This window comes from Magnolia sinica, chromosome 6, assembly GCF_029962835.1.
Source record: "Magnolia sinica isolate HGM2019 chromosome 6, MsV1, whole genome shotgun sequence".
In the NCBI taxonomy this organism is placed as follows: Eukaryota; Viridiplantae; Streptophyta; class Magnoliopsida; order Magnoliales; family Magnoliaceae; genus Magnolia; species Magnolia sinica.
In genome coordinates this window covers 82,166,326-82,310,504 of record NC_080578.1, presented here as the reverse complement: position 1 = coordinate 82,310,504, position 144,179 = coordinate 82,166,326, and the positions used below count along the sequence as shown (strand labels likewise).

Genomic DNA, 144,179 nt, shown 5'->3' with positions numbered 1-144,179 from the left:
TTTCATCGATCCTAGTTTTAATTGATTTATGTGATTTCTTAGCATGCGGGCATGTGATTTAGGTTAAATCGGATTTTATTTCCTATTATTTACTCTTAATTACTTGGTGGATTAGCATCTTTTGTTAATTGAATTACTTTATGGACTCTTTCATAATCTCCATGTTGTATGTTAGTATTAAATCATGTGTCCTGCATCAAAAACTATATCCTACCTATTGCTGTTCTTGTTTTTTGTCCCATTCCAAATGCACAGTGGAACAGATAACAATCAGTACCACATATAGTTGGTGTCATTTATCCACCTTAGTCTTACTTTTAACTTGCATTGCCGATTTGTTGCATACATTTGTCTTTCATGCACTATTACAAATCCCCACTGCCGTTGATTGTTGATAATATGTCTAGCTGCACTAGAAGAAATGTAGTGAGAAAACATGCAACGCAGCACTTATTAACTGATTTATTTTGCTCAATGCTTCAGAGATGGTCTGAAATGGTCAACCTTTTCAGCTATGGAAGTTCCTGCATCTGTCTCTCGAAAGCAAATGCCAAAGGGGATTGATGCAACAACTGAGGAAGAATATTCTTCCCAGTCTAAATTACTTCAAGAGTTCACCAACTTTTCTGGCATCGACAAGGCATGGATTTTTAAGTCTGACAACAATATGGCCTTATGGCCTTTTAGACCATGTCAAACTTTAATTTTGTATTGTAGCAATTGATCACTGCCATTTCACTCTATCCCCTTTCTTGTTTCCTATCGTGTTGGAATCAACACTTCTATTGACATCTATTGCTTTGATTTGATTAATCTTTCAGACTAGTTTGGGTCTCATATTCTGTAGAATCTTCTCTTGCAGGAAATAGTTCTCGGGCAATGTTTTCTATTAGCCAGACTAATCTCATAGGAAACAAAAAGAGGAATTACATTCTATCCTCCCATATTTCGAAGGGAAGCAATCATTCTGTGAGCTTTGAGTGGTCTCCATTTCCTGTCGAGATGACAGGTGCATCTGCAATTGTTCCATCACCTTCGGGTTTAAAGCTCTTTGTTGTTAGGAATGGCGAAAATGGATCCCCAACACAGCTTGAAATATGGGGCCCATCTCAGTTGCTAAAGGAGATATATGTGCCACAATCTGTTCATGGCCAAACATTTACAGATGGATGGTAACCTGTTACATGCCTGACTATATTTAATGCTTTCCAAGTGAACTACTACATATACAGCACTGTTTGTGGATTTTGAGATCTCTTATTTGTGTTGTTTAGGCCAGTAGCACTTCTCAGCCGACCCCAATTAATTGGTATAAGCCTTAGATGATGATGATGAGGCTAGTAGCACTTCTTCTGGCAATTATATTAAGCCTGCATGTTGTTCTTAACATGGGCATTTACACATTGCATGTGCGATCAGGGTCACAGATCAGGTGGACCCCACTGTGTGATGAACTACCTGAAAGAATGATGATCAATTCTTCAGGTGGCCCGTATGTGTTTGTTGACTGTGGACCTTTGGCGATTTCTGGTAAACTATCCATTGTCTCTGTATTGTGTGTCCACCTGTTGAGTCGATCAATCTGACTTTTGCGCCAGGTCATTCACATGTCATGCTGCCAGATGCATCCTCAGATGTCCCCATGTAAGGTTGGCATGTGCTGTCGCAATGTCGCATCTAGAAGGGGGTGTGTGTGTAGAGGTGCATGGGGCTTAGGAATAGCTTCTTGAAATTAATAAATTGCACAACTGTTGTTATAGGTTTGAGGGGATCTCTTGGAACTATGATGAAACACTCATTGCTTATGTTGCTGAAGAGCCATCTCCACCTAAGCCTGCATTTGATGGTTTGGGCTACAAGAAAGGGGCTTCTGCTGATAAGGACTGTGGTGTCTGGAAAGATCAAGGTGATTGGGAGGAGAATTGGGGGAGACCTACTCACGGAAAAGGCAGCCTGCTCTATTTGTTGTCAATATTGATAGGTTGGCCTTTTCATATTCTTTTGTATTATATGCATCTATTATGGTGGGAAGTCTTAAGCTGTTAACTGCAAGAAAGTGTCAGCTGTATTTGAAATTGTGTTTGCACAGTGGAGACGTACGAGCTGTAGAAGATAAATCCGTGTGTTGGACAAGTTGTATGGGCACCTACGTCTTCCAAAAGCTCCTATAAGCATTTGGTTTTTGTTGGATGGACATCAGATAATGGCCCCCATCAAGTTTCAAGAAAGCTTGGTATCAAGTACTGCTACAACAGGCCATGTGCCTTGTATGCAATCAGGGCTCCTTTTCATGAATCGTAAGTTGATGAACCTTAACTCATGTAGGTTTTTAACTTATCTTTTTAGGTTGAATGGTGATGTTTTGTTACTTTTTGTTACCCATATATTATTATTAATTTGGGGCCTGTTTGGATGGGAAGAGAATCCCAAATCTTTTAGATTTGTTATATCCGAAAGGATGTGAATTGGGAAGGTGCTAGATGTTTAGTTTATCCAAAGTATCCCATGCAATGGTGGATAAATTGTTAAAAGGGCATCCTCCTTACGGCACTTCGACTCATCTCCTGCTTGAGACAAAATGGAGAGAGCTATCCTATGCAATTCTACTTGAGTTGGCCAGCATCCAAACAGACCCTTCAAGATATGGTTTCCAGCTTTGAACTCTGGATTTTTTATTCTTTTCCAGCAGTAATGTTACTGAAGATTTAGCAACAGCAGTGAATCTCACTCAAGGCATATCTAGCGCCTTCTTTCCACAGTTCAGGTACTTCCATATCGCTGTTCATGCTTGAGTTTCTACTACATTTCTTTGGTTGCATGTATTCAACTTTTATTCATGTTGACAAATAATTTTCTTGGATGATTTTGAATCTTAAGCAAATGCTGTTGTTATCAATTATTTAATGCTTTTTGTGAAATTTCCAAAGGCAGTAAAAAACTTCTCTGCAAGAAGATGCGTAGCGCACATCAGAAATTTAAGAAGTTATGAATTTATCATCAATGCTTCATTATGCCTATGGAAAAGGGTATTTTTGGTATTTTAAGAAATGGGGGCTTTGGACTCTTTCTTAAGTTTCTCTGTGGAAGTTGTTCCATGATGACGTTTCTCCCTTCTATTTTTTGTTTTGATGGTTGAAAGATATGATACATGAACAGCCTACCCAAAAGAACATGTACTTTATGTTCACCGTTTGTATGTTTTAGCTAAATGCTGTTTCAACCCTACAACAATGATGACTTACAGGGTCCTGTACTCATTTCTTTTCTGAAACACCAGGTTCCGATCATGTAGCCCATGGTTTGTTGATCTAAACCATTCATTCGATGGGCCCTAAAGTAGATAGGGAACACTCTATATCTTTCTCAGATTGGTGATTCTTAATGCTACCATTCATGGCCTAAAAATTGATGTTAAAGATACTGGTCGACATCGACAGGAAAATGACCAGGTATTTAGGTGTTAGGATCTTCCAATTTAAAAGATTTCTTCGCCATCCCCAATCCAAATTCCAAGGTTGGACCCATCTTATCAACAGTTTGGATCACCCACCCAACCATGGGCCCAACACAAATTCAATGTGAGCAGAGCACGCATCATTTAACTGGCTTATGGAAGACGAAGGTTCACCAATTGGCAAACACATTAGGAGTCGGCTGTCAGCCACCACTAACAACTAAAGTATGATTTCCAACATTCACTACTAGCAACAAGCACAAAAGATGTAGCAATGAAACATTTACTTATCTTCACCCACAGGAGATTCAGTAGCAAAGATTAGACATACTCCACTCGCTTAGCTCTGGGTGGCTTGGATTCATAAATGAGGATTGGTGCATACAATGAATATACACATTTGAAAGTAGGATCTGCATTCATCATGGACACATTTTGTGAAGATGCAAACCATAAGAAGCTGAATTCTCCTTTTTCTTGTATGCTTAAAATTCTGTCCAAAATTTTTGCTTGTATGTGCAACAAAGGCAAGTTCCTTTTGCAAATCAGGTGGGCAGCCAATCGTCAAAACTTTTGCTAAGCAATCATGAGAATTCCCATTTCGAACGATTGGCAAAACATGATTCATAAAGCTGACCCCTGATGGCTGGGAGTATGTTACCTAAAATGCAACCCCCCTCAACCCCCTTTATGTTCTGGATCGAGCATTCTGGATTATGGGTCATTTGCAATCCAAATCGCTATTTTTAATGACCTGAATTACTGTTCTTTGTTCTTACTATTGATTAAGTTAATGAAAATTTATATTTAAAATTAGAGATTTATACCTTTATTTATTTAGTTAGATATAACACTAACCATATTGGGCCTATAACAATAACATTCATCATTTCATACAAAAATTGCAATATGAGTTCTTACATAAAACTATATTGCATACACAGTATATGTATTCGAGTGATGCACATGATCCTATCCTTAGTATACCGCTTATTGGAGGAAGTGGCATACCATGCAGCCATTCTTGTATCACTTACCAAAGCGACCCATGATTCAAGTAACCTTGGCTGGGACAGGCTGTGGTAATAGTGGTTGGGCAAGTTCTTTTGCAGAAGTATGAAGATATTTTGTTGCAAAAGGCACGACCTTTACTTTGACGAGTATCCCTTAGTTAAGGGTGGCAATGGGCTAGGTAGCCTGCCTGATGCACCTGTCGGCCAGGCTTGGACCTATTAGGTTGGCGCATGGGCTGGGCTTGGGCCTCGCATGAATGGCCTCATCAATTTCGTGGTTGGGCTTGGGCTCAAGTCATGTCAGCTTGACCTAGCCCTGTCCAGCCCATCCAGGCCCCATTTTATATGTACATGTGTTATGTCCTATTAATATGCCATTCCAATCCTCGGTTAGGCAACCATCCACCTCAAATGCAGACTCATTGGTTTCATTCCTCTAAAATGTCTATTTCTTTATGCATGTGTGGCTCACTTGATCAGCAGATAGATTAGGAACATTTTAGTCGGAAGTAGGGATTTTATCAATTTCTTGGCCAGGCCAGGCAGCATTTTAAATAGCGTGTTGTGTTATAGCATAGTGTTTAGCCCTCTATAGCATGTAGTGTAAGTTACACAATACTTATTATTTTTAATTCAAATAATAGAAAAATATGATAACATTTACAAAATGCATAATTTCTACGGGTTCTTGATTATGAATCTGGATCATCAAACACATTTCCATGCAAAATCTCTCTCTCTCTCTCTCTCTCTCTCTCTCTCTCTACCTTTAGATATCTCTAAGTGTGACATCTTTTTTTATTTAGTGAAATATCACAAATTAATGATATGGACCACAATTTGGATGGTTCGGATTGGTCTAAGTGCTCTATCTATGATATGAACCACAATTTGGATGGTTCGAATTAATTTAATGTAGTGTCACGTGTGATAGGGATAAGTCATTACCATTTAAAAATAAGTGTTAAACTAACATAGAAAAAACACTTTAAAAAAAGGAGATTTTGAGTAGCTTACGCTATCTACGCAACATGTAGCGTATGCACATGCACCGTAGCTTACGCTACCAGGGAGTTATGCTACCTGCATATTCTATGTAGCGTGTGCTACATGCTACGCTATGAGCGCTATTGAAAACATTGTTGGCCAGGTTAGGTTAGGTTAGGCCTAGGCTTAGGCCATGTTGGGCTCAGGTCTTGGGTCTTAAGTGTCGGGTCAGGCTGATGTCGGACAGAATGATCTAACCTAATATGATGCCATGAAATTAAAAGATTAACTAGAGCGATGGAATGATAAAATAAAGCTAATTTACCATAAATTCATAAATTTCAGATTCATGACATGTCCAAATCCAAGCCTATGACATTCCCGCAATGTGAATATCATAAATTACTGATTAACCGGGACCTATGGAAGATAAAACCCCCATCCTAGCATAGGGTTAAATTTGAATTTAATAGAAATCATGTGGCTTGTAAGAGGTTTTGATGTGTTAGTGATGCAAGACAATTAACCACTTGCTCTAAAAGCTCAAACTGTTAGAGCATGGCAAATTAATCGCTTTATCTCATAGCCCAGGCCCCACATCTCGTGAGTTAGGACCTCGAATGAACCCCCCTCGTGGGCCCCAAATCATATGGGTACCGCTTCACACGGGCTGCCCACCCCGAGTGTGTCCTTGCATCCCACAAACTACCCCACTCGAGCCCGGTGTGAAATGCGCATTAATTACCCCCGGTAAGGAGTCTCGAACACGAGACCTCCCTTGTGGGCCCTGTCCACCCCAAGTGTGCCCCTGCATCCCACAGGCGACCCCGGTCGAGCCCAGTGTGAAAATGCCCCTGCTTTAGATAGGGTTGTTTAAAGGCTAGGGAATGTGGAAAATGGGTTTGGGAGTATTCAAAGTATCGGTATCGCTACAAGTTTCACTAGACAGGGATACATAAATGATATTAATATTGTCAATAATATCGCCAATAACCGGAAATGCGGGAAAAAAATGGGGAAAATAGTAGAATTTTTAGTGAAACTTCAGGAGATACTAAAATACACATATTTACATATTTAGGAATAAAAAATTTGCAAAAAGAATGTATACGTAATAAGTTTCCATTTAATGGGGCCTTAAAAGCATGTGTCGTCATAAGAAACAATCTAATCATCCCATCCATCCCATCTAACCATCCAATCATCCATCAAACCTTCCATCCAAACATCTATCAATATTGCAAAATATCGACAACTCGCAATATTTTGCCAAGAAATTATCAACAATTGAAAAGGAAACAAAAGATTGTGGTCTTGATATCGCGCATGTTGTGATAACGATAATATTGAGATATTATCAATATTAGCAACAACAAATTAAAAACTGCATAGAACAATGTGTACATAAAATTTTTGATTTTTTTTTTTTTAATAAACAAACTTTCTGTGATATCTCTACGTTGGTGATATTATTGAAATATCGCCGATACACTTGTGATACAAGTGTCACCTAGAATTTACACAGTAAAAAATATTGGTGATACATCGACGATATCGATACATTGGCAATACAAGCGATGCCTGGAATTTACACAATTGAAACAGTTGGCAATATAAATAAGTTAGCGATACTTGGCAATACATTGTTGATGCCTGAAATTTCCAATACCGCCGATGTTGTCGGTATTGCCAAGCTGGAGATAACGATAATATCGGAGATGATTCAAACAATAGGCTTAGAGGAATTAGGGTTTGGAACATTAGGGTTGAGGTTTTGGGTTAGGATTTTAGATTTTGGGTTTAAGGGATTTAGGATTTAGGATTTCTAGAATTGGGAATATGGGTTTCAGGTTATAGAAATTAGGGATTTATGATTTGGTCAAGGGATTTTCAGATTTTAGGGATTTGGGTTTGAAAAAATTGGCGATTTTGGAGTTTGGGTTTGGTGAAATTGGTTTAGGGGTTTTGAAGAGGGAAGTTAAGGGAAGGGAAGAGCATTTGTGATGAAACAAGGGGGCCACATTACAAGGTTGCACTTATGGACCGCCGTACGTACGTGCGTCCATATGTCCGTACAGACATCAAAGATGGCCGGCTGTGGTCGATTTAGGCTTGGAATGGGTCAATTTAGGTTTTGGATAGTATTAAAGAAGAAAGGAAAGGAAGAAAAAGAAAAGATGATATCTTGTTGAGAAGAGAGAAAAGTAGAAAAGATAACTAGTGATTCGCTCTCCGTGGTTTCGCACCACCAATCCAATCACATGATGAAATTTTGCTCAATCACAAAGCAAAAAGAGAGAAATCTTTTTCATTCATAACATGCATATCAGCTAGGGAGAGGATGCCTAACCCTTTATATTCTCAAAAAAGACCTTTTACAAAAATGCGCTCTCAGATAAGATTCTCAACACAAAGACGCTTAATGAATTAAAAGTTGTTCTTAACTCTCTAATCTCAACACAAATATGAGTTATACAAAATATAATGAAACATGTAAACAAACTAAACAACTATTTCATAGCCCATGGTATTCCATGATCAAAACATCCGATGATGATGATCCAACGGTCCGATCATCGTGTCCACTCGATCCAATGGTCCAATGTGTCCATCAAGCTTCTATATGTAGCCCACATGCATCTTCCCAATGTGGGGTCTTCAAAGATGCACAAACATGCACGTGAGGTCTTCAACGTGGCTAGGAATGTGAATTGACCCAAGTGGGCCTCATGTAATGGTCATCTACCCGTAAGGAGACTGGCTCAACCCTCCTTCGATATGTTGCTCGGATGTCCTCATCAATTCCCCTCGGCTGAGGAGATTTCGTCTCTGGTTAAATAAAGTTGCGGTGATGCTTGAGGAGATTCGAGTCTCGTCGCTGAAGCTCGGCTTCCGTGATCCATGTAATGCTTGACTTTGGCCTGTCCTTGCACTTGACGAGGTTCTCCCAATAACCTCCATGTCATGTGGAAACCACTCGCTCATCCCAGATATCCTCTATATTTTCTCTCTTGGTAGGTGTGTATGGCAAAAGAGGTAGATGCTGGGAAGAATAGTTGGGCATAGTTCAAGGGTCATAGGACGGGTCGGGAGGGATATCATCAGGATTAAGGTGATGATCTGAATAAAAGGCTAGTAGGTGTAGATGTTGGACCCTTAAAAGATACAAGATCGTCCATATTGAATATAGATTTAATACCCATGTCAAGTTGAAGATCTACAACATATGCATCGTGTCCCAAATTACTCCTATCTTATAGGGTTCTTCACAACGGGCTTGTAGTTTCTTAATGGTCCCCTGCGGACACCGTTCAAGCCTTATATGAACCATCACATGGTCACTTGAAACTTTTTGAACCTATGATGAGAGTCGTCACATATCTTGTATGTTTCATTGCACATGCTAATCCGTTTTCTAATTTCAACATGCAAATCGTGGATATGACGTGTAAGTGCGCCTATGGATTCTAATGACCTATATGAGACTAATGCGGGGATAAAATCTTTGGGCTTTCTAAGCTCATCTACTTACCTTTCCAAATCCGCTTCCTCCGCGGGACTCATTTGTTTGTAAGGAAGGTTTGGTAAAGTCAACCCGAGGACTATATCTAGGGCATGTTGAATGTCCTGCACAGGTGTTCGCTCATCCGTTACGTCTTATGGGATAACATCACTAGACTCCTCCAATACTGGACTGACCTTAGTTGGTAAGTCTACGCTACCCTCAGGTGTAACCCCAGGTGGCATCTCCATACTAACCTTAAGTGTGATCTCACTTGCTATGTGGGTATACACAATCAAAGCAACTTTAATCTCGATTTCAAACTCTTTGGCATTTTTTATCGGGAGAGACTAAACTTGGAATTTTCTCACATCTTCAGGATCACGTTTCTTGATGTCATCCTTTTTTGGGGTGCTTTTGGATAGGAGAGGATTCAACTTTATCCTCTTTACCCTCATGCATAAACGAACACGTATTCGAGCGACCGAATAGTGTCACATCGTAATTATACAACCAGCGTCTGCCCAAAATGATGTGGCTTACATCCATAGGCAAAACATCATACCATAGTGTGTTTGTATAAGAACGAAATTGGATAGGAATGGGACAATGCTTAGAAACCGGAATCAATGACACATCAACCTATGAGATTCGATAGGGTTGAGGGTGAGGAACGACTATCAAATCTAAGTGATGTACGATGCTAATAGAAACCACATTGGTGCAACTGCCACTAGCAATGATTACCTTGCGGTTTTTGTCACCACACTTGGCATAAGTGTGGAAAATTGCATTCATGCGCCAATCATCACTTTCTATAGTTTGACCTAAGGTGCATCTAATGACTTCAAGTGGCGCAGTCTTAACTCCGTCTTCTTCATCACTAGCACCAATATCGAGTTGATATTCTTCTTCTTCGCAATTGTCTTGATTTACCACATCTTTATCCAAATTGCTAATGACGAGGGCCCTATTTAGCTCTTTTGTAGGACATTGATATGTGAAATGCCCATATCCTCAGCAGTTGTAACATTGCACTTGCTCACCTCCCTTTGAATTGGTACTAGCTAAACCTTGACATTCCTAAGGTTAGATTGAGTACCAGTAAGGGCTTTGGATTGACCCCCAATACTAGGCTTGGCTCCTTGAGGAGTGGTCTTAACATTGGACTCACGAGAGTCGAATCCCCTCACAAACTGCAATTTTAGATACCGCTCAAGGTCTTACACCACTTGATAGGCATGCTCTAGGGTGTTGACATCGTAAGGGATGAGCTCATGCTGAAGCTTGAATCGGAGGCCCATCCTGAAACGGGAAAGTGTCACTAACGGGTCCTCCTTGACGTTACATTGCATCATGTATTCATCGAACTTGGCGATATAATCTGTCATGGGCATTGATCCCCGACAAAGGGATTGCCACTGATCCAAGAGCCTCTAGCGGTACGAGAGGGGAACATACTTTTCTCTCAAAATTTCTTTCATCTTGGGCCATAATGTGACTAGGCCATCTTCAGACCTCTCCATCTTCCGCTTGACATTTGTCCAAAACAAATTGGCTTGTGATGGGGACATCACGCACACACGCCCCCCCCCCGCAAGGAAGAAGACCCCATCGTCGATCTGGATTGATGACGACGTCTAGGGAGGGCCTCCTAGCTACAAGATAGAGTTTTGGTTTATTGGAGTGGGCCCGATAGTTAAGTAAAGCCCATCATGGGATCTCATGATCGTGGCCCACTAGTCTGATTAATCTCATATTTTAGGTCTTGCTTATTAATGTTATGTAGAGTATCATGGACGGTTTAGATTTCTTTGATTGATTTTTATTTTTGTTTACTTCATCGCCAAGTAATAGGTTGCGCACATGGCGCAAGTTTTGGGGTATAGGGTTTTCCTATAAATCGGCACCCGTTGTAGTTTGTTTTCGCAATGAAGATTAATAAAAATTGTTACATTTTCTTGCTCCTTTCCGAGTTATGAAAACCTAATTGGGTGCGAAGCCCTCCCTTTTTTGAAGGGCTAACTACGGTGGTGCGAAGCCACATCTATCCCAATTCGCTCCCATCTTCTACCAACTACCCTTCTCATCTCCCACAATCATCTGTGCTACAAATCTGTCCTTTATTGCATCAATTTTTCTCTCTTCAACAGGATTCCAGAATCTGGCCCTGCAGGAGGGCTGAAACTTCGGCGGAGTACCACACACAGCCCGTAGCTCGGATCGATCCGAAACTTGAGGGTTTTGGAGTCCACCCCTGGCCGACCAGACTCAAGGTTTTCAGGTGTGGGACCCCCTCGCACTTGCGGCCAGGCCCCTGTGCAGGTGTGACAAGCCTGGCCCACTGTTCGCACGCGGGGACTATTTTCAGGTTCAAATTTCCTGCCTATTTTACCCCTCTCATACCTCTTTCCCCTAACCCTAATCCTAGATTGCAATACTCTAGTTTATTTGCCCCTTTTCTAATCCTAGGATTTTTCTGAATTGAAATTGGTGAATCCCTTGGATTAGGGATTGATTGTTGTGTATATGTGGATGATTTTCACTTTCCTTTGAATATCATTTGGTTAATAATTTTTATTGATTCGGCCCTAACATGTGTAGGCCTGGACCCGCACAGATTCCCCTTGTTTGAATGTTTGAACTTTCTTGTAGGATGTGGAAATCTTATGTGCATGTTTCTGAATTAGTTTGATTTAAAGCTTGAGATCTTGAATATTATATTTAATTTTCATGTCCTGCATCAGCTTGGATCACTAATTTCATCCTGGCGAACCTCACTCAACATCTATCGGACATGTCATGCCACTTAAAATAGTGATCCATGTCCGCTAGCCAATTGAGAAAGGTCTTGGGGTCCATATGACCATCATAGTTCGGGGCCTCAACCTTCAAACTTTTCATCACACATTCATTAGGATCATGGTGGTCCTTACACTCTTCACGAGTTGCCAAGTACACACGCCACGACCAATGCTTCGGCCATGATTTCTCTCACATCCTCCAACTTGGCCTCATCCAACTTGACCTTCCACTTGAGATTGGCCATCTTCCCCATTGTCAGGGTTTGCCTAGAGGGAAGTCTCCAACTGGGTTATGCGATTATTGGTCTCATTCCTAAGGGTTACAAGTTGGTTACTAGTGGTCCTACCTTGGGCCTCAATGGCTGCATGACGAGTGTTGATGGCATTGATAACCTCAGCAAGCTGTTCTGAGTTCATTGTGGGGTGTAGACCAAAACCATGCCCTGTAGCCCAGTACGAGTGGGCATAAACTTAAGGACCTAATGGGGAACCAAAAATCTAAAAACTCAAATACAATGTGATGAGAATGGATAGACTCCTAACTCTATACTCTAAATGCAGTATGAAAATCCTATGCTAGACCTAGTCTCTGACACCAAAAATTTGATGCAGGATAGAATGATCTAAACTAATATGATGCCATGAAATTAAAAGATAGATTAACTAGAGCAATGGAATGATAAAATAGAGCTAATTTGCCATAAATTTAGAAATTTCATATTCATAACATGTCCAAATCCAAGCCTACGAAATTCCCACAATGCGAATCTCATAAATTATAGATTAACCGGGACCTATGGGAGATAGAACCCCCGTTCTAGCATAGGGTTCAATATGATTTCAATGGAAATCATGTGTCTTGTAATTGTTTTGATGTGCTGGGCTGTTTAAAGGCTAGGGAATGTGGGAAACGGGTTTGGAGTATTTAGGCTTAAAGGAATTAGGGTTTGGAACATTAGGGGTGAGGTTTTGGAAGGTTTTGGCTGAGGATTTTAAATTTTGGGTTTAAGGGATTCAAGATTTAGGGTTTCTAGAATTGAGAATATGGGTTTCAGGTTATGGGAATTAAGGATTTATGATTTAGTCGAGGGATTTTCAGATTTTAGGGATTTGAGTTTGGAAAATTCTGTATTTTGGAGTTTGGGAATTTTAGGGTTAGGGTTTAGTGAAATTAGTTTAGGAGTTTTGAAGAGGGAAGCAAATCGAAGGGAAGAGCATTTGTGACGAAACAAGGGGGCCACTATACAAGGCTGTCCACACGGATAGTCGTATGTGTGTGTGTCCGTACAGACAACAAAGGATGGTTAGCTGTGGTTGGTTTGCGTTTGGGATAGGTCGATTCAGTTTTTGGATGGTAACAAAGAAAAAAAAAAAAAAAGGAAGAGATGAAGAAGAAAGAAAATGAGAAAATGGGAAAAGATGATATTGATACCTCGTTGAGAAGTGAGAAAAGTATAAAGATAACTAGGGAATCATTCCCTGTTGTTTCTCACCACCAATCCAATTACAGGATGAAATTTTGCTCAATCTCAAAGCAAAAGGAGAGATCTCTTTCCTGCTAGGGTAGGGATGTCCAACCCGTTATAGTCTTAGAAAAGACCTTTTACAAAAAGGCGCTCTCAGAGAAGATTCTCAACATAAAGACGCTTAATAAATTAGAAGTTGTTCCTAACTCCCTAATCTTAACACAAATATGAGCTATACCAAAAATAACGAAAAAATTAAACAAACTAAACAATTAAACTATTTCGTGGCCCGTGGGGTCCATGATCAAGATGTGTGATGATGATGATCCAATGGTCTGATCAGCGTGTCCACTCGATCCAACGGTCCGATTATCGTGTCCACTCAATCTAATGGTCCAATATGTCCATCAAGCTCCTATATGCAACCTATGTGCATCTTCCCAGTGTGGGGTCTTCAAAGATGCACGAACATGCACGTGGGGTCTTCAACGTGGCTAGGAATGTGAATTGGGTCTAGTGGGCCCCATGTAATGGTCGTTTAGTCCTAAAGAGACTGACTCAACCCTCCTCTAGTATGTTGCTCAAATGTCCTCATCACAGGCCGGCCTAGCCTGGCCCAACCCAAACCTGGCCAATGCTGCCCCTACCCTTGTTTCTAGTTAAGAGCTATTAGTCAAGTTGTACTTTCTAAAGATAAAATAGAGTCAAGGGCTTGAATAGTGTTTTTGCTCCTTTGCTATCATGTGTGGAAGAATACATGGTCTGCTTTATGTTATATGTCTTGTTATTTTCAATTTTTGTATTGTATTACAATCGTTTTGCATATATTTTAAAAATGTAATTATGGGTCCTAGAGGAGCTCCATAAACCCGAATTCCACAGTTCCTATAGTAGAGTTGTATTCATTGTAAGCTAAATTATGCATATTTGCCTATCTAATGAAGTAATATAGTGGCATGTAGCATCTAGGCAGTTCACATGTGTATTGTATTCATTTGCTGAGTCTGCACTAATAGAGCCATTGTTTGGAGTATCCCTAATATTGTCGAAATATCCCTGATATTATCTGTATCTCTGACACTAGTAGTGATATCAATAACACGGCAATCATAGAAATTCTAGGTATCAACGATGTATCACTAAGTATCGCCGTTGTATCGCTATCGCCAATATTTTCGGTTGTGTAAATTCCAGGTGTCGCTTGTAGGACCAATGTATTGATATCGCCAATATTTTTGAGTGCATAAATTCTAGGTGTCTTGTATCATCAATGTATCGATATCGCCAATATTTTTTATTATGTAAATTTTAGGTGTCGTTTGTATTGCTAGTGTATTGATGATATTTCGATAATATTGCCAATATATCGATATCGCCAAAATTTTGTTTATTAAAAAATTTTCGTTTCAAACTTTTTTATGGGTGCATGGTTGTACGTAGTATATAAATTGTCAACGATAATATTGATCATATCACACTATTGTTGTTATCGTAACATGGGCGATATCGAGACCATAGTCTTTTGTTTCCTTTCTAGTTATTGACAATTTCTCAGAGAAATATCATGTGTCATCAGTATTCTGAAATATCGATTGATGTTTAGATGGATAGATGGGATGGATGGGATGGTTGGACTGGTTTCTTATGACAACACATGCTTTTATGTCTTCATTAAATGGAAACTTATTATGTATGCATTCTTTTTTGTAATTTTTGATTCCTAAGTATACAAATGTGTATTAATTTCTTATATTAATTTTTTTGTTTCTGAGTGGGCTTCCTCCCTCAGTGTTGAGAAGGACCTTATTTTGTCTCCTCCTTCTTGTTGGGCTTTTTCATTCTTTTCATATTCTGTTTACCAGGCAGGCCTTTAATAAAATCTTCCTAAAAAAAAAAGAAGTGTATTGTAGCATCTCTTGAACTTTCATTGAAAAAATTCCACAATTTTCCCCATTTACCACCAATGTTTCCCCGCATTTTCAGATATTGGCGATATCAATATTGTTTATGCATCCCCAACTAGTGAAACTTGTACCAATTCCGATACTTTGAATAGTGGGTGGAGTTTATGTTTCATTGATCAAAACCATTCATCTAATGGTGCTCACATGGACATGTATACTTTAGAAATCTTCCAGATTGGAAGATCTGAGATATCTGATCTTTGGCCCATTGATGTAGGATGATGCAAACTATCCTAGGATGCAAGATAAGAGATCAATTACACATTAATTTCAACAATCAACATGTAAAACCAAACATATCCACATAATAGATTCGTAAATTTAGATTTATAACACGAAAATCCTAGGTTATCACATATGTGATGCACAAAAATATAAAATAATTCAAGAGTGGCCTACTTGGAAGTAGGGACTTCCAATCTATCATGGGTAGTGCAAAAACCACGTGGATAAATGATGATGCAATCAAAATTCTGATTCGGGGAAAGTTTCACAAAAAAAAAAATTAGATTTTTATTAGGGTTTTGGATTCATGGATGGAGATTTAGAATTGGGGTTTTTTTAGGGATTCAAAGGATCTGAGGATTAGAGAAGTTTTGAAGGAGGGAAAACCCCAAATGGGGGCCCACACGTGGCTGCCCATATGGATGCATGTTCGTGTGTGTGCATGTACGGGTCCACACCTAGCTAGGTAAAGGGCAAGAAAGAGAGGGATGATTGAGTAGGGTTTTGATGGGTTGAGAAGGTTGCAATGGAAGGAGAATGGAGAAGACGAGAAGAAGAATATCTTTTGAAGAAGAGAAAGAGGAAGGATGCACCTTGGGGAATCCACCACCAAACAAGCCTCTACCCTTCCATAATTTAATTGGAAATAAGGGTTTTTCACAAACCCTAAAACACGAGGAAAATTCCTTCACACGAGAACTTCTCTCTCTCTCTCTCTCTCTCTCTCTCTCTCTCTCTCTCTCTCTCAATAACTTCACTAGGGTTGGACATCCACCCTCCTGTGCTTTTATAATAAAAATTCAGAATAATTACAACTATGCCACTCATTTAAGTGAAATGACCCATCATCCAAAATGAGAAAACCAAAACACTTATTATCAATATCAATCATCAAATAAATCCTAAAAATAATAAAAAAAACATAGAGGAATTAAGATCAAAGTCCAAGGGGCCCAGATTTGGAAGATCTGGTGGCCTGATGGCCTGATCGACAAGATCCAACAGTAGGATTGACACGAAATAAAAATCCTATGACTAAAATGGTCTCCTAAGCAGCCCACATGTATCATCCCAAAGTGGAGTCTTCCTGATGCATGTCCAATGCATGCGGGGTCTTTAAAATGGCCTAGCGGGCCCCATCTAGAACTCGTCTGCTATCCACAAAGAAAGCTGCGCTGATGTGGGTGGTCGCCTCCGTCCCTAGTACACCCGAGTAGGTCCTCTGATGTCCCCATCACCCATTTAGTGGATTGTTCTAGTAATTTTTTTTTCTTAGCTCTCTCAATTTTTTTTCTTAGATGTCTCTGTACTTTGTAGTCCATTTGTAATAAGGACTAGGATCTTCCTTATTGGGATATTTTTGGGGCATCCGTCATTCGTGGTGGGGCCTATCGATGCCCATCTTCGATTGTAGTTGCTGAAGGCAATGATGCTTCCTGTAAATTGGACTTCAAAATGAAATTTCCTTTGCGTTTTGTAGTTTTCACTGGAAAATTTTCCTTCTACTTTCAAGGTGCTTTATCTTATTTATAGACCTGAGTGTTTCACATCCTCATCTGCATATGATAACCAGAGGAATATGTTCACTTCAACCCATTGGACAAATTCCCTGTTGTTGAAAGCATTAGCGTAATTCATTCTCAGATTGCTGATTTGGCTATAGAATGATTATGTGTTTGCAGTCCTGATGGAAAGACCCTCCTGTTTTTATCTGCAAAAAGTTCTGTGGATAGTGGAGCACATTGGTCTACAGAATCACTTCATAGAATAGATTGGCCTGCTGATGGAAAACCATGTCCATCTATGAATATTGTTGATGTGGTAAGCTCATCTTTCTGTTAGCTGTAACGTTTAGTATGATAAAATAACCCTCTGATGTGATTATGTGTAATTTGGTAATACATGCATTCATTTGTTTTAATTTATTTAATTGATGCATGCCATTAGTTTTTGCATTTCTTATGGTATTTTCTATTCTTTGCTCATATGCTAAATACATAGGTTTTCTCATGCATGTTCAAATAAGAGCACATATCATGGCTTGGATATACTGTTGTTTGCATGGTGAATTTAAGATAACAATAGGAAAGAAAAAGCTATCTGATTGTAGGCTGTTTCTAGCGATTCCGTTTTCTTTCTTCTTCTTGTTCTTCTTCTTCCTCTTTTTTCTTCTTCTTCTTCTTCCTCTTTTTTCTTCTTCTTCTTCTTCTTCGGTTTCTTGTTCTTTCATGTAAGAATCTGGATTGAGGAAGACTAACATTACATAGACGACTTAATGGGAGTTTTTCCCAACTTTGGTGATTGTTTTCTAGTATTGGGGGATGTTGGTTTGCTAAAAGTTTAATACTTATTAGAAAACAAATTACTTAATCAATCAGCAAGACAATTTGGGATTTAACTTCTTTGATCACTTGTATTATATGCTCAGTGTGTAACTTATGTTAGACTCATGTCCTTTTTGAAAGCTAGACTCATACTCATATGGGCATGACTTTGTAATTTTCTTAATTATTAGCATAATATGATTTTCTCTTCAAAATAAAAGAAGCTCATCATTTATACTCAATAACTACCAAGGATTAGCAATTGTCAACCTTGGATTAGGAACTGCTGCAATAAATACTTGCTATATATTTGTTGCCTTTCTTATTCTACCCCCTGGTGTACGTTAGATGGTTAAACTAGAATTTTGAACCATTTAGTGCAGGAGTTAAGACTTTAGACTCTGCTTATAGTGGTATAGATGGTTTATATTAGTGTTTTAAATAACAAATAATGTATAGTGTAGGATTCACCCCTATGAAGTGTGAGGCATAAGCTACTTTGCATGTAGCGTAAGCCAACCCACTACTCTTGGATTTTAATTAAAATAATAGGAAAAATAGGGCGAGAGTAAATATAAAGATAAAAATAACAACTGAACTAATTTAATATTTTCCTTCTATTACTTCACTAAAATCATTGAAAATAGTTACACCATAAGTGGCTACGTAGTGGAAACTGTAACTTGTTTATTTCACTTATAATAATAGGAACGCTTAGAAGAGAGATTTGTGAAAGATCTATAGAGATCTTAACACCTTTATCTAATCTAACAACTACCCTCAAACCCAAAAGTGCTCTAAAAGGAGTAATGTGAGTTTAAAAGGTAAAGTGAACATTTTTTCAAATGTAAAAGAAAAACTCAATGGTAATGTGGTGACGAAACGATGAATAGCATGAGGCAAGTACACACTTTTGATGACTTTTGAGATGTGAACCATTGACACTTCCAAAGTCTAGTGAATGATCTAGTCAACTATTACTCTTCTGGTGGATGCACACTTTCAGTGGCTAGGAGTTTAACTATTCCCCTTCTAGTGGCTCTAGATGTTTCGATAGCAAAGAAGAAAAAAAATGTTTGGTCCAAACACTCAGCACAATAAGAAAGTCCAGTCCAAAAGCTTGGCACAATACAAGTCTGGTTCAAACGATTGATGCAATTACAAGTCCAATCCAAATGTCCGATAGAAAAATTGTCAAATATGGAGAAGATACATCTTCGAAGGTGTACGAAGAAGGAGACCAACAAATTCCAAGGATTCAAATTCGGTCCATGTGACACACTAGAGATGCAAGCTTGGAAGGTGCAACTAATTTGGTGCACTTGTAGAGCACCAAATACAACCAACACAGAAGGAAAGCAAGATTTGTTGTAAATCCACCACCATCTTTAGATTTGGTCAATCCTAAAAAAAAAAAAAAAAAAAAGACTTCAAATTTGATGGTTTATGATCCTAATTTGATAGCCACCCTCACTGCCAAATGTATTGCTCATCTTGTATGGCTATGATAGGTGTTTTTGGGGCTGATCTTGGTGGTAAGTAATGACAGATGGGCGCGAACATGCCATGATTGATGACAGATCAGTAGGGTGCAGAAGGCTCTGGTGGTGTAGTTGGCACGGGGTGAAGCCCTGTCTTGCAGTTTTCGGTATGCAATTTTGGGAATAGAGAGGGTTTCGATTTGCAAGATTGCCAGAGACAGACGATAATGCATTCATTGACAATGGTAATGTATCAGGTAGTGTTGATGGATGACCATAATCAATGGTGGTGGTGATGAGTTGCAGGCAGTTGATTTGCCGATGCTTGCGGAGATAGGAGATCAGCAACCATTGCCACGATCGAAGAAGAAGCTGCAACCCCACGACAGTGGTAGTTGGGGAATGATGACAACACGAAGATGACACATCGGGATCTCGTGTTGGTTAGATTCTGACGAACATCAAGATTATGGACGATGGAGAAAAGGGGCAACAAGTTGTGCACAGAAGGTGGATGTGGTGCAAGCATTCATTGGATTTGATCACGGTGGGTGGTTGAAACAGAGAAAATCCGACCTTGTGTAGAACATAGACAATGGCGATGAAATCCAACAACAATGGTTGTTGGGCATTGGAATGGTAGTATGGGGATGAGGGCGCATGGGCCTAGTGCATTGGTCGTGTCATCATTCGTCCCTAAGTAGCCTACCTCTCTGTGTGGGGCTCGTAGACGAGGATGTCATGGTGAGCATACACTGGATTTGATCGTGGTGGGTGGTTAAAACAGAGAAAATCCGACCTCGTGCAGAAAAGAGACGATGGTGATGAAATCTAGCAACAATGGTTGCTAGGCATTGGGATGGTGTAGACCTCTCTGTGTGGGGTGCACAGACGAGGATGTCATGGTGAGCAGTGGAGATGAGGGCACACCAATGGTGGGTCGAAAATGATGAAGTAAAACCACCGTGATGCCAAGATGTAGTTGGACACCTTTAAGATGCAATTGGAGGACCGCTAAAATGTGGAGGGGTGATTGTCAGGGAACCACTGGAAAGCACGGATGTGGTCGTGGAAGCAATAGTGTCTAGTGGGTTGCTGCTGTGACTATCGGAATGTGGTGGTTTGCCGCTGAGATCGGGTCTCACATTGTTGCTGCTGGAAGGAAATAAGGTGGAAGAAAGAAGAGAGATAGGCTCTGTTAGGGTTATAACATGAAGGTCTTAGATTATTAGGAAGACTCCACTTTGGTATGATACATGTGGGCTGCTTAGGATATCATTTTAGTTATAAGATCTTTATTTCGTGTCGATTCAACCATTGGATCTTGTCGATAAGGCCATCGGGCCACCAAATCTAGGCCCCTTAGACTCTAATATTGCTTCTTTTATGTTTTTTGTTATTTTTAAGATTTATTTGATGGTTAAGATTGATAATAAGTGTTTTAGTTTTCTTATTTTGGATGATGGGCCTTTTCACTTAAGTGAGTTGCATACTTTAAATAATCCTCATTGTGTTTTAGGGTTTGTGAGAAACCCTCCATTCCAATTGAATTGTGGAAGGGTAGAGGCTTGTTTGGTAGTGAATTTCCCAAGGTGTATTATTCATCTTTCTCTTCTTCACAAGATATTATTCTTCTTCTCTTGTCTTCCTCATTCCCCTTCCATTATAACCTTCTTAATCTAGCAAAACCTTACTCAATCCTCCCTTTCTTTCTTCCCCTTTACCTAGCCACGTGTGGACCCGCATGTGCACACGCACATGCGTCTGTACTATATATGGTAGGGGCTGAAGATCATGGTATCAGAGCTATAGCTCTAAATTTCCATTTGTCTCGTGCTCTCAAGTTTCTTAGTCTCGGTTATTCTTGTTCTAGTTCTGTTGACCTCATGTCTTCCGATAAGTCTGATGTTTCTTTGATTCGTTTCAATGGCAAGAACTACTCTGCTTGGGCGTTTCATTTCAGGATTTTCGTCAAAGGTAAGGAGCTGTGGGGACATGTTGATGGCAGTAACCTAGCTCCTGACAAAGACAAAGACAAAGACCGAAACGCCAAGTGGGAAGTCAAGGACGCACAAGTTATGGCATGGATTTTGGGATCCGTTGAACCCAACATCATCTTGAACCTTCGATCTTCTCAGACTGCAGCTCAGATGTGGACATACCTGAAGAAGGTCTACAGTCAACAAAACACTGCTCGTCGTTTCCAGCTTGAACATGAATTGGCCACTCTCCAACAGGATAGTCTTTCTATCTCTGATTTTTACTCTAGATTCACTAATCTTTGGGCTAAATACACTGATATAGTTTATGTTGACTTACCATCCGAAGGTCTTAGTTCTGTTCAATCTGTCCATGAAACTACTCAGAGGGATCAATTTCTAATGAAACTAAGGTCTGAATTTGAAGGCACCAGATCCAATCTTATGAACCGAGAATCTGTCCCCTCCTTGGATACATGCCTAAATGATCTTCTTCGCGAGGAACAGCGCCTTCTCACTCAAACCACCATGGAACAACGACGATCTACATCTGTTCCTGTAGCCTATGCAGCACAAGGCAGGCCACGAAGCAGGGATATGAGCACTGTTCAGTGCTTCTGTTGCAAGGGATTTGGTCATTATGCTGCAAACTGTCTCCGAAAATTCTGCAACTATTGCAAAAAGGATGGCCATATCATCAAGGAATGCCCAACTCGACCCCCCAAGAAATCGGAGACAGCATATACTGTCTCAGTTGGCTCTTCTAGTGCGGGTAGTTTGGTGAATACAACACAAAGTGCTCCTGCTCCTGCTCCCGTTTCAGTCCAACCCGTGACCCCTGACATGATTCAACAAATGATCATTTCTGCATTTTCAGCTTTAGGACTCTCAGGTAAACCCTTCACTACATCATCTCCTTGGTACTTTGATTCCGGGGCTTCCCATCATATGACAAACAATGTTGCTTCTCTTACCAATGTAAACAAATATTTTGGAAATCTCAAAATTCATACTGCTGATGGCAATCATTTACCTATCACGGCCACTGGTGATGTTTCCTCCTCTCTCACTGATGTCTTCGTATCTCCCGGTCTTACCACCAATCTTGTGTCTGTCGGTCAATTAGTTGATAATGATTGTAAAGTAGAGTTTTCTAAATCTGGTTGTGTTGTGCAGGATCAACAGTCAGGGCGGATGATCGCGAGGGGGCCTAAAGTGGGACGTCTTTTTCCTCTTCAATTTCCTTTGTCTTCTTTTTCTTTGCCTTTTGTCGCTTGTAATTCTGCTCATGTTGATTACCGAGCGTGGCATAAACGTCTCGGACATCCAAACTCTAATGTACTTCATGCTTTATTGAAATCTGGTTTTCTTGGGAATAATGAAACACCATCTCTTAGTGTTGTTCAGTTTGATTGCAATTCTTGCAGACTTGGCAAAAGTAAAACTCTACCCTTTCCTTTTCACACACCGCATGTTGTCAAACCTTTCGATCTGATACATAGTGATGTGTGGGGTATGGCACCAGTCACTTCGCATGCTAATTACAAATACTTTGTCACTTTTATTGACGACTATAGTCGTTTCACATGGATTTATTTCCTTCATTCCAAAGACGAAGTATTTTCTGTTTTTAAGATTTTTCATGCATATATTCAGACACAATTTTCGGCCCATGTCAAAATCCTTCGTTCTGACAATGGGGGTGAGTATATGTCTCATTTGTTTCAGGACTTCCTGCAGAATCATGGCATCATCTCTCAACGGTCTTGCCCTTCGACACCTCAACAAAATGGAGTGGCTGAAAGGAAGAACCGTCACCTTCTTGATGTGGTTCGCACTCTTCTGTTAGAATCTTCCACGCCCTCTCAATTTTGGTGTGAAGCTCTTTCCACTGTTGTCCATCTCATTAACAGATTGCCTTCTCCCACATTGAACCATGACTCACCTTTCACCAGGTTATTTGGTCACCCTCCAACTTATTCTAACCTTCGTACCTTTGGTTGTGTCTGTTATGTTCATCTTCCTGCACATGAACGCACAAAACTTACGGCTCAGTCAATTAAATGTGCTTTTCTAGGATATTCAGTACAGCAGAAAGGTTTTCTTTGCTATTATCCAAATCTGTGTCGCATTCGAGTTTTTAGAAATGTGATTTTTTTCGAAAATCAATATTTCTTTTCTACCCATCAGGATCATGTTTCTCCTTCATTTTCTGTTTTGCCTATGTTTCCTAACTCTCTTGCAGATCCAGTCCCTTCTAAACCTCTCCTAGTGTATCGACGACGCTCCACCGCCACTTCCCACCAACCTTCAGCACCTCCTGAGCCCCCTCAAGCTTCTTCCCCGACTGCTGCTCCTGTTTCAGCACCTGCACCTCCCTCTCTCCGACTCAGTACTCGGGTTCGTAGACCCCCAGATAGGTTTGGTTTCTCTTCTCCTTCATCCTTCACAGCCACTTTGTCGTCTATTTCTCTTCCTTCATCTTATAAACAGGCAATGGAGCATGAGTGTTGGCGAAAAGCAATTGAAACCGAACTTCTCGCACTTGAAGAAAACCAAACATGGGATGTTGTTCCATGTCCCTCCTCCGTGAAACCCCTTGGCAGTAAGTTCGTGTTTTCTATCAAGCTTAATTCTGATGGGTCCATAGATCGTTACAAAGCTCGGTTAGTGGCACTTGGCAACAAACAAGAATATGGTCTCGACTATGATGAGACCTTTGCACCGGTTGCCAAAATGACCACTGTCCGAACTATACTCGCTCTTGCTGCATCCCAATCCTGGCCCTTACATCAAATGGATGTTAAGAACGCATTTCTCCACGGTGATCTCAAGGAAGACGTTTACTTGAAACTTCCCTCTGGTATGCCCACTTCCTCACCTACTGATGTTTGCAAACTGAAACGTTCTTTATATGGTTTGAAGCAGGCACCAAGAGTATGGTTTGAGAAGTTTCGATCCACTTTGCTTAGTTTTTCTTTCACTCAAAGTCAGTATGACTCCTCTCTTTTTCTACAAAGGACATCCACAGGTATCGTCGTCCTCCTTGTTTATGTGGACGATATCGTCATCACTGGCTCTGACTTGGAGGCAATCTCTGCGGTTCAGACTTTGTTGAATTCTACATTTCACATGAAAAATCTTGGCCAGCTCACCTATTTCTTGGGTTTAGAGGTGCATCATCAACCGCACGGTCTCCTCTTGCATCAGCACAAGTATAGTCAAGATCTGGTTCAGCTAGCCGGTCTCACCAACGCTACTTCGGTTGACACCCCCATGGAACTTAATGTGAAATATCGACGTGACGAAGGGGAGCTTCTTGAGGATCCTACTACCTATCGGAAGTTGGTTGGTAGTCTTATCTATCCAACCATTACCCGACCAGACATCTCTTATGTTGTTCATACCGTCAGCAAATTCATGCAAGCACCGAGGCATCTCCATCTATCTGCAGTCCGCCGCATAATTCGCTACATTCTTGGGACACCTACTCGTGGCTTATTCTTCCCTTCCGGTTCTTCACTTCAGCTACAAGCCTATAGTGACGCCGACTGGGCTGGCTGCCCAGACACCAGGAAATCTACTACCGGCTGGTGTATGTTTCTTGGTGATGCCCTTATCTCTTGGAAATGCAAGAAGCAGGACCACGTCTCCAAATCATCTACTGAGGCCGAGTACCGAGCCATGTCTGCAGCATGCTTCGAGATCATTTGGCTGCGTGGTCTCCTCACAGAGCTCAGTTTCATTCCCGTACATCCTACTCCACTCCATGCTGACAACACTAGTGCCATCCAAATTGCCGCAAACCCAGTCTATCACGAACGCACCAAGCACATCGAGGTTGACTGTCACTCAATCAAGGAAGCCTATGATCATCAAGTCATCACTCTTCCACATATCTCCACAACTTTGCAGATCGCCGATATCTTCACAAAATCCATGCCACGTCAGCGCCATCATTTTCTCGTTAGCAAATTGATGCTTGTCGATTTACCAGCATCAATTTGAGGGGGGATGTCAAAGGAAATATCAATCTACACAGCAGATTTACAGCTTTACAGATTTACAGATTTACAGCTTTACAGATTTACAGATTTACAGCAGATTTACAGCTAATATCTACAGCAGATTTACAGCTAATATCTACAGCTTTGACTGATATGACAGTTATACAGATTTATTCCTTCCTTAATTAGGATATATTAGCTGTACAGTATATTTAGATAGATGTATATATGGTAGGGGCTGAAGATCAGCTTGTATTTCTTCCCTAAATAGCTTGTAATCTACCTATATAATGGGCAATTGTCAATGAAGAAAGGCAGACTTTTTCAAAAGGACTCTAAACTGTCATGTACGGGCAGCCACGTGTGGGCCCCCGTTTGGGGTTTTCCTTCTTGGATTTCCCTTCAAACCTCCCTAATCCCTAGATCCTTTGAATCTCATAAAAACCCCAATCCTAAATCTCCATCCATGAATCAAAAACCCTAATGAAAATCTGAATTATTTTTTTGTGAAACTTGTCCTAAATCAGAATTTTGATTGCATCATCGTTTATCCACGTGGTTGTTGCACTACCCACACTAGATTGCATGTCCCTACTTCCAGGTGGGCCATTCTTGAATTATTTTATATTTTTGTGCAACATGTATGTAATAATCTAAGACCTTCATGTTATGAATCTGAATTTTCTAATCTATTATGTGGCTGTTTGATTTTATATGTTGATTGCTGAAATTAATGTGTAAATTGATCTCTCATCTTGCATCCTAGGTTAGTTTCCATCATCCTACATCAGGAGAGATATATCAAAGAACTATAGAGATCTTAACAAACACATCTCAACAAAAAAGGAAATATCCTAATCCAGTTAGATTACCCTAATCTACTCTAACCAAAACATTAACTAATTTCTAGTGAAAATAGCAAAATGTAACAAATCGTTGAAACCATTAATTGAGTTTACTGTTTTAGTGAAAAATAGCATGTAGTAGACACTGTAACTTGTAGTGTGTAGCATAGCTTGTAGCTTGTGCTACGCAGTGTATAGCATACAGTACTCGCTTAAGCTATTTTCATCAGCTATGCAGCCTTAAATTCTAGGCTACACTGTAGCGTAAGCTATATGTTGCGTAGCATAAGCTATTTACAACAGTGGACTTTCTATGAGGGCAGCTTTTGAATGCTATTTTGTAAGTTACAAAAGAAGTCTAAGTCAAATGCTTGTTATGTGCTTCAGTAAGTATCTAAGTTTATATAATCACTGATGTGTTGTAAAGATAAAAGTTTTTCTTGTTTTTAACTCTGACATCTTTTTTTGATAAATTTCGTAACTACGACAATTGGAATTTTTTAATTCTATCCTTTTGGTTGAATCCTATGAAACTCTAGTCTTGAAACACGTATACCAAAACATGCATGGTTTCTCAAAATTTGGACGAGAATAAACCTCAAGGTCAGTGGAAAACATATATTGATTTTTGTTAAGTCTTGCACATTATCAGGTAAAACAATAATCTATTTAATATGGCCTCAAATGTCATCTGGGTATTGTTCAGGGATGAATTTATTGTAACGTTGGGAAGATGACTGTTCTTGAGTTGCCTTATACTGATTGATCTAGTATCTTTTATTATGGTGAATTAATGTCTCACGTTATACATGAGAAAGATGTTTACTTTTTTTATATTATTACTTTAGAAAATGATTAATGGAAGTTAGGAAATTTCACCATACTTCCTTTAATGAGCTTGCATATAAAGGCATATTTATTCTCTGCAACAACTTGTAGGTCCCTGTAGTGATGTGCCCTGAGGACGGTTGCTTCCCTGGGCTTTACTGTTTGAGCTTCCACATTCAACCATGGCTATCTGATGGACATACAGTTATTGTGTCTTCCATCTGGGGCAGCCTTCAAGTAGTACTTGCAATAGATGTGCTGAGGTAACTAGTGCTACCTAATGTCCTGATTAACATAACCTTGTACATCCTGTTTATATAGTTGAAACTGACGGCATATTTCTACACAGTGGAAAGGTATCACGAATCACCCCCATCTCAACTTATTCATGGAACGTTCTGGCAGTAGACAGGGACAACATTCTTGCCGGTAAACTGAATTGTGGATCTTAATAAATCATCACTAATGAAATGTTGAAATATTAAATCTGACTTTTACTTCTGTCTTTCTTCTATTTTAAGTCTCTAGCAGTTCCATAGATCCTCCTCAAATCAAGTACGGATATCCTCTTACTCCGAAGGATCAGATGGTTGCAAGTACTGCAGGGAATTGGATAGATGTCTTAAGCCCTTTATCAAGTTACCCTGAAAAGGTTGATGGTACCAGTTTTTGGATCCTTCGGTTTTTCTGTTTCTATACACGGAAACTGTAAATAGCTTAGGGCCTTGTGGTCTAAGTCTAAAACATATATTTCAAAGTTAGTTATTGAGCATGTACTAGTTTACACGTGGCACATATGTGCAATAACCAAACCGTTCATGTGTCTGAAGACACTGCAGAAATCAGAGTGGCTAGATGATCCTAGCTGCCATTTGGAAGCCTTCTTTCAGTTGAATGTTAAGAGCTGATTGGGCTATTTCTTTTCTGATGGTCCATTTGAAATATTGGAAAGTCTTTCAATTGTCCAGTTGGTGTGATTATTTGAGGAATGCCCAGTCCAAGTTAGGGCCAGCTGATGCATGTTCTGGGTCTCATACATACATGCCACATGCATGGTGATAAGTGTAATTTGTAACTAAATCAGATATAAGTGACAACTCTCTGCTTTTCTTATTTCGTATTGGCACAGTTCGCCAACCCTAACTCTTGCCTGTTGTTATCTGTCACAGGTCATATCTTTGCTGTCATCACTTGAATGTAGCATAATGAAGATTCCAGTCAGAGATGCTTCTCAAAACCTTACAGAAGGTGATATATTGGTGTTGATGTATAGATTTCATGTTAAATTAGATTCTTATGTGGTAGAATCCAAAGTCACCATTATATGGTGTTATTAAATGAATGAACCTTATGTTTTTTTTTTTTTGGTGGTCATGTATGCCTGACAAGGATGGAAGTTAAAGTGTCGCTTCTCCACGAAAAACTGTTTTTAAGAATTTTCACAAGATATGCTTGTTTGGTACAGACAAGGATACTAGATCCTTTAAAATAAAGCTGGCATGATTGTCAATGTGAATTTTGATCGGATTATAGCACAATTTTCAATTTTCTTTTGTGTGGACCTTGATTATAAAGAATGTTAACTAGTCTGATGCTTAAGACAATAGTGGTAACCTTCTAAGGACATTGTGTTGCATTGATATTTCATTGTAGGTGCTAGAAAACCATTCGAAGCTATCTTCGTATCTCATTCTCACTCTCCTACCAAAGAACAGTACGATGGTCCATGTCATCCACTAATTGTAATACCTCATGGCGGACCACATTCAATCTCGTTGTCAAGCTACTCAAAGTCTGTTGCATTTCTCTCATCATTGGGTTACAACTTGCTTATAGTAAATTATAGGTGAGTTACTGGTTTTCTCTTATTCTTTTTCCCCCCTATTATTGGGGATCAATCTGAGCAAATATCAATTATTAATTCTTCAACTCCAAGTGAGATGAATTGCCATTTTCTTATCATGTTTTCAATCTGTAAGTAATTCTTAGACTCCAAGAAATGCCATTTTTTTTTCATGTTAATATATCAGTAATTAACTCTTCCACTCCAAGTGACATGAAATACAATAATGTGCCATATTAATTTCCATGAATTTTGTGTCAATGTTCTCTATGGAATCAAATGGTTGGGATTTAATATGTTGGGTTCTTTTCACTGACACAAATAAGTTTGAAGCAATGAAGTAAACCTCTCACTTTATGGATTAGAAAAGTTAAATAGCCAAGTTCTAAGTTAGAGGATACCTAACAACAGGCAAGCAGGGCTCAAATCTGCTTGACAGGGTTACTATACTGTGGCGGTTCTCTTTTTGCAAAGCACACTGTCCATATTCTGCTCCTTTGAACAAGATATCTAATTTCATAAAACATCCTAGGAAGTGCCGTCTCCATGGAAAAAGTTTGTCTTTCCCATTAAGTACAAAATGTTTCTTTCGTAATGGAAACGTTTTGTTATACCTTACGTCATATGGAAGTGCCTTCAAATAAAGGAAGAGATGAATATATTACTTAGGATGATGTAAGAATGAGAAAGTGCACTTTTGAGGATCCTAGTTTCAATTACTTTTTGTAAATATCAGAATTTGGATCTTCTATGTCACGCCCCAAACTCGGTGAACGAGCTCACATAATTCTCGAGATCTGAATCCGGTGCCGACAACCTTTGTAGTACCATGATTTCGGTACCCAGCCCCACACCAAGTTCCGAAAGCGGTGTCCCACAAGGAGGATTTTAGGATGAACTTTTTTTTTTGGTAACGGAGCATATTAATAAGAATTCCACAAGCAACATAACAGTTTAGTACAATGCTTCCTAAAGGGAAATACATAGGATAACAGAAAAAGTAGAGCATGCTCCAACATCACCTACTGTTGCGCGCTACCATAACCTGAAACATAAACAAGCGCGCATGAGCTTCCTACGAAACCCAATAGAGCGCGTGTGCCTGTGCATGCCAATGCATATGACAAGTATAAAAATATCAGAGTAAGTGGAAAAAGGATGGAAGCCCATGATATCCAAGTCCATGCATGTAATTAGCTATACCAAGGCTATGTACACATGATATGCAATGGCCTACGAAGCCAAATGTCATATGCAACAATGCGATGTAAACATGCCAATCCTCATCTCCAATCCACATCTTAGAACGTTTCTCATCTGGAACATCGTCAAGGTCTAGTACACAAGCAAGGCTCGCAATGTAAGACTATGCAAGGGCAAAAACCTCACTACCTGCCTCGACAGTGGTATGTCAATGGCCACCTAACTCGGTAGTGGGAAAAGAGGTATTTCAGGCTCTTATGATCCGAAAAGGGTTCAAATCTAACCCCATACAAGTAATGCCTCCATACTTTGAGGGCAAAAACTACCGTTGCTAACTCTAGGTCATGTGCGGGATAATTCTGCTCATGAGGCCTAAGTTGACAAGATGCATATGCTACTACCTTGCCCCGTTACATTAGAACACACCCCAAACATATAAGCGAGGCATCTATATAAACAACAAATCCCTCACTCTCAGATGGAAGAGTGAGAATCAGTGCCGTCGTAAGACGAGTTTTTAGTTCTGTGAATGCCCGCTCACAGGCTCCACTCCAAACAAACATTGCATCCTTTCGAGTCAATCGAGTCAGTGGGGTAGCTATACGAGAAAATCCTTTAACAAAACGTATGTAATACCCTACTAGACTTAAGAAACTCCGAATTTCAGTCCATTGCAAAACTGCTTCAACCTTAGCTGGATCAACTGAAACTCTATTCTTTGAAACTGTGTGCCCCAAAAATTTTACTTCTTGCCAAAACTCACATTTTTCCAGTTTAGCATATAGCTGGTGAGCACGAAGGGTTTGCAACGTCATCTCTAAGTGATACTCATGATCTTCCCTTGTCTTGGAATATATTAAAATATCATCAATAAAAACAACAATAAACTGGTCTAAATAAGGACGGAATACCTCATTCATCAACTGCATAAATACTGCAGGTGCATTAGTCAGGCCAAATGACATGACCTGAAATTCAAATTGTCCATAACGAGTCACAAAAGCTGTCTTCGGGATATCTTCCTCCCGAACCCGAATCTGATGATACCCAAACCCTAAATCTATCTTCGAGAAATACTGCGCACCACTCGACTGATCGAATAAATCATCTATTCTTAGGAGCGGATACTCGTTTCTAATCGTAACCTTATTAAGTCCTCTATAATCGACACACAACCGTAAAAAACCATCCTTCTTCTTTACAAAAAGCATAGGCGCTCCCCAAGGTGAATTACTTAGGCGAATAAACTCCAAATGATGTAATTCATCTATCTGTTTTTGCAACTCGTGCAACTCTAACGGTGCCATACGATAAGGGGCACTGGATATAGGGGCAGTGTCAAGGATAAGATCTATTCGAAATTTTGTACGTCTAACGGGTGGCAAACCTGGAATTTCCTGAAAAACATCTAGAAAATCACGTACTACTAGCAACTATTCAATACATAAACCTTTGGACTCGTTACAAATACAGGATATCAAAGTCTCTATAAACTTATCTTTAGAATCAGCTACAAACTAAAATCGACGCTGGTCAGATATAGAAAATGTGATTGTCTTAGCTGTACAGTCCAACACTGCATGGTATTTGGATAACCAGTCCATTCCCAAAATCACATCATACTCTAATAACTCCAAAACATAACAATCGATTGGAAGGGCATACTCTGCTATGTAAACAGGACAGTCCTGACATATAAAACTCAAGACCATTCTTTTCCCTAAAGGAATCAAGAGCTCTAATCCCTTGGTCATCGATGTTCTCGGCAATTCCGACGACTGACAAAAACTATCTGCTATAAATGAATGTAATGCACCAGAATAAAAAAGGACACGTGCAAAAAGGGATGATACTATAAGTATACCTTCTATGACTCCTCCCTTAGTCTGAGAATCTCTCTTCTGGATTGCATAAACACGAGGTTGCATCTGAAGGGGTAAGGGTTGTCTACCTTGCTACCACTGTGACTGTTGTTGAGACTGTTGTTGTTGGGCCTATACAGTGTCCTATATGGTGGCCTTTGCTGCTGGGGCTGCTGATGTCTAGGTGGTTGATATGGCTGATGTTTCTGCAGATTGGGACAATCCTTTTTACGGTGCCCTACACCACCACAAATATAATAGGCTCCGAAAAACTATCGCTGAGGAACAGACGGTGATACTGGGGATCTGACATCAGGTCTGGCTAAAAACCGTCTTTGAGGAACAGATAGTGATACTGGGGGTCTTACATCAGGTCTGGCTACATTATCATATCTAACTGTAGGCCTCTTTAAGGATGAAAAGGGCTAAAAACTACTACCACTCTCTGAAATAAATCTCATCTTCCTTTGCTGATTAGAAGTAGATGGATGCGTACTTTGTTGTTGATTCCAATCAGACTAAAAAATCTGTACCTTCGCTACTACTCCCTCAAGAGTCGACAACTCAAACCCTCTAACTCGAAATCGCAAACTAGGACGCAAACCATCCTCAAATTTCCTTGCCTTCAAATCATCATTGGCTAATAAATGTGGAGCAAAACGAGATAATTCTATAAAGCGAGCGTCATAGTTAGCAACAGACATCTCACCCTGAACCAAAGAATCAAATTCATGTGCTTTCTGACGATGAACAGCTACGGGGAAAAACTTACGATCGAATTGGTCTTTAAATGCTTCCCATGTCCACACAAAGTTTGGATCTATTGAACGAACAACTGACTTCCACCATTGTTCTGCCTCTCCTTGCAATTGATCAGTCGCTAAGGTAACACATTGCTTGGAAGTACAACCCATAACTTAAAAAAGTTTCTCTATTTCTGACTTCCATAACTCAGCTGCCATAGGATCTAGCTTGCCAGAAAAACAAAGTGGATCTAGACATCTAAACTCCATAAAAAGAGCACTAGTCCGCTCCTGCGCTGATGTCTCAGGAGTATAACTAGATCGCTGCTTTTAATTAGCCGTTATAGTTGACATAGTCTGCAACAGTTGTTGAAGTTGTGTTGCAGGAACAGATATAACTGGATCTAGAACAGATTTTGACGTAGATTTTGACTTAGACTTGGGTTGCACTGGAGGAGTCTGAACAAGATTCTTTCTAGGCAGCATCCTATAGATAAAACACCGAATTAGCCTAAAAAGAACAAGTAAACCTATGCAATTTATACAATAGTAAATAACCATACAACTCCTCTACTTCACAAAGCATGAACCTAACAACTCTAACACAACAACATATAGTAAATACATTATATGATTTATGCAGATATTTCCCAGATCATGCTCTGATACCATTTTCTGTCACGACCCTAAATCTAGTGTTGGTAATCCATGATTACTATACACCAAATTTTGGTTGAAAGCCTCCGTAGAACTTCGATTTTGAGACTTCCAACTATCATATACTAAGTCCCATATGCGGGGCTCCACAAGGAGGATTTCTAAAAGTAAAGATGACAAACACGTATCATTTCTCAAATTTTCATCATATTTAACATATATTACTGTGTACAAGTGAGCACATCAAGGCAAAACCAAAACATAAACCATGTCATATTTACTATACCTGATGTACATATTCAGGGTATTACAAAAATATATATATACACTGATACGTACAAAATAAAAATGACAACTGAAGTTTGTAGTATCTACTCCTGCAGCTCCCTACTCTCGCCTGTAAAGAAATAGAAAAGAAAGCGTGAGCTACTAAGCCCAGTGAGTGCGTGTGTGTAGTGAAAATGCATATTTCATGTCATGCTCATATAATGCACAGGAATGCACAGGTTTTCTGAACTGATAACAATAAACTAAAGATACAATGCATTATGCCACTTTTTATGTTTCGAATCATTTTTATATACAGAGGTGGGACTTCTACCCACTTGTAACATACATACTCTTTCTACGTTTCCACAACTTTTCATATTTCACTATTGGATCACCAGTGTCTAAGACAGAGGTGAGACTTGCATATAATTGCTACCCACTTGTATAGACTTTTCCACCGTGGTCAACTACAGAGGTGGGACTACATAGTTCACGGGCTGAACTAGTCTAACCCACTTGTGTTGAACCTCACTATCTGCCTAACAGCGAGAAGTCATAAGTCGTCTGGCAAAACGATAGCGGATAATTTACGAGCTCGTCACACACAACCTATCTCTGCTTGCTCATAAGCAGGTCAAGTCAAACCTCTCAACCAATCGACACGCGTCGGTGGGAGTCGCTGTCTACTTTGGTATTTTGGCATTCTAGCACTCTGTTCTTCCACCCGGTCTAGGCATTGGTTGCTCCCAATGGTACTAATCTGGGTTTAGGGACTTTCACCCACGGACCCTCTAATCATGTTCTGTTGAAATTCACATTTTCGATGTTGTGTCCAACTTAAGTCATAACAAAGTATGTTTCGTCGCATTTAAAATCACCATATGCATGAGTCCATACACAATCACAATATATATATTTCGAGACAAGCAAAGGATGACCTTCCTCATGTGGTCTCCTTATGAAGTTTAAGTGTCTCATCGGGGTCTCATGTAATGCATCATGTATCTAGACAGTTCACATATTAATTATAAACGCATCGTCTGTCGCAACACAACCCACTATGATCATCATACCATGATATGAATCATTCACTCTAAATCATACAATGATACAACACCTACGAACCATGCGTATGATATGCACATGACTTAGCCAATCTAACTCCAATCCGAGATTCATTTCGCTATAAGACTTCATGCCGCAAGCATAGTTTTTCTCAAGAATTAACTACATCAAAAGGAGGAAAGATAATTCTTTTAAACATTTTGTCAAACAGGTAGCGGACGGACTTTGTAAGGGACAGAGAGAAACCGATGGTAATACATATGAATTTAACAAAACTAAATCATCTCTATTATCCAACCTTCCATTAATAATCTCACTAACTAAATCAAAAAATCCAGCAAGAACCTTCAGACAATCCGGCAATAACCTAACCTTAGATTAGTAAATTCATCAATCACTTAACCCTAAATCAGAAAATCCAACAATAACCTAACCTTTAAGCAGAAAATCCAGCAATCACCTAAATTCATCAATCACTTAACCCTAAATCAGAAAATCCAGCAATAACCTAACCTTAGCAGAAAATCCAGCAATTACCTAACCCTAAATGAAAATCCAGCGATAACCTAACCCTAAAACAGAAAATCAAGCAATAACCTAACCCAAAAACATAAAATCCAGCAATCACCTAACCCTAAATAAAAATCCAGCAATAACCTAACCCTAAAACAGAAAATCCAGCAATAATCTAACCCTAAAACAAAAAATCCAGCAATCACTTAACCCTAAATGAAAATCCAGCAATCACCTAACCTTAAAACAGAAAATTCAGCAATAACCTAACCCTAAAATAGAAAATCCAGCAATCACCTAACCTTAAAATAAAAAATTCAGCAATAACCTAACTCTAAAACAGAAAATCCAGTAATAACCTATCCCGAAATTAGAAAATTCAGCAATAGGATTTTCAACGAAACCCTAATGTACACATTCGTGCTCCTAATCTATGCACTCACCTGTAACTATCAGAGGATTAGTTCTCAACCTCAACTTCTATTTCCTTTTCTCCTTTTTCTTCTTCTTAACTAGAGTGTTATAAATGGGATATTAAAGGAGTGTTTTTTAATTTTTATTTATGTTTGGGAGGTGTTTTGTGATGTTTTTGAGAAGTGTAGGCTTATGATAATAATATAACAATGTTATTTAAGTAATTTGAACTAACGTATTCCAAGGAGTTTAAAAACATCGAGGTCATTTGAGTATATTTTCTCAAAATATACATATGCATATCTATGCATAACTTACAATCCGGGTGTCGTATTGACATTAGGGCTGAAAGTTGGGCGGGTTCAACCTGAACGACCCGTGACCAACTCGACCGACCCGTGACCGACCCGACATTGGGTTGGGCTCGGGCAGGATATATCGGGTCCGATCTCAAGCTTGGGCTATACAAACACCAACCCTATAAAACTTGGGTTGGGCTCGGGTTGAGGTCTTGGGTTGCCCGACCCAACCCGAACCCGATCAATATATAAGTTATAAATTATAATTGAGTGTGGATCATTTGTGTCGAAGGCACACTAGTGATGTCAGGTCTCATTTGTCTACGTCATTTCCAAGGACTCAAGCTAACAAGATACGCCAGATTTCTCTCTCCCAAATAGATTGCGTGCTATGCTACATGACTTTTAAATGAGTAGTTGTCCTATATTTTAGCTTGTTTTTTAAAAGAAAAAAAAGTGAAGTTCTTTATGATAAATAATCACATATATAATTAATAAAATTATAGATACAAAAAATAAGTTCTATATTGAAATATAATAAACTAATGTAATAACGAAAATATTAGCACGTATACACCCGACCAACCCGATCAACTCGACTAAGCCCGCTTGGGTTGGGCTTGGGTTGAGAATTCCCAACCCGAGATTGGGTTGGGTTGGGTTAGGGTTGATCACAAACCCGACCCAACCCTCCCGACTTTCAGCCCTAATTGACATGCTGTTTTCGCCAGTAACTTCGTAACTTGACTACGGCCATAAAGGTTAGACTCTCGGACCTAACGGATTTTGAAAACTCGATGGTGGGGCTCCGCCAGATAAAATAAGGACATAATTGTCATTTCTCAGATTGTTTAATTTGAAGTCCGTATATTAAAATTCGAACATCGGGTTGAAATACGGCTTGCAGATCGATAACAGAACAACATTATGATCAAGTCAAAACATTTTCGGGGCCAATGGACTTACAGCCAACGGCTATCCAGTGTACGATCCAGATTTTGGGGTCTTGGGTCTTACAATTTAAGTATGGGATGAGGAGATACAAGGTAATTTAATTTTTGAAAGCCTAAAGTCTAGTTGTTAGTAGATTTTTGAACAAGTTCCTTTAATGAATTGATTGATAGAAAGTTTTAAACATCAATTGAGTCTAACTCACAATTCACATCTGACTCATAGTCCTTAAGGCCAAACTTGAACCCGTGGTATTTAGCTTTATTATTACTCAAAAGTGTTAGGAACCAAGCCTAGAGATCCTTGTCTACCTTGATATAAGAAAAAGAAAATGCCACAAAAAAAATAGTAGAATCGAAAAGGGCTACCTATTGCATGTGCTTAAAAGAAAAGGAGAGAGAGAGAGAGAGAGAGAGAGAGAGAGAGAGAGAGAGAGAGAGAGAGAGAAGAAAAGAAAAGAAAAGAAAAAGAAAAAGGCTATTGTGGGAAAGACGTCGATGAAAAATCAAAAGTTGAAAAAATAAGTGGAAAGGGAGATGAGTTCAGAATCAGTGACTTGTGTTGATCTGACTTCTTCTTGGTAATCATCACAGTTAACCTTTATAGAGGAAAGGCTAACATTTAGTGATGACGAGTTGGAATTCACTAAGCACACTAGGAACTTGATGTTTGAATACATTCTATTAATTGATTGATGAATGAGAACTTGGTTTAATTGTTTATAGTCATATTAAGTTTTCGACTGATAACATCTTATCCTTGTGTCTTTGAATTCTACACACGTCTTGGATTACACAAAACAATGTTCTTTTGAAAGATGTTTCAAGTGTGGGATATAGGATTTAGTTATCGTATGTTTTTCTCAAGACTAGCGAAGTGTTGGTTGGGGGTGTGTTGAGTGTGAAACATTGCATACTTACCCCAATAATGCATTGGTTTTATATGTATAGATGTGTTAAATTGAGCTAATTACGTGCATTTTGCTATGTGAGGTGATCTAGAGAGCTAAGATGAAAATAACATTTAAAGTAATGATTTAAAGCTCAAAGAATGATTAAGTGGAGAATTTGATACTTGTAAGATAATATTGAAGAATTCAAGTGCCAAAGATCCAAGAAAACTAAGTGCTAAAGATGGACAAAAGTCTGAAAAATCATACAGTCTAATAACAGAATTAACAGATTGTTCGGTCCCACCGAAGGTATGTTCAGTCTAACCGAAAGTACCAAAAATAGTCAAGTAAGAAACAATAATTTTTAGAGTAAATTCGGCTCGACTGTTAGGTGTGGCCAAAGTGATGTTCGGTACCAACAAAGTTAAGTTTGGTAGGACCGAAAGGAGATATAGACTTCATAAATGTTTTGAAGAAATTCGACTGCAACCGAAAGTTAATTCGCCTCGACTTCGGTGTGACCGAAGGCCATCATCGGTGTGACTGAACCGTAATAAATGTATGAAAATTTGAAGTCAGTGCAAAGTCGGTGCGGAGTTTTCTTATTTAAAGTGGTGATTTAGGTTGTTCTAAATATGAATTAGGGTTTGTGAGAGAGAAATAGGGGTCACGGATCTTCTATGGAGCCGTTCTTCTTCTTCAATTTTTTAGTTCTAAGTTGTTGTTGTTGTTGTTTTTTTTTAATTATTTTTTTCATGTTTTTATTTGAGTTTAGTTTAACTATGACAATGGTTGGATAAATCTCTTAACTAGGGTTAAGAGGTGAAGCTTGTAGTTATTTTCAATGTTCTAGTTTACTTTGATTCAAGTTTGATGGTTTGAATATTGAACAATTCATTAATTTTAGTTTGTATAAAACTTTAGTTTTAGTTTATTTTCATCCATTATCGACTTGGGGCACTTTGGATGTTTAGGAATGCTAAGATTGTTGGCTTATTTATTTTGCAAAAGATCAATCTGTAACATTCATAGATTTATTATAGACGATGGGCATGATAGATACTTTGAATTCTTTACGTTCAATAACTTGGTGCTTCATCATCTTTCAAAAAAAAAAAAAAACTTAGTGCTTCGTCTAGAAAGTGAATCGATTGAAGTTTAAATCTATATTGGGTTGTAAATTTTGAATTAACCGATCTATTATCCGGCCGAATAGGTAGAATTTCAATTTTGAATTAACCATTCTGAATTAGGCATTGAGAATGACTAGAAGCGGATCCTCAATAATATAGTATTTTATTTTATTGATTTTCTCTCTACATAGATTTTCATCGTCGCTTCTTCTAATTGAAGTTTCATAGTTAATTCTAGTTTTAAGTTATAGTTTTAAAGTGTTTTAAAAATGCATAAATATAAGTTCCTGAGAATTCGATCTCCTTCTCACCGAGTTAAAACTACATCGCAACCCTACACTTGGGATTCTCATTCTTTTGGATCGATCACCTAGATACATGTCCATGGTCCTTTTCCATTAGCACTAGATGAAGTTGGACACGAACCAAGCTAGCTTGACTCGACTCGGATAAGCTTGACTCAACTCGGCTTGAAAGTTGGATTTAGATCAAGCCGACCTGTTTAATTGATTTTGAAAATTTTTTAACTTGAGGTCGAGCTAGGCCGAGCTTGACTGAACTCGGCTTGAAGCTTAACCTCAGCTCGATTTATATTCCTTATATATATGTAGAACTTGCTCGGTCAAGCTGAGCTGGCTAATGCAGCTTGAGGACCAAGTCGAGCCAAATTCGAGCTGAGATAAGTTGCTGGCTAAATCTAGTCGAGCCCGGGCTATATGATCAGGTAGAGTTCAGGTTAGCAACTAATATCAAGCTTTCACCACCGCTACTATCAGGAGCCGTTGCAATTTCGCATTTCAAGCCCTAACTAATGTTAGTTGTGTATAAAATTTTATATAGATCCAACAACTAAGGTGGGCCATACACTCGAGAAAAAATTAAATAATGTCTAAACCCTTTAAATTCATATAGATCCAAAAACTAAGGCAGGCAATACCCTCGGAGAAAAAATTAAATCATGTCTAAAGCCTCTAATTTTAGTTGGTGCAGCCCATACGATCTACGGATGGACTGATTTTCCTCATGGGGCTCATGGCATATAAACAACATGGTCGACCTAGGAAAGTTTCTATGGTGCGGTTTTCCCTCCCTCTATTGGCTATGATATGGCCCACCTAAGTTTGGAAGCAGCCTTATTTTTTGTTGAGGTCTTGAGGTATTGAAACAGATGGAAGGGTTGGAAAACACATATCACGGTGGCCCCACATATCTCGACTATTGCATTTATGCTCTTCCTAAAACAAGGTGTTGTAGATGATTCCGGTCCAACGTACACACACGAACACCAACCACAAACCTGCCACCTACCTACCTTGCAAATTTGTGGACCCTATGTGCCTTACATGTGTGTAAGGTGGGACCCATTTATTATAAATAGGGTTGTAGGTGTAGATTGAGTACAATGTGAAAAACGAAAAAAAAAAATAGAATAATAAAAAAAAAAGCTTCTTGAAGTTTTTGTTAGATAGGTGATCTCAACTTAAAGTTTAAAATTTTCAGCTTATTGTTTATGTCATCTTATTCCAAAATTTAATAATAATATTACTTAAATTAGTTATTGATGTGACTGATATTTTTTTATTTAATTAATTAGCTTAATTGTTCAAATTTTGAAATATACCTTGAAATAATTGTTGAGTTAAATCGATTTAGTTCATAGTAAAATTTTAATTTAATATTCAAATTATATAAAAATTAAATCTTATTTAGCTTAGACTATAGCATAACTCGATTAATAAATTATTGAAAGTATAATTTCATTTTAATTTTAAATTAAAAACATCTAATTTTAATTATAAACTTTTAAAAATTAATAATTTAAATAAATTTTCTTATTAACCAGTCGAATTCATCGGATTTAGAATTTATTTAATAAATTCATTGGATTATAATTTGAATGATTTCAATCAATTTCACCAAAAGTTAAATTATAATCTGAATTAATTCCTTAATTGTAAAAATACTCGGTTCATATGAATTTGTTAAATTTTGATTTAATATTAGAACAACTGAAAATTTTATTTATTAAGTTTAGATTATAATTTAACTAAAATTTAAATTTTAGAATTTAATAATAAAAAAATTATATATTAAAAAAATATATGATTTAAATAAAGTTAGAATTTAAAATAATTTTTTTTATACATTATCAATTTTTAGAAATTTCTAAATTTAATAATAATAAATTAAAAATATTATATTTAAGAAATTTAATTATTAAAGTTTCGACGAAATTATATTTAGAATTATTAATTAGATATAAAAATTTATATTGTTGATATTTCGAGAACTTAATCAAGTGATTATTGATTTTTATTATAAATTATAAATATTATTAGCAAAAGCATAAGAATAAATCCATGATATCTGTATGTTTATATTGATATTTTCGATTGTGAAACAATGATTTATCTTACATGCATGTCTAACATTCATTGAGTATCGAGATTGATATGTTGAATGTAATGTAAACAGGTAGGGTGATTATGTTCCTTAGGTGGAAGACACTAAAAATAGTAAGTAGGGCGATTGTGTCCCTTCAGTGAAAGACCCTAAAACCTACTTGATCCTTTAGAGTCTCCTTTGTGTACGGTGTATGAGTACAATTGTGTGCACGGACATTGTCAGATATACAACTAGTGTAGTAGTCTTACCAACTAATGTATAAATGAGTCCCTCACCATGAGGTACTAGTGCGTAGGTGTTAATACAACATGGCTATCCACTCGGATACAGTGTCGTAAGAGATGACGGATATTGTTTATGAGAATTCATGAAAAGTATCACATGCATATCATATTTATGATTCTAATGCTTAAATTCATGTTCTTTTATTATCCGTATTTTTTTTTTCTTATTTATAAAAATTTCATATAATCTGAACATTTTAAATTTTGGGCAAGAAATGATCCTACTGCGCTGTTATGCTCACCCTATTACAAATAAAAATAAAAATACACATTTGCAGAACTAGAATACTATGTACAAGCGGGCCTGTGCTATTAGTTTTTTTTTTTCCAATCAAATTAGGTTTAGTTTGAAATTAATTTTAAAAAAAAAAACAATCAAGAGAGTTGAATTTAATAAATATTATATTATTTTAATAGTATTTTTCTTTTAAATAATTTTGAAATTTATTAAATTTGATGGAATTATGTGGATTGTAATAAATATCAATATATTAAAACTCACAAACTTGGGATTCGGGTACCGACTGTTAGGGTGTGACATTGGCTGTAGTCGAAAATTAATTCGTCTCAACTTCGGTACAATCGAAGGCCATCATCGGTGCCATCAAAGCGTAATAAAAATACAAAAATTTGAAGTCGGTGTGAAGTCGTTGCCGAATTTTCTTATTTAAAGGGGTGATTTAGGTTGTTCTAAATACGAATTAAGGTTTGTGAGAGAGAGAAACAAGTTGTGGAGCTTTTACGAAGCCATTCTTCTTCTTTAATCTTTTAGTTCTAAGTTTTTTTTTTTTTTTTTTTTTTTTTTTTTTTTTTTTTTTTTTAAATGTTTTTGTTGGAGTTTAGTTTAAATATGACAATGGTTTGCTAAATTTCTTAGATAGGGCTAAGAGGTAAAGCTTGTAATTATTTTTAATGTTCCAGTTTACTTTAATTCAAGTTTCATGGTTTAAATATTGAACAATTCATTGATTTTTAGTTTGAATAAAACATTAGTTTTAGTTTACTTTGATCTATTGTCGACTTAAGGCACTTTGGATGCTTGAGAAGGCTAAGATTGTTGGCTTATCTATTTTACAAAGGATTGATCTGTAAAATTCATGGATTGATTGTAAACTACGAGTACGATAGATACTTTGAATTCCTTACAATCAATAACTTGGTGCTTTATGTGGGAAGTAAATCAATTGAAGTTCAAATCTGCAGTGGGTTGTGAATTTTGAATTAATCGTTCTATTATCCGGCTATCCGTAGGACTTCGATTTTAATTGTGTTATGTAATTGAATCAAATGAATTAGGCATTAAGGATGACTAGAAGTGGATCCTTGGTGATATAATGTTTTATGTTATTGATTTTCTCTCTACTTAGATTTTTATCATTGCTTCCTCTAATTTAAGTTTCATTGTTAATTCTAATTTTAAGTTCTAATTCTAAAGTTTTTTGTGAATGCATGAATATAAGTTCTTGAGTATTCGATCTTGGTCTCACCGAGTTAAAACTATATTGTAGCCCCGCACTTGGAGTTGTTATTCTTTTGAATCGATCACCTGAATACATGTCCATAGTGCTTTTCCATTAGCACTAGATGAAGCTAGACACGAGTGGAGCTATTGTTTGTTTAACTCGCTTGACTCGACTCGGATAAGCTCGACTCAGCTCAGCTTGAAAAGCTAGGTTCAGATCGAGCCGAGCTATTAATTGAGTTTGAAAAAATTTCAAGCCGAGCTCGGCTTGACTAAATTCGGCTCAAAGCTTGAACCCAGCTCAATTTATGTATCTTATATATATATATATATATATATATATATATATATATATATATAGTCATGCTCCCCTGCGCACCTACGCACGTGTGCACCTTTGCACACGTGTCATGGTTCTCTAATCTGAACGGTCCATGTGATGCGGAATCCCATGAAAACCCCTGTGACAAATTTTTACCTTGATCTAAAATTCTAGTGGGCCATAACAAAGAGAAATGCAAATCAAGGGAGGAAACTGTTTTCATTTTTCATGGCCCATCAAAGTTTTAGATCAAATGAAAACTTGGTCCCGGGGGTTTCACGAGGTGCTGCTTCCCATGAACGGTTCAGATTTTGGATCCACATCACGTATGATGGGTTCTCAAAAAAGTTCCTATGTAGTAGGTATTAACTGTTCGCAGGTGAGCGTTTCCGTGTGTCCGATGTGTGTGTATTACTTTCTTTTTCTTTTTAATAGCTTGGCCTGAGTTGTTGACCCAATCTAGTTGAGCTTAGTGTCGGGTTCCAGGATCAGATAGAGTTCATGTCGGCAACTAATATCAAGCTTCCACCACAGCTACTATGAGGAGCCCCTGCAATTTGGCATTTCAAGCCCCACTTGATGTCCGCTGTGCATAACATTTAGTATAGATCCAAAAACTAAGGTGACCCATACCCATGGAAAAAAAAAAAAATCACGTCTAAAGCCTCTAAATTCATATAGATCCAAAAACTAAGGTGGGACATACCCTCAGAGAAAATTTTTAATAATGTCTAAAGCCTCTAATATCAATTAGTGCAGCCCATACGGCCTACGGATGTGCTGATTTTCCGCGTGGCCTCATGGCATATAAACAACATGGTCGACCAGGAAAGTTTCTATGGTGCGGTTTCTCCTACCACTGTTTGCTATGATGTGGCCCACCTAAGTTTGGGAGCGGCCTAATTTTTGGTTCAGGTCCTGAGGTATCGAAACCGATTGAAAGGGTGGAAAACACACATAGCTCGACTGTTGCATGCTCTTCCTAAAACAAGGTGTTGCGGATGATTCCGGTCCAACGTACACAGACGAACACCGTTCGCAAACCTGCCACCTACCTACGTTGCAAACTTGTGGACCCTATGTGCCTTACATCCACGCGGTCCATCCGTTTTGAAAGCCCATTCTAAGGGATATTGCTAAAAATGGAGCAGATCCAAATTTATGTGGACCACAACATAGGAAACAGTGTTGATCGAATAACCACCATTAAAAATTTCTTAGGTGCCACGGGAATGCTTATTTGCCATCCAACCTGTTGATGACATAGATGAAAGGACCACAAACATCAGTTGATCCAAAACTTTTGTGGCTCACACGAAGTTTTTAACGGTCAATTACCACTGTGGGGACTTAAAAAATGGTATGAACAGGAGATCCTAACCACCTGTTCGATGGCCCCCAAACGAACTGTTAAAATGGAAAATAGTCAATCGTTCAAATTCACGAGAAAATATCTATTAAGTGGATGGTTATGATTATTCAATAAATTTTCAATCTGTTATATCTTAATAAAAATTGTATGATGAACGGCTTCGATTGCAATTTGTAACACGCTTGTCACGTGTTGTACGGTACGATGAAGATAGTTATTGAAGAATTTTCATACTCTAGTAGAGTCTGATCCACACATAGCCTGTACCCGCGGAAGATATGTAGCTCAAATCAAACCGTCTGAAAAGTGGTCCCTGGTTTATGTGCGTAATAACCCCAAAATTTCACACAGTGGTTGATCGAGATTCGCTGATTTGTGGACGTCTAACAGACGGTCGCGAATAAAATCAGTCCATGGTCTGCACTCAGCAAACTAATGTTTATTTAATCCTAGGCCAGATCATCTAATCCGTATAATATATTCCATCTATAGAGAATCCCACTGTTTGAACGGTTTAGATCAGGACACGTCTATGTTAGATGTATAATATCTGAGTGCAAGAATATAAGTTTCATTATCTTCTAGGGAATAAATCCTCTATCATTAAACCGGGAGGGGATTCGGTCAGGTCGGGTTAACACCGAATTCGATCAGACCGTGAGCGTGGGGCCCACTCTGATGAATGTTTTGAATATCCACACCGTTAATCCGTTTTTCCAGATTATTTTAGACCTTCATGTCAAAAATGAAATAAATAAAAATCTCAGGTGGATCACACCACAGGAGAAAGTGGTGATTGACCATTAAAAACTCCTTGTGGGCCACAAAAGTTTTATATCAAGTTAGTATTTGTGTTTGATCTTTATCTAGATTTTTGTGACCTTATCAATAGGTTGGATGTCAAATAAACATTACGGTGGACCCTAGGAAGTTTTTAACGGTCAAAATTCAATCGCCACTCTTTCCTGTGTTGTGGTCCACTGGAGACTTGAATATTTTTATTTTTTAGTCTCGTATCCTAAAATGAGCTTTCAGAACGGATAGACGGTGTGGATATAAAACAAATGTATAAATGTGGGCCCTACAGTCACAGCCTGACCGAACTTTGTATTTCCCGACCTGACCGAATCCGCTCCCCATTAAACCTCCCAAAGACTTTGGGCATGTCGACGAGGGTGTGGATTGCTACTTCACACTTGTACGGACGCTGTCCCCACCGTCGATTTCCTCCGTCGAAGCCTTCTCTCCGCTCCCGTCCTGTAAACGCCTGCTCTCCCTCCACGTCAGTAATTCTCTCTCTCTCGCGATCGATTTTATCTTAGGAATGCATATGATTAGATGATTGCTTGTTTCCAGTAAAATATAAAAAGAAAAAAAAAGAGACAAATGAAATGAAAATGCATGATGGGTCTTTCTTGGGTTTTGAATTAAAGGGTGGGTTGTTGAAATTTGTAATGGGTTTTTGGATTAGAAGCTGGAAAGACCTTTTTCGCATTTGAAATGGGGTTCTGGGTAGTTTTTATTTTGGAAAATTGCTTTTGTTTTTTGTTTGGGAAGTGTACGGTTGGGATTGAATTGCAGTGGTGAGTGGTGAGTGTAGATGGTGTGTTCTTGACTGTGAGGGAAATGTTTCTGGGGAAAGGAAATGTATGGATGGACCTTTTTTAATTTTTCTGTTTCTTTTTCTGTTGAAAGATGATCATGTTTGGGGCAATCTAAGGGCCAGGCTGGCCCATTGGGCTTTTGGGTGGGCTTGAGCTGGCATATGAGGGTAGACTGCAGGCCTGGGCCCAAAATTCAGACACATTTATTAATTGGGCCGGGCTCGAACTGTGTTGAAAAGCCCGTTGGCCTGCCTGGCACATTGAATAATTTCCTCCTGTCTAATATCAGAGAAGGTATATCTTTGATGTTCACATAACTCCCTAATCTCCCTGGTCTAGTTGGCTAACCTCCCAGCCTATAGATGCCAGCAGTTCGCCCACTTCGTCACTTTCAACGAATCACTGTTTATCGTAGTGCTTGCTGAACTGCAACTTAGCTCCTTGAGGATGTGGCTTCAGTGGATCCCCGGATTCCTGACTGTGTGGCCCACTGTGATGTATGCGTCTTATATCCCCACTCAGATTCGCTAGTGACCCCTCCAGTACTGAGCTCGGTACTAGAAAAGCTCTGTGGACCCCACCGTGATGTATGTATTTTATCCACGCCATCCATTCATTTTACCATCTCATTTTAGGACATGAGCCAAAAAATGAGGCAGATCCAAAGCTCAGGTGGGCCACACCACAGGAAGCAATGGGGATAATGATGCTCGTCGTTGAAATCTTCTTAGGGCCCACTGTGATGTTTATTTGCCGTCCAACCTATTCGTAAATTCACATAAACCTAGATGTAGGGAAAACACAAAAATCAGCTTGATCCAAAAGTTTTGTGGCTCACTATAAGTTTTCAACAGTGGGCGTTCAATCCCCACTGTTTCTGGTGGTGTGATTCACTTGAGCTTTGGTTGTGCCTCATTTTTTGGGTTCATGCCCTAAAATGATCCTGCAAAATGGATGGACGGAGTGGATAAAACACATACATCATGGTGGGGCCCACAAAACTTTGACTGGTACTAACTAGCATTGGAGGGGTCACTACTGAATCCGAGTCCCTTATATCCACACTGTCCATCCATTTTGCCAGATCAATTTAGGGTATGAGTCCATAAATGCACCAGATCCAAATCTCAAGTGGATCACACCGCAGGAAACAATGGTGATTGGACGCCCAACGTTAAAAACTTCTTGGGGGCCACCAAAATGTTTATTTTCCATACAACCTCTTGATAAGGTCACAAGACTTGGATGGAAGGACCACACAAATATTTGCTTGATCCAAAACTTTCGTGGCCCCCGAGAAGTTTTTAATGGTCAATCACCACTGTTTCCTATAGTGTGGTTCACCCGAAATTTGGATCTACTGCATTTTTGGGCTCATGGGCTAAAATGATCAGGCGAAACAGATGGGCGGTGTGGATATGAAACACATCATGGTGGGCCCCACATCTAGGGATCCACTGAAGCTGTTCCTTGAGACCACACTTTCCAATAGGTCTCAAGAACACCATAAGTTCACTCCCCCATTGACTGGAATGATACCTCCAAGGAGAACTGATGTAGAGCGGGCAACAGATGCATTCTTAGCATTACTGGACTAAAAGAAGCCTGAACAGAAACGGAATAATCCTTCAGAACCGGGCGTAGTCCTACGTAGGGCGTGATGTAACTAGCCCCCAGGCGCATCTAATTCAAAGAGATTCATTTCGGATAGGGACAAATTGCCGTTCGAAGTGTTGACCATAAAACAACCGTAACTTTTTATCCGGGCATCGTCACAAAATGCCATGACCTATCAATTTTTATGTAATGATGCTTCTCGGGTCAATTGGGCTGTTACGCCAGCCGAATTCATCCATTTCGCAAGAAAACACACTCCTCCGGTTCAAAATTGTGATTTTAGAAAAAAAAAATTACTATTTTTATAAATTTCGATTTTCATCTTATTTCCTTATTTGATGGGGACATCGGAGGACCTACTCGGATGTACCAGAGATGGAGATGACCACCCACATTAGCGCAACTTTCTTTGTGGATAGGAGACGAGTTCCAGATGGGGCCCGCCGGGCTATTTTGAAGACCCCACATGCATTGGACATGCATCAGGAAGACCTCACCTTGGGACGATGCATGTGGGTTGCTTAGGAGATCGTTTTAGTCATACGATTGCTATTTCGTGTCGATCTGACCGTTGGATCTTGTTGATCATGCCATCGGGCCACCAGATCTTTTAGATCTGGGCCCCTTGGACTCTCATCTTGCTTTCGTTATGTTTTTTATTTTTATTTTTAGGATTTATTTGATGGTTGAGATTGATAATAAATGTTTTAGTTTTCTAATTTTGGACGATGGGCCACTTCACTTAAGTGAGTGGCAACTGTGACATAATTGTAATTATGCTGAATTTTTAATAATAAAAGCATAAGGGGGTGGAGATCCAACCCTCATTGGATTTTGTGATTAAAAAAAAAAAGAAGAGAAAAGCTCTTGCTTTATTCTCACATCTTCATGCGATTTGAAGATACTTCCATGCGATTTAGAAGGAAGATTGGTGCGAGGCTAATCTTCATCAATGGAGGTGCGATGTCTCCATCTATCCCCACACAATCTTCTCTTTTCTTCCCCATCCAGGTATTTTCTACAGATTCTTAATTCTCTCATCCCAAATCTTCATCTTCTCTCAAACCCAACTTTCCCATACCCATCCACAATCCAAACCCTAACCGACCTAAACCCATCCTCCCACGCTACACATGTGACCGTACGGCCACACGTGTGAATCCCGCCTACTCCTTTTGGTTTCCCACCATCATTATATCAAAACCCTTTTCTTCCATCCCCGAAACCCTAACCCTAAACCTAAAATTCCTAATTTTCCTACTTTCCCAAAATTACGCAAACCCTAATTTTTACCCTAGGTTGTATTAGGTTTCCAATTTTGAAATAGACTATACCTTATGATAATTGGATGTCCCTACATCCATTAGATCCTAGTTTTTATTTTTTTATTTTTTTATTTAATGATCTGGTGTTACGACGTTGGTAGCTTAGGTCAAGATTATGCATGATTTTCTTTTGATTTTCATGATGTTTGTGATGAATATAGCGAAGTTTGTGTTTTTTTTTGTTAAATATCTTAATTCGGTTATTCGATCTCACATGGTACTTAGTTCATGCATCGGTCCTACATCAAATTTGGTATCAGAGACCATAGGTTTAGCATAGGATTTTTGTGTTACATCTAAGTTAGAGTCACATCTAGGGTTAGTAGAGTATGGATTGCATATAGGATCATATTGCTGAATTTTCAGTTCGCGTCCCCACTTATACCATTGCTGAAATTTCAGCATAGTAATTTCAGGTTACATATTGCTGAATTTTCAGCTTGTAATTTTCGAATTACACCCATGCTGAATTTTCAATTTAGCACCCTTGGATTACTATCCTGCTGAATTTTCAACATAAGATTTGATGATAGCGACTTGCTGAATTTATTTGGTTAGTGTGTCTAGCATGATCTCTAGGTTAGTATGATTATTGTCATCACATTGTCCTAAGACCTAGGGTTTCCTTTAGAGTTTCCTTGTGTATGCCCACTCGTTTAGGACGTGGTTTTGGCCTACATTCCGGTATGCTCTCTAGTATAACAACATTGGACTCCTCAAATACCAGGCTCACCTCAGCTACACTACCCTCAGGTGTAACCTCAGGTGGCATCTCCATAATAACCTTAGGAGTGATATCACTTGCCACGTGGGCATACAATGTCAAATCAGTTTTAGTCTCACTTTCAGACTCTTTGGTAACTCTACACGACTCGGTTAGGATTTCCGTATTTTCTAGGAGTTGCTTGCATTAATGCCGGGAGTGCTCTGGTAAGGTTTATTTAGACATTTCTATTTTTGGTAAGTTAGGCTTTGGAGAGGGATTTTTACTATTTTGGGTAATTTCGAATTAGGGCTTGAGTTTTCTTTATTAGTGGTGTAATCGAGAAATCATATATACATTATTCAATAAAATTATCCGAATTTTCTCTCTTATTTCTTGTGAACTCAAGAACTACCCTCGTGGATTCAAGGTTTTGATTAGTTGGGGAAGATGTTGATATTCTTACATGCTCTTCCCTGTGTCAAGAACTGATCACCTACAGGCAAGTTACCACAATTTGTGGCACCAACCATCTTTCCCAGTAACATCCCTCGTGTTGGACATCAGTAACACTAAGCAGTAGGTCCCACCATAAAGATTACTTGGCACAGAAATAAGATACGTTCGCTAATCAGGTGGGCCAACACTATTGGAGTCAACGGACAACCAATGGTTTGACTCAACATACAAGCTTGGCCCACCTAGTGAGAAGATCAGCCTGATTTCTGAGAAAGGTGATAATCATGGTAGAGTATGTCATTCCCATGGTATTGATTTTGCAAACAGGTGGCATGTTGACAGGAAAGATAGTACAATACTTCAAGTTGTGGTATGCCTGTAAGTGATCAGTTCTCTACTGTCAACACCATCCGGGCTTGGATTTATCAATGACCTTCCATCAAAATTCAACATTAGCATTCCATTTGTCGGTGGACACCATTGGACACCTCTTCGGTCTCATGCTTGAGCGATCTTCCATCCAATCCTTCACTAGGTCAACTTTGTTGAGCATTGCAAATTCTTTGCAAACCAGTGGTTGTGAGACAATGTGTCTAATTCTCCCATTAACTTCTTCAAACCTTTCCTCTTCATTATGAGATATCTTGTTATCGTGCTTCTTCGATATGTACAAAACTGCCACAAGACAGATTCCACAACAGGTGATCCTTCTTCATTCTGAAAGCATACCTCTATGCTACCATGCATTCCCCAATTGATTCCATCATTGTCTACGTCACCCTCAACCAACCTTTCATATTGTCAGGGGTATACATTAACATGGTTATAGTTATGTCTTCTAACCAATCCATGTCATACCTGTATATTGAGAATTTGGATTTAGAGGATCTACTTTATCCAATCCTTTCCATAATGCTTGCATCCATAATCGGGTAACATAGATGGGACATGATTCTATGAGTCTTGTGTTGTATATGTAGCATGAACACATCTGGTGTCTCACAGATGCTGGTGGAAGGACAAGGTTATCAGAAATCAAGAAATGGTTACCATAGTGTTGTCATGGTCCCCGTGTGAATTATTTCACTATCACACACAAATGAATTTGGTTCAACTCAGTGTTCGAATTGTTGACGAGAAATCGATAATATCGGCGATATTATCGGTGTCGTTGAACCGGCGATACCGAAACCCCAAGTTTTCGTTTCTCTTCCAAATGTCGACGAAATATGGGCGATTTTTTCGAAAAAATAGCTAGAAGTGGATTTTGGCTAGATTTAGTGGGCCAATCGTTGTTGATAGCTCTGAATTTTCCCAAATACAAAAAACCCTTTTGTTTTCTTCAAAGAAAGAGATTTGAAAGAGAACTTGATTTCACCGAGATTTACGGAGATTTTGGTTCGGATTTGAAAAAGAAAAAGATAAATTTTAGGAAAGATTTTTACGGAAGATGAGATTGATGGCGATTTTCCAGAGAAGATGAGAGAATTTCGTAAAAACGAAATCTCTCTTGTGTTCGGGAGGGGATTAGCTACTGACGGGTTGAGTATATTCACAAGTTGAGTAGCGAGACTAGCTACTGAAGTGACGTCGGCAAGTTCCGTGGGCCCCACCATGATGTATGTTTTGCATCCACACCTAAAGATTATGATGGGCCTTAGGATAGTTTCAACGGTGGGATGATTGATTGATTCATTGGTTCTCTAAAATCTAAAAATGGCTATCATGGAAGCAGCCCCAAACTTGGAAGCTACACAAAAGCATTTTATTATTTGTTTAGTGCAATCACTTGTGTACCTATTGAGGGGTCATGGATCAATATCTCCTTTGAACCGTTCGTACAACTCGGAGCTCGAGCAACATTAGTGCACGTCTTCGCACGATACGTACCTGCAGCAGCTATATAGCTGGTGCGTGGTACACCAGCCAATCTGCTTCCAGTTTTAAGGGAATGGAATCCGCTTCCAATTTAATGGTGGGATTCAATCGTTGTTGTTTCCTTTGATGTGGTCCACTTGAGATTTGGAACTACTTCATTTTTTGGACCATGTACTAAAATGATATGCTGAAACGGATTAATGGAGTTGATTTCTCGCATATATCATGGTGGGCCCATAGAACACTTTCCAATAGCCACCTCGTTATTCACAGCATGATAAAACACATGCCATGCTGTGGGTATCATAAAGTCCTTGCACCACCCGGAGGACTTGATTTGGATAGTGACATTGCCACTATCAAGATGGCTAGTGGTTGGTGCTATGTGGGCCTAATCATGATGTATTTATTTGATCCACGTTGTCCATCTATTTTTTCAGATCATTTTAGATCTTGATTCAAAACATTAGGCATATATAACTCTCAGGTGGACCACACCACAAGAAATAGTAGCAATTGAATGTCCACCATTAAAAACCTCCCAGGGTTCTATGTAATGTTTATTTGACATCCAACCTGTTGATTAGGTTATACAAACTAGTTTGATACAAAATTTGTGGCCCTTGAGAAGTTTTTAATGGTGTGCATTCAATCAACACTATCCTATGATGTGGTTCACTTGAGATATGGATCTATCTATTTTTTGGGCTTATACCATAAAATGATCTGGAAAATTGAATGGATGCGTCAATATGTCAAACAAGTGCCATATCCAAGCTATCAATCACCAAGTATACCAATATATAGATTCCATGTCCCAAGAAAGGTGTACTTTTTTACTTCATTAACTTTTACATGTCCTAATTATTATATTTTAGTTGCATTTGTATTATTTGAACTCATTTTGATTACAATTGGAGTGATTTCTTATGGCAGCGTATGCTTTTTGGGTCCCATTAAATGAAAACTTATTATTTAATGCATTTTTTTTTTTATAATTTTTTCACATTTCCGGTTATCGGCGATAACGATAATATATCTTTATCTCCAGTTAGCAAAACTTGTAACGATACCGACAACTCGAACACTGGTTCAACTACAAAAGACTTTACATTGCAGGTGATTTCAGACAATCTTATTAAAAATTCTACATGTTATGCCATGCCATTATGGAAGAACATTCAAAATTAGAGATTGCTAAATTTTTAGCCAAAATATTTGCTATTCTTTAGCATGGAGATTTATGGAAATCCAGCAAATGATTGCCTCTTCTGGCTATCAAGGAAGCAGCCCCAAAGGAAGCTACCAATAGCATTTTATTCTGTTTAGTGCAATCATTTGTGTACCTTTAGATGTCCCTAGGAAGGCGGGCTAGCTGGATAATTTTTCTGGATAAATTAACAATAGGAGTGGAAACGAGGAATTAGTTAGGATTTTCGACCAAGGAATACCCCAAAAGACAATTTTCGATATCTTGGGTTAGTAATTCATGAGAGCATACTGATAAGAATGCTTCTCATTGAATTAGAGTTGTATGAATGAAGTGAAGATGTGTCTTTGGAGTTTATGTGATAACCACATATTAAATAAACTGAAGGGGAGATTTTATAGAATGGCTTATAAGATCGGACATGCTTTATGGAACAAAATGTTGGGCAGTCAAGGAACATGTTCATTGGATGATTGTAGCTAAAATGACGATGTTGAGATGGATGAGTGGCAAGATGAGAAGGATAGAATTAGAAGTGAATGCATTCGAGGGAACTTACGAATATCATCAATAGGTAATAAGATGAGGCAAGTAGACTTAGATGGTTTGGCAGTGTGTAATGGAGACCAAGAACTGCACCAGATATGGGTGACTTGGTTCAACTTGAAGCTCTAAAAGGGCAAGGGGAAGGCCTAAAAGGATGTGAGTGGAGGTAGTAATAAAAGATCTGGTGATCTATGGGTTAACTGAGGGTACGCCCCTTGATAGAGTGGAATGCGGAGCAGAATTCATGTAGCCAACCCCACTCAGTTGGGAATTGGAATAAGGCTTAGATGACATAAAGTATACTGATTTGGGGCAAAAAATGTGGAAAAATGATGAGGACATCACGTCACGTGCACCCTTACGTATGTATCAGAAGAGGAGGCGGGCCGCGTCGATTTTTCTGTGGCTAGGCGAGTACCCATGATCGTGCTGAAGACCTTGTGTGCATGTGCAGGCATCTAGAAGACCCCACACTAGGAAAATGCACATGGGCTGTTTTATTGAGTGATCTAGACCGTTGGATTGGAGGGACGCGACGATCAGGCCATTGGATCACATGGATCACATGATCAGGCCTTGATCGTTGATCATCCACATCAGTTTTAGACTTTATCATATTTTAGGATTTAGTTTTTGATTATTTTATATTTGGACACATTATGAGTGTTTTAGTTGATTTTATTTAGACTAGGGTTATTTTTGTTAAAGTTCACAAGACGGGGATTTTTGTAATTTTTGAAACTTCTTGGATCTATAAAAAGAGGAGGGCATGTGACCCCTACCTCATTGGATTTTGTGATAAAAAAAAGAAGAGAAAAGCTCTTGCTTTCTTTTCCCATATTCATGCGATTTGAAGATACTTCCATGTGATTTGGAAGGAAGATTGGTGCGAGGCTAATCTTTATCAACGGAGGTGCGAGGTCTCCATCTATCCCCACACTATCTTCTTTTTTCTTTCTTGTCCATGTATTTTTCTTTAGGTTCTTCATTGTCTCCATCCTAGATTTTCGTCTTCTCCCAAACCCTATTTTCCCATACCCATCCACAATCCAAACCCTAACCAACCTAAACCCATCCTCCCGCACCTACCCCTTTTGGTTTCATACCATCGTTATATCAAAACTTCTTTCTTTCATCCTCGAAACCTTAACCCTAAACCTAGAATCCCTACCTTTCCTAGATTTTCCCCAATTTCTAAAAAAAACCCTAATTCCAAAATTCTCAATTCCCATGATTCCTAATTCTTCAAATTTAAGATTTTCCCCTTCCTAATCCTAATCATAAAATCTACAAATCTATCCCTTGAGTGTGTAATGTGCCTCTGCTAAATTGGAAGTTCTATCCTTCCATCGATCATAGTTTTAATTGATTTATGTGGTTTCTTAGCATGCGGGCATGTGATTTAGGTTAAATCAGATTTTATTTCATATTATTTACTCTTAATTACTTGGTGGATTAGCATCTTTTGTTAATTGAATTACTTTATGGACTCTTTAATAATCTCCATGTTGCATGTTAGCATTAAATCATGTGTCTTGCATCAAAAACTATATCCTACCTATTGCTGTTCTTGTTTTCTGTCCCATTCCAAATGCACAGTGGAATAAATAACAATCAGTACTACATACAGTTGGTGTCATTTATCCACCTTAGTCTTACTTTTAACTTGCATTGCCGATTTGTTGCATACATTTTTCTTTCATGTACTATTACAAATCCCAACTGTCGTTGATTGTTGATAATATGTCTAGCTGCACTACAAGAAATGAAGTGAGAAAACATGCAATTCAGCACTTATTAACTGATTTGTTTTGCTCAATGCTTCAGAGATAGTCTGAAATTGTCAACCTTTTCAGCTATGGAAGTTCCTGCATCTGTCTCTCCAAAGCAAATGCCAAAGGGGATTGATGCAACAACTGAGGAAGAATATGCTTCCCAGTCTAAATTACTTCAAGAGTTCACCAACTTTTCTAGCATCGACAAGGCATGGATTTTTAAGTCTGACAACGGTATGGCCTTTTAGACCATGTCAAACTCTAATTTTGTATTGTAGCAATTGATCACTGCCATTACACTCTATCCCCTTTCCTGTTTCCTATCGTGTTGGAATCAACACTTCTATTGACATCTATTGCTTTGATTTGATTAATCTTTCAGACTAGTTTGGGTCTCATATTCTGTAGAATCTTCTCTTGCAGGAAATAGTTCTCGGGCAATGTTTTCTATTAGCCAGACTAATCTCATAGGAAACAAAAAGAGGAAGTACATTCTATCCTCCCATATTTCGAAGGGAAGCAATCATTCTGTGAGCTTTGAGTGGTCTCCATTTCCTGTCGAGATGACAGGTGCATCTGCAATTGTTCCATCACCTTCGGGTTTAAAGCTCTTTGTTGTTAGGAATGGTGAAAATGGATCCCCAACACAGCTTGAAATATGGGGCCCATCTCAGTTGCTAAAGGAGATATATGTGCCGCAATCTGTTCATGGCCAAATATTTACAGATGGATGGTAACCTGTTACATGGCTGACTATATTTAATGCTTTCCAGTGAACTACTACATATGCAGCACTCTTTGTGGATTTCGAGATCTCTTATTTGTGTTGTTTAGGCTAGTAGCACTTCTCAGCCGACCCCAGTTAATTGGTATAAGCCTTAGATGATGATGATGAGGCTAGTAGCACTTCTTCTGACAATTATATTAAGCCCGCATGTTGTTCTTAACATGGGCATTTACACATTGCATGTGCGATCAGGGTCATGAATCAAGTGGACCCCACTGTGTGATGAACTACCTGAAAGAATGACGATCAATTCATCAGATGGCCCGCATGTGTTTGTTGACTGTGGACCTTTGGCGATTTCTGGTAAACTATCCATTGTCTCTGTATTGTGTGTCCACCTGTTGAGTTGATCAGTCTGACTTTTGGGCCAGGTCATTCACGTGTCATGCTGCATCCTCAGATGTCCCCATGTAAGGTTGGCATGTGCTGTCGCAATGTCGCATCTAGAAGGGGGTGTGTGTGTAGAGGTGCATGGGGCTTAGGAATAGCTTCTTGAAATTAATAAATTGCACAACTGTTGTTATAGGTTTGAGGGGATCTCTTGGAACCATGATGAAACACTCATTGCTTATGTTGCTGAAGAGCCATCTCCACTTAAGCCTGCATTTGATGGTTTGGGCTACAAGAAAGGGGCTTCTGCTGATAAGGACTGTGGTGTCTGGAAAGGTCAAGGTGATTGGGAGGAGAATTGGGGGGAGACCTACTCAGGGAAAAGGCAGCCTGCTCTATTTGTTGTCAATATTGATAGGTTGGCCTTTTCATATTCTTTTGTATTATATGCATCTATTATGGTGGGAAGTCTTATGCTGTTAACTGCAAGAAGTGTCAGCTGTATTTGAAATTGTGTTTGCACAGTGGAGATATTCGAGCTGTAGAAGTTGATAAATCCATAAGTGTTGGACAAGTTGTATGGGCACCTACGTCTTCCAAAAGCTCCTATAAGCATTTGGTTTTTGTTGGATGGACATCAGATAATGGCCCCCATCAAGTTTCAAGAAAGCTTGGTATCAAGTACTGCTACAACAGGCCATGTGCCTTGTATGCAATCAGGGCTCCTTTTCATGAATCGTAAGTTGATGAACCTCAACTCATGTGTGTTTTTAACTTATCTTTTTAGGTTGAATGGTGATGTTTTGTTACTTTTTGTTACCCATATATTTTTATTAATTTGGGGCCTGTTTGGATTGGAAGAGAATCCCAAATCTTTTAGATTCGTTATATCTGAAAGGATGTGAATTGGGAAGGTGCTAGATGTTTAGTTTATCCAAAATATCCCATGCAATGGTGGATAAATTGTTAAAAGGGCATCCTCCTTACGGCACTTCGACTCATCTCCTGCTTGAGACAAAATGTTGAGTTGGCCAGCATCCAAACAGACCCTTCAAGATATAGGTTCCAGCTTTGAACTCTGAATTTCTTATTCTTTTCCAGCAGTAATATTACTGAAGATTTAGCAACAGCAGTGAATCTCACTCAAGGCATATCTAGCGCTTTCTTTCCACAGTTCAGGTACTTCCATATCGCTGTTCATGCTTGAGTTTCTACTTCATTTCTTTGGTTGCATGTATTCAACTTTTATTCATGTTGACAAATAATTTTCTTGGATGATTTTGAATCTTAAGCAAATGCTGTTGTTATCAATTATTTAAATCTTTTTGTGAAATTTCCAAAGGCAGAAAAAAACTTCTCTGCAACAAGATGCGTAGTGCACATCAGAAATGTAAGAAGTTATGAATTTATCATCAATGTTTCATTATGCCTATTTAAAAGGGTATTTTTGGTATTTTAAAGAAATGGGGACTTTGGATTCTTTCTTAAGTTTCTCTGTGGAAGTTGTTCCATGACGACGTTTCTCCCTTCTATTTTTCGTTTTGATGGTTGAAAGATACGATACATGAACAGCCTATCCAAAAGAAGCCATGTACTTTATGTTCACCATTTGTATGTTTTATCTAAATGCTGTTTCAACCCTACAACAATGATGACTTACAGGGTCCTGTACTCATTTCTTTTCTGAAACACCAGGTTCCGATCATGTAGCCCAGGGTTTGTTGATCTAAACCATTCATTCGATGGGCCCTAAAGTAGATAAGAACACCCTATATCTTTCTCAGATTGGTGATTCTTAATGCTACCATTTGTGGCCTAAAAATTGATGTTAAAGATACTGGTCGACAGCGACAGGAAAATGACCAGGTATTTAGGTGTTAGGATCTTCCAATTTAAAAGATTTCTTCGCCATCCCCAATCCAAATTCCAAGGTTGGACCCATCTTATCAACAGTTTGGATCACCCACCCAACCATGGGCCTGACACAAATTCAATGTGAGCACGCATCATTTAACTGGCGTATGGAAGACGAAGGTTCACCAATTGGCAAACACATTAGGAGTCAGCTGTCAGCCACCACTAACAACTAAAGTAAGATTTCCAACATTCACTACTAGCAACAAGCACAAAAGATGTAGCAATGAAGCATTTACTTATCTTCGCCCACAGGAGATTCAGTAGCAAAGATTAGACATACTTCACTCGCTTAGCTGATGCAGGACATGAAATTCAAATATGATGTGCAAGATTTTCAGGCTTTAGATCACACTAGTTCAGAAACAATTACACAAAATTCCACATCCCACACAAAAGTTCAAACACTCAATCAAGAGGAATCTTATGTGGATCCAGGCTTACGCATGCTAGGGCCGGATTAATCAAAATTATAGACCAAACAAGAATCAAAGGAGGGTAAATTCATCCACACATGCACAGAAATAATTCTCCCAATCCAAGGGATTCAGAAATTTCAATTCGGGGAACCCTAAGGTTGAAGAAAGGGCATAGAATTGGGGATTTGAATAATTTAGGGTTAGGTTTAGGGATTTTGGGTGAAAGAGAGGAGAGAGATGAACCAGAGAAGTACCGCACGTGTGGATAGCAGCAATGGCCCAGACGCACGTGCATGCGATCCCGGACGCACGTGTGTGGGGCCCACTATTCAGAAAAAGGCCATCTTGGCCCTGTTCGGCCAGGGGTGGACTTCAAAACCCCTAAATTTCAGCTCGATCCAATGCACGGTTTGTGCATGGTGCTTCGCCGAAGTTTCAGCCTTCCTACAAGGCCAGATTCTGGAAATCTGCTGTAGAGAGAAAAACGGCTGATGATTGTAGGAGAAGAGAAATATGGATGGAAGAAGGTGGGCGTGAATCGGGATAGGTGTGGCTTCGCACCATGGTAGTTAGCCCTTCAAGGAAGGGAGGGTTTCACACCCAATTGAATCTCCACAACTCATAAATTTAGAGGAGCAGAAAAACGCAGCATTTTTATTAATCTTCATTGAGAAAAAAAAGAATACAAGGGGTGCCTATTTATAATAAAACCTTATACCCCAAAACTCACGTCATGTGCGCAACCTATTACTTCGAGACGAAGTAATAAAAAATAACAACTAATCAAAACAATCTAAACCGTCCATGATATTCCTAATAACAATAGTAAGCAAAACCCAAAGTACTAGATTAATTAGAATGATAAGCCACGATCATGAGAACCCATGGTGGGATTCACATGATTATCGGGTCCAGTCCAACGAACCAAAACGCAGTCCTCTAACTAGGAGGTGAAAGTGCCTTGGTTTGTCAATTACATGAAGGTTGAGTCGGTGAGTCAAGTGAGCCCCATATGAAGACTGTTTAAGCCATTACCTCAACTGAGCGAAGATTTCACCACTGGCGAAACAAAACTCCTAAACCGCTCCAAGATGTCATGATCAAGTCTCTGAAGCTCCTCCTTAGTGAGCCACGTACTGTTTGAAGTTGGGCATGACTGCCACTTAACCAGGTACTTCTGAAACCCGCCGTCCGACGTGGATATTATTTGATAGTCCAGAATATCCTCCATCTCCTCTCTGGGTGTGGGAAGGTTAGGTATAGGAGGTAGAGGTTAAGAAAATGGGTCGGGAAGGGTAGGTATGAGAGGTAGAGGCTGGGACGATGGGTCGGAAATGGTAGGTAGAGGCTGGGAAGATGGGTCGGGAAAGGGCCATAGATCAAGGGAAAAGTCTGGGGAATCAGGATGGTTAGGCGAAAGGCTGGATAATGCATCAGTGGTCCCCTGAAATGTAACTAGATCCTCTACATTGAATGTGGAACTAATTCCCATTGAGGGTGGAAGATCTACCATCACAGAGTCCCTTACATTGAATTCCTTAAAACGTTTATGTTGGTCTGTAGAAAATGTGTAATGTTCATTACTAGTTATGATCTTTTATTCGATTTCTTGATGCCATGAATGAACGTGATGCGATGTTCATTACTAGTTATGATCTTTTATTCGATTTCTTGATGCCATGAATGAACGTGATGCGCAAAAGACTCTGCAGACTCTAACGGCCTATGGGACAATGACATAGGGACAAGATTAATAGGTTTCCTAGGTTTATAACCAGTAACGACTTCAAAAGGACTTGGACTTGTGGACCTATCAACAAAACTATTAAACATAAACTCGGCTATAGGTAGTACGGTGTCCCACATCCTAGTGTGTTGTATATCCCTCATAGGGGGAAACTCATCCAGTAGATCATCATGAAAGATATCACGAAACTCATCCACTACCGGAATGGCCTCAGTGGGTAACTCTACACTAGCCTCTGGTGCACTCTCTAGCCACTAGGCCGTACATATCGTACCACTCAGGCTTATAACCAGTAACAACTTCAAAAAGATTTAGACCTGTGGACTTATCGATAGAACTATTAAACGCAAACTCGGCTATAGGTAGTACGGTGTCCCACGTCCTGGTGTGCAGTATATCCCTCATAGGGGGAAACTCATCCAGTAGATCATCATGAAAGATATCACGAAACTCATCCACTACCGGAATGGCCTCAGTGGGTAACTCTACACTAGCCTCTGGTGCACTCTCTAGCCACTAGGCCGTACATATCGTACCACTTAAAAAGGTAGTCCATGTCTGCCAACCAATTTTGAAAAGCTTTAGGGTCCAAGTGGCCATCAAACGTGGGGGCATCTACTCTAAATTCTTTGAGAAGTTGCGCATCGAGGTCATAGTGGTCTTAATGTCCCTCACGGGGTGGGTGCACGGGTGCGCGCCTGTAACCGATTCCTTGGCCACCTCCATTCCTTGGTCTATCCTCCTGACCACCTGCCTGAGATTGGGCATTTTTCCCAATGGTGGGGTTTGCCCTGGCGGAGGTCTCTAGTTGGGTAATGCACACATCAAGCTATTCAAAGCATTGGTTCATACGTTATTCCAAGTGCCTACCCAAAGACTCTAACTACTAGGTTAGCCTGTTCATTGACTCTTGTAATTGCTCCATGTTTAGTGTAGGGTGCAAGCCAAAACCACGACCCATACGTGTGGGCATACAACTACTAACTCAACTTAAGGACCTTCTAATACGACTATATGCGCCTAGGTGAGACTAAATGCTCCTGTAGGACTCTATATGAGGGAAATGATACATAACTACTCAATTTCCAGCAACCTATCTGCCCAAAGAATCTGTCAACAAAAAATCCAGCAAAGAGATATGAGGATTTTCTGATAGCAGAAAATTCAGCAGCTTATATAAGGAATTATGGACCTTTAAACAACTCTATATGATGATACTTGATGCATAATGGACACAAATAAACTAACATGCAATGCATTCCCCTACAAGAACCCTAAGCTCTGATAACAAATTTGATGCAGGACATGAAATTCAAGTATGATGTGCAAGATTTTTAAGCTTTAGATCACACTAATTCAGAAACAATTACACAAAATTCCACATTCCACGCAAAAGTTCAAACACTCACTCAAGGGGAATCTTATGCGGATCCAGGCCTATACATGTTAAGGCCGGATCAATCAAAATTATAGACCAAAAAAGAATCAAAGGAGGGTAAATTCATCCACACATGCACAGAAATAATTTCCCCAATCCAAGGGATTTAGAAATTTCAATTCGGGGAACCCTAAGGTTGAAGAAATGGCATAAAATTGGGGATTTGAATAATTTAGGGTTAGGCTTAGGGATTTTGGGTGAAGGAGGAGGGAAAGAGAGGAGAGACGAACCAGAGAAGTACCGCACGTGTGGACAGCAGCAATGGCCCAGACGCACGTGCATGCGATCCCGGTCACACGTGTGTGGGGCCCACTGTTCAGAAAAAGGTCATCTTCACCCTGGTCGGCCAGGGGTGGACTCCAAAACCCCCAAATTTCAGCTCGATCCGATGCACGGTTTGTGCGTGGTGCTTCGCCAAAGTTTCAGCCCTCTTGTAGGGCCAGATTCTGGAAATCTGCTGTAGAGAGAAAAACGGCTGCAATAGAGGATGGATTTGAAGCGTAGATGATTGTAGGAGGAGAAATATGGATGGAAGAAAGTGGGGGCGAATCGGGATAGGTGTGGCTTCGCACCACGGTAGTCAGCCCTTCGAGGAAGGGAGGGTTTCGCACCCAATTGAATCTCCACAACTCAGAAATTTAGAGGAGTAGAAAAACGCAAAAATTTTATTTATCTTTATTGAGAAAAAAAAAAGACTACATGGGGTGCCTATTTATAATAAAACCCTATACCCCAAAACTTGCGCCATGTGCGTAACCTATTACTTAGAGACGAAGTAATAAAAAATAACAACTAATTAAAGCAATTTAAATCGTCCATGATATTCCTAATAACAATAATAAGCAAAACCCAAAGTAGTAGATTAATTAAAATAATGGGCCACGATCATAAGAACCCATGGCGGGATTCACATGACTATCAGGTCCAGTCCAACGAACCAAAACGCAATCCTCTAACTAGGAGGCCCTCCTTGGACGTCGTCATCTATCTAGATCAATGGTGGGGGCCCCCCTCCTTGCGTATGTACGTAGGGGGCGTGCGTGGACATCACACACACGCACACGCACACCCCCTTATGCACGTACGCAAGGAGGAGGGTTACACCATCGATCTAGATCGATGACGACGTCCAGGGAGGGTCTCCTAGTTAGAGGACTGCGTTTTGGTTCGTTGGAGCGGACTCGATAGTCATGTGAATCCCACCATGAGTTCTCATGATCATGGCCCACTATTCTAATTAATCTAGTACTTTGGGTTTTGCTTATTATTGTTATTAGGAATATCATGGATGGTTTAGATTGCTTTGATTAGTTGTTATTTTTTATTACTTTGTCTCCAAGTAATAGGTTGCGTACATGGCGCGAGTTTTAGGGTATAGGGTTTTATTACAAATAGGCATCCTTTGTAGTTTTTTTTTCTCAATGAAGATTAATAAAATTGTTGCGTTTTTCTGCTCTAAATTTTTGAGTTGTGGAGATTCAATTGAGTGCGAAACCCTCCCTTCCTCTAAGGGCTGACTACCGTGGTGCGAAGCCACACCTATCCCGATTCGCCCCTACCTTGTTTCATCCTTATTTCTCTTTTCCTACAATCATCTATGCTTCAAATCCATCCTCTATTGCAGCTGTTTTTCTCTCTACAGCAAATTTCTAGAATCTGGCCCTGCTGGAGGGCTGAAACTTCGGCGGAGCACCACGCACAAACTGTGCAACGTATCGAGTTGAGATTTGGGGGTTTCGGAGTCCATCTTGGCCGACTAGGGCCAAGGTGGCCTTTCTCTGAATAGTAGGCCCCACACGTGCGGTCGGGATCACACGCACGTGCGTCTGGGCCATTGCTGCTATCCACACGTGCAACACTTATCTAGTTCGTCTCTCTCCTCTCTTTCACCCAATATCCCTAATCCTAACCCTAAATTACTCAAATCCCCAATTTTATACCCTTTCTTCAATCTTAGGGTTCCCCGAATTGAAATTTCTAAATCCTTTGGATTGGGGGAATTATTTCTGTGCACGTGTGGATGAATTTACCCTCCTTTGATTTTTGTTTGGTCTATAATTTTGATCGATCCGGCCTTAGCATGTGTAGGCCTGGATCTGCATAAGATTCCCCTTGATTGAGTGTTTGAACTTTTGTGTGTGATGTGGAATTTTGTGTAATTGTTTCTGAACTAGTGTGATCTAAAGCCTGAAAATCTTGCACATCATACTTGAATTTCATGTCCTGCATCATTAGCTCAGGGTGGCGTAGATTCATAAATGAGGATTGGTGCATACAATGAATATACACATTTGAAAGTAGGATCTGCATTAATCATGGACACATTTTGTGAAGATGGAAACCATAAGAAGCTGAATTCTCCTTTTTCTTGTATGCTTAAAAATCTGTCCAAAATTTTTGCTCATTTGTGCAACAAAGGCAAGTTCCTTTTGCAAATCAGGTGGGCAGCCAATCATCAAAACTTTTGCTAAGCAAATCATGAGAATTCCCATTTTAAACGATTGGCAAAACATGATTCATAAAGCTGACCCCTGATGGCTGGGAGTATGTTACCTAAAATGCAACCCCCCTCACCCCCTTTATGTTCCGGATCGAGCATTCTGGATTATGGGTCATTTGCAATCCAAATCGCAATTTTTAATGACCTCAATTACTGCTCTTTGTTCTTACTATTGATTAAGTAAATGAAAATTTATATTTAAATTTAGAGATTTATACCTTTATTTATTTAGTTAGATATAACACTAACCATATTGGGCCATAACAATAACATTCATCATTTCATACATAAATTGCAATATGAGTTCTTACATAAAACTATATTGCATACACAGTATATGTATTCGAGTGATGCACATGATCCTATCCTTAGTATACCACTTATTGGAGGAAGTGGCATACCATGCAGCCATTCTTGTATCACTTACCAAAGCGATCCATGATCCAAGTAACCTTGGCTGGGACAGGCTGTGGTGATAGTGGTTGGGCAAGTTCTTTTGCAGAAGTATGAAGATATTTTGTTGCAAAAGGCACGTCCTTTACTTTGACGAATATCCCTTAGTTAAGGGTGGCAATGGGCTTGGTACCCTGCCTGATGCACCTGTCGGCCAGGCTTCGACCTATTAGCTTGGCGCATGGGCTGGGCTTGGGCCTCGCATGAATGGCCTCATCAATTTCGAGGTTGGGCTTGGGCTCAAGTCACGTCAGCTTGACCTAGCCCCGCCCAGCCCATCCAGGCCCAATTTTATATGTACATGTGTTATGTCCTATGAATATGCCATTCCAATCCTCGGTTAGGCAACCATCCACCTCGAATGCAGATGCATTGGTTTCATTCCTCTAAAATGTCTATTTCTTTATGCATGTGTGGCCCACTTGATCAACAAATAGATTAGGAACATTTTAGACAGAAATAGGGATTTTATCAATTTCTTGGCTAGGCCAGGCAGTGTTTTAAATAGTGTGTAGTGTATAGCATAGTGTTTAGCCCTTTATAGCGTGTAGTGTAAGTTACACAATACTTAATATTTTTAATTAAAATAATAGAAAAATATGATAGCATTTACAAAATGCATAATTTCTACGAGTTCTTGATTACGAATCTCGATCATCAGACACATATTTCCATGCAAAATCTCTCTCTCTCTCTCTCTCTCTCTCTCTCTCTCTCAACCTTTAGACATCTCTAAGTGTGACATCTTTTTTTATTTAGTGAAATATCACAAATTAATGATATGGACCACAATTTGGATGGTCTGGATTAATCTAAGTGCTCTATCCATGATATGAACCACAATTTGGATGGTTCAGATTAATTTAATGTAGTGTCACGTGTGATAGGGATAAATCATCACCATTTAAAATAAGTGTTAAACTAACATAGAAAAAACACTTTAAAAATAGGAGATTTTGAGTAGCTTACGCTATCTATGCAACATGTAGCGTATGCTACATGCGTCGTAGCTTATGCTACCAGGGAGTTATGCTACCTGCATATTCTTTGTAGCGTATGCTACATGCTACGCTATGATCGCTATTGAAAACACTGTTGGCGAGGTTAGGTCAGGTTAGGCCTAGGCTTAGGCCATACTAGGCTCAAGTCTTGGGTCTTAAGTGTCGGGCCAGGCTGATGTAGGACAGAATGATCTAACCTAATATGATGCCATGAAATTAAAAGATAGATTAACTAGAGTGATGGAATGATAAAATAAAGCTAATTTACCATAAATTCATAAATTTCAGATTCATTACTTGTCCAAATCCAAGCCTATGACATTCCCGCAACGTGACTATCATAAATTACTGATTAACCGGGACCTATGGGAGATAAAACCCCCCATCCTAGCATAGGGTTAAATTTGAATTTAATGGAAATCATGTGTCTTGTAAGAGGTTTTGATGTGTTAGGGTTGTTTAAAGGCTAGGGAATGTGGAAAATGGGTTTGGGAGTGTTCGAAGTATCGGTATCGCTACAAGTTTCATAGACGGGGATACATAAATGATATTGATATCGTTAATAATATCGCCAATAACCAGAAATGCGGGAAAAAATGGGGAAAACAGTAGAATTTTTAGTGAAACTTGAGGAGATACTAAAATACACATATTTACATATTTAAGAATAAAAAATTTGCAAAAAGAATGTATACACAATAAGTTTCCATTTAATGGGGGCTTAAAAGCATATGTCGTCATAAGAAACAATCTAACCATCCCATCCATCCCATCTAACCATCCAATCATCCATCAAACCTTCCATCCAAACATCCATCGATATTGTAAAATAACGACAACTCGCGATATTTTGCCAAGAAATCATCAACAACTGAAAAGGAAACAAAAGATTGTGATCTTGATATCGCGCATGTTGCGATAATGATAATAAGAAGATATTATCAATATTAGCAATGACAAATTAAAAACTGTATAGAACAATGTGTTCATAAAATTTATTTATTTATTTTTAATAAACAAACTTTCTGTGATACCTCTACATTGGCGATATTATTGAAATATCGCCTATACACTTGTGATACAAGTGTCACCTAGAATTTACACAGTAAAAAATATTGGCGATACATCGATGATATCGATACATTGGTAATACAAGCGATGCCTGGAATTTACACAATTGAAACAATTGGCAATATAAATAAGTTAGAGATACTTGGCGATACATTGTTGATGCCTAAAATTTCCAATACTACCGGTGTTATCGGTATCGCCGAGCTGGAGATAATGATAATATCGGAGATGATTCAAACAATAGGCTTAGAGGAATTAGGGTTTGGAACATTAGGGTTGAGGTTTTGGGTTAGGATTTTAGATTTTGGGTTTAAGGGATTTAGGATTAGGATTTCTAGAATTGGGAATATGGGTTTCAGGTTATAGAAATTAGGAATTTATGATTTGGTCAAGGGATTTTCAGATTTTGGGGATTTGGGTTTGAAAAAATTGGCGATTTTGGAGTTTGGGTTTGGTGAAATTGGTTTAGGGGTTTTGAAGAGGGAAGCTAAGGGAAGGGAAGAGCATTCGTGACGAAACAAGGGGGCCACTTTACAAGGCTGTACTTATGGACCGCCGTATGTACGTGCGTCCATACATTCGTACAGACATCAAAGGATGGCTGGCTGTGGTCGATTTGGGCTTGGAATGGGTCACTTTAGGTTTCGGATAGTATCAAAGAAGAAAGGAAAGGAAGAGATGAATGAGGAAGAAAAAGAAAAGATGATATCTTGTTAAGAAGAGAAAAAAGTAGAAAAGATAACTAGGGAATCACTCTCCGTGGTTTCGCACCACCAATCCAATCATAGGATGAAATTTTGCTCAATCTCAAAGCAAAAGGAGAAATCTTTTTCATTTAAAACATGCATATCAGCTAGGGAGAGGATGCCTAACCCTTCATATTCTCAGAAAAGACCTTTTACAAAAATGCGCTCTCAGATAAGATTCTCAACACAAGGACGCTTAATGAATTAAAAGTTGTTCTTAACTCCCTAATCTCAACACAAATATGAGTTATACAAAATATAATGAAACATGTAAACAAACTAAACAGCTAAACTATTTCGTAGCCCATGGAGTTCCATGATCAAAACATCCGATGATGATGATCCAACGGTCCGATGTGTCCATCACGTTCCTATATGCAGCCCACGTGCATCTTCCCAATGTGGGGTCTTCAAAGATGCACAAACATATACGTGAGGTCTTCAACGTTGCTAGGAATGTCAATTGAGCCAAGTGGGCCTCATGTAATGGTCATCTAGCCACAAGAAGACTGGCTCAACCCTCCTCTGATATGTTGCTTGGATGTCCTCATCAATTCCCCTGGGCTCAGGAGATTTTGTCTCTGGTTAAATAAAGTTGCGATGATGCTTGAGGAGATTCAAGTCTCGTCACTGAAGCTCGGCTTCCGTGATCCACGTAATGCTTGACTTTGGCTTGCCCTTCCACTTGACGAGGTACTCCTAATAACCTCCATGTCATGTGGAAACCACTTGCTCATCCCAGATATCCTCTATATTTTCTCTCTTGGTAGGTGTGTATGGCAAAAGAGGTAGATGCTGAGAAGAATAGTTGGGCATAGGCCAAGGGTCATAGGACAAGTCAGGAGGGATATCATCAGGATTACGGTGATGATCTGAATAAAAGGCTAGTAGGTGTAGATGCTGGACCCGGTATTTCAAATAGTGCCCATAGCGTGGCCGTAGTGCTACGTAGCGTCCCAAATAGCGCGTAGCGTCCGTAGCGTAAGCTACAATGTATTTTTTTACTATTTTATTTTATTATTATTTTTTTTTCACGTTTTCTTTGTTTCTAATGTTGAGGAATGTGACACTTGTATTATACTTGATGCGTTTAACCTATGGGATTTTTATTTCTTTTCATAGTTGTGACTTGTGGTTTCAATTAGACATTATTAATTAAAGTGGTTTGCTTAGAAAGTTGTTGATGTGATAATTATTTGATTTGGCTTATATATGTGGATTGGCTTTTGATAAATGATAACTAATAATTTTTTGGAACATGCTTATAATTGATAAAATGAATCATCTTTTAGGCTTTTTTATATTTTTTTCCTTTTTTTTCACTATCTATTATATTTGTCCTATTTTTAAATTAAAAAATAGAAGTATCGTGTAGCTTATGCTACATGCTACGTATTTACGCTACACGCTATAGAGGACTGAGCGCTACGCATCACGCTACCGCTATTTAAAACATTGGTATGCATGTTTTCTAGTCCTTAGGTGGCAGCTGGTCGTCAAACCTTTGCCAAGTTGAAGATCTACAACATATACATCGTGTCCCAAATTACTCAGTATCTTATAGGGTTCTTCACTACGGGCTTGTAGTTTCTTAATGGTCCCTTGCGGACACCATTCAAGCCTTATATGAACCATCACATGGTCACTTGAAACTTTTTGAACCTATGATGAGAGTCATCACATATCTTGTATGTTTCATTGCTCATACTAATCCGTTTTCTAATTTCAACATGCGAATCATGGATATGACGTGTAAATGCACCTATGGACTCTAACAACCTATATGAGACTAACACGGGAATAAAATCTATGGGCTTTCTAGGCTCATCTACTTACCTTTCCAAATCCACTTCCTCCGCGGGACTCATTTATTTGGAAGGAAGGTTTGGTAAAGTCAACTCGAGGACAATATCTAGGGCATGTTGAATGTCTTGCGCGGGTGTTCGCTCATCCATTATGTCTTATGGGATAACATAACTAGACTCCTCCAATACTGGACTCACCTCAGTTGGTAAGTCTACGCTACCCTCAGGTGTAACCCCAAGTGGCATCTCCATACTAACCTTAAGTGTGATCTCACTTGCCACGTGGATATACACAATCGAAGCAACTTTAGTCTCCCTTTCAAACTCTTTGGCATTTATTATTAGGAGAGACTAAAGTTGGAATTTTCTCACATCTTTAGGGTCACGTTTCTTGATGTCATCCTTTTCTGGGGTGCTTTTGGGCAGGAGAGGATTCAACTTTATCCTCTTACCCTCATGCATAAATGAACATGTATTCGAGTGATCGAATAGTGTCACATCGTAATTATACAACCAGGGTCTGCCCAAAATGATGTGGCTTACATCCATAGGCAAAACATCGTACCTAGTGTGTTCGTATAAGAACGAAATTGGATAGGAATGGGACAATGCTTATAAACTAGAATCGACGACGCATCAACCTATGAGACTCGATAGGGCTAAGGGTGAGGAACGACTATCAAACCTAAGCGATGTACCATGCTAGTAGAAATCACGTTGGTGCAACTGCCACTATCAATGATTACCTTGCAGTTTTTGTCACCACACTTAGCATAAGTGTGGAAAATTGAATTCATTCGCCAATTATCACTTTCTATAGTTTGACCTAAGGTGCGTCTAATGACAGCAAGTGGTGCAGACTTAACTCCTTCTTCATCACTAGTACCAATATCGAGTTGATATTCTACTTCTTCGCAATTGCCTTGATTTGCCACATCTTTATCCAAATGGCTAATGACGAGGGCCCTATTTAGCTCTTTTGTAGGACATTGATGTGCGAAATGCCCGTATCCTCAGCAGTTGTAACATTGCGCTTGCTCACCTCCCTATGGATTGGTACTAGTTAAACCTTTATCCTTGACATCCTTAAGGTTGGATTGAGTACTAGTAAGGGCTTTGGATTGACCCCCAATACTAGGCTTGGCTCCTTGGGGAGTGGTCTTAACATTGGACTCACAAGAGTCGAATCCCCTCACAAACTGTAATTTCAGATACTGCTCAAGGTCTTACACCATTTGATAGGCATGCTCTAGGGTGTTGACATCGTAAGGGATGAACTCATGCTGAAGCTCGAATCGGAGGCCCATCCTGAGACGGTAAAGTGTCACTAACGGGTCGTCCTTGACGTTACATCGCATCATGTATTCATTGAACTTGACGATATAATCTGTCATGGGCATTGATCCTTGACAAAGGGATTTCCACTGATCCAGGAGCCTCTAGCGGTACGACAGGGGAACATACTTTTATCTCAAAATTTCTTTCATCTTGGGCCATAATGTGACCAGGCCATCTCCGGACCTCTCCATCTTCCGCTCGACATTTGTCCAAAACAAATTGGCTTGGACCACTAATTTCATCTTGGCGAACCTCACTCAACATCTATCGGACATGTCATGCCACTCAAATTAGTAATCCATGTCCGCTAGCCAATTGAGAAAGGTCTTGGTGTCCAAATGACCATCATAGTTCGGGGCCTCAACCTTCACACTTTTCATCACACATTCATCAGGATCATGGTGGTCCTGACACTCTTCACGAGGTGCCAAGTATGCACTCCACGACCAATGCTTCGGCCATGATTTCTCTCACATCCTCCAACCTGGCTTCATCCAACTTGACCTCTCGCTTGAGATTGGCCATCTTCCCCATTGTCAGGGTTTGGCTAGAGGGAAGTCTCCAACTGGGTTATGCGATTATTGGTCTCATTCCTAAGGGTTACCAGTTGGTTACTAGTGGTCCTACCTTGGGTCTCAATAGCCGCATGATGAGCGTTGATGGCATTGATAACCTCAGCAAGCTGTTCCGAGTTCATTTTGGGGTGTAGACTAAAACCATGCCCAGTACGAGTGGGCATAAACTTATGGACCTAATGGGGAGCCTAAAATCTAAAAACTCAAATACAATGTGATGAGAATCGACAGACTCCTAACTCTATACTCTAAATGCAGTATGAAAATCCTATGCTAGACCTAGTCTCTGATACCAAAAACAGGACAGAATGATCTAACCTAATATTATGCCATGAAATTAAAAGATAGATTAACTAGAGCAATGGAACGATTAAATAGAGCTATTTACCATAAATTTAGAATTTTCATATTCATGACGTGTCCAAATCCAAGCCTACGAAATTCCCACAATGCAAATTTATAAATTATTGATTAACCGGGACCTATGAGAGATAGAACCCCCATCCTAGCATAGGTTTAAATATGAATTCAATGGAAATCATGTGTCTTGTAATTGTTTTGACGTGCTAGCGCTGTTTAAAGGCTAGGGAATGTGGGAAATGGGTTTGGGGTATTTAGGCTTAGAGGAATTAGGGTAGGGGTGAGGTTTTGGAAGGTTTTGGTTGAGGATTTTAAATTTTGGGTTTAAGGGATTCAAGATTTAGGGTTTCTAGAATTGGGAATATGGGTTTCTGGTTATGGGAATTAGGGATTTATGGTTTGGTCGAGGGATTTTCAGATTTTAGGGATTTGGGTTTGGAAAATTCTGTATTTTGGAGTTTGGGAATTTTAGGGTTAGGGTTTAGTGAAATTCGTTTAGGGGTTTTGAAGAGGGAAGCAAATGGAAGGGAAGAACATTTGTGACGAAACAAGGGGGCCATTGTACAAGGCTGTCCTTACGGATAGTCGTACGTGCGTGCGTCCATACAGACAACAAAGGATGGTCGGCTGTGGTTGGTTTGGGCTTGGGATGGGTCGATTCAGTTTTTGGATGGTAACAAAGAAAAAAAGAAAGGAAGAGATGAAGAAGAAAGAAAATGAGAAGATGGGAAAAGATGATATTGATACCCTGTTGAGAAGTGAGAAAAATATAAAGATAACTAGGGAATCGCTCCCCGTTATTTCGCACCACCAATCCAACTACAGGATGAAATTTTGCTCAATCTCAAAGCAAAAGGAGAGAAATCTCTTTCTTGCTAGGGTAGGGTTGTCCAATCCTTTATAGACTTAGAAAAGACCTTTTACAAAAAGGCGCTCTCAAATAAGATTCTCAACATAAAGACGCTTAATGAATTAGAAGTTGTTCCTAACTCCCTAATCTTAACACAACTATAAGCTATACCAAAAATAACGAAAAAATTAAACAAACTAAACAATTAAACTATTTCGTGGCCCATGGGGTCCATGATCAAGATGTTTGATGATGATGATCCAACGGTCTGATCAGCGTGTCCACTCGATCCAATGGTCCGATTATCATGTGCACTCAATCCAATGGTCCGATATGTCCTTCAAGCTCCTATATGCAACCTATGTGCATCTTCCTAGTGTGAGGTCTTCAAAGATGCACGAACATGCACATGAGGTCTTCAACGTGGCTAGGAATGTGAATTGGGCCAAGCGGGCCCCATGTAATGGTCGTCTAGTCATAAAGAGACTAACTCAACCCTCCTCTAGTATGTTGCTCGAATGTCCTCATCATAGGCCGGCCTAGCCTGGCCCAGCCCAAACCTGGCCAATGCTGCCCCTACCCTTGTTTCTAGTTAATAACTATTAGTCAAGTTGTTCTTTCTAAAGATAAAATAGAGTCAAGGGCTTGAATAGTGTTTTTGCTCCTTCGCCATCATGTGTGGAAGAATACATGGTCTGCTTTATGTTATATGTCTTGTTATTTTCAATTTTGGTATTGTATTGCAACCGTTCTGCGTATATTTAAAAAATGTAATTATGGGTCCTAGAGGAGCTCCATAAACCCGATTCCTCATTTCCTATAGTAGAGTTGTATTCATTGTAAGCTAAATTATGCATATGTGCCTATCTAATGAAGTAATATAGTGGCATACAACATCTAGGCAGTTCACATGTGTATTGTGTACATATGCTGAGTCGGCACTGATAGAGCCATTGTTTGGAGTATCCCCACTATTGTCGAAATATCCCTGATATTATCTGTATCTCTAACACTGGTAGTCATATTGATAACACTACAATCATAGAAATTCTAGGTATCAACGATGTATCACTAAGTATTGCCATTGTATCGCTATCGCCAATATTTTCGCTGTGTAAATTCCAGGTGTCACTTGTATGATCAATGTACTAATATTGCCAATATTTTTGAGTGTATAAATTCTAGTTGTCTTGTATCACCAATGTATCGATATCGCCAATATTTTCGACTATGTAAATTTTAGGTGTCGTTTTTATTGCCAGTGTATTGACGATATTTCGATAATATTGCCAATATATCGATATCGCTAAAATTTTGTTTATTAAAAAAATTTCATTTCAAACTTTTTTTTATGGGTGCATGGTTGTACGTAGTATATAAATTGTCAACGATAATATTGATCATATTGCACTATTGTCATTATCGCAACATGGGCAATATCGAGACCATAGTCTTTTGTTTCCTTTCTAGTTATTGACAATTTCTCAGAGAAATATCATGTGTCATCAATATTCTGAAATATCGATTGATGTTTAGATGGATAGATGCGATGGATGGGATGGTTAGATTGGTTTCTTATGACAACACATGCTTTTAGGCCTTCATTAAATGGAAACTTATTATGTATGCATTCTTTTTGTAATTTTTTTATTCCTAAGTATACAAATGTGTATTAATTTCTTGTATTATTATTATTATTATTATTTTTTCTGAGTGGGCTTCCTCCCTCAGTGTTGAGAAGGACCTTATTTTGTCTCCTGGGATGGTAATCTTGTTGGGCTCTTTCATTCTTTTCATATTCTGTTTTGTAGGCAGGCCTTTAATAAACTCATCCTCGAAAAAAAGAAGTGTATTGTAGCATCTCTTGAACTTTCATTGAAAAAATTCCTTAGTTTCCCCCATTTCCCACCAATGTTTCCTTGCGTTTTCAGTTATCAGCTATATCAATATTGTTTGTGCATCCCCAGCTAGTGAAACTTGTAGCGATTCCGATACTTTTAACACTAGGTGGAGTTTATGTTTCATTGATCAAAACCATTCATCTAATGGTTCTCACATGGACAGGTATACCTTAGAAATCTTCCAGATTGGAAGATCTGAGATATCTGATCTTTGGCCCATTGATGTAGGATGATGGAAACTATCTTAGGATGCAAGATGAGAGATCAATTACACATTAATTTCAACAATCAACATGTAAAACCAAACATATCCACATAATAGATTCAGAAATTCAGATTTATAACACGAAAATCCTAGGTTATCACATACGCGATGCACAAAAATATAAAATAATTCAAGAGTGGCCTACTAGGAAGTAGGGGCTTCCAATCTAGTGTGGGTAGTGCAACAACCACGTGGATAAACGATGATGCAATCAAAATTCTGATTTGGGGAAAGTTTCACAAAAAAAAATAACCAGATTTTCATTAGTGTTTTGGATTCATGGATGGAGATTTAGAATTGGGGTTTTTTTAGGGATTCAAAGGATCTGGGGATTAGAGAAGTTTTGAAGGAGGGAAAACCCCAAATGGGGGCCCACACGTGGCTGCCCGTATGGATACATGTTCGTGCGTGTGCATGTGCGGGTCCACACCTGGCTAGGTAAAGGGGAAGAAAGAGAGGGATGATTGAGTAGGGTTTTGATGGGTTGATAAGGTTGCAATGGAAGGAGAATGAGGAAGACGAGAAGAAAAATATCTTTTGAAGAAGAGAAAGATGAAGGATGCACCTTGGGGAATCCACCACCAAACAAGCCTCTACTGTTCCATAATTTAATTGGAAATACGAGTTTTTCACAAACCCTAAAACACGAGGAAAATTCCTTCACATGAGAACTCTCTCTCTCTCTCTCTCTCTCTCTCTCTCTCTCTCTCTCTCTCTCTTTCTCTTCTCAATAACTCCACTAGGGTTGGACATCCACCCCCCTATGCTTTTATAATAAAAATTCAGAATAATTACAACTATGCCACTCATTTAAGTGAAATGACCCATCATCCAAAATAAGAAAACTAAAACACTTATTATCAATATTAACCATCAAATAAATCTTAAAAATAATAAAAAACATAAAGGAATTAAGATCAAAGTCCAAGGGGCCCAAATTTGGAAGATCTGGTGGCCCGATGGCTTGATCGACAAGATCCAATAGTAGGATCGACATGAAATAAAAATCCTATGACTAAAATGGTCTCCCAAGCAGCCCACATGCATCATCCCAAAGTGGAGTCTTCCTGATGCATGTCCAATGCATGTGGGGTCTTCAAAATGGCCTAGTGGGCCCCATCTGGAACTCGTCTCCCATCCACAAAGAAAGTTGCGCTAATGTGGGTGGTCGTCTCCGTCTCTGGTATTCCCGAGTAGGTCCTCTGATTTCCCCATCACCCATTTAGTGGATTGTTCCAGTAATTTTGTTTTCTTAGCTATCTCTCAATTTTTTTTCTTAGATGTCTTTGTACTTTGTAGTCCATTTGTAAAAAGGACTAGGATCTTCCTTATTGGGATATTTTTGGGTCATCCCTCATTTGTGGTGGGGCCTATCGATGCCCATCTTTGATTGTAGTTGCGAAAGGCAATTGATGCTTCCTGTAAATTGGACTTCAAAATGAAATTTCCATTGCGTTTTGTAGTTTTCACTGGAAAAATTTCCTTCTGCCTTCAAGGTTGATGGGGACATCACGCGTACACGCGCACGCACGCTACCCCCTACGCACGTAAGTATGAAGGAGGGCCCCATTGTCGATCTGGCTCGATGACGACGTCCAGTGAAGGCCTCCTAGTTAGAAGACGGAGTTTTGATTCAAATAGTGGGCCCGATAGTTAAGAAAAGCTCATCATGGGATCATGGCCCACTAGTCGGGTTGATTTCATATTTTAGGTTTTGCTTATTGTTATTATTTAGAACATCATGAATGCTTTAGATTTCTTTGTTTGGTTTTTATTTTAGTTTACTTCATTGCCAAGTAATAAGTTGCGCACATGGCGTGAGTTTAGGGGTATAGGGTTTTCCCTATAAATAGGCACTCATTGTAGTTCTTTTGATTGATTGAAGTTGAATAAAAATTCCTGCGTGGTTTTTCTGCTCTTTGAGTTTCTGAGTTGTGGAAAAATTAAAGTGGGTGCAAAGCCCTCCCTTTCGAAGGGTTGAGATTAAAGTGGGTGCGAAGCCCTCCCTTTTCGAAGGGTTACTACCGTAGTGCGAAGCCATGTTTATCCCCATCCGCCCCTCCATCTTATTTGATCCTTACCACAACCATCTTCGTGCCCAATCCGTTTGTTTTGCAGCTGTTCATCCATCCACAGCCAATTTTCAGAATATGGCCCTGCAAGAGGGCTGAAACTTCGACGGAGCACCACGCCTAGACCACAGCTCGGATCAACGTGAGATTTTGAGGTTTTGCAGCCCCAGCCTGGCCGACCAGGGCCAAGAAGCCGATTTGGGAAGGTGGGCCTTCATCGCACGTGCGGCCAGCCCATCTGCACATGTGCGTCAGCCCCAAGGCACCGTCTACACGCGGGAGCTATTTCTGGGGTCAGGTTTTTCTCTTGTTTTCCTCTTTTCATCCTTAATTTTATAAACCCTAATCCTAGATTGCCCTAAATCCCCTATTTCTATCTCTTTTCTCACCCTAGGGTTCCTTGATTTGAAATTGGTGAATTCCTTGGATTAGGGATTGATTGTCATGCATGTATGGATGATTTCTATTTCTCTTTGAGTATCGTTTGGTTCATAATTTTTATTGATCTAGCCTTAACGTGTGTAGGCCTAGACCCACATAGATTCCCGTTAATTGAATATTTGGACTTTTGTGTGGGATGTGGAATTTGTGTAATTGTTTATGAACTAACGTGATCTTAAGCCTGAAATCTTGTACATCATATCTGAATTTCATGTTTATAGGGTTCTGATAGGGGAATACATTACATGTTTAGGGTTAGTTTGTTTGAGTCCATTATGCATTCAGTTCATCACATGTAGCTTTTAAGAGTCTATAGTCCCTGATATTTGTTGTTGAAATTTCTGTTAGCAGGAAGTTAGCAATTTACATTGCTGTAACTTTCTGTTATTCCTTTAATTTGACAACTATATTGCTGGATTTTAGTAGCACTGCATAGTTTCCTCATATAGAGTCTCATAGGATCATTTAGTCCCATATAGTCGTCGTAGAAAGTCCTTAGGTGGAGTTAGCAAGTTGTACGCCCACACATACGGGTCATGGTTTTGGTTAGCACCCTACATTAAACATGGAACAACTGCTAGAGTCACTAAACAAGTTGTCCCAGCAGATCGAGTCTTGGGGTAAGCGCTTGGAACAAAGCGTAGATCAACGCCTTGACCAAATAGAGGCCTCCCTCAGGACAAACCGCACCATTAGGGAAGATGGCCAATCTCAAGCAGGTGGCTAGGAGGATAGACCAATGAGTGGAGGTGGCCAAGGAATCAGTCATGGGCGTGCACCCGTGCCCCTACCCCGTTAGGGACATCAAGACCATTATTTTGAGGGGTACAACATTTGCGGCCTCGTGGCTAGAGAGAGTGCACCAGAGGCTAGTGTAGAGTTACCCACTGAGGCCATTCCGGTAGTGGATGAGTTTCGTGATGTCTGTTCTGATGATCTACCGGATGAGTCTCCCCCTAGGAGGGATATAGAGCACACCAGAACATGGGACACCATAATACCTACAGCCGAGTTTGCGTTTAATAGTTATGTCGATAGGTCCACAGGTCTCAGTCCTTATAAAGTCGTTACTAGTTATAAACCTGAGAAACCTATTGATCTTGTCCCTATGTCACTGTCCCATAGGCTGTTAGAGCCTGCAGAGTCTTTTATACATCACATTCATTCATGGCATCAAGATATCAGGCAGAAGATCATCATTAGTAATGAACATTACAAATTTTCTGCAGACCAACATAAATATTTCAAGGAATTCAATGTAAGGGACTCTGTGATGGTTCGCATCAGGCCCGAGCGGTATCCTCCGGGGGCTATTCGTAAGTTACATGCGCGTAGCACTTGACCCTTCAAAATTATAAAACGAAACGGTCTCAATGCGTATGTGGCAAATCTTCCACCCTTCATGGGAATTAGTTCCACATTCAATGTGGAAGATCTGGTTGCATTTCAAGGGGTCATTGATGCATTGTCCAGCCTTTCGCCTAACCATCCTGATTCCCCAGACCTTTCCCTTGATCCATGGCCCCCTCCCGACCCATCTTCCTAGCTCTACCATCCATACCTACCCTTCTCGACCCATTTTCCTAGCCTTTACGTCCCATACCTACCCGTCGCGGCCCATTTTCTTAGCCTCTACCTCTCATACCTACCTTTCCCACACCTAGAGAGGAAATAGAGGATATCCTGGACCATCAGATAGTTTCAACGTCGGACGGCGGGTTTCAGAAGTACCTGGTTAAATGGAAGTCACGCCCAGCTTCAGACACCACGTGACTCACTGAGGAGGAGCTTCAGAGATTTGATTCTAACATCCTAGAGCGGTTTAGGAGTTTTATTTCGCCAGTGGCGAAATCTTCGCAGCATGGGAGAATTGATGGGGACATCATCCGCACACGTGCACGCACGCCGCCCCCTACGCACGTACGTACGAAGAAGGAGGGCCCCACTATCGATCTGGCTTGATGATGACGTCCAGGGAGGGCCTCCTAGTTAGAAGACGGAGTTTTGATTCAAAGAGTGGACTTGATAGTCAAGAAAAGCCTATCATGGGATCTCTTGATTTTAGGTTTTGCTTATTGTTATTATTTAGAACATCATGAATGCTTTAGATTTCTTTGTTTGATTTTTATTTTAGTTTACTTCATCGCCAAGTAATAGGTTGCGCACATAGCGCGAGTTTAGGGGTATAGGGTTTTCCCTATAAATAGGCACCCCTTGTAGTTCTTTTGATTGATTGAAGTTGAATAAAAATTCCTGCGTGGTTTTTCTGCTCTCTGAGTTTCTGAGTTGTGGAAAATTTAAAGTGGGTGCGAAGCCCTCCATTTTCGAAGGGCTGAGATTAAAGTGAGTGCGAAGCTCTCCCTTTTCGAAGGGTTAACTACCATGGTGCGAAGCCACGTTTATCCCCATCCGCCCCTCCATCTTATTTCATCCTTCCCAAAACCATCTTCACGCTCAATCCGTTTGTTTTGCAGCTGTTCATCCCTCCACAGCCAGTTTTCAGAATCTGGCCCTGCAAGAGGGCTGAAACTTCGACGGAGCACCACGCTTAGACCATAGCCCGGGTCGACGTGAGATTTGGAGGTTTTGCAGCCCCAGCATGTCTGACCAGGGCCAAGAAGCCGATTTGGGAAGGCGGGCCTTCATCGCACGTGTGGCCAACCCATTTGCGCACGTGCGTTAGCCCCAAGGCACCGTCTACACGCGGGAGCTATTTCTGGGTCAAGTTTTTCTCTTATTTTCCTCTTTTCATCCCTAATTTTATAAACTCTAAACCTAGATTGCCCTAAATCCCCTATTTCTATCTCTTTTCTCACCCTAGGGTTCCTTGTTTGAAATTGGTGAATTCCTTGGATTAGGGATTGATTGTCATGCATGTATGGATGATTTCTATTTCTCTTTGAGTATTGTTTGGTTCATAATTTTTATTGATCCAGCTCTAGCGTGTGTAGGCCTGGACCCACATAGATTCCCGTTAATTGAATATTTGGACTTTTGTATGGGATGTGGAATTTGTGTAATTGTTTATGAACTAATGTGATCTTAAGCCTGAAATCTTGCACATCATATCTGAATTTCATGTCCTGCATCAAAGGTGCTTTATCTTATTTATAGACCTGAGTGTTTCACATCCTCATCTGCATATGATAACCAGAGGAATATGTTCACTTCAACCCATTGGACAAATTCCCTGTTGTTGAAAGCATTAGCATAATTCATTCTCAGATTGCTGATTTGGCTAGAATGATTATGTGTTTGCAGTCCTGATGGAAAGACCCTCCTGTTTTTATCTGCAAAAAGTTCTGTGGATAGTGGAGCACATTGGTCTACAGAATCACTTCATAGAATAGATTGGCCTGCTGATGGAAAACCATGTCCATCTATGAATATTGTTGATGTGGTAAGCTCATATTTCTGTTAGCTGTAACGTTTAGTATGATAAAATAACCCTCTGATGTGATTATGTGTAATTTGGTAATACATGCATTCATTTGTCATAATTTATTTAATTGATGCATGCCATTAGTTTTTGCATTTCTTATGGTATTTTCTATTCTTTGCTCATATGCTAAATACATAGGTTTTCTCATGCATGTTCAAATAAGAGCACATATCATGGCTTGGATATACTGTTGTTTGCATGGTGAATTTAAGATAACAATTGGAAAGAAAAAGCTATCTGATTGTAGGCTGTTTCTAGTGATTCCGTTTTCTTTCTTCTTCTTCTTCCTCTCTTTTTTTTTCTTCGGTTTCTTGTTCTTTCATATAAGAATTTGGATTGAGGAAGACTAACATTACATAGACGACTTAATGGGAGTTTTTCCCAACTTTGGTGATTGTTTTCTAGTATTGGGGGATGTTGGTTTGCTAAAAGTTTCATTCTTATTAGAAAACAAATTACTTAATCAATCAGCAAGATAATTTGGGATTTAATTAACTTCTTTGATCACTTGTATTATATGCTCAGTGTGTAACTTATGTTAGACTCATGTCATTTTTGAAAGGTAGACTCAATACTCATATGGGCATGACTCTGTAATTTTCTTACTTGTTAGCATAATGTGATTTTCTCTTCAAAATAAAAGAAGCTCATCATTTATACTCAATACCTACCAAGGATTAGCAATTGTCAACCTTGGATTAGGAACTGCTGCAATAAATACTTGCTATATATTTGTTGCCTTTCTTATTCTACCCCCTGGTGTACCTCAGATGGTTAAACTAGAATTTTGAACCATTTAGTGCAGGAGTTAAGACTTTAGACTCTACATAATGGTGGTATAGATGGTTTATATTAGTGTTTTAAATAACGAATAATGTATAGCGTAGGATTCACCCCTATGAAGTGTGAGGCATAAGCTACTTTGCATGTAGCGTAAGCCAACCCACTACTCTTGGATTTTAATTAAAATAATAGGAAAAATAGGGTGAAGAGTAAATATAAAGATAAAAATAGCAACTGAACTAATTTAATATTTTGCTTATATTATTTCACTAAAATCATTGAAAATAGTTACACCACAAGAGACTACATGGTGGAAACTGTAACTTGTTTGTTTCGCTTATAATAATAGGAATGCTTAGAAGAGAGATTTGTGAAAGATCTATAGAGATCTTAACACCTTTATCTAATCTAACAACTACCCTCAAACTCAAAAGTGCTCTAAAAGGAGTAACATGAGTTTAAAAGGTAAAGTGAACATTTATTCAAAAGTAAAAGAAAAACTCAATGGTAATGTGGTGACGAAACGATGAATAGCATGAGGCGAGTAGACACTTTTGATGACTTTTGAGATGTGAACCATTGACACTTCCAAAGTCTAGTGAATGATCTAGTCGCATGTCCAGTGGTTAGGATTTCAACTATTACTCTTCTAGTGGATGCACACTTCCGGTGGCTAGGAGTTTAACTATTCCCCTTCTAGTGGCTCTAGATGTTTCGATAGCAAAGAAGGAAAAAAAAAAGGTCCAAACACTCTGCACAATAAGAAAGTCCAGTCCAAAAGCTTGGCACAATACAAGTCTGGTTCAAACGATTGACGCAATTAAAAGTCCGATCCAAATGTTCGATAGAAAAAGAAAAAATACATCTTGTCAAATATGGAGAAGATACATCTTCGAAGGTGTACGAAGAAGGAGACCAAAGAATTCCAAGGATTCAAATTCGGTCCATGTGAAACACTAGAGATGCAAACTCGGAATGTGCAACTAATTTGGTGCACTTGTAGAGCACCAAATACAACCAACACAGAAGGAAAGCAATATTTGCTGTAAATCCACCACCATCTTTAGATTTGGTCAATCCTATAAAAAAAATAATAATAAAATAAAAAATAAAAAATCAAATTTGATGGTTTATGATCCTAATTCGATAGCCACCGTCACCGCCAAATGTATTGCTCATTTTGTACGGCTATGATAGGTGTTTTTGGGGCTGATCTTGGTGGTAAGTAATGACAGATGGGCGGGGTTGGCAAACATGGCATGATTGATGACAGATCAGTAGGGTGCAGAGGGCTCTGGTGGTGTAGTTGGCATGGGGTGAAGCCCTATCTCGCAGATTTCAGGATAGATTTTTGGGAATAGAGAGGGTTTCGATTTGCAAGATTGCCAGAGACAAACGATAATGCATTCGTTGACAATGGTAATGTATCAGGCGGTGTTGATGGATGACCATAATCCATGGTGGTGGTGGTGAGTTGCAGGCAGTTGATTTGTCGATGCTTACAGACATAGGAGATCAGCAACCATTGCCACGATCAAAGAAGTTGCAACCCCATGACAGTGGTAGCTGGGGAACGACGACAACACGAAGATGACACATCGGGATCTCGTGATGGTTAGATTCTAACGAACATCAAGATTAGGGATGATGAAGAAAAGGGGCGACAGGTTGTGCACAGACGATGGTTGTGGTGGAAGCATTCACTGGATTTGATCATGGTGGGTGGTTGAAACAGAGAAAATCCGACCTTGTGCAGAACATAGACAATGGCGATGAAATCCAACAACAATGATTGTTGGGCATAGGGATGGTGGTATAGAGATGAGGGCGCATGGGCCTAGTGCATTGGTCGTGTCATCATTCGTCCCTAAGTAGCCTACCTCTCTGTGTGGGGCGCGCTGACGAGGATGTCATGGTGAGCATACACTGGATTTGATTGTGGTGGGTGGTTAAAACAAAGAAAATCCGACCTCGTGCAGAAAAGAGACGATGGTGATGAAATCTAGCAACAATGGTTGTTGGGCATTGGGATGGTGGTGTAGACCTCTCTGTGTGGGGCGCACAGACGAGGATGTCATGGTGAGCAGTGGAGATGAGGGCACACCAATGGGGGGTCGAAAATGATGAAGTAGAACCATTGTGACGCCAGAATGTAGTTGGACACCTTTAAGATGCAATTGGAGGACCGCTAAAATGCAGAGGGGTGACTGTCAGGGAACCACTGGAATGCACTAGGATGTGGCTGTGGAAGCAATAATGTCCAGTGGGTTGCTGCTGTGACTGTCGGAATGTGGCGGGTTGCCGCTGAGATCGGCCGCTGGAAGGAAATAAGGCGGAAGAAAGAAGAGAGATAGGCTCTATTAGGGTTTTGAAAACCCTAGCTCTAATATCAAGGAAAGAGATTAAGGTTTTAAAAACCGTAACTCTGATACCAAGTTTGTCCATGAGAGACTACATTCTGGAAACTGCTACTTGTTTATTTCACTTAGAATAATAGGAATGTATAGAAGAAGAGATGATGGGGACATCGGAGGACCTACTCGGGTGTACTAGAGACGGAGATGACCACTCGCACCAGCGCAACTTTCTTTGTGGATGGGAGACGAGTTCCAGATGGGGCTCACTGGACCATTTTGAAGACCCTACATGCATTGGATGTGCATTAGGAAGACCCCACGTTGGGATGATACATGTGGGCTGCTTAGGATATCATTTTAGTTATAAGATCTTTATTTCGTGTCGATCCAACCATTGGATCTTGTCGATAAGGCCATCGTGCCACCAAATCTAGGCCCCCTAGACTCTAATATTGCTTCCTCTATGTTTTTTGTTATTTTTAAGATTTATTTGAAGGTTAAGATTGATAATAAGTGTTTTAGTTTTCTTATTTTGGATGATAGGGCTTTTCACTTAAGTGAGTTGCATAATTTAAATAATCCTCATTGTGTTTTAGGGTTTGTGAGAAACCCTCCATTCCACTTGAATTGTGGAAGGGTAGAGGCTTGTTTGGTAGTGAATACCCCAAGGTGCATCATTCATCTTTCTCTTCTTCAAAATATATTATTCTTCTTCTCTTGTCTTCTTCATTCCCCTTTCATTATAACCTTCTCAACCCATCAAAACCTTACTCAATCCTCCCTCTCTTTCTTCCCCTTTACCTAGCCACATGTGGACCCACACGTGTGTCCATACGGGCAGCCACGTGTGGGCCCCCGTTTGGGGTTTTCCTTCTTTGATTTCCCTTCATACCTCCCTAATCCCTAGATCCTTAGAATCTCATAAAAACCCCAATCCTAAATCTCCATCCATGAATCGAAAACCCTAATGAAAATCTGAATTATTTTTTTGTGAAACTTGCCCTAAATCAAAATTTTGATTGCGTCTTCGCTTATCCACGTGGTTGTTGCACTACCCACGCTAGATTGCAAGTCCCTACTTCCAGGTGGGCCATCCTTGAATTATTTTATATTTTTGTGTACCGCGTATGTAATAATCTAAGACCTTCGTATTATAAATCTGAATTTTCGAATCTATTATGTGGCTATGTTTGATTTTACATATTGATTGCTGAAATTAATGTGTAAATTGATCTCTCATCTTACATCCTAGGGTAGTTTCCATCATCCTACATCAGGAGAGAGATATATCAAAGATCTATAGAGATCTTAACAAACACATCTCAACAAAAAAGGAACTATCCTAATCTAGTTAGATTACCCTAATCTACTCTAACCAAAACATTAACTAATTTCTACTGAAAATAGCAAAATGTAACAAATCGTTGAAACCATTAATTGACTTTACTGTTTTAGTGAAAAATAGCATGTAGTAGACACTGTAACTTGTAGCGTGTAGCATAGCTTGTAGCTTGTGCTACGCACTGTGTAGCATGCAGTACTCGCTTAAGCTATTTTCATGAGCTATGCAGCCTTAAATTCTAGGCTACACTGTAGCGTAAGCTATATGTTGCGTAGCATAAGCTATTTACAACAGTGGACTTTCTATGAGGGCAGCTTTTGAATGCTATTTGTAAGTTACAAAAGAATTCTAAGTCAAATGCTTGTTATGTGCTTCAAAGGTATCTAAGTTTATATAATCACTGATGTGTTGTAAAGATAAAAGTTTTTCTTGTTTTTAACTTTGACATCTTTTTTTGATAAATTTCGTAACTACAACAATTGGAATTTTTTAATTCTATCCTTTTGGTTGAATCCTATGAAACTCTAGTCTTGAAACACGTAAACCAAAACATGCATGGTTTCTCAAAAATAGGACAAGAATAAACCTCATGGTCAGTGGAAAACATATATTAATTTTTGTTAAGTCTTGCACATTATCAGGTAAAACAATAATCTATTTAATATGGCCTCAATGAAAGCAAATAGAAAGCGATGAAGGCTAAGAGAAAATGATTCTCCATTGGTTTTCTGTGTATTTGAGACAACCCTAAAGGGTTGAATATATAAAGCTTTACAACGTCTATACAAGGTAAAATGATAAATACAAAATCCTCTATCTATGGAAATTAGCTATACATCTTCTATCTATAGAAATTAGCTATACAAGGCATGTGGCCTGTCAAAGGTGAGGAAAGACCTTTAGCAGAAACAATAGGTGCAGTATCACTAACAGAAGGCTTGAAAGAACTAGTCGCAGAAGTAGCAGAAAGAGCACGACCACGGCCACGACCTCGACCACCACGTCCACGGCCGTATAAGGATGCATAGGCACATGAACGACGGTCCTAAATACCATGACCAGTCCATCGACAACAAGCGCACCAATCTTTACACTAAGCGACGACATGTCCCACTTTGTTACAACCGCGAAAAGTTAAAGGAGTGGAACCACGGTTTGGTGTAGAGGTGGATACAGCTAGGGCCAAGTCAAATGGTCCCTGAGAGAGGACTTGCAGTCGTTGTTCCTCGGCTAATAAATCATTAATAACCGAATTCATTGAAGGAGTTGGGCTATGGTTCAGGAGAGCAGCTCTGCAATGCTCAAATTCCGGATGCAGCTTCATAAGAAACTGTCTAACTCGCGCACTGTCGTGCATTGTTTGGAATATCTTAAAGTCATTAGGGAATTCCGGATCCATCATAGCCATCTCTGTCTAAATTGTTACCATTGTAGAGTAGAATGTTTGAATACTTTTATCACCTTGAGTAAGGTGAACCAGATCTTGTTCTAGGCGGTATAACCTAGCCGCATTACTCTGTTGATAAATAGTCTGGAGATGCTCCCACATTGCCTTAGCAGTGCGATGTGGTGTGAGGCCAACAACAATTGACCGATCGACCGAATCGATAATCTAGGTAATAATCCGTCCATTTTTTATTTCCCATTCAGCCAATTTGTCGGCATCTGTGGAAGTGGAGATAGTAACAAATCCATCAATTAGTCCCCACAAACCACGACCCTTGAGAAAACTTTGAAAGTGGATGGCCCATAAATTGTAGTTGGTACCATCGAAACTACATCGTGGGGTCTCTGTACGGGAGTCTTTGTCCATAGTTAGGGAGTGATATAAATCATGCCAAAGAAGAAGGTACCTTGCAGCAGGAGGTAGCAGGGGCATGCGCAGCAGACAGTAGGGTCGAATAGACAGCAGGGGCGTGCACGTGCGGAGCATACAGCGGGGTCGGACTCAGCAGACAGTAGGGCTGGACGCAGGGCCAGATGCAGGGCTGGACGCAGCAGGGCGTGCGCAGCAGGGACGTGCGCAGCCTAGGGATGATCGGACGGGCCTTGGGTGAGATCAGACAGGCCTGGGGATGGTCGGACAGGGCTGTTGACGCAGCAGGAGCATAGAAGGGACGCAGGGGTGGTCCAGAACAAGGTTTTCTGACGCAGGAGGGGCCGGATCTGACAGGAGGTGGTGCCGGTGATGAAGGAGGTGTCGGATTAGGATCGGTATGGCTCTGATACCATGAAAGCAAAGAGAAAGCGATGAAGGCTAAGAGAAAATGATTCTCCTTTGGTTTTCTGTGTATTTGAGACAACCCTAAAGGGTTGAATATATAGAGCTTTACAATGTCTATACAAGGTAAAATGATAAATACAGAATCCTCTATCTATGGAAATTAGCTATACATCTTCTATCTATAGAAATTAGCTATACAAGGCATGTGGCCTGTCTAACACTCAAATGTCATCTGGGTATTGTTCGGGGATGAATTTATTGTAACGTTGGGATGATGACTGTTCTTGAGTTGCCTTATACTGATTGATCTAGTATCTTTTATTATGGTGAATCAATGTCTCACCTTATACATGAGAAAGATGTTTACTTTTTTTATATTATTGCTTTAGAAAATGATTAATGGAAGTTAGGAAACTTCACCATACTTCCTTTAATGAGCTTGCATATAAAGGCATATTTATTATCTGCGACATCTTGTAGGTCCCTGTAGTGATGTGCCCTGAGGACGGTTGCTTCCCTGGGCTTTACTGTTCAAGCTTCCACAATCAACCATGGCTATCTGATGGACATACAGTTATTGTGTCTTCCATCTGGGGCAGCCTTCAAGTAGTACTTGCAATCGATGTGCTGAGGTAACTAGTGCTGCCTAATGTCCTGATGAACATAACCTTGGACATCATCTTTATATAATTGAAACTGACGGCATATTTCTACACAGTGGAAAGGTATCACGAATCACCCCCATCTCAACTTATTCATGGAACGTTCTTGCAGTAGACAGGGACAACATTCTTGCCGGTAACTGAATTGTGGATCTTAATAAATTATCACTAATGAAATGTTGAAATATTAAATCTGACTTTTACTTCTGTCTTTCTTCTATTTTAAGTCTCTAGCAGTCCCATAGATCCTCCTCAAATCAAATACGGATATCCTCTTACTCCGAAGGATCAGATGGTTGCAAGTACTGCATGGAATTGGATAGATGTCTCAAGCCCTTTATCAAGGTACCCTGAAAAGGTTGATGGTACCAGTTTTTGGATCCTTTGGTTTTTCTGTTTCTATACACGGAAACTGTAAATAGCTTAGGGCCTTGCAGTCTAAGTCTAAAACATATATTTCAAAGTTAGTTATTGAGCATGGTACTAGTTTACACGTGGCACATATGTACAATAACCAAACCGTTCATGTTTCTGAAGACACTGCAGAAATCAGCGTGGCTAGATGATCCTAGCTGCCATTTGGAAGCCTTCTTTCAGTTGAATGTTAAGAGCTGATTGGGCTATTTCTTTTCTGATGGTCCATTCGAAATATTGAAAAATCTTTCAATCGGTGACTAGGGTCATCCAGTTGGTGTGATTATTTGAGGAATGCCCAGTCCAAGTTAGGGCCAGCTGATGCATGTTCTGGGTCTCATACATACATGCCCCATGCATGGTGATAAGTGTAATTTGTAACTAAATCAGATATAAGTGACAACTCTCTGCTTTTCTTATTTTGTATTGGCACAGTTCGCCAACCCTAACTCTTGCCGGTTGTTATCTGTCACAGGTCATATCTTTGCTCTCATCACTTGAATGTATCATAATGAAGATTCCAGTCAGAGATGCTTCTCAAAACCTTACAGAAGGTGATATATTGGTGTTGATGGATGGATTTAATGTTAAATTAGACTGTTATGTGGTAGAATCCAAAATCACCGTTATATGGTGTTAGTAAATGAATGAACATATGTTATTAAATGAATGAACCTTATGTTTTTTTTTTTCGGTGGTCATGTATGCCTGACAAGGATGGAAGTTAAAGTGTCGCTTCTCCGCCAAAAACTGTTTTTAAGAATTTTCACAAGATATGCTTGTTTGGTACGGATAAGGATACTAGATCCTTTAAAATAAAGCTGGCATGATTGTCAATGTGAATTTTGATCAGATTATAGCACAATTTTCAATTTTCTTTTGTATGGACCTTGATTATAAACAATGTTAACTAGTCTGATGCTTGAGACAATAGTGGTAACCTTCTAAGGACATTTTGTTGCATTGATATTTCATTGTAGGTGCTAGAAAACCATTTGAAGCTATCTTCGTATCTCATTCTTACTCTCCTACCAAAGAACAGTACGATGGTCCATGTCATCCACTAATTGTAATACTTCATGGCGGACCACATTCAGTCTCATTGTCAAGCTACTCAAAGTCTGTTGCTTTTCTCTCATCATTGGGTTACAACTTGCTTATAGTAAATTATAGGTGAGTTACTGGTTCTCTTACTCTTCCCCCCCTTTCATGTTTTCAATCTGTAATTAATTCTTAGACTCCAAGAAATGCCCTTTTTTTTCATGTTAATATATCAGTAATTAACTCTTCCACTCCAAGTGACATGAAATCAAGGTATCCCGTATCGGTATCGGTTGGCGTAACAGTGCCCAGCGATACCGATACGGATATGGGGGTGTATTGGCGATACGGGGGCATAACGGCCCATAACGGTGCAAATTTTTTATTTTTTATTTTGCCAAAAAAATATAAAAAAATATGGATTAAATCCGGAATATTCTAAGCATTCCAAATATGCATTCATTTATAAATTAGAACATGTTTATGGTGTAACGGTCCACTCTTTGGTGAGAAGCTGTATCGGACTGTCTGATGAATTTATGAACCAGACAACCTAGTATTGGCTATAGATATTTTATATTTAACTATCTAACTATATAATATCAATGTGAATTAATTAGAATGAATCTAACACTAAAATATCTCATATTTGTAGGTATTGGTGTATTACATACCTTGTGACTTGTGTACATTTTATTTCAACATACAATCTAGGGACTTTTGTGTCCAATTATATAATTCATATATCTAACAAATTAATATAATTTTTCCCAATAAATCTTAAGAAAAATTTGAAATTATATTCAAGTAAATAGTGTTGTCGATTTAGAGCTAATTTGGTGGACCATTTGATACCCCAAATCAACGTTAAATTCATGCAATCTATTGACACTTATCTCACTAATGGATTGGTGGATATTTATTGAACAGTGATGAATGGAAAATATCAAATGATCCTATTTTAGAAAAACAAATGTTTGCAAATTAATGATGAAAATCATTTAAATAATAGTGCCATAATTTAATTTATTAATTTTGACTTAATGTATGCCTCATGGACAATTTTTACGGCCATGTACATAGGGCCCACCACGATGTATGTATTGTATATCAATGACATCCATCCGTTTTATCAAATCATTTTAAGGCATGGTCAAAAAATGAGGTAGATCCATATCTAAGGTGGACCGCTAGTGGCGAGGCCTTGAAATTGGGGTCCACCTTAATGTATTTGTATATCTGTGTCGTCAATCTATTTTGCTAGCTCACTTTAAAGCATGATCCAAAAAAAATAGGTAGATTTAAACCTCAGGTGGACCGTTAGTGAATGATGCCTTGAACATAGGACCCACCTTGAATTCTTGATGCATTTGTTGTATATCCATGTTGTCCATCCTTTTTGCCAACTCATTTTAGGGCACGGTCTAAAAAATGAAGCAAATCCAAATCTTTGGTGGACCACACAGTAGGGATTGAATTCCCACAATTAAAACTTTTATTATTATTATTGTTATTATTATTATTAAGCTGCGACTTTTGTTTTCCTTGATCCAAGTCTATGCAACCTTATCAGTAGTTTCGATGGTAAATAAACATTACAGTGAGCCATAATTAGTTTTTAACAGTGGGCATTCAATGCTACTTCGCGGTCCACTTGAGATCTGAATCTGCATCATTTTAGGGACCATGCCTTGAAATGATTAGGAAAAAGTGATGGGTAGCATGGATACATAATACAACACATAAATCAAGGTGGGCCGCATGCACTAAAACAATGCAAGTGCATGGTGGGCATTCAATCCTATTGTGCAGTCCACTTGAGATTTGGATCTGCTTCATTTTAGGGACCATGCCTTGCAATGATCAGGAAAAACTAATGGGTGGCATGGATATATAATACAACACATAAATCAAGGTGGGCCACACGCACTAAAACAATGCAAGTGCACAGTGGGCATTCAATCCTACTATGCAGTCCACTTGAGATCTGGATCTACTTCATTTTAGGGACCATACCTTGAAATGATCAGGAAAAACTGATGAGTGGCATGGATATATAATACAATACATAAATCAAGGTGGGCCGCATGCACTAAAACAGTGCAAGTGCACTAAGCGGCGTGCGCCGCAGACCACTTAAAATAATAAGGTCCCATTCATTTTTTTCCAAACCGAGAGAGAGGGAGAGAGAAATGAGAGGGAAAAAGAAAACAAAAATGAGAGGGAAAGAAAGGGAAAATGAGAGAGAAGAATACGAGAGGGAAAGAAAGGGAAAACGAGAAAGAATGAGAAAACGAGAGGAGCCCGAGGAGGAGGAGAAGAAGGAAAGAAAAGAAAAAAAGTCGGCCGATACGGCCGTATCGTAATGAATACGGAACACCCTGCATGAAATACAATAATGTGCCACATTAATTTCCATGAATTTTGTGTCAACGTTCTCTATGGAATCAAATGGTTGGGATTTAATATGTTGGGTTCTTTTCACTGACACAAATAAGTTTGAAGCAATGAAGTAAACCTCTCACTTTATGGATTAGAAAAGTTAAATAGCCAAGGAAGTTCGAAGTTAGAGGGTACCTCACAACAAGCAAGCAGGGCTCAAATCTGCTTGACAGGATTACTATACTATGGCAGTTCTCTTTTTGCAAAGCACACTGTCTATATTCTACTCCTTTGAACAAGATATCTAATTTCATAAAACATTATAGGAAGTGCCGTCTCCATGGCAAAAGTTTGTCTTTCCCATTAAGTATAAAATGTTTCTTTCGTAATGGAAAAGTATTGTTATACCTTATGTCATATGGAAGTGCCTTCAAATTAAGGAAGAGAGCCTTAGGATGATGTAAGAATGAGAAAGTGCACTTTTGAGGATCCTAGTTTCAATTACTTTTTTTAAAATATCAGAATTTGGATCTTTTATGTCACGCCTCAAACTCGGTGAACGAGCTCACATAATTCTCGAGATCCGAATCCGGTGCCGACAGCCTCTGTAGTACCATGATTTCGGTACCCTGCCCCATACGCCAAGTTCTGAAAGCAGTGTCCCACGAGGAGGATTTTAGGATGAACTGTTTTTTTTTTTTTAGTTTTTAGTTTTTTGTAACGGAGCATATTAATAAGAATTCCACAAGCAACATAACATCTATACATAACGGTTTAGTACAATGCTTCCTAAAGGGAAATACATAGGATAACAGAAAAAGTAGAGCATGCTCCAACATCACCTATTGCTGCGCTTTACCATATCCTGAAACATAAACAAGTGCGCATGAGCTTCCTACGAAACCCAATAGAGTGCGTGTGTGCCTGTGCATGCTAATGCATATGACAGGTATAAAAATATCAGAGTAAGTGGAAAAAGGATGGGAGCCCATGATGCCAAGTCCATGCATGTAATTAGCTATACCAAGGCTATGTACACATGATATGCAAAGGCCTACAAAGCCAAATGTCATATGCAACAATGTGATGTAAACATGCCAATCCTCATCTCTAATCCACATCTTAGAATGGTTCTCATCTGGAACATCGCCGAGGTCTAGTACACAGGCAGGGCTCGCAGTGTAAGACCACGCAAGGGCAAAAACCTCACTACCCACCTCGACAGTGGTATGTCAATGCCCACCTAACTCGGTAGTAGCGGACCAATTTCCAAGCTAGTCAGACTTGACCTAATTTGCCTACATCACTCTATGCAGGTGAGGCCGAACCTCCTTCCAACTGACCACGACAGTGGAAGATGCAGCCTACTGGTATTCGGCACTTAGGCGCTCATGTATCCACTCAGTCCAGACATTGGGGCATCCAATGATACCATTGGGTATAGGGACTTTCACCCACGAACATCCTATACACCCTATAATCACAACCAATTTCCGGTGTCCATATCTACCAACCACGATGAATCTGTGGTGGCTATAATCCCGATGTCACTATGGTGTACATGCAAGCGTGCCATACAAAATGTGAGAGTGCATGAATCACATCATCCAAGTCATTTGATCCGTGCATACATGCGGGGTGGCCTTATCTCATACGAGTCCCCTAAATAGCCTAAAACCATAGGGTTATCAATGCAAGCTTTCCATGCATTGGGCAGGCTATAACAATATCATGTGTATTAACTGTGGCCTCATGACCGGGTGTACACTATCATGATCAAGACACCATCTGCTAGTCAACCATACACATGATGCGGATGAGATACGACTTGTGTATAATATCTAACCAGCTAAGCATGTATTATACGTGTATAATCACCTAAGCATATATTATACGTGTAGCACCATACCCTAGCCAAATTAATCGGCCTAGCAAGTTATCATAGGCAACTAGCAAACTACATCATACACAGGTTATATCATAAGGAAGCACAAGCAAGAGGTGAGGCCCTTTTGGAATCCACTCTAATGGGCCTCCACAAGCTTCTACGTGGGTGGGCTTCCAAGTCAATGGGCCCACACCATATCAAGCCATATGGACACATTGAGTGGTCTAATAGGACCTTATCTAGGTGCATAGATAAGCGGGCCGATCCATACAAATAATGGTGGCCAACAAGGGCAACTAGAGGGGCCCACAAACGATCAGAATAGGCCCAAGTAGGGCATCAAGGTGGGCCCTACAAATGCCCCGAACAATGGCCTAAATGGGGCGGCCCAAAATCATTCAAGGATGGCCTAATGAAGGGAAAATATGCATTATGTGGGAACCAAAAGGTGGGCCCCACTTATGGACAGGTTTGGGTGGCAACTAAACATCATGGTGGGCCTACATAGGTGAATAGCATGGATAAAATACAAACATCACAGTGGGCTAGCACCACTAGTAGTGGGCCCATAGTCAAGCTTAATGGCCAATAAGCATTACTGTTGGGCCTAGGAACTTCCCAACAATGGGTGTTAACCACCAATGTTTTCTGTTATCCGGTCCAGCTGAGATTGGATCTATCTCATTATTGGGCTCATGCCCTGGAATGATTTGGGAAAACGGATGGACAACATGGGTGTAGAATGCATCCATCAAGGTGGGGCCCATAGTGGGCCACACGCTATTAGGACAACAAACCTGGTTCGATTTGCATAATTTAGATACAAGGGTTAGACGGATCAGATTGACCCCAAATTTGGTAAGAACATGCTATATCAAGTCTACTACCATTACACAAAATTTGGGACCAAGTACACGTGGACCTCACAAATTTAGGCCGTTCAAAAAGGTGACAACAAAATTGGTCCGAATTGCATAATTGGGGGGGGGTTGACCCCGCCACTATGGGGCCCATGATACACAATACACACAATACATGCATCGCGGTGGTCTGACTCACTTACCCCGTTGGACAGCGTGGTCCAAGTGGGCTCAACTTGTAAAATAGATGGATGGCATGATATATAATATATAACATGCACATCACGGGTGGTTCCCATATCAGCGGGACAACACCATTCGGCCAACATCTAACCGGGGAGGGGGGTCGTCTTGGGGCTATCCACACGGTCCAGTTTGCTGGACCATGGGACCGACTTGGACAGCCAAGGGATTCAGATGGTGGCCTCCTCCTCTCTTAACTCTCCTCGCTTCCTTTACTTTCTCTTTTTTTTTCTTTTTTTTTCTCTCTCTTTTCTCTTCTTTGCAACAATGGAGGATTTTTGGAATGGAGAGAATGAGAGAGAGTGGTTGTGAAGATTTGGAGGGTAGAAGGATCTTTGCACATGTGGTGTTGGGGTTTGTGTTGCATGGGAGAATGCAAAAGGAGCGGTAGTTTAGGAAGGGTTTTAGCATGGGGGCATGGGAAAGGTGGGTGGCTTGACTTTGGGGTTGGCCTTGCATGGGGGAATGTGAAAGAATATGGGTACTTTGGTCATTGTAGGGGCATTTTGGTAAAAAGGTGGGGGCATTATGGTCTTTTGGGGGAGCTTTGTAATGATGGTGCATGGAAAGTAGGAAAAGGCTATGGGGCATGTGATGTCTTTTGGCATGTAGTAGGGGTAAGGGGGGTAATTGCACATGAGGGTAGGGTCTACAACAAAGGTAAATTTCTCGGTTTTTGTGCCCCTTGGGAATCATGCTCGCACATTGTGATGCGCACCATGTCTCAGATTGTGCGCAGGTTCGCATCTTCCTAACTGTGCGTCATCTAAGGGCATGCCGCGCGGCATTGCGATTGCAACGCTAGCACGATCACCATGACGGGAGTCTCGGGTTGATCAGACTCAAATTCTTGAGGTGTGATCGGCACTCGACAATCCAGCCAACCCCGGGTATGTTGACACCAGAAACATGTGTACAGAAGGTCCTAGGGGAACAAAGGCTTAACATTCTAACACCTAAGTTATATTTCTAGAGGGATTCATAGTTGTGATTATTTTCATTTTGTAATTGATGCGCGAGTTCGATGAGGTAGAAATATCCACTACACAAAGTCTTCGGTTCCTTTCTTCACAAAGGATCCATATAATTTGTAGGGAGAATAACCAACAGTTCTAAGAAATTCTTGAGATCAAAGTTAGGAGAGAGGTGCCTAATACTTTGACTATTGCCTTGAGAAAAGTGAGTGAAGAAATGGATATTTACTTGCGGTTCACACTCCTTTCTCAAGGTTGCAAAGGCCTGTGATTTGTATTGGGAATTCTTTCCAACTTTTGTAGTTTTCCCTCTTTTTCTTATTAATATTTTTAAGCAGTAAAAAGAAGGCCATATATTTCTGTATATAGGTAAAACCATCAGAAAGTGAAGAGAAGGGAGGAGGAGGAGCAAGGTATTCAATAACGGAAACAATGGTTCTAATGCTAGATGTATGGCTTTCATGGTATAGGTTGTTACAACCATTACAACCCTATAACAATTAAAATTTGTTAAAAGAAAGAAAATGTTTCGACCTTGTATCGCATTGTAATGGGCCTTTTTTTTTTCCCCCCAAAATGGGAGTTGCCGCCCCATATCTTGTAACAACTCCCATAGTTTTATAGCCGTTACGTAACCATTTTTTAATATCATGAAGTGGAGGAAGAAAGGAGAGGGGGGTAGTTTAGGGCAACAAGTGTTGTGTTGTTAGCCCAAAAGACCAACACACATTAATATGAGCTCCACAGGAGTATATGGATAACACTCACATACACAATTACATATATTTTCTTGCACTCCCCCTTAAGTTGGAGCATGGATATTGATCATGCCCAATGTGGAACATATACAAAGAAGATGATAACGATTAACATGGGTAGCACCCCCTCTTAAACACAACATGGTGGGATACAAGATCTTCAGTTGATGCTTGTTTGTAGAATATAGATTGAGTGGTCCATTGAAGCTTCTCTTCAAATAGAGTCCATAACCAAACTCAACAACAGTCGAGCCACCAAACCACCGTTCATATGCAAAATCCTCTCAAAGAGATGCACAATATTGCACAGCATGTGATTAAACTACACTCACAACAATTGAGAGAGGACTACACCCACATTGGCATGTGAAGACATGTGCAACATTGCACAACATGTGAGTGAACTATAGCCGCAACTGATAATAAAGGCATAATGAAGGTAGGGATGATGAATGGAAAAGGAAAGCTTGATTGCTTATAGAAATCCTTTGTCTAGTTGGGTCGAGCATTACATCAAACATTTTTTGTGCATTGTAACCAAGGTGTTTTTTTTTTTTTTTTTTGTTAGCTTGTTAGTACACCCACTGTCAGTTCACACTTCACTGTTAGCCACCCCCACTAGGGATCGATACCAAGACCTCAGTGTTGAAACGAGGTATCTTTCACTCAGTCAACCACTTTAGCTATGGATCAGGGTGTTATTTAATAATGGTAACGAACAACTTTACGGCTGGCCGTTAAACCAATACATTAGGGGATGTAATGGTCCAATTTTTTAAAGAAAAAAATTGAAAAAATATTGCAAAAAAGGCAAAAAAAAATGAGAGGATTCCAAATATGTGTTCTTTTTCTAGTTTTAAACATGTTTATGATGGCATAATGGGTCGTTCTTTGACAAGAATGTTATCTTGGGTTGCGTGATGATTTTATTAACCTGAGAGGCTTAGATTAACTTCAAAATTCGTATATTTAATTTTCAAAATATCTAATGTCAATGATTAAATATAAATAAGATTATATGAGTATGAATCTAATGATGAGACAATTATATATTTATATTTATATAACCATTTTACTACATATAAACATAGTTTAGCTATATAGGTCCATAAGATGTTATTGCATGAAGAATAAAGTAAACTCATGAGTCATAAGTGATCAAAATCATGTCAAAGGTCAAACATTAATCCCCAATCATGTCACCACCTAAAAGTAAACCGTTGCCTGTGGTTGCTCAACCTCAATGTTATCGTCATCCAGCTGTGGGGCAGGTGTCCCATATCCATAATAACTGGAGGAAAAAACCATGTTAATGAAAGCCAATGCAACCGGGCATCTGCTGCTAGTGCATTTATTCCCGCTTGCCAATAGAGAGAGCTTGCAACATTTAGAGCTATGTTGTTGTCTTTGAATAGCTTGGCTACTACCCTTCCATGCTTCTCAACCTAGTTTGTTTCCAGATTTGTTTCAACCTTTTCTGCATTTTTTCTTCTCTTTTCTAAATAAAAGGGATCACATGAAGATCTCCTAGCTCCACATTCGCATCATCTAAGTTCCTGGCGCAAGATGTACCTCTTTCAACAGCTAAAGGAGCATATGAAGGCTACCGTCAGCTGAAGGTACATTGTAAATCACTGAACATATCACGACTCCCACTCTCACCCTTCCCCCCACTAACACTCCTGGTCCCACACAGTCCAACTCCCACTATTCCCCATGTCACGAATTGACCCCATTACTCCAAACATCTATCAGTGTTCTTCATCTTCATGAGCAGTACACAGGATCTCTCTCCTTGCCATTGTCACCTCCCTATGAGAATCTTCACTTGAATCAACATTATTATCATCATCCACACTCATTATTATCAACATTATTTTTAATACCATAATAGTAACACACCCAGATGACTTCACCATCCGCAACATGAATTCCCAACTAATTTTACAGCTTGACGACCTCAAAACATGAAGACCGAAAAAAATTCTTGTGAAACAACCCAAGACAAGGATTGTACTGACCATAGATCTAAATACCAGTATTGTATTGGCAAATATAGTCATATCATATCTATATCGGTACAATACGATATGCAATAGGGGGCTGTATCAGTCCAATACGAAAAAAACTGACTCGTATCGGCCGATACAGGCCAATACATGCATAAAAGCCCATTTTTGAACCTTTTTTTTTTTTTTTTTTTCAAATTTTAACTAACGTTTCCTCTTCTTTTTTCCATTTAAACCATGGAGGAAGCTTAAAAACTCATTTTAAGTGAGATCTAGACCTATTTTGGGATCAAAACAAATGATTTGAATAGGATTCAACAAATCAAAGTGAAGTGGACCATTATGGGAAAAATCAGAAAGAATGGTAGACCTTCACTTTGTTTTTTATATTTTATCTTCTTTTTGTTGTATTTCAATGTAATGGGCCCTAATTCACTAAATCATGCTTGATTTGTGTTCAATTAGGGCCCCTTTAGTTGACCTGCAACAAGTCAAACTGACAAGCAACATTCTTATCAAGGAATGGTTTGATACACCATCATTGCATGTCTAAAATACAAATAAAGAGAGGATAAATTCTTGAATATCTTATCATTCTCTCTTCTTTTTTAATCCTAATACTTTCCTTAATTCTTTGGCTTAAATTATTTTTTTACCGATACGGACCGATATTGATACGCAACACCCATATCATATCATTTTTTGGTCGGACCGATAGTCTCCCGATACCGATGTTCAAAACCATGGTAATGACACTTTTTCCTCACAAAAATCATCACCACACCCTCAAATCTCAATGGAATTTCATGATCATTGTTTCTGGTGAATGTAATGACTAACTGCATCTAATCCATGTGACCACAAAAATCACCAAGAAAAACAACGCAAGAAACAAAAAGGTACTTTTCCTGAACTTTTTGTTTTTTCAGTGCAACACTCCTAAAACCCAATAAAACATTCCAGAAAAATCATCATAAATCCTCTAAAATAATCCTCCTCCAAATCACATGCTTTTAGGCTTTAGATGTCCACCTGATTGTACCCTGCTAACATCATTTGTACAGCTAGAGTTGAGAGCTATGAAACAAGTCCACAGTAGTTCAAAACTAAGGGATTTCATAATTGGGGTTTTGAATAAGACGACCTTTTCATTTTTGTCTTTATTTAACGTTGTACAAATGACATTAGTAGTAGGCCCTACTATTGTAGACTACAATTAAATCAGAAAACCTACTCTGGTACCAAGTAGGAGGTGGAGAAACTAAAGGGGAAGAGACGGAAGGAGGAGAAAGAACAAAGGAGAGAGAAGCTTAGGACAATAAGTGTTGTGATGTTAGTCCAAAATACTGACACACATATGTACATTAACACGAGAAAACATATAGAGCTCCACAGGAGTACATGGATATCACTCACATACACACACAATTAAATATATTTTCCTTCAAAACCAACCAGTCATTTCTTGGACATTAATGGGTTATGCGCTGAAGGGGAAAACGAGTCAATGTATTGTTTAATATCATTTAGTCACATTTTTCACTTCACTCTTGTTTCATTTGGTGCAAGAAATTATCATTCAATAATGGGTGGTATAACTTTCAACAATGAGTTATTTTCCCTTCCAACACCTTTTCTTTCTTTCTTTCATTTATTTATTTTTTAAAGAAGCAACTAAAATGCATTAAAGTTATTGTAGGCACGTAGGCTCAGAGCCAGGCCAACTACTCCAATAGCACTCATCCATAAACTGGTTAATGGTAACCAACATTTATTGGAAAAAGCAACCCCAAAGATTTGGGACCAAAAGCAGTTAGTAGTGACCATCGAATAAGTCTCTTCAGCTTGAGTTAGGTTACAATTGATTTGTGCTCTACAGCAGCAACATTTGACTCTCACCCAGTGTGAATGACCAACATGTTTAATCTAGTGGTGAAACCCCTGATGAGATTGAAGATGACTCTAAGATATCATTGCTCATTGCCACAACTGGCCCAATGGATAATCTTTACCACTTGCCCCTCACTGATGAGCGGGATAAATTTAACATCTGCTAGGAGAGCAGAGCTACTCTCCATCCAAGGGTTGTAGCTTGGACTGGGGGACAAGGCTGTATCAGGCCGGAAAAGTTGAGCAAAATCGGCCTGTTCATGCCCTTCAATATTCCCACAACCCCTGCTGCTACCTGAGACCTGTTGGATACCACAATGAAATTAATCTTCCATGATCCTTTCGGTGGAGCGGTCCAGACGATTTGAGACTGAGGTAGGGTGTGGCCCTCCAATGCTCACTGGAGCCACTCTTCATGAATTTACACTGGCGGCTGACCTCTGAATTCCTTGGATGCTGCTGCCCATTTGATCACTGAGGTTTTTCTTTTTCTTTTTTATTTTTTATTTTTTATTTTTATTTTTATTTTTATAATAATAATCTCGTTGCTGATCACCGCTGTCAAATTTTGATAGTCCTTGAAAATATGGTTATTATGTTCTTCCTGCAACTTCCAACATATAGCGAACGGAAGCAGGCTCCATAGAACTCTCCCTTGTTTCTGGAACGTCCCTCTGCCCTGAATGGATAATTCCTCCAGATTGATTGGCCAAGGACCCAATCTCATGAAAAATTGTCAGAAAACGGTTCCAGAGTGAATACACTACTGAACAATGGAGGAAGAAGGGGGAAAGCATGGGGCTAAAAATTTGTATGCTTTCTGTCCTTCCAACACTTTCTATGCTTCATAATCTGCCCGTCACCAAATGGGGCTTAAAAAATTGGAGTGCTTGATGCATAGAAAGTGATGAGGCATTGCACAACCATTGAGGCAATGGCAAAGAGGCATATTGGATTTTTTATGGTATGTAAACTTTCCAAAGCACTATCTGATTATTTTGTAATGCAGATGGCTTCTTTATTTATTTTTTGATGTTTTTTTGTTTATGCATTCATTAATACATTGATTATTTCAGAGGTTCATTGGGATTTGGGGAGGAGGCATTGCAATCTCTTCCAGGCAAAGTTGGGAGCCAGGTGATTGGTTTTTAACCTTCAATATTGGTTTTTTTTTTCCAATATATTTTTTCACTATACGGAGATCATTAAATCCATTATGAATTTAAAATGATTTCTTGTTGCGCTAGTTGTGCATAGACCTTATTGTTTGATGCGTAACATGTGCAGGATGTCAATGATGTACTCACAGCTTTGGACCATGTTATTGAAAAGGGACTTGCAGACCCATCTAAAGTAGCTGTTCTTGGAGGTTCACATGGTGGTTTTCTGACGACTCACTTGATTGGCCAGGTGTAGTGTTGCCGGAGTTCCTACATTTCGTCTCTATCCATACGTGCATCTAGATGCTAGCGCACTCACCATTGTAGCCTTCCATTTCATCATATAAAACTATGGCACACTTGTGGTGCACCCTGGTGATGTTTATTTAACATGTTCATGCCTGATCTGTTTGAGGAATAGGATACATGGACACTCCATCTTTTATATGTGAATCTGTATGTTATCTGAGCAATTTCACACACTGAAGGGATTATGGGGATCCTGAGCCTCGGTTAATGATCAGTTTCCTGAGACAGCATTCTGTACATGTGGACCCATAGTTCAATAATGTAGACCATTGATCTGGTGGACCCACCATGTGTTGAATGCCCTTACATCTCCCTGAGGTTTAGGATCCTGTAATTCCTTTTCTCAATCATCTATTCCTCTATAGTTGTTTCTTAATCATGGATTTTACTACATTACCTGAACTGATATTTGGTGCAAAGCATATCCATTTACAAATCAAGAGTCCAAGCAGTCACATGATTCATTAACATTTCCATCTTGGTTTTCTGTTCACTGCAGGCACCAGATAGATTTGCTGTTGCTGCTGTCAGAAATCCTGTTTGTAACCTCGCATTGATGGTTGGGACATCAGACATTCCTGATTGGTGTTATGTGGAGTCCTACGGTAGTGAAGGAAAAGCTATATTTACGGAGGCACCTTCAGCGGAACATCTACACCTCCTCCACAGCAAGTCACCCATTTCACACCTTTCAAAGGTATGCTAAATAACTAAAATAGCATAATAATTCTCCTTATGTTTAAATATGTTTCATGTTTGAAAGCTGCCAAAGTTTTTCCATAGTTGATTTTTCTTACACCTAAATCTTGCTATGCATAGACATCTAAATGTGAGAAACCAACAATTTGAAAAAAAAAAAAAAAAAAACACATACTGTGGAGTTAAAAGTTTCATATACCCTATGGACACTATTTCTTGGAGAGCTTTGCTAAGAGCACACACATGTAATAAAGCTCATGTACACACCACAAATCTCCCAGCATAGCATAAAGGTGCGAGATCCCATCCATCCATCATGTTGTTCTGACATTCTACATTTTCCCAAAAATAAATTTGGTCCAGTCAGCATGTGGGCCCCAATATCGGAAACAGGTGGATGGGCTAAAAAACTTCAGCCAAGTTTTTGCAAACTGTGGCCCACTTGACCAGTGGATCAATGGGATTCTTGGGCTAGGGCATCAATATAGTAGTGCCATTCTAATGGATGGATTGGATCTTGGACATATCATCCCATGCTGGCCCATGCGTGGTGTGTACGTGAGATTTATTGCACATGCGTGTGGGCTTAGCTGAGCTCTTTGTTGGATATACTTAATACATAAAAGAAAAAAAAATAAATCTGAACCAATTAGTTTGATAACTATTTTGAAACCATGGTTAGCAGTTACCCTGGTGAACCCTATATGTGGTATGGGTACATGGTAGGCTACCTGTATGAACATACATGTTAAATGCTAGTTTTGGCAACACGGCACCCATGCTTGAAACCTTCGAGGCTTAGAGGAATTTTAACTGAATGGCAACTCGGCTCCAGTTTGTTTGGCATTGTGTGGACATGAAAATTGATTAATTATGCTCTGATTCTCTAGAAAGTCTAGAGAAGCGGTTGAAGAATATTCTCCATCCCAACATATTCCAAGGTATAAAATTATTTCCATATTATGAAAAATATTTCAGTATGTAGTTCAATTCCATCTAGTAGAAATATACCGGCCAATCCCAAGTCCCAGTAGCAAACTTTTGCCAATCAATGATGATAGTTCCAGGCTTCAAATTTGATGAGGGACTATGCAAGCCGAACCAAATAGCCGGGAGAAGGTTATGATGATGGTGGCTACCATTTCTAGTCGCAATAAATCACGCTATTTACAAAGTGTTGAGAGGTTTGCTAGTCTCTCATGCACCAGATATGAATGAACCTTCACATGTGGCAACCTGGCAAGTGTGGAACATCTGACTCATGCTTATGGTGGTCCCACAATCCAAATGACCCAGTGAAAAATCAGGATGGTCCACTATCTGTACGGGCTGCCCCCAGTAAGGAAAAAATGGATGATTTGAAATACATGCTGGTGTTCCATCTTCAAAGCCTGCATGGGACCTGACTGATATGGCTGGCATTTCTTTTACACCATGTCATCTGCATGGTGGGCCCCCCCTTACACATGCCTTAGATGTCTCATACTATTGGCACATGCGCCATGCGTAAAAGTGTGCAGGGCTGGAAAACTTCATATTGTTTGATTCTATGGATGCTTATGGAAATGTAAGTTGCACATGGTAGGTTTTAGACAGGAGATGGTTGACTAGAACGAATGAGGGAGACCACTATTTCTAGTTCTGGACTGGTGAAACTAGGGACGTGAAGATAAGAGTGCCATGTTTCAACCTTGAGGTTGTGAGTTCGATCCAGTGTAACTACTGATAAACAAAAGAGATAAGGATACATTACATGAGCGGATAGCTTATTCTTTGGGTGATTCTTCTGTTCTTCAACCTTAAAGTGCAACGCCCTTCTGTTTTTCCAAATTATCATGATTTTTCTATTAAAAAAAGAAAGAGAAAAAAGAAAAACTATCATGATTTTTATTATGTCACACATTATCATTTTCTTGTCTTAAAGTCACAATAATTGGTAATTATCATCGAAAGCTACAGATTATCTGTCAAACACAAACATTAGGAAGTTTAGATAAACCAAGATGGAGATTTAGCACCTACTTAAGTAAAAGGAGAGTAATATTGTTATTGACTGCCACCTGCTAGACACACCCATCTACAACCTTAGTTTTACCATAAGAAGTGTGAAATCGAATGATTAGCGACATCTAAATTGATCTTTTAGGAGGAAGCATCCAGATGATGTTGTCCTCCACTTCCACTCCTCTTACACACTAGATTCTACAATTTTGTAGAGGTAGTAATGAGTTAAGGGATCTTGACCACTATTTATCCCATAGAAGTGGCTATACCTGCCACAGATCAATGACTAACTCTAAAGGTATTACCCATCTCTAAACAAATTTGAAGCTAGTCCTATGGAAGAAAAGAGCAAGCCATTAGCATGTGGAATGGTATCTCCTACTAACTATGAAGGGCAACACTCATATGAAAAAGGAAATGCTTCTGGAACTTTTCAACATGCTTAGTTAATTATATTGTTAGATATATGTCCCTTAAAGCCAATCAAATGTTTGTTGTTTGCAGTTGGGTCATTGGTGACTCATATTCATGAATGGAGCTTGGCTATTAGTGGCTTGCTTGTATCTTCGCTTGTTATTAATTATGTAAAAATGTGTGTTGAATGTAAAGAAGGTTGTAGGGATTTCTTAAAGATTCTCTTATAGGCCTAGGGGGAAAGTAGGAACAATAGCCTTGATGGTCATGGGAGAGTTATGGTATCATGGTTCTTGAGTACCCTAAATTCCATAAATGCTCTGGTGGGTATGGGCAACCCGGGATTTGTTAATGTGGCTATCGTGTGTGATGTGGAACCAATGACGAGTTAGGATGCATTATTCTCCAACATCAAGCACATTATAGCCTATGCCCTTCACCACATAGGAGTGAGAATACCATTAGATTACGACTATTGTGATATTCGCGTTGGAGGATTGCGTCATCTCTTGATCGAGAGGCCCATCATGCTCGCTATGGATTGACTTGATCATACACCAACTTTGACTATTCCTTTGACCTGAGATTAGGTAAAGACTTCATGGCCATAGTGTGGTGGGCCTTGACATACCTTTTGAGGTTACATTGGTGGTTGACATACAGGTGTGATTGCGCACACAGATTAGGATGCAGTTGAAATCTTGTGTGAACCAACATTGGATCCATTAGTCTCCCAAGACTTAAGTTGTGGTTAGATCTTGTTGATCAGACTATCCTTGAAGTGTTTTATGATTGGCCAGCTGACTTAACTATTTTCAAAAGGTTTCTCGAATGTTTTCAACCATTAGATCTAAAAGGCTTCTACTGAAATAAAAAGTTTTAATGGTCGAAAACATTTGAGAAGACTTGTGAAATCATTTGAGTGGGCTTGCCATCCATAAAATACTCGACGGGCGGTCCGATTGACTAGATCTAACCACAAAGTCCAGGGAGACTAGTGGGTCCCATGTTTACACACTCAAGGCTTCAATTACATCTTAATATGTATGCCAATTACACATGTATGTTGGCCACCAAGGTAACTTCAAAAGGCGTGTCAAGGTCCGGCCCACTAGGACATTTAAGTGTTTGCTCGTCAAAGTTGGTGGATAATCAATCCAATCTATAGCAAGCATGATGGGCCTCCCGGTTAGGAGACTTGTACATTATAGTACTCATAATCTAATAGTATTCACACTCCTGCGGTGAAGGGAATAAGCTACAAAGTGCCAATGGTGGAGACTAATCCATCCCAACCAGGGTGTCCCAGTTCCACATCACACATGAAAACCACATTAATAAATATTGGGTTACTCATATGCACTTGAGTAGTTATGGAATTCTAGTTACTCAAGAACTATAATACCACAGCTATTCAATGATCATCGAGGTTGTTTTGTCCATTTCTTGGTTTACACATGGGCTACAAGAGAGAATCCTTAATATGTCTCTTAACATATAACACACATTAACATACAATTAATAACAAAATATGATATAAGCCATGTCGTCCATCCATTTTGCCACGTCATTTTAGGTCAGGATCTAAAAAATTAATAATATCCAAATCTCAGGTGGACCACACCATAGGAAACAATGGTTATAGAATGCTCACCATTAAAATTTTCTTAAGGTCCACTGTAATGTTTATTTTCAATCTAACCTATTAATTGGGTCACACTGACGTGGATGAAGATAAAACACATACGTCAGCTTGATCTAAAACTTTTGTAGCCCCCAATAAATTTTTAATGGTGAATGTTTAATTATTGTTGTTTCTTATGGTGTAGTCCACCTGAGCTTTCGATGTGCCTCATTTTTGGGCTCATGCCCTAAAATTATTTGGCAAAATGGGTAGGGCCCAAAAAACTTTGACACGTGTGCTACACTTCACAGTCCAAGTCCCGCCTAATTCGAGCCTTAAAAAATTGTACACGAGACATATATTAACTTAAAATTTAGCAATTAAATTATGGACTGCAATTGCTAACTCACAATGCCAAAATCAAATTGTTTGAATAGTTTTAATTGTTAATTTGTGGACTTTTATTTTTAAAAATAGGGCCTTTTGATTTTTTTCATGATTCACTATCCAATAAATGTCCACCAATTCATAAGTGGGATAATGACAATAAATTGCATGAATTTGAGGCTAATTTGGTGTATAGATTGGTCCTCCAAGTCAGCCCCAAATTTGCAACGCCATCTACTTGAATTTAATTTCATTTTTTTAAAGAACTATTGGGAGAAATGATATCAAGTTGTTAAGTATATAAATTAGATATTTAGAAAATTAAATATATGAATTTTGTAGTCAAATTCAGGTTATCTGGTTCATAAATTCATCAGACAATCCGATACAACTTCTCACCAAAGAGTAGACCGTTACACCACCATAAACATGTTCCAATTTATAAATGAATGCATATTTGGAATGCTTAGAATATTTCGGATTTAATCCATATTTTTTCATATTTTTTTGGCGAAAAAAAAATTTGCGCCGTTACGCCAACCGATACCGATACGGGACACCTTGATCCCAACTTGTTAGTTCCACATCACACATGAAAACCACATTAATAAATATTGGGTTACTCATATGCACTTGAGTAGTTATGGAATTCTAGTTACTCAAGAACTATAATACCACAGCTATTCAATGATCATCGAGGTTGTCTTGTCCATTTCTTGGTTTACACATGGGCTACAAGAGAGAATCCTTAATATGTCTCTTAACATATAACACACATTAACATACAATTAATAACAAAATATGATATAAGCAGGCTGCTAATGGCCAAGTTCCATTCATCAATAGTGTTCACTAATAGCCCAGTTCTACTCAACAAATATTTGATTAGCTTTAGAGGGAAAAAAGAACTAATGCATGGGATTGCTCAAATGATCCTCGAAATTCAAAGGATTTATTTATTGTATTTAGTTGCTAGGGATAGAGTGAGTGCTTGTTCAGTAAGTTTCCCTTTTTTGTATTTTTGCCAATTTTTGATGGGCCAATTTCAGAATGAAATTGAAACACATGCTTATCAAGCCACTTATTTAGCCTTTTAAGTGATTGATATGCCACTTTCTGACATTGCCCAATGATCGATCAATTACTTGTTCTGGCTAGTGGTATGTTAGGAACCAATCCCAGGCTTGGTTTCATCTTTGATGATTATTCTACAACATCTGTAGCGCCAGATCTAGAAAGAGTCTTGACCTAGATGGGTCCGTTGATGACCCCTTTGTGCCACACTGACTCTGCTTCGCTTCTGCACTATACAACCTATCAATTTTCATCAACAAGGTTGCACTAGTTGGTTACAGAGCTAAATTCCTGTGTCAAGTTGGTATAGCGATAAAATTCCAGTGTGTTTGTAACCGTCTATTGTGACGTTTAGTGCGAAGCATACATCGTTGTGCTTCTGATGCAGGACAATTAACCACTTACTCTAAAAGCTGGAACTGATAAAGCATGACAAATTAATCCCTTTATCTCATAGCCCAAGCCCCAAATCCATGGGTTAGGTCTTCAACCGAACCGTCCTCGTGGGCCTCAAATCCATGGGTTCCGCCCCCTCGTGGACCCCAAATCCATGGGTTACGCTTCACACAGGCCCCAAATCCATGGGTTCCGTGAGCCGCCCATCCCAAGTGTGCCCCTGCATCCCACACGCCACCCACTTGAGCCCGGTGTGAAAATGCCCCCGCATTAATCACCCCCAGTGAGGAGTCTCGAACACGAGACCTCCCACTCTGATACCAATTTGATGCAGGACAATTAACTACTTGCTCTAAAAGCTTGAACTAATAGAGCATGGGTTAGGTCCTCCCTCCGCGTGGGCCCCAAATCTATGGGTTTCACTTCACACGAGCCACCCGCCTCACATGGGCCCCAAATCCATGGGTTCCGCGGGCCGCCCACCCCAAGTGTGCCCCTACATCCCACAGGCCACCCCACTCGAGCCCGGTGTGAAAATGCCCCCGCATTAGCTTCTCTTGGATAGACTCCAGGATAAGATTTTCCCGAGTCTAATGTAGTTCATGTCCAAGCTAAGATCTTGAGCACCATTAACTGCCAGCGGCTCCCAATCAAGGTGCTCATGGACCAAGATTATCAAATGCATTTTGTGGATTGTCGTCTTTGACACTAGAGGACCATGATCATAACCACAACTAGATCAGCCCCACCTGAAGATCGGTCCTGCCAATGGGCTCTACGTGGCATGGATTTATTTATTTATTATTTTGTAAAAACTGGATTAATTGCTATTTTGGTTGAAGATTAATTAGGTGGTTAGCCTGAAGTCCAAGCAAGCCTCCTGTATATATAAGTTGTAACATGGGTTTTCTGCAGGGTCTTTTGATATAGTCATTTGGTATAGTTTCTTTTCGCTTGGGTTTATCTTACTATGTTTTCTAGTACATAACTGAAGGAATATGAGTTGATCCTTTCCTGTAAGCCTTGCTCTTGAGGTTGCCATGTAGATTATTCTGACACTATTGCATGGGTTTTATGTTCATGCTATTTTCACTTGGCACTGATGTAATTGCCACATTGTCAAACATGATTATGCAGCACTGATTTTGGTGGTCATCAACTTTTACATTACAGCCCAAGCGCATTGTCATTTCTACATGAACAACGGTTTGCATCACTGGATCCTTTAAAAAATAAATAAATTAGAGTACTTGGCTAGAACTCACAACAATAAGGGATCCCCTTCCCTGAGACTTGAACTCCATAACTTGGACTACAAGCCCAACTTGTGAATATTGTCAGCAAAAGGGTTGTTTCGATCCACAAAAGTGGGTTTGCAATGGAATTCCATATCCATGGATCTTTAGATCCTGGATAAAGGGTTCAATGGATATTTTGTATTGGATACCCACATGTAGAGTTTCCTAGATGTTGAGATGTTCTGTTTGGATGACAACTTGTGGAAGTCATGTTCATGTTTGACAATTCCAAAGTGCACCCATAGGAGCATTTATTGAATAGGTGAATTGTGGCACATAGGCCAAAGTGGCACATGTATGCGAGATTCGGGCCATGTACCGAGTGGACTAAAATGTGAACTTGCTCTCTTTTAAAATCTGGGCCATGTAATATTGGGTTGCATCTGGTGGGGATGCAGGCAAAGTAGCAATTTTTGTGGATGCTTTCTTTCATGGATATCAATGTTTCGGCTTTTAGGATGGAAGCCTAAATATTCAGTTTATGTAGAAACCCACATCTGATGCAAGCCCTTTTCCACCATACTTAAGGCATCCAAGCCATGGATGCCTCCATTATCAAGGACAGTTTTATCTGAAATGAAGATTTTTGCAGATCCAAACAACCCCTTGGTGGTATTATACATTGCTCTCTCAGAGAGTTTGTATGGTGAGAAAACTTTGATGATCTAGCAAAGTGCGATGGATGATACACATGCAATTAGAAAGTACTCAGAAAGTGCATATATGGCATGTAGTTTAGTTATATGAAACTTCATATATGGCATGCAACTAAATCAAATTAAACTGTCCAAATTATGGTTCCCAGTTTAGATGTATCATGAACCAAAAATTACAATTAATTGTTTATATAACTCTCAGATTGGTGGACATCTACTGGATAGTTTCTTCATCATCATCATCCAAGCCTTATCCTAATCAATTGGGATCGTCTACATAAATTCTATTCTACCATTCCTCTCCAAGGGCCAAACCTTCAGTTAAACCATAGGTCATCAAGTCTTTTCTTACTACATCCATCCACGTCTTTGTGTGCCTTCCCCTTGCCCTTTTAGAGCTTTCAACTTGTACCAACTTGCTCCTAACCGGTGTGGTTCGTCTCTCCATTGCACCTGACGAAACCATCTAAGATTCCAAGTACACTTTCCCTCATCTTATTACCGATTGTTGCTACTCAAGTTCCCTCTAATGCATTCATTTATAATTCTATCCATCCTCATCTTGTAGTCGTCTATCCCAATATCGTCATTTCAGCTACACTCATCCTATGAACATGTTGTTCTGTAAGTACCCAATATTTTGTCCCCCAAAGCATGGCTGGCCTTATAGCTATCCTATAAAAAAATCCCTTTTAGTTTGAGTGGTACAAGCCTATCACATAAAACTCCAAAGGCACATCTCCGTTCTTCCACCTAGCTTGAATAATGTGGGCAACATCCTTCTCAGTTCTATGGGCAAGTACGATCACCTGTTGATTGTAACAACCCATGTAATAGGCTATTAGATAGAACTTGATTGTAATTAACCTATGCAATATTCTATTACGTTGTGCCTATGGGAGTTTTGTCCTCTCATTGCCGTCCCCACACCGGATAGAGGGTTGCGTCATGTCGGCTGCTGGCGTCAAACTTACACCATAGCTTTCACCCTGAATCTATTAGACAGTTAAAGAGAAAACAAAAATAAAAATCCAATGGCCATATTTCAACAAACAAGTATCCCCAAATATGAGGATAGGGTTGTTCATACAATCTGATTTTGAGATTGACTTACCTACAGGGGTTTGTAAATTCAATCTCTTTAATTTGAGTTAACGCATGCCACTTGTACAATTTATGAGTGCATGTGTATTGAAGCATCATACACTACCTGAGTATCATATAACTCCCCTTCTAAGACACGCTTGGGTTTTTCACTTTGTGCAACTGGGAAACATGGCTCAGTTATCCAACCAGTGTGGATGATCCATGCAACAAATATCCCCCATATTGGATGATCATGACAATCAAATACTTGGCACCTCTTTTATGGGATGCGCTTCAGTGGTACTGGTACGGTGGTACCACCGTAAGCTTACGGTTGTACTGCATAGATGTGGGGCCCAGTGATGTTTTCATGGAATCCAACCTTTCCATAAGATGCGTCACCTCAGAAAATGCTTCTAGCCCAAAAATCATTCCGATGAAAAACTTGGGTGGGCCACAACACGGGGAACATATAGAAAGGGAATGCTCACCGTTGGGGGGTGTTGTACTGTGTTGTTTATATATAATCAAGGCCATTCAGTTGCTTTAATCAGGCCAAGACTCATGCTATCTTACTACTCATGTGGGTCACTTTAGAATTCAAGTTGTGGTTCCTTCCTAGTTCTTTCCCTTTGTTATGGCTGATGGCTCGCCTTGATTTTGGATCAGGCTTGAGTTTTGGAAGCTAGGGGTTTTTGGAGGTGATGCATCTGATAAATGGGTTGGATGGTGCAGATACATCACTTGGGCCCCACATCTGCTTGGTATCCCTGTAAGCTTAGTGGTACCAGTACCACTGGAGTGTGCCCTTCTTTTATCGCATGTGGACCCTTGCTGTATTTCTCTTTTAACTGTCATATAGAGATGTATCCGAGCATATATATAGTTTCTTTAAAATCCAACACCAAATTAAAGTCTTCAGCATTGTTATTTGATTATTATAATCTAGAATACAATTGCCATTGCTTTCTCTCTCTCTTAACTGTCATATTGAGATCCATATAAACATGTTTAAGGACATGTTTATAGTTTCTTTAGAATCCAACACCAATTGAAGTCTTCAAAAATGTTACATGACTATAGTGATCCAGAGTATCATTGTTTCACTCCATGAAACGTTCAAACATGCTAACTATGAATTTTCCTGAATGGAGATGAGCTTGATGTGTTTTTTATAAGTTCTAGATTACTTGCCTTCCATCTATTTCAGTTCTTTCAAGTTAGCTTTCCACTTGTATTCTGCATCTACGATATCACTGTTGCTATGAAACTAGGCAAACATGTTGCACTAGTTTCTCTTACAAAGTAATGTGAGCACTGTCAGATTTAACTGAGTGAAAGGGATTCTATGATTTTCAATGTACTTTAGCTAATCTCCATGAATTTGATGGTATCTACAGGTCAAATCACCTGTCCTTTTCCTTTTGGGAGCTCAGGATCTTCGAGTTCCAGTTTCTAATGGCTTGCAGGTAAGATAATACATTCCCTTCTAGATCAATGTGGCTAGCAAATCCATGTTACTTTGGAGTTGTCATTGCTGCAGGTGCTTCCATGACTAATACAAGTAACAAATAGTAAATAAATGGCCGTCATTTAGGGAAAAAAAATAATTTTACTTAGCTGAATTCACCAACAACCTCTATTGAGGGGTCATTGAAATTTATGATCTTTCCACATTATGAGTGCATATGTATGAAGTGTGGGTTACATGTGTCTTGCTTTATGGCATCAATCTGATTACAAGCACGTCTTGTTTTCTTTTATCATTTGATTGGGGGATTGAATTCCACTATAGAAAGAAGTTGAAACATAAGTAACAAAACTAAGGACCCCGAGAGTGGAGTAACTTAGCTACATAAAACTTGCATTTATAAAAGTAAAGGCGAGTCGATATAGCTGCTTCGCCAATCATCCCAGGTTTTGAGTGATTACCTAGGCAGTTGACCAGTTGCCTATGTATCACATAAGGCCCAGATGACTGCCTACATTATTCAAGCCTAGGCATTCCATGTCATTACCTTTATATATGATGCAATCAATAATTCACATGCATATTCTGGGAATTGCTATTTATTCTGACTAATAGACACACCCACCATTTCCAATTTTGGTTTTACAATAGTAAACTATTGTAAAATCCAAATCGTAAAGGGTGGGTGTATTTATCAGTTAGAGAGGGTGTAAATAGTGGCTCCCTGTACATATTTATGATAATTAAGGTACTAAATCTGCCCAAAATAATATATATATATACGGAAACGCTCACCTGCGAACCGGTTCGTACCTATTACATACGAACTTTTTTGAGAACCCATCATACGTGATGTGGATCCAAAATCTGAACCGTTCATGTGAAGCAGCACCTCGTGAAACCCCCCAGGACCAAGTTTTACTTTGATCTAGAACTTTGATGGGCCATAAAAAATTAAAACAGTTTCCTCCCTTGATTTTCATTTATCTTTGCTATGGCCCACCAGAAATTTGGATCAGGGTGAAAATTTCTCACACAAAGTTTCATTGGATTCCGCATCACATGGACCGTTCAGATTAGACATCCATGACACGTGTGCAAAGGTGCGCACGTGCGTAGGTGTGCAGGGGAGCATCTCTCTCTCTCTCTCTCTCTCTCTCTCTCTCTCTCTCTCTCTCTCTCTCTCTCTATATATATATATATATATATATATAAAAGCTACCTACGTGCTTGTTGATGCAAATACCTTTTTCTTTTTTTCTGGAGCCTTGTTCCACACATGACCGCCTAGGCGGAGGCCAAGGGGATTGTTTTCTCAGTCTTTTCTGGTCTTTTCACTATCTTGCTTAGTATTATAAACCCTGTGGATAGTTATGTGCTTTTCAACTGAACTTGCTGCACAAACCATGCTCTTAAAGAATTTGAACTCATGAGCGAAAGTACAAACGGCAATGGACTAGAACAGGAGTTCAGGAGTAACATGACTCTGTTTGGCCAAGGGCAACCATAAGGGGCACTTCCCCAAACCAGAAAATAATTTTGGCCAGAGTTTCTGAACTTCAAGCTTCTGCTTCTGGAGTGGTGGCATCAGATTCTTCTAACCACCCACTATATAGAATGTGATTCTTTCTATACTTGTCTTCTTATGCCATTGCTGCAGAATTAATGTTTCAGCTCATCTTAGATTTACTAATATTTGATTGAGTCCATCCTTTTCATTAGCTTTTTATGCATGATAACTTAGAGAAACCTATCATAGTTGCCTTTGTGTATTGCTGTTGTAATTCAGTCTTTTTCCTTTTGTGTTTGAAATGTGTAGTATGCTCGGGCTCTGAAGGAGAAAGGAGTCCAGGTCAAGGTGGTCATATTTCCCAATGATGTACATGCAATTGAAAGGTCTGCTCTTTTCTTGCATCACAATATAGTTTATCAATCTCACTCATATGCATACACAGACATGCATATGCATCCAACCTTTAGGGCTGTCAATGGGTACCTGGACTGGCAAGTACCCAATGATCTCTCCCAATTTGATGGTTCCAGGTCTTATTTTCGCACCCATAAAAAGAATGGGTCAGGTTCGGGTCTCACATTTTTTGGAGTAGGTCAGAAATTGGGGTTGTCAGGTTCAAGTCAGGTCCATCCACTTGGACCAAGTTAAAATCGGTCTGGTCAGGTCCAAGTTGGTTTTAACAGTATTACATATATTAACTATGGGTTTTGCTATTAAGTGACACGTGGAGTGTCCAATCATTGATCCAGGTCGTTCCCATTCATACAATTACAACTTACAAGAAAGCCATGGTGAAAAAATTATGCTCATCAGATGATCACAACCCTTTGAATGGGGACAACTTGTTACAGCCGTCTGTTTCTTTTTACAAGCCACAGATCACAGTTAGAATCATCAAACCAAAATGCTACTTTAGAATCACAAGCAATAAGGAGTTGAATCTACCAAATAGATGTTTCAAGATAATGTTTGGACTCTTTTTTTTTCTCTAATCAATCTTGACCATCCGCTTTCCATGCTATTGATTGTGTATTTACAATCATCCGATCTGTGTGCTTTTTTCACCATGGCTTGCTCCCGATCATATTAATGAATGAACGACCCGGGTCAATGATTAGACACTCCACCTGTCACTTAAACATCCCCATGAAGGTGAGGACATTAGCAAAACCCATTAACTATATATTGATAATTCTAGCAAAGAAATTATGCTTCCTAAGCCATACATACATAAGAGAGCCCGTTTACCAACCATACGTGTCAAAGTGGCATGTGTGTGCAATCTAATCCATCCATCGGATGGGCTCTTATTTGTCTCGAAGCCAACTCAAACCTATATTCAAAGATCTGATGGGTACCTGGAAGGTCCTAATCCGAGCAGATCTAGGTCTGGGTCATCAAGAACGAGGCCCGGACCCGACAAGATCCAAAACCAGTTATTCCAGGTATCGATACTATAGGACCCAACACAAATCCAACCTGTTGTCAGCCCTACCCACATGCACACAACAGAAAAACAAGTGTGCTGTTTTGAGTGTTATTCTCGAGCTTGTTCTTTTGTTGCAGGCCGCAATCAGACTTCGAAAGCTTCCTCAACATTGGAGTTTGGTTCAAAACTCATTGCAAGTGAGGGGGCTTTCCATGAGGTAGCAATTTGACCAAATCATGGGCGTATTTCGTAAGGCCTCCAATCCCCTCATTTGATGAAAACATGCATTTTACTTCAATCCAGCTTCATGTTTAGAGAACAGATCAAAGGATTCTGATTTAATATCAGATCAATAACAAAGAAGAACAGAGAAAATGTCTTCTTTTGTTGTTGTTAAGTTGGTCATGGCTGGATAGGGACTCAATCCAATAATGTAGTTGTGAAATGTGGCTCTATGCCTATTCCACTATATTGCAAGCCTCATATTTACTGAGTGTTTACAACTTAAAATTTAAATAGGTTTGCCAATCCTAGAGGTGTGGATTGTAAAGTCTTTATATCAGACCCACACGTGCCTATCTGGCACATGTTTTGAATACAGAAGCTGTTGATCAGCTGGGCTCACCATGTGTTCACCTGGACCTGAACTCAAGTTGGTCTACTCATCATTTAGGCCAGTGTCCGAAACAGGTAGACGACTAGAAAGAACTTGCCAATTTTTTGAACCATTCATTTCTTTTGAAGCATTGGCGCAACCGATCTAAATGTTCCATTTTTCGCTAATCAAAACCATTTGTTTGTTGTGTCAACTGCTATCGATGGCCTATGATCCAAACATAGATACTCTGTAGAGCAGGTGGAACCTGAACATTGTAAAGCCATCTCTTGAACAAACATGTTACCCTGCCCTTATCAATGATGGAAAACAGTCATCTGACCAACTGGTCTCTAAAATATGATGCAGGACAACTAACCACTTGCTCTAAAAGCTCGAATTGATAGAGCATGGTGAATTAATCCCTTTATTTCATAGCTCAGGTCAGGTTCTTGGCCGAACCCCCCTCGTAGGCACCACTTTACATGGGTCTCTCTTTACGCAAGCCACCCCCCTCACACGGGCCGCCCACCCTGAGTGTGCCCCCGGTTCACACAGGCTACTCCGCTCGAGCCTGATGTGAAAATGCCCCTGCATTAAAATACTTTAAGGAAACAAAAATAGTTAAGGTTGAACATTGAAGATGGTATAGCAAAGTGAAGAAAGATGATTGATGGAATTGTCCAAGAGGGGAAAAGGGGGGAAAAAAACTTTTGATACTCTGCAGATCTCAATGGTGGCTACATAATTTGCCCCGCATATAAAGAGGGGTGAAAGTGCTAATTGACGGTTTAGATGATGTCATCTATGATTCCTCAAGGGAAATAGCATAATCTAAACATGTGGTGTAGCATTTGCACCCCTTTTTTTCATAAGGGTGCAAAAGGTACACCAAGCTGCCCCATCAAACTTAATTGAATGGTCTAAATGGTGGATTTCAATTTAGATGTATCATAAACCAAAAATACATTGTTGTGATTTCCTAACTGGCTAATTGGTGGACAGTTAAATGAAAATAGTCAATGTGATGTAATCTCAGCCCTTCATTATGTAGATAATCTGGATCAGTCTAAAGCATATAACACAATTTGGGTATCTAGATAGTATGTTTATTTTGATTGGGTGAGGATTGATACCTGTTGGTTAATTGGGAGAAAGTATTTGAATGTCTTTAGAACATTAAAAAAATTATAATAAAAGACCCACATGTACAAGAGGGAAGTGGTTCAGGAAATTTCATGATATTTAGTGTAACCAAACACACCCTTAATATATATATATATATATATGTGTGTGTGTGTGTGTGTGTGTGTGTGTGTGTGTGTGTGATAAAATCAGTTGTGATTGTTTGAGAAAAAAAGGTCGTGCGGGCCACATCTTATTTATCCAGCGTGTTCTCACAGTTTCTAGTGCCAGCCAGTTGCTGAATGGTGCAATCTTCTGAGCTTGTAATCACCCTCATTTGATTATGGCTGTCTTAAAAGTAGCCGCCCTCCGGTGAGTGTCGTGTCGAGGCGGCTTCATAATAGCCTAAATTCAACAGGAAAATGGTCATAATCAGAGTTTAGGACCGTTTGAACTCTACACAATGACCCATCTACAGTGGGTCCCACAAATTGCATGGTTTAAATAATCTCCGAATGTCCATTGGGTATGACTTTTGAAAAATAGGCCATCCATGATAGTATAGCTAGATGGACAGCCCCAGTTGATAGATCACCCTGCTATCTGTACTGTGGGCGATGGCTCTATCATTTTCCTTTTTGGCTCTACTGCATTATTCCATTCAGGAGGAAGTCGATGCTGTTGGATTGGGTGGGAGGAGTTTTAAGACCTGACCCATTTAATGATCAGGTCAAAACTTTGGGTTGGGACCTTATTAAAATCTCACTTAGGTCTGGTCGGATCCAAGTCAAAATAAGTCGTCTCATTTGTTTCATTGGACAGCTATGGGTACAGGAGATCCACACCCAACCCATCTAACTCCAGCCTTATACGGAACTCAGGTGGGCCATACCATCTAAAATCATGTGAAGACATGCCTAAAACATATAAAAGAACTTGGTGGGCCCCACCTGAAATTTGGATGCATTGGGCCATACCATCTAAAATCATGTGAAGACATGCCTAAAACATATAAAAGAACTTGGTGGGGCCCACCTGAAATTTGGATGCATCTGAAACTTGGTCTGACCCCTCATCCAAGTGAGACACACATAATGGATGGGCTGGATTTGTGAACCACATCTCGGTGGGCCCAACAAATGATTATGAATGTTTTAATGGAGGGTAACCCCTCTCAACTTTTGTATGAGGTGTGGCCCACACAAGTCACGGATTGACTTGATTTTTAAACCCTAGGCCCATCATTGAATGGTGCATCTGACTGACAGGGTAGATGGTCGGCACACATCACGGTGGGACCCACACAGCTCGACCTCATGGGAACTTCCCATGAGGTGTGTTGAACATCAGCGCGGTGAATTTGATGGGACTCCCTTTAGGTCATGGGATACCCCAAAATTCAGCCGTATATGGGACTTGGTGGGGCCCACTAAGTTTTGGATGCAGCTGAAATGATTATGAATGTTTTAATGGGAGGGTAACCCCTCTTGACTATTGTATGTGGTGTGGCCTACCCAAGTCATGGATTGAATTGATTTTTAAGCCTGAGGCCCACCATGGAATGGTGCATCTGGCTAATGGGATAGATGTTTGACACACATCACGATGGGGCCCACACAGCTCGACCTCATGGGAAGTTCCCATGAGGTTGATCGCATAGTACCATTTCCCTATATATATATATATATATATATATATATATATATATATATATATATATATATATATATATAGTACCATTTCCCTATATATATATATATATATATATATAGGGAAATGGTACTATGCGGTCGAGCGCATATAACCTCAATATAAGGTCAAGATGTGTTTTGTCTTCCACCGTTTGATGACAAATTTGAAAACTAGACCGTGGAGATGCCAGTGGTTTAGGAAAAGGAAAAACCGATAAAATCGGTGCTAAGTAATTGATATTTGTCAGTATTCAGTTTGTCTACTAAGGCTCATGCGGATTTGGGATGCGAGCAGATCAGGTGGCCGTCATCAAGTTTTATGGCCCCCACCATGATATATTTGTTATATCAACACTACTATTCTTCTTGAGAGATCATTTTTAAGTCATGAGCCCAATAAAAAAACATATTTCCTATATATATATATATATATATATATATATATATCTTAAGGTTTGAATCAAATGATCCTTAAGAGTATATGGTCCTATGTTATCTTAGATAAAACTAAGAAGAATTTAAGAGTAAATCTAAGTATAAATTATTTTCAATAAATTAATCAAATACTACAGATGAAAAAGAAGAAAGATAGCCATTGGATCGCATGCTACAAGAAAAATGGCCATTGAATCTCATTTAATGTTTCATATTCCCACTTTCATTGGGTAGTAACAATTGTTTAATTAGATATTTAGATCACCTGTACTTAACAATTAACACCTTTCTTGGGTCTAGGTTGGATTGAGGCCTAAGTTAGGTCTAAGTGGATGGTTGGGCCGGATTAGGTTGAGTTCGAGAAATCCTAGACTTGGCCCATTTAGAATGGAGTCGAACATTTGGATCTAGACCTGCTCCATAGTAATAAAATTTGGACCCATAAATTTTGATCAGACATTATCATAAATGCTACTAAGATTTTTTAAATCTTACGATGTTTTCACATAAAAATGATGAAATGATATTATTGCACCAATATCATAAGATTTCCAACATCTCATTAGTCTTTAATTTTTCACACTCCTATTACTAAATTATCACGATTTGAATTATCATCATCATCTAAGCCTTATCCTAATCAATTGGGAAACTATTATGATTTTATTATTTAAAAGTTGAAATAATTCAGTTTATACATATATATTTAAACTTTTAAAATTATTTATTAATTAATAATAAATATTTTTAAGTATTTTATTTTCACCAATTGTCGAGCAAAGATAAAGGCATGAGGAGATTCTATGGGAAATTTAGTTTCAAATATAGGCAGAGGAAGGATTTCCACATGATCTTCATTGACTAAGAGGAAGTATAAAATAAGATTCATAAACAGTTAATCTTGAGGGTGTTAGGAAAAAATGGAGTTTCAAGAGAATATATTGGCATAAGGTCATATGAGCAATACAAATGTGAAGACCACTAGCGGATAAACAAATTTTCAATTACCATAAGCTTACAAAAAAATGTCAACATTGGGTCAATATATTTATATATTGGTTATTGATGAGTTAATGAGTCATTTATAAAAAGAGATACTATGGTGTATGTTGTTTGCAAATAACCTTGTTTTGATTGACAATTCGAGGGAGAGTATAGACATAAAGCTCGAGCTATGGAGGGATGCTTTAAAATCTAAAGATTTTAAAATTAAGAGTAAAATAGAGAATATGAAACTTGATTTTAATAACAATAAAAGTGGAAATGAGGAATTAATTAAAATTACTGGCCAACTTCTCCAAAATGACAATTCTCAATATCTTGGGTTAAAAATTTAGGAGGGCAGAGAGAGATTGAGAATAATGTTGTTCATGGAATTAGCACTGGGTGGATGAAGTAGAGATGTCTAGAATTTCATGTAATTATCGCGTAAAAATAAAATTGAATGAGAAATCTTATAAGAAGAGGCTAAAATCTTGAGTTTGCATAATAAGCTTATTATACAACCCTGCATGTAGGACCCACCATGATGCTCATGGAATCCAACTTGTCTAGGAGGTCACTCTATCATGAAAGTAGGATGTCTCATAATCAAGCAGATCCAACCATCATTTGGGCACCATGTGAATTTGGAGGTCCCTAAGTGATCCATTTTTTATGGTGTGTCGTCCTGATGATTGGGTAGGCATGATTTTGGGTAATTTTATCATCACAAGAGGCCTCACTTCATGTGTGGGTTTGATCACATACACAATATGCAAGGCCCAAACATGCCGTTGAGTTTCGTAAATGGGTGAATAAGTTTTCCTCATAGGTGAATAAAATTTCATGCTGGTGAATAAAGATGAATAATTTTTTTTTTAATGCAAGTAAAGTAGAATTAGAAATTATGATAAGTTTTTGTAGAGGATGACCATTTAAGGGGTTGTTTGGATTTGGCAAAGTTGTGTCCCAATCAGTAGTCATAGGCAATCATTCATATTTATGGTTTGCCAACCCCCTTGTATAAGGCCACTAGAACCAATGCACTTTTAGACAAGTTACCATAGATATATGTGACCATTGGAGCATGGATTGGGTGTCGATGGTGGACGGGTAAAATTTCTTACTAATAACACTTTACTTTTTAGTGCACATGAAATTACAATTATCCATACACATGCATAAAATGTTCCAATGAGCTATGTGCACAATATATAGTCCAAGTTCAATATCCCACATGTGCACACATGCCACTATCAATCAAGCACTATGTAAATGTGCATAGGCCCATGTGTAAATGTGCCATCAACCAATCTTTAATATCCCCACATGTGCCACATCTAGATTTAAATCAACATGCATCAAACATTAAGAGATGGTGAGGTTAGATGAGTATAAGATTTTGCCATTAAAGGTATTAAGCAATTCATTACTCTTTCCAATCTTCTATGTCTATTTTTCTTTTTCTTTTTTGTTAATTATATATTTTATTGTATTCCATTTATTCTTCCACGTATCTAATTGGGGGGTTTCATTGCAACCCATTTTTTATATATTTTAATGTATTTTATTACAATAAATATAAGAGAAAATTATTTGTTGGGGGAAAAATTGAACGACTTATGGAATGGACTAACTCTACAAACCAGCACGGATCCAATAGAGCTAAACCACTTAAGAGGCATCTATTAGCAAAGAAAGATGGACCTTCAAGTAGATCGATATAACCGTAAGTCCACTCAAATAAGATACAACTGAAAGTCCACTCAAATGGCTGTCCTATTGAATAGGCCAGCTATAGGTCGACCTAAACCATAGGTCAGATATAGCTCGGCCATATGTTGGCTGCAGGTCAACCCGACCATAGATCGGACATAGCTCAGCCATAGGTCGGCATAACCTCTGACAAGGTAAATGCTGATCTGTTGAAAGGCTCAGCATTATCTATTTCTACTGTATCTGGCGCCTCCATCGCCCGACCTTTTCCCGAACTAACAGGAATCCCTCTAACGGCCCGAACATCTCTTCCAAGATCTTCAGGAGAAAATCATATCCCGAGGATCTCAGACAACCATAATCTCGAGAAGATCCCTGGCAGATCTGGAAACCTGTGCGGGAAGATCTCCGACATGTCAGGAATCTTAAATGAGAAAGACTTCCTACGGTGTGATCTTCCCTCTCATATAAATATGGGTGCTCCTAGCCAATGTGAGGTATGCATACATATCCTTATTCTCACCCGTATACATGACTGGTGACTCTTTTCCTCAAGATCATCTCCTATAAAGACCTAAGGTCCTAACTTAGGCATCGGAGGGTCCCCTGTACAAGCCAGGGTCTCCTTTGTCTCTTACTTTCTTCTGTGCAGGTCCCAGAGAGTTAACTAAGGAGGGTCTATCGGAAAACTGCATCAACAGTTTGGCGCCATCTGTGAGAAGCGAGATCAAAGTCGTTTCCTTCTTTACTGGAAAAACTAGAATGGCCAGAGGGAAGAAGAAAATCCAAACCCCCCACCCACCCACCCCCCTAGTTGCACCTAACCACACGCTGTCCCCGGAGCAGCCTAATAGTCATCGGGGTTCCACGTCCCAGCATTAGGCTAATTCCGGCCTAGGGAGGCAAGGTTAGCGCTCTCGCGTGAAAGGGGCTTGGCTGAACTCCCTCGAACAGTAAGTGGAGATGTTGAATAATAATATGAACACCATGAAACAATTATTGGAACGACTACAACCCCAGCATATCCAAGGGGGCGCTAATGGGGATGGGCAAACGGGTTACGTCCCTCCTCAGCCATCCAACGCGCCTGCCATGTCTCAGAGGAGCCAGCAACGTGGTTCGACCAATCCAGCCCCGACCTACATTTTCGAAACTATAGCTTTATCAGCTTCCGACCTACACCATGAACTAAATTGGAAGAAGCGTAGCAAAGCCTCAGTTGAAGCTACAATAGAGAGCGGTGAACCCTGGGAAGCCGAGCTAAAAAAACTAACGAGATTAAATCGAAGACATGGAGCAGGTCTACCAAACTAACACGTCGACTCTAATGCAAGCCATAATGGAGGAAACCGATCCCCCATTTACTACCGACATCATGCAGGTGTGACTGCCAGATAGATTCTGGTTACCTCAAATCGCTCCATTTATAGGACATACCAACCCGTCGGAGCACATGGAGTCCTTAAGAGTCTACATGGAATTCCATAACGCTTTTGATGCGGTCATGTGCCGAGCTTTCTCCCTGACATTGACTGAAGCTACCCAGCTATGGTTCAAGCAGTTGAATATGAACTCCATTAGTTCATTTTCCCAGCTCAGCCAAGTCTTCATCACAAACTTTATCAGGGGCAAGAAATGACTCAAACCATTCTCCCACCTCTTTCATGTTGTTCAGAGGGACAACGAACTACTAAAAGACTACATCAAATGTTTCAATTTGGAAGCGCTACAAGTTCGGAAGCACTCTGAGAAATTCGCCTTGGCCACAATCATGGGAGGATTGAAAGATCAGCGATTTCTCTTTTCATTGGACAAAAGCCCGCCGACAACAATGGCCGACCTGTTGAACAGGTCACAAAAATATGCCAATGCTGAAGAAGCGCACGTTCTTCAGAACGCTGTCCAGAGCAAAGATCCCCCAAATAAAGAACAACAAATGAGAACAAAGCCAAGCTCGGCCATCACGAATAAAAAGAGGAAGGACGACCAGTCACAGGACAATCATCGCCTGAACAAGCGGCCCGATAGTAAGTTTAAAACTTACACTCCTCTCAACAAAAACACCTAAATAAGTTTTAATGGAGATCCAAGATAAGCGTATCCTGCACTGGCCGAGCAAGTTGAAGTCCTATCCCAATAGGAGGAGCAAAAACAAGTATTTCTTTTTTCATCGGGATCATGGACATACAATAAGTGATTGTTTTGACCTAAAGCGAGAGATCGAAGCACTCATTCGCAGCAGCCATCTTAGGGAATACGTCAGTCACAAAGGAGATCGGGTTATATCAAAAGATGAATGACCCATCAATAACGAGCTAGCTAGAGAGATCCGAATGATTTTCGAAGGTCACAGGGGTGGAGGCGATTCAAACCGTGCTCGAAAAGCTCACACGAGGAGTATTGGTCATTTCGAAGAAGAGGTCCTCATTATCAGCAAGCCTCTGAAAGAGCAAAAGGTGGAGGCTTATAGCCTGACCTTTACAGAAGAAGATGCCTGAGTAATCCACCATCCGCATGATGATGCGCTAGTGGTTACCCTGACTATAGCCAATCGTAAAGTATTGCGAATCCTCATAGATACCAAATCTTCAGCTGATGTCCTCTTTACATAGGCATTTAACAAGATGGGAGTTGGTCGGTCCCGACTCCGGTCCGTCAAAACTTCATTGCTCGGCCTCTCAGGTGGTTAAGTCATACCCGAAGGATCGATACAGCCCCCACTTTCAGTCAGAGAGGGACAAAATCAGGTAACTATGATGATCAACTTCTTAGTAATAGATTGTCCATCTGTCTAAAATGCAATCCTCGACCGACCATCTCTTAGCGCCCTGCGCACTGTAGTCTCGAACTACCATTGTTTCCGATTGGTGGAAACTCGTCTGTTGACTTATCTTTAAAAAAAGAAAACAAAAACCGGCATCTTCTTCTCTATTATTTAATGCAGAGCCATTAGATCTAGTCGTTGAAGCTCTGTATGATCATCTTCTTCTCTAGCGTCTCCACCATATCTTGTGTCATTGGATCATTTAGAAAGAATGCCTACATCAGGGCTGCTCAATAGCCTGTATGTTGAGATCGTGGCTCACGGTCTAGCGCGAGAATCATCCGCGGATTGTTGAGTTCTCTTGAAAAGTGCATTTGCTTCCCTTACTTATTGTCGACTCCTCTTGCCTCATCCATTTATAGTCTATTTGGGATTCTAGGCGTCGAGTGCAACACACCATATTGAGATTAGATGCACCATGCGTTCAATCTTTTGGGATTTTTCTCCTTCATCCCTTTTAATGCTCCACACATACAAGTGAACTTCGTCTACAACTCTCTTTTTTCAAGGCTGGATCATCTAAATATCAAACCAAATCAATGATGTCATATCATTTTTATTTTATTTTTTTGCACTCATCTGATCATCCAAGGGTGATTCTTGTTTCCTCCCCACTCAATGGGGAAAACTATCTCCTATGAAAACGAGCCATGAAAATGACTTCACATGTAAAAAATAAGCTCAATTTTTTCAATGGGACTTTGAGTCAGCCCTCTTCTAATTCGTCCAAACTTCAAGCCTGGAAAAGATGCAATGATATGGTTTTATCATGGATCCTAAATACAATTGGCAAATATCTTACCAATAGCATTATCTATGGAGGGACCCCTCGTGACGTATGGTTGGACCTTGAGGAACGTTTTTTGCAAAGTAACAACCCTTGAATTTTTCAGGTAAAAATAGCCACTTGCACTCTTCAACAAGATCAACATGTTGTATTTGATGTCTTAAATCTAATCAGATTCTGCGTAGATTTTTCATGCAACTACGAAAGTGCGGGATTTGTTTCCGATTTTGTTTATGATTCTTTCCGATTTTGTTTGGGATTCTTCCTAAAACTATATATATGGGTGTGAACAGGATTGGAAGGTATTATTCTAAGGGATTCTAAAGCTTTATAAAAGGGTTCCTGAGTTTGCAAAGGGTGTAGCAATGGTGAGATTCAAGCTTGTTTGAATCGGGTAAGTCTTTTCTCTTTGTAATTTTTGCTTTCATAGTGAAGATCTGTCGCTTTGTGCCGTGATTTTTTTCCGCAAGAGTTTTCCACGTTAAATCTTTGTGTTCTCTTGTGTTTGCTTTGTGCTCTTGGATTACTATCCTAGATCCATCTCTGTGTGATTCCGCGGTCCAAAACCCAACAAGTGGTATCAAAGCTATTGTTGCTATTGTTGGGAAACAAATGTAGATCTGCAAGATTAGCATCAATGGGAAATGTCAAGTTTGATATTGAGAAGTACTCAGGCAAAAATAATTTTGAGTTATTGAAGATTAAGATGATTAATCTATTAACTAAGCAAGGTGAAGTTCAGGCTTTTGAGGAGCGAAAATCGACTATGAAAGATGAAGAATGAGATACTCTTGATAATATTGCTTTAGCCTCCATCCGTTTATGTCTCAAGGATGGGGTTCTCTATAATGTTTTGAGGGAGAAAACTGTGGCTAGTTTATGGGCAAAGTTAGAGGATATCTATGCGAAAAAATTCTCTGAAAATCGCATACACTTGAAGCTACAGTGGTATAACTTCAAGATGGTAGAGGGTGGAGATCTGGAGGCCCACATCAGCAACTTTAACAAATTGGTTTGTAAACTGCTAGATATGGAGGAAGTGATCAAAGATGAGGAACAAGCATGTATGTTGTTGAATTCTCTTCCAACATCATATGAGTCATTTAAGGACAAAATGTGCACCGCAAATAAAACCTTAAGTATCAACACCGTTATCTCAGCCCTTCAAGGAAGGCTATGAGAAAGCTAAACGGCGACATAAGGACATCTTCCAATGCACTGTTTACGAGGGGAAGAAATACTGAGCGAAGTACAGGATCTTTAAGACCTAAATCCAAATTCAAGGGCATTGGCAAAGGAAAATTAAAGTACTGGAATTGTAGGATGATTGGACACATGAAAAAGGATTGTACCAATCCTAAAGCGAAGAAAGAAAATTGAGAGGCTTCTTCTAAGGAAACCAATGTTGTCACATCTGATGAAGAGACAAGTGGTGGTGATGTTATGTCTGTATCCATGGTTGGACACTTGCATGACAATCTTAGAGGTGAGTGGATCCTTGACACAGGAGCATAATATCACATGACTCCTCATCGGAATTGGTTCGCCGGTTACAAGGAATGCGATGATGGACAGATTTTTATAGATAATGACAATGCTTGTAATGCTGTGGTTATTGGTACTGTGAGCATCAAGATATTTGATTGGATGGAGCATACATTGATTAATGTCAGGCACGTTCCTTATATGAAGAAAAGTCTGATTTCTCTCAGTACACTCGAGGCTATAGGGTACAAGTTCACCGGCGACAAAGGTGTCCTTAAAGTTACAAAGGGGGCATTCGTAATTATGAGAGAGCAAAGACACGAAAATCTTTATAGGTTGATTGGGAACACTTCAACAGGTGGAGCGGCAACGGCTATTACAGATTCCACGTCTGCATATATGTGGCATGCACGTCTGGGCCACATGAGCAAGCGAAGCATGAAGGTACTTTCTGATCGATGTTTGATTCCAATTTTTAAATTTTATGATTTAGATATATGCGAACATTGTATATATGGTAAATAATCTAGATCATCTTTTAAATCTGGAAAACATGTCTGTAAGGAAACGCTTGATTATGTGTACTCTGACGTATGGGGGTCATCGCTAGAGGTTTTAATTGGGGAGTCGTCATGATTTGTTTCATTCATTGATGACTACTCCAGGAAAGTTTGGTTTTACTTTATGAAACGTAAATCCGAAGTTTTCACTATATTCAAACAATGAAAGGCAATAGTGGAAAAACAGTCAGGGCGAAAAATAAAGGTTTTAAGGACTAACAATGGTAGAGAATTCACTTCCACTGAGTTTAATAAATATTGAAGGGATAAAAGGATCATTAAGCACAACACAGTGCGCTACACGCCTGAACAAAACAGTGTGTCTGAGCGAATGAATCGGACTCTCTTGGAGAGGGTCCGATGCATGTTAAGTAGTGTTGCATTGGGCAAGGACTTATGAACTAAGCACATTAACACGGCTTGCTATTTGGTGAATCGGTCTCCTTCTACGGCAATTGAATATAAAATCTTAGAGAAGATAGACTACTCGGATTTGTGCATATTTGATTATGAGGCTTACTCTCATGTACCATTAGTTGAAAGAGATAAGCTAGACTATATAGCCTAAAAGTTTTTTTTTACTATGGTATTGGTGTAAAAGGTTATAGGTTATTCGACAAGGTCTTATGCAAAGTTATCACTAGCCATGACGTCAGATTTGATGAAAGTTCCCTATTCCACAAGAATGATCAAGAGGAGAAAGAGGAACCAAAAAGGTTGATCGTAGACATCTAAATTGACACAGCTGATACTCAGGCAGAGCCAGATGCACAGACAGAGGTACAGGAGCAGGTGGAGCAGCCACCTGTGAGAAGGAATCCACCGCGTGATCGTAAGTTACCGGCAAGATACAAAGACGACTCTAATATTGCATATGCCCTCATTACAGATGAGGGGGACCCGTCAACTATTTGAGAGGTTCTTGATGAGCCTGATGCAGAAAAGTGAAAGGTGGTTATGGACGATGAGATGGACTCGTTGTACAAAAATAATACATGAGAGCTGGTGGAGCTTCCAGTGGGCCAAAAAATAATCGGATGCAAGTGGGTATTCAAAAGGAAACATGATAGATACAAAACAAGGTTGGTAGTGAAAGGGTATGCTCAGAGAGAAGGAATCGGCTTCACAGAGATATTCATATCGGTGGTTAAACAAGTATTTATCATATTCGTGTTAGCGCTGGTTGCCCAATATGATCTTGAGCTGGAATAGATGGATGTCAAAACTGCATTCTTGCATGGGAAGTTGGAAGAGCAGATCTATATGAAGCAATCAGAGGGCTATGAAATTAAAGGGGCAAAGAAAAAATTTTGCAGGTTAATGAGGTCGTTGTACGGCCTAAAACAGTCGCCTAGGCAGTGGTATAAGAAATTTGATTCTTTCATATTGAGTCAAAAATTTACTTGAATACGATCACTGTGTCTATTACAAGACACTGAGTGATAGCAAATTCATCATCCTAGTATTGTATGTTGATGATATGTTGATCGTCAGTCATGATATGTCTGAAATCAACGTACTGATGACTCGGTTATCAGGGACATTCGAGATGAAAGATCTGGGGGCTGCAAAGAGGGTTCTCGGCATAAATATTCATATAGACGGAAAGAGGAGTAGGCTTTGGCTATCACAGACAGAATACCTTGAAAATGTGTTGATCAAGTATGGGATGGACTAGGCAAAGCCAATGAGCGTTCCACACACGGCTCACTTCAAACTTTCCTAAGAACAATGTCCTAAATCAAATGAGAAAAAGTAAGTTATGTCTCATGTGTCTTATTTGAATGTGGTTGGCAGTTTAATGTATATCATAGTCTGTACGAGACTAGATATTTCACAGGTAGTTGGTGCTGTGAGCAGATACATGTCAAACCTTGGCAAACAACATTGGGAAGCGGTGAAATGGCCACTTCGATATATTCGAGGTATAAAAGAGTACGTTTTAACTTTTAAGAAGACATGGGCAAAGTTAGTAGGGTATGTGGATTCAGACAACGCAGGCAGTGTAGACTACATTTGAGACACCTCAATAGAATGAGGTCGTTGAATGTAAGCACATGCACCTTCTTGAAGTTGCTTGCGCCTTACGATTCTAGACACATCTATGCTTGTCTTTTAGGGGAGAATATATTTTTAATTGCCACTATCTAGATGTCAAAACTCCATTCAAGTCTCAAACTTCTTAGGATCATCTTCGAGCTTTTACATGTTTGTGCTATGCTTAAACACTTTGCATCCATCATCATAAGTTTGTTTCCCATCTTCCAAATGTGTTTTTGTTGCATACCCTTTTAATTAATGTGGCTACAGAGTGTATGACCTTAAACATAATTGTATTTTCACTTCTAGGAATGTTACCTACATTGAAACTACATTTCCATTCAAGGACATTATTAGCACATCTAATATCACACCCACCATTCCAATGCCCATTCCTGACCCACAACCCAATTTTTTCTTTCTCACTCAAAACACTGATACTCAACCACCCAATATTTTCCATACAATACGTTGGGTCACGCCCCGAAATTCGGCACCTTAGTATGGAGACTTCGATCCTGAGTTCTCAGGTATAAACCTACCAAAAATGCACATGAGCGATTTTCCACGTACCCGCACAGTCCAGTTAACATTCACCCATGATCAATTATCAAAGTAGCTTTAAATCAGCGATATAAAAGTTAAGTAGAGATAACTAAACTCAGAAATGTAAGGCTAATATCCCAAAAGGTATAATTCTAAAAATGGTGTCTGTCCAGATGGGGACTACACAAATCATAATATATTCAACATATACATGATATACAACTACCAAAAAGGAAAAAATCTAAGATTCTACTAGGGCACCTAAAGTGCACCACCATTCGGTCCTACTCCTAAGTCATCTACATATGTCAAATGAAAGCATCAGATGCCAACATGGTGAAGTAATATCCCCAAAATTTTACACAGGACATTTTAGCTATAAACAAGTTCACTGCAATTACATATTCATAAATGTACTACTCTTATGCTTGTTACCTTTCACTCACATATTAACACGCTATCAATTTAATCAAGTGTATATAATAATAGCATAATAAAACCATCGGTTTCCTAAACTAGTTAATTAAATGCATGTATAACATGATAAATAATGCATGTCCGGGGAAAAGAACAAAGGGTCGTTTAAACAATCCTCTGACCTTTAACAGTCATACAGGCACCCGATAACGCTCTTGTATGAGGGTTGTTCGAACAACACTCGGGCATTTAACATTCACCCAAGCACTTGATAACGTCCATGTGATGTATGCATGCTTTAACCCAGCCTTTATTAATCCATTTGCATATAATTGTATTAGGGAAGCTGGGATACCGCCATTATATTACAAGTTACTAATAGGATCACGTAGCTCGTTGCAGCACATAGCAACTCCTCGCCAATGTACCTTAATCCAATTTAGGGTCTATCGCCCTATATATATATATATTAATCAACAATATTAAAGGTATGACATGAGTGCCCAATTATGGATAGACGGTAAGGATCGTCACCTAAGCATTAAATGTGGTGAATGCTCATCACTCAATTTTGTCACCAATACAGTAAGCTTGTTGTCACGCCCCAGACTTAGTAACCGGACTCACAAGGAACCCGATAGTCGGTTCTGGCCACAACAGCCTCCGTAGTACCTCATTCTCGGCTCCTGAGGCAGGTTCCGATCCTGGGATCCCACAAGGAGGAATTCCATAACCGTATAACCATTTCCAATATGAGCATACCCAAGATCACAACAAGTAACATCTTGAAAATAACAAAGGGACACATCACAAAATGCCCTATAAATTTGAACTTTTACAAGTACAAAAGGTTCAAAAGGAAATACATAAGATAATGAAAGAAAGAGGAAAAAGTTTGTAACACTGGGGGTCCTCAAGTACAACTCTGATCTAAGCTTTGCCACTACGACGCCTGCCTAGGATCTCCTGCATGCATCAATCGTGCATAGCTTATAAAAGCTTACAGGGTGGTGAAAGTGTGTGACAATAGTGCGCAGAAGAATAATAGAAGATACAGGAAGGAAACATGCTCAAATACAATATCACTAGCCTTACCAAGGCTTATTATGAATACGATGCAATGAGTACTGGGCGCCTAACCAAGGCGATGCATAAGGGGGCTTATACAGCCGATACGAATGCAATGCGAAGTGATGCCAATGCTCATATCCGAATCCATACATTAAGTACATTTTCAATCATAAGGAAATTATTGGGGTCCATTACACTGTTGGATGATTGCCGCTCTACAGATCCCTCACAGTCAAACGAGCGTAAGAGATCTCACTAGCCGCCTGTAGATAGTCAATCACCAGTAAGGCCTAACGGTAGCAGACTCATTTACGAGCTGGTTAGACTCAACCTAGCAATGCCTCCTTACATCAGGCGAGTAAGGCTACACCCTTACCCAACCGACTACACGACAGTGAGAGTCGTGGCCTAACGATATAAGGTTCTCGTGTGCTCATAGTTTCCACTCGGTCACGGCGTTGGGGCAAATCCTTGGTACCATGTAAGTTTTGAGAATTTCACCCATGGGCATCCTATGTACCCGGTATGCTTAAGTATCATTTTCAGTGTCCACACATACGACCATCCACGAATATCCCTATGGAGGCAAGGCCTCGATGACGCAAGGGCAGTATCATCATGAAATGCGATGTTAATGCATGAGTCACACATACAGATCATGCACCAGCTTCAGGCACTCAATGTGCACAAGGGGAGAAACTCCATCCCTCTGTGACCACTACACAATATAATCAATTCACACAGATGATGCATATGGATCACCATGATGTAAGTGCGCTACCCGTAGAATAAATTCCTCCGTCTCAAGGAGGGACAAGGTCTAGATACATAGACAGGTACTCTAAGGAGAAGTAAAGTCTTCTAGTGGGGGCCCAATACTTTGGGGTGGCCCACAAGCTAAGAGGGTCATAAAATCTCAATGGAGGAAATAGTCCTAATATGGTCTAAGGTGGGCCTTCAACCACCTATAAGGGCCCTATGGGCCTACCTTAGGGCCACCAAGGAGGACATCCAACCTCAACTAGGTCCCAAAAGGTAGCCCGCTACCTACAAGCATTAAGGCAAAGCCCAAGGTCTAAACAAATTATGGGCCTAATGGGCCATACAATAAGCCCAATATATAAGCAAGATGGTGGGCCCTTAAGCAAGGTTTGGGCCCAACCGTAAAGATCATAAGAATACTCATTGTGGTGGGCCTAATGGGTAACCCATTATTCCAACATATGGGTAACCCTTATATTTAAAACAAGTAAGTTGGGCCTCACATCTGGGCCCAAGTATGGATTTATTTTAATGGGCAAGTAAGGGCCCAACTACTTGAATATTAGCCCATAAAACCCATCACAATGGCATAAATGAATATAAGCCCCAAGGGTCCAATGGGCCTATCAAGAGTTTCAAGGTAATGGGCCTAGGAAAACCCAACAAATAACTAAGAAGACTAGTCCAATAAAAATCCAATTGGAATGGGCCTTAAATATACACTAATTAAGCTAAAAAAATCTAACTAAAATGGGGCAAGATATGTGTAATAATGTCCCCAAATTTGGTGGACCATGCTATCCCAAAACATTCATTTATGGGCAGCAATCATGGGCCTATTACTAAAATTCCAGCCCACCCACAATCTGGGCTTGCTAGAAATTCCAAAATAATTATTTTATAAATTTATTTTAGTTCCTGGTGACCCATACATGTCACAGGGGGGTCCACCAGATATAGGGAGTGGATTTAACACATAAATCAGATGGGTCATGCTGCTGGATAGGACGTCCATCAGTAGCCCAATGAGCTAGGCGTCCCATGCGTAGGTAGCTTATGGGCCTGGGTATATGGCCCAAAAACTCATCCAATCGGTCCTAATTGAATGTTATTGAAGGGAATGATGATCAAGTCCCCTATGGACTCCACATGGATGAACAGTGGGATATAAAATACATTAAGGTGGGCCCACAAAGTGGCCTAGACGGCTAGCCAAGACTGGACGCCCCAGCCTGGGCATCCCAGCCTAGTGGGCCACTCCAGGCCACACCACAGATGGTATAGGGGCCTGATGGCCCTGAGAATTGGTAGGGGGGTACTTTGATGGGTGGGACACACTTCCAAAAAATTTTGTATTTTTTGAATACTCATAAGTATTTTAATTAATTTAAATAAAACAGTCTATCAAGAAAATCTGTTTGACCTGGATATCCTAACATGGTGGGCTGGTCCAGCCCTTTCCACGGTGTGCATAGGGGTCTGTTGGCCCCAAAAATTGGTATATAGGTCCTACTATGGGTGGACCACATTGTGGAAAAAATTTAGATTTTTTTGAAATAGGAAAGTAGTTATTTAAAATTAAAGAAAATTGCTTGCCCAAAGATTTTTGGCTGGCCCTGATCTGAGCTCCCAATGGGGTGGATTAAAGGCCTCTAAAAATTAACAAAAAAATATTTTTACGTCCCCTCATATGTTTATTATAAAGTGGGCTCTACGGATGTGACCTACCAGTGGAAAAATTATTTTATATTTAAGGAATTCTACGCTGATATGTTGCTGGAACAGTGCAGAAATTACAAACTAACCACCTCACTTGGGCCACACCTTTGGGACCTCAATCAGTGTCAAATGGGGTTGAAATTTGGTAGGCTTATACTTAAGACATAGGTCTTCAAGAATCATGCATTGGATGGCATCAAAGTCCCCACCAAAAGACCAAAAATTAGACCCCAAAGTGGTCCAAAATCTGTCCAGACAGACTGGACAACAATATATACTTCATAAAAATAAATTGCAAACACAAATTAAATGGGTATCTAGCCCCTGGAAATCATGGTGTGGTCCACCCAAGTGGGCCCCACAAATATTCAAACCATCCCATCACAAAAAACAAGCTTGCATGTACCCCTTTTTGTGCATTTAGGGGCCACATGTTCAATGGGAGGGACTTGTGAAAACGTCCCCTCTCTATGGATAGTTGGGATCTTGTTGGTCCACAAGGTGGGCCACACACTCATGATCAGCACTCTCAACAAGAAAAGGATAAGCATCCGGCCATCGGGGGAGGGCTCCGCCACTACTGAATCATCCCCACACAATCATAACTACAAACAACAATATAAACACATGTACAACATAGATCTTGTGATGCATGGCCTAGATCTTTGAGATGAATGGTTGGGATGCCATCCCAACCACATGTAAGGGTCTAGATGACCCATCATAGTTAGAAAAATATAAAAAATCCCCATGCAAGGGGTCCATCAAGGGAAGAATCCCATGCATGGATATGCATGCACAAGATTGGCCCATTGGCCACATCTAAAAGGTTGAGAAGGATCTCCACCATTGATCGGTGGGTCCTACACATCCCAAATGAGAGAAAAGAATGGATCTACACCATGAAGAAGGAAAGTACATAAAATGGAGAGCACCCACCTTGGATTCTTCACAAAATCTATATCTTCTAGCTCCTTTGGCTCCAAGGAAGAGAAATCAATGGATGAGATGAAGTGATAAGGGCTAGATGGGTGGGGATTAGAGGGAGAAGGGGCTGGAATAATGGAGGGAGGTGGGACGATTTGGAGTTGCTAGGAAAGACGAGAAGAGAGAGAGAAAAATGAGAGGGAAAGAGAGGGAAAAGGGCTTTTAAGGGAAGTAATCATTACCTCTCTTCCCTAGGGTAGAGAAAGTGATGATTATAGTAGGGAGATACAAACATGGTTGTAGGGTAGTAGCCTTTAAAAATTTCAGCCTAGGGTGACATCATGTGCATGAAAAAATGTGTAAACCATGGTGAGGTTCACTAATCATGCGATCAATGGCCCACATCAATCGATGCTCATAACTTGAGATGTACATATCGGATTAACGCATGGGACGTGGCGTTGGAACCGCGGCGCCGATACGGACAAGATGGCATGGGTCTCCAGCTGATCCGACTCGGGTCAACATGACCAAACTCAAGGAAGACCGCAAACGCTAACTAAAAGTCACGGGTAGCCGAAATTCAACCAGTTGGACCGCGGGATCAAGATGAACGAAATGCATACTTATACGCATACATGCACACATATAAACTCAGGTTGGGTCTTATACTTGTGGTATCCATTAGTGCTCAATGGTCAATACAAGGGGGCTTATCATCTAATTTTTTACCAATATGGAAGGCTCATCACCTAATTTTACACCAATATGACAGGCACGTACATCACTCTAGCATATGCCAACAGCTCAGACACGATGTCTCGTACCACCATGCCCAACTCATGAGTCTTTGTAAAATCGTAATTCACTAATGGTTATTAATAGACTTAAATCACCGGTAAAAGTGGTATCTTAGATTCCTTTGAATGTTATACAATCACCAAGCATAAGAATGATCAGGTTTGCAATAGACTGATTTGATTAACTACAGAGGACCTCGAAAAAAATTGGCATTGGGTGTAAAGTATCTTGTGCAGTTCTAACTATTGTCGGTCGTCCAAGTTCATCCTTAGTTGATCCAACAAGCTGCCCACCCGCTTAGACAATTTCAACACTTGATCCACCACAACAATTATTCAAATTATCAAATGCATAATCATAAACATAAAGTAAATTTAATATCACACCAAGGTATAACAATTAAACACATGTACGAATTAGTACAATCTAACCTACATTAACATAATCCGATCTATATCAACATTTCTTAACATTCAACATCGAAGAGTTCTAATATTAGGAACTTAATATCACTCAAGTATTTCATTGAATATGTTGTTAACCAAATAACAAACATATACATTTAATCATGTAAAAGCTTGTGGGTAGATCTTACCTTAGAGTTGAAAATTCTCGATTCGGATGTAGCCCTAGTGTCGAATTTTTTTTTTAAAAAAAGCTCAATTAAAGTACAAAACTACCATTAATAATGTGGATTTAATGCTAATTAAATGTTAAATGATGGAGTAGGTCTTGCCTAACTCAATTAGAATAATCCCTCAATGTGATTCAATGAATCAGGGGCCCAGAATCAGCGCACAATCGAAACCCTAACAGACCCAGGCTCAATTACAACTCTCGCAAGAGCATGTACGTCACCAAACCAACGAATGGAAGTCCAAGACCTAATATTCACAAAATCCTAATATTATGATTTTAATTTTTTTTTATAAAAATGAAAATGGTTTGGGAGAAACGTTGATCCCTAAACCATACAAAAAGGCTAAGGTAAGATTCATGAAATTCTAATATTAAGGGGATTGAAATTTGAAAGTAGGATTCATTTCTTACCTCTGAGTCCAAATAGGGTGGATTCAACGGAGAAATCAGCGACTACCACGGCTTTTTGGAGTACTAGCAACTCACAAGAATAATGTAACGCCCCGTGTTTTCAGGACCCGAGTATATGATCCGTTTTCCAAAAATCCGAGTGTTAACCTTAAAGGACCCAAATGAGATATATTTATAGTGCCAGAAGTTGTGCTTTTGGCCGTAAGGGCTAGGTTTTTTGTCATATAACCCTATTGGAGATTAATTCTACCTTTTGATGCTCACTTGGAAGTGTACAGGTCAATCTATGCCATAGGATATTTGCCCTAAGAGGTGATCTACACAAGGCTCTGATCACCCCGTAAAGCAGACACACCGATCAACGGTTATGATAAAAAATCAGTTTCATTAGTACCGATCATTGATCAGGGTTGCAACTTTAGGGATAGTTGCAGGATATTATTTTGGAGTAGTGCCCTTAATTCGATTATGATCAAATGATCCAAAAGCCACAACTTCAGTAAGGTCTGGATGTGAACAATTAACTTAAATTCTTGGTTATTTCAGCGAAAACTCGCACATCTCATGCACTCGCCTTGCGAGCCCAAGTTGAACTATTCGAGGCACGATATCGGCTCAATACCCTAAGATGGGCACCAAGTCCAGAGCATCCAAAGGGTGGGCTCCACCTGTGTGTAATATATATACATGATGTATATGGTAGCCAACATATAGCTATTGTACTCAGCAAGTCTGTGGCCCATCATGATATATGTATCTGAGCCATCCATCTGCTGGAGCTGGGCCAGCAGCCCAGTAGTCCAGCAGTTGAACGCTGTAGTGTGGGCCCCACCATGTGATGTATGTGTTACATCCAAACCGTCCACCCTATGGCGAGCTCTTCTTAATGCCTGGAGATAAAAATAAAGCAGATTCAAATCTCTGGTGGGCCCTTCCATGATGAATATATCTCAAGACTACACCTAAGATTTAGGTGATCAAGCGTATTCGATAGGTTTCTAAGGGTGTTTAATTGAATTTGCACATTTCTTTTAATGATAACACTCGTGTTTTCATTAGGATCATGAATTAAAGACTTCCAAGTAATGGATTAAAATAATTCTAGTGAGAAACTTCACAAGAATTTTTGGAATACTAAGTGGTGAAAATCCAGGCTGAAAACCACGGTGAACAACCATAACCCGGCCAACCCGCCTCCCAACTATGTCTATCCCACCCTTTGACCCTCTTCCTCTCTTACTTCACCTCCTTTACAACCCTCTATAAGTACTCTCTATCCTTGTCTAATTTTCTTTTATAGAGTCACTTTTCGCCTAACCATCTAGTTCCTCTTTTTGCCATATCTTCTTATGATGAGCCAACATCTTTCTCTCAAGCTATAGAATTTTCTCATTGGCGTAAAGCAATGATAGTAAAAATTTAGGCTTTGGAGTAGAACAATACATGGACTTTCTAACATTTATCTTTGGGAAGAAACCTATTGGCTACAAATGGGTGTGCAAAGTCAAACATTGTGCCAACCGATACCATTGAACGCTTTAAGTCACCGTGACATGGCCAAAGGCTACAATCAAACGAAAGGTCTTGATTATCATTAAGCATTTTCACCCATTGCCAAACTTGTCACCATTCGGTGACTATTGATTGTTGCTTCCATTCGTCATTGGACCATTCATCAACTTGATGTCCACAATGCCTTTCTTCATGATAATCTATAAGAGGAAGTTTATGTGTCAATTCCTCCTGGATTCTCAAAATAGGGGGAGTAACATGTTTGTTGTCTTCACAAATCACTATGTGGGTTCAAACATGCTTCACGGAACTGGTTCGAAATTTTTTTATTTTCTCTCAAAGAAGTTGGGTATCATCAATCTCTTGTTGATTATTCCCTTTTCACATGATCAAGTGGAACTAGCTTCACTGTGCTGCACAAACACAACGATCCACTACGGGATCTCTCACTTTGAAAAAGTTCAATTTCTTTAAAAAAAAAAAAAACTTATGCTTCTAGGTTATCTATTGAGTTTGAATATTGGGCTATGGAAAATACAACATGCAAACTCACTTGGCTAAAAGTTCTTCATGATCTTGAGGTTCGACATTCCACCCCATGAGTCTTCATTGTGACAATCAAGTCGTTTTTCACATCACCAACAATCTTATTTTTCATAAGTAAACTAAACACATTGAAATTGATCGTTACATTGTTCGGAAAAAAATTATCTTCTGGCATTCTTCATATCTTATATATACATTTCCAACTTTAACTTGCAAATGTCTTCACCAAAGCAATTGAAATGGACCAATTCCATCTTCTGATTGGTAAGTTGGGTGTTACAAATCTTTACACACCAACTTAAGGGGGGTATTAAGCAATTCATTACTCTTTCTTACATTCTATGTTTTTTTTTTTTGTTAATTGTATCTTTTATTACATTTCATTTATTCGTCCAATTACAAATCTAATTAAGAGAATTCATTCCAACCATTCTTCTATATATTCCAATGTATCTTATTACGATAAATATAAGAGAAAATTATTCATTTTCTCCAAAAATTATTTTATTCATTAAAATTTTTCAAGAGGTGACTAAGAAGCTTATTGGAGATAGCGATGATGATGGTTGCAAATGCTGGTGTCTTTTGCTCCATCTCACCCTGTAATCATTGGGGTTTCTTGGTGCTTAAGGTGGTGAGGGGAGAGGGGATTGTGACTATTCTTATAATGATGGATTTTGTGGTGAAAACTACTACCCTACCCATCACGGGATTCCACCATCGAATCCTCCTATTTCATGCCTCTCTCACAAGGGTGAGAAAAACCAAGACTATTATGACTTAAACCCTCAAGTCGGTATGGTGCTCTAGATATGTGTACTAAAAATATTATACGTTTCACCTTTTTGGGCTCCACCTAATGACCTCTCATAGATATAAACCATTCATCTCACTGCCCTGATTGCCAATGCCATGTGCGGCCCACTTATTCTTATATTCTCTCACTTGGGGTACTCATAGTATCGACATATATGTAATGGGTTATGTATTCCATTGATATTATTAATATAAGATCATGGCAGCATTACTACATTTATCAAAGTGAAACTATGCATTACCACAAATTAAGCACTCTCAATGCATAGATCTTAATAGCATGGGCGTGTTGTATTGAAATTCTCATACCAAGTATAACCATGCATGTAGACTTTCATCTCTATCAAAAGATGCCTCATGCCTCGATAAAAGCCAAAGTTTATTGTTTATTTACCTTATGCATGCATAATGAATGTAAACAATAAATATAAGTTAAAGTGCAATTACAATTGTCACTGGACTTTAATAATTTGGAATGACTATGTAATTATAATGTTTGTGTACTCCCATTGATCCTAAACATCATTCGAAAGACAATACCTTGGTTAGTAAGTTGGAGGGAATTTACAAGCACATGATTCTTAATCATCTTCTTTAATGACAATGATCCTTAAACATACACTCTTGATTTACATATTTTAACGTCATTTAGAGGAACGCATATCGCAACAACCAATCACCTGCATGCTTTCGTGATAGGCATTAATATCTATTTTCAATGGATGAAGTCGTAAGCACTTGATTGCACTCGTTTTACAGTGACCTTCATGCTAATAAAATCTGAAGTGGAGTTCACACTGATAAAGCACTCAACCTAAACAAATTGTACATCCAATCAATTTTTTGACCGATGCATCTGCATGTGAACATAAATATAGCATCACTATCATTGTCACCCTTTGTGGATCCACATTTGGATTCACCATATCTACTTATCATTCACATTATAGACATTCTCTTAAGTTGAGTGCAGACCTAACCTTTCACCAACAGTAAAAACTGACTCCCACCGTTTCCTTAGAAATTAATTGCGTAAATGATAGATTTTACCTCTTAACTATCACAAAGTCATGTTTTAGTTTTTATGGATATTTTCAAGTTGCGCTTATTATGATTTTCTAGGATTTGACATGAATATCTCCATGTCTCATGAGGATCAGGTTTTTGTCTCGATATTTGTTTCCTTTATTTAAATGTTATAACAAGAATAACTATGTATAGAAGTGATATTGGCTTATGTTCGAACTATAATTATTTATGTATTACTTTTATTAGACTAGAACCCTTAGTGACATTTTTCTTACTTTTATTCTCATCAATTATTTATATTACTGTCATTCACATCTATATTTCCATACACATTATTCGAGCATCGAGCCTGATTCGACATTTGAACTAAAAATAATAATAATATTTTTTTATAACTAATTAAAAAAAGTTTTAATGAGATGTAAATGTAAATTAGCTCTTATATTTTAAAAGATATCATTAACCTCAATTCTTTATTTTAATGCCACCCCCTATGATCATGTAGCGCTCTATATTACTAGATCTTCGACTCCTTGGAGCCATCTACATGGTATTTAAATATGAGTATTGGCTTTAATCAATTCACCATAAACACTTATGTGTATCAATTAAATTTAATCATTATCATATAAGAAATTTTACCTTTATTTTTTACTTTTCAAGTCATGATTTATATCCATAGTCTCATTCTTGTCGGAGTAGTAGGCTTGATCATTCTGATACTTATCCTTTAATTTTGTATCATTTTCCTTTATCCACATAATCCATTTTCATTTTCTTAGAGTTATTACCTTGTAAAGAATACACAATATGAGCACTCTAAAGTCATTCTTACTTAAGCCTTTCTTCTTGCACATGGTGTGCAATGAGCTCAATCAATGTCCACATTTTCTTTAGTCTGCTGTAATTGACCTTGAATGTGCTAAAAATGAATGTAAGTGAGAGTAATACGCACTAGATAACCAAGTTGTAGGTATGTCCAGGTAGAACACCTTTAGCTTAGATGTAAGATCAATCATTCTTATAATATGCTCTTTTATGTTCTCATCTCCATTATATTTTTTAAAATCAATACAGAAAATAAACTCAAATAAAAATAAAAAATGTAGAATATATATATATATATATATATATATATATATATATATATATATATATATATATATAAACATCATACCTTTAGAAATTTGCAAAAGAAGAGCTCAAATTTGTTGCTTGGGTGAGGCATGGATTCAGTCTCTATCTTTAAGATAGTTCACGACCCTCGGTGTGTTTAGTCAGTGCAACAAGTTCCCCAGCGCGCTACTATCAGAATATAATGCTTAGCTTGGTTTATTCTCCAGCATGCATAGGTAGAGTATAAATCTAGAATCTACCACCGTTAAAATCTTAATTTGTGCATCCCTAGTAAAAGAAGAGAGAAACAATTTGTAGTTGTTGCACTGTGAGAGCTACTAGGTTGTGTGAGTTGTTATGTCGAAAAGATCCTGGGAAGGGCCATTTTATAGACCACACATGGGAGGACTATTTTCACAGGAGGTCAAGTGAAATGGCTAGAAAGATGTTTTTGATAGCATTTGATGGTCCTGATTAATGAAAGACATGTTTCTCACAAAGAAACGATCTTGAATAGTGGGTCTCATCAAATTTTTTTTTAAAAAAATGATGAGAAACATTTTGGTTCATTAAACAATTTCAAAATTTTAAATTTCAAAAAAAAATTTATATTAATAATAAATACGCCATCCGGGGGTCGAATTCCCCCTGCGCACGAGTATATGGGCGTATACGCTCGATCAAAGGTTTTTGAGACATTTTTTCCCATTGGGCCAAACTTGCTTGTCCTCATGGGCTTGGGCATAACTTAACATAATCACAAAGAGCCTACGAGAGGGATCATATATATACACAACTCAAATCCCATTCCCATTTGATGTGGGACTATCCTTTTGCACAAAAAGATAACATTTTCTTTTATAATTTTTTGAAGTATTTTAAACATATTTTAAGAACGTGAATTTGTTAGAACTATATCATTTCTACCTTATGATACTTGAGGAATTTTATTTTCCTATTACGGCTAGGTATTCCTTGGTGTTCTCTTTTTTTGATATAACTCGACAGAAAGCCTTCAAAATTAGAATATCTAATCATCTTTACACTTAGCCTATTAACACATTTCTACTTTCATGTTCGATTATGTTGTCAGCCAAGCTTAAATTGATAGGTTTAGGAGGCATAAGCCATGTCTAAGT

At 39.3% G+C, this 144,179-nt stretch overlaps 1 protein-coding gene and 1 pseudogene across 3 annotated transcripts; both read left to right on the top strand.

The window, feature by feature from the left end:
• Nucleotides 1-844: 844 nt before the first annotated feature.
• LOC131248938 (acylamino-acid-releasing enzyme 1-like) lies at nt 845-28,729 on the top strand (annotated as a pseudogene).
• A 16,963-nt stretch (nt 28,730-45,692) lies between these two features.
• On the top strand, nt 45,693-117,017 carry LOC131248937 (acylamino-acid-releasing enzyme). Of its 3 annotated transcripts, none has more exons than XM_058249465.1 (18): nt 45,693-45,852; nt 55,740-55,921; nt 56,111-56,420; nt 57,001-57,222; nt 57,330-57,542; nt 57,909-57,983; nt 80,962-81,100; nt 88,329-88,480; nt 88,567-88,646; nt 88,738-88,868; nt 89,400-89,478; nt 89,905-90,097; nt 102,046-102,106; nt 102,257-102,379; nt 102,938-103,135; nt 113,477-113,545; nt 115,367-115,443; nt 116,627-117,017. In XM_058249465.1, exons 1-18 carry the CDS (start codon nt 45,734-45,736, stop codon nt 116,688-116,690), a joined length of 2,487 nt encoding a protein of 828 aa, XP_058105448.1. In that variant the 5' UTR covers nt 45,693-45,733; the 3' UTR covers nt 116,691-117,017. The 3 variants fall into 3 exon arrangements, with proteins under 3 accessions (XP_058105448.1, XP_058105447.1, XP_058105449.1); XM_058249464.1 differs by having other exon boundaries at nt 57,906-57,983; XM_058249466.1 differs by having other exon boundaries at nt 45,707-45,852; nt 55,769-55,921; nt 57,906-57,983.
• Nucleotides 117,018-144,179: the final 27,162 nt, after the last annotated feature.

Excerpts from the sequence above, each read along its gene's own strand:
- LOC131248937 (XM_058249464.1), top strand. The coding sequence starts at position 45,734 with ATGTCGACGAGGGTGTGGATTGCTACTTCACACTTGTACGGACGCTGT. Across the intron at positions 88,869-89,399 it reads TATCAAGGTACCCTGAAAAG|GTCATATCTTTGCTCTCATC; the intron begins GTTGATGGTACC and ends TATCTGTCACAG. Across the intron at positions 89,479-89,904 it reads TTCTCAAAACCTTACAGAAG|GTGCTAGAAAACCATTTGAA; the intron begins GTGATATATTGG and ends ATTTCATTGTAG.